The 121,896-nt window shown below is 38.7% G+C and overlaps 7 protein-coding genes and 1 long non-coding RNA gene across 10 annotated transcripts; 5 read left to right on the forward strand and 3 right to left on the reverse strand.

Annotated features, from left to right (window-relative positions):
- The first annotated feature begins 18,932 nt into the window (after positions 1 to 18,932).
- Positions 18,933 to 32,208, forward strand: pld3 (phospholipase D family member 3). Its single transcript, XM_066684436.1, has 12 exons — positions 18,933 to 19,059; positions 22,488 to 22,561; positions 22,671 to 22,718; positions 22,913 to 23,064; positions 23,644 to 23,824; positions 25,193 to 25,307; positions 25,833 to 25,960; positions 26,528 to 26,725; positions 27,836 to 27,975; positions 28,280 to 28,445; positions 30,075 to 30,174; positions 31,323 to 32,208. Exons 2-12 carry the CDS (start codon positions 22,535 to 22,537, stop codon positions 31,544 to 31,546), a joined length of 1,479 nt encoding a protein of 492 aa, XP_066540533.1. The 5' UTR covers positions 18,933 to 19,059; positions 22,488 to 22,534; the 3' UTR covers positions 31,547 to 32,208.
- A 4,082-nt stretch (positions 32,209 to 36,290) lies between these two features.
- Positions 36,291 to 40,006, reverse strand: LOC136709287 (homeodomain-interacting protein kinase 4-like). Of its 2 annotated transcripts, none has more exons than XM_066684434.1 (4): positions 39,440 to 40,006; positions 37,552 to 38,674; positions 36,969 to 37,099; positions 36,291 to 36,456 (listed from the first exon to the last, which is right to left on the reverse strand). In XM_066684434.1, the coding sequence occupies exons 1-3, from the start codon at positions 39,973 to 39,975 to the stop codon at positions 36,986 to 36,988; spliced, it is 1,773 nt and encodes a 590-aa protein (XP_066540531.1). In that variant the 5' UTR covers positions 39,976 to 40,006; the 3' UTR covers positions 36,291 to 36,456; positions 36,969 to 36,985. The 2 variants fall into 2 exon arrangements, with proteins under 2 accessions (XP_066540531.1, XP_066540530.1); XM_066684433.1 differs by having other exon boundaries at positions 36,969 to 37,135.
- A 677-nt stretch (positions 40,007 to 40,683) lies between these two features.
- LOC136709301 (uncharacterized) lies at positions 40,684 to 42,511 on the forward strand. Its single transcript, XR_010804483.1, has 4 exons — positions 40,684 to 40,848; positions 40,944 to 41,047; positions 41,237 to 41,381; positions 42,203 to 42,511. It is a non-coding gene; the product is annotated as an uncharacterized lncRNA (long non-coding RNA).
- A 16,662-nt stretch (positions 42,512 to 59,173) lies between these two features.
- On the forward strand, positions 59,174 to 76,346 carry prx (periaxin). The gene is made up of 15 exons (XM_066684414.1): positions 59,174 to 59,272; positions 59,796 to 59,915; positions 60,546 to 60,705; positions 61,139 to 61,332; positions 61,450 to 62,750; positions 62,829 to 63,639; positions 63,709 to 65,320; positions 65,429 to 65,772; positions 65,809 to 65,940; positions 66,022 to 68,103; positions 68,152 to 68,962; positions 69,089 to 71,403; positions 71,578 to 72,264; positions 73,165 to 73,210; positions 73,541 to 76,346. Exons 2-15 carry the CDS (start codon positions 59,886 to 59,888, stop codon positions 75,112 to 75,114), a joined length of 12,099 nt encoding a protein of 4,032 aa, XP_066540511.1. The 5' UTR covers positions 59,174 to 59,272; positions 59,796 to 59,885; the 3' UTR covers positions 75,115 to 76,346.
- Positions 76,347 to 79,847: 3,501 nt separating this feature from the next.
- On the forward strand, positions 79,848 to 94,983 carry si:ch211-14c7.2 (titin homolog). Its single transcript, XM_066684428.1, has 7 exons — positions 79,848 to 80,008; positions 81,032 to 81,278; positions 82,474 to 84,881; positions 89,360 to 89,571; positions 90,022 to 90,146; positions 92,146 to 92,269; positions 93,157 to 94,983. The coding sequence occupies exons 2-7, from the start codon at positions 81,064 to 81,066 to the stop codon at positions 93,283 to 93,285; spliced, it is 3,213 nt and encodes a 1,070-aa protein (XP_066540525.1). The 5' UTR covers positions 79,848 to 80,008; positions 81,032 to 81,063; the 3' UTR covers positions 93,286 to 94,983.
- Positions 94,984 to 97,273: 2,290 nt separating this feature from the next.
- Positions 97,274 to 109,825, forward strand: kcnk6 (potassium channel, subfamily K, member 6). Its single transcript, XM_066684444.1, has 3 exons — positions 97,274 to 97,654; positions 101,902 to 102,297; positions 107,377 to 109,825. The coding sequence occupies exons 1-3, from the start codon at positions 97,339 to 97,341 to the stop codon at positions 107,607 to 107,609; spliced, it is 945 nt and encodes a 314-aa protein (XP_066540541.1). The 5' UTR covers positions 97,274 to 97,338; the 3' UTR covers positions 107,610 to 109,825.
- Positions 109,826 to 110,292: 467 nt separating this feature from the next.
- On the reverse strand, positions 110,293 to 113,970 carry sertad3 (SERTA domain containing 3). Of its 2 annotated transcripts, none has more exons than XM_066684445.1 (2): positions 113,837 to 113,970; positions 110,293 to 113,073 (listed from the first exon to the last, which is right to left on the reverse strand). In XM_066684445.1, exon 2 carries the CDS (start codon positions 113,063 to 113,065, stop codon positions 112,262 to 112,264), a length of 804 nt encoding a protein of 267 aa, XP_066540542.1. In that variant the 5' UTR covers positions 113,066 to 113,073; positions 113,837 to 113,970; the 3' UTR covers positions 110,293 to 112,261. The 2 variants fall into 2 exon arrangements, with proteins under 2 accessions (XP_066540542.1, XP_066540543.1); XM_066684446.1 differs by lacking the exon at positions 113,837 to 113,970 and adding an exon at positions 113,761 to 113,821.
- Positions 113,971 to 115,767: 1,797 nt separating this feature from the next.
- On the reverse strand, positions 115,768 to 121,506 carry blvrb (biliverdin reductase B). Its single transcript, XM_066684448.1, has 5 exons — positions 121,302 to 121,506; positions 118,276 to 118,437; positions 117,582 to 117,671; positions 117,194 to 117,325; positions 115,768 to 116,408 (listed from the first exon to the last, which is right to left on the reverse strand). Exons 1-5 carry the CDS (start codon positions 121,384 to 121,386, stop codon positions 116,254 to 116,256), a joined length of 624 nt encoding a protein of 207 aa, XP_066540545.1. The 5' UTR covers positions 121,387 to 121,506; the 3' UTR covers positions 115,768 to 116,253.
- Between the last annotated feature and the right edge of the window lie 390 nt (positions 121,507 to 121,896).

Consider the following 121,896-nt stretch of genomic DNA (forward strand, 5'->3'; position numbering starts at 1 on the left):
AGAATGTGGTTTTACATTGTCTTGTACGTGGGCGTCCCTGGAATAGACGTCATGTTTTTGTATGTTTTTACATTTCTTCCAAAAAAATCATGGTATATTGATTCGTCTGACCACAATACACATTTCAATGTACGATGATCCATCTCAGATGCCTCTGAGCCTGAAAAAAGTCCATAGACCTACTGGACACAGTTAACATAAGGCTTAATTTTGCCACATTAAAGTTTTAAAAGGCATGTAGGTGGATGTAAGTGTGTATTGTAGTGCTTTGCTTTGCGAAGGTAATTCTACGCCCATATGATTATGCTGACTACAGATAAATGAGGGTTCTCAAGCAGTACCATCTGAGGGATCAGAGATGCCAGTTATTAATCGCAGACTTGCCTTTTGTGCACTTAAATTAAGATTTGTAGACAATTGTAAATAGAGTGAAGCTTTTAAAATACTGTGGAATATCCAAGCCCCTTTTTGTCCTTCTCATATGCACCTTGTTTTCAGACCCTTCAAAAATTGCTCATGCATTTGTGTTTGGAAAAGTTGTGATACTGGATACTGCTTTGTACCAGATCATGATTCAAAAGCGCTTAATAATTCAATTATTTGATCCTTAAGTGCCCCAGTCCTAGCTTTTTTAGAATCTGTTTCATGCCTGATTGGCAGGAATGGATGTGTATTTTAAAAATGAAACGAAGCTGAGCAGACAAGCAGGAGATATCTTGTGCACACATTTCTGTCATGAAATACATGTCAAAGTAGAAGTCACAGTTTTCTTTTATTTCCCTACTGGTGGGGTGGGAAGGGGAATTGCTAATTTCCCACATTAGTCACCCATAGTCATGCATTGGGTGAACGAAAGCTTCCTCCTAGAAACAAAAATCTCCACCACCACATTTTTAAAACTGTTCCTAACACAACATCACTGGACACGTCAATGTGCTTGGGGGAGGACACTAAGTACAAATTCTGTTTGTACTTAACTCAGCACGTGTTGATGAGAAATGTTATGTATTGTTAACTAGAGACCAGAAGTTGTAAGTAGCAAGGTAAAGTTTTGAAATGCAGAAAAAAATCCCAATTTCACACAGATATGAGCGAAATCAATTTAAACTTTCCTTCATGTTAATTATTACCAGAATTTCATGATCTTAAAATATAAAAAATACATTTCTGGCAAACGTAATGAAAGGACAGTGAACCTCTGAACCTCAATCCAGTGCAGAGATTTTTTAAAATTCTACATAATAAAAACATTATGGTATATATGTGGTGGTGGTCACTGTGGTCAATTGACCAGTTATCAGGGCTTCTAGTGAGAATCACAGCCTTTTGCTCCAATGTCTTCTCCTCATCCTCAACCACTACACCCGTAGAAACAGCTCTGAAAAGGAAATCAACTTTAGCATGATTTTACTGCCAACTTCATTTTTTAAATTTTAAGTTAATTTAGGATCTTTTACTTTTATTCTTCTACTTGAGTAAAATCCCAGGAGTGGTTTTTTACAGGAGTGGGAGAAGGAGCATCCTATGATGGTAGGACAATTACACTCCTGGTTATGAATTAATGTGACATCATTCAAGAGCAACAACTCTTAAACAAATGTGCTACTCATTAGCCAGATTTATCATTAATGTACAACTGAATAAAATAGGTTAACAGAATAAATTAAAATGACTTTCACAAATTTCTCACAAGCAATATATTCTGAAAGCACTTAACTATATTTCCACCTTAATCAAATTGAAAGTTTTGCTGCAGCTGGTTTGGTGTGTTGCCGTGACACTGAGTAACAGAATGCCTTAAAGCTGAATGCTTACAGTTTCATTATTCAGAAATGTTCTGTTGAGAAGCAAAGCCAGGAACTTTTTAGCTACTGAATGTACAAAGGGTTCATTAAAAAAAAGTGTGATAATAAAAACACTACAAACAATACAGTCTCTCTCTCTCTCTCTCTCTCTCTCTCTCTCTCTCTCTCTCTCTCTCTCTCTTTTCTTTTTCTTCCTCTGCCTCCCCTCTGTCTGGTTAATGTATAACAGCTGAGACTAGGCTGATGATGAAATGTTGATTATTCCTCCTCTCTTTGTTGCGAATGTTTGCTTTGGGGGCGGAGCTGGAGTTGGGGGCAGGTTTGGTGTGTGTGTGTGTGTGTGTGTGTGTGTTTGTTCTTGGTGTTTACTCAGTGTGTGGTGGTCTGGGGGCTTGTGAGTGAAGGGTCAAGGCCCTTAAACCCGTCTTTGCTAATCTCAGAACAAGACTGAAGCTCATTGGACATTTATCTTAAGGGCGTGTCATTACTGTGTAATTCTATATTAACATCTGGAATAACCCCTAAATAATCCAGAGCCAGATCTACAAATCCGTAATATAATGTAATATTAGTCCAGGATACATTTATAGTGCATTTTATAGTCATAACTGCAGAGTGAGGTAAATCCAGGTAGATCTTCAGTGGGTCTAGTTGGTTGCTGAAGTTAATGTAAGAGGTTTGCAGTCATTCAGAAAGACAATAACACAAATCTGTCTTAGTGTGTGTGTGAGTGAGTGAGTGAGTGAGTGAGTGAGTGAGTGAGAGAGTGAGTGTGTCCCTGAAGGCTTTTTCAAGGACCTGTGTGTGAACTGTTAGCATTTCTTGCCCCACACACTGACTCTTTTCTTATCAGATGAGGGTGGAGCACCACTCTAAATCCACCAGAGAGAGAGAGAGAGAGAAAGAGAGATGACCACTCATTGTGGGATACAGTGTGTAAAATCTCTCAGTATGTATAATCTCTTCTGAGATTAAATGAAATGTGATGCTCTGGAGCATGAGTCTGGTGACCCCACGGCCAAAGCCAAGCGGGGTATATATAGAGATATAAGAAGAAGTTTCTATATAATGTGTGTGTGTGATTTTGTTAATTGTCATAAATGTTAATTGTCCATCCTGTGATGTCTGCTGTGGGTGTATTGCCTATTTGGTGTATGTATTGTAGAGTATATGGTGTGTATACGGTGTGTATGCTATGTGTTTGTGTGTGTGTGTCTATGTATGTGTGTGTGTGGTTATAGGCAGTGTATTGAAGCAGGTATTTATTTAGAGGCAGATGGCTGGGTTCATTCAGTTTAGAGACTCAATAAACATAGAGCAGAGGAAATTAATATGAAGAGAATTATGAATGAGGATAAAATCAACTTGACCATGTGTGTTTAATTCTGAGTTTCGTGAACAAAGCTCTGGGCTAAAATGATCTAGGATAAGTTTGGACTCATCATGTACTGGTAATGCAGCACTGGGGTTTGTGTCAAATTTTATATTTTATAATTTTGTGTTATATGTCATATTTTATATAAAGGTCCTTTGGTGATTTCTAGACAAATGACTATATTGTCACTGCATATTGTGTATGTAATATATGACTATGTGAGATATTATTATTATTACTATGTATATGACTAAGTTGTACTTCCACCCTTTCACATGTATTATTAATTACAATGACTCAATTTGTTTAGTACATTGCTGTTGAGAACAGAAGTGTGTTTTGCTCTTACTTGTGTTAGTAAGAAGTATCTGTAAATGTATTTTTTTGTAAATGGTGTATTTTGAGGTACTGAGCATAATTTGTATGTTTTTAATGTGTATATTAATTAAACTGTGGGGTATTTTTGGTGTTCAAATGTAACCTGTGAGTTTTTAGTGGTCATTTCAGAGTGTTCTTTAGATCTTTCTTTGCTTTTTCCCCACAAATATACAGTGAAGTTTCTGTTCTTCATTGAATGTCCGGCAGATAAACTCTTTTATTTTGTGTGAAAAGCTCAAGAGTTAATCTGGGAGAAAGAGACTGGAGGCATGTTTTTAAGGTCGAGGTGTTTGTGTCCACTTTATTCTGATAACACTCACTCAGTCCGCTGATAACATGGTCACATACCTTCTCCATTAATGATTGGACAAACTGAGAACCTGAAACTCAGAACAGGTAAAAAAAAAAAAAAAAAAATCTGGACCAGAGCTCCACCCAGAACACACAAAACATTCCTCCATTCTTTTACACGCAGAAAAAAGGGTCATACATATACTCAGTTACATGCTTAAAAAAATAAAATAACTTCTGAGCTTTTCTTATATTTAAAAAAAAAATTACATCCTTTAAGAAGACCGCAGTCCCTGCTGAACAACAAAACATATTACACTTTATTACAGACCCCAGTTCCAGAAAATAGAACACACTGCAAAATCTAAATCAATACAAAATGCAATGATGTGCAAATCCTTTTAAGATTTATTTTAACATAGAAAAAAACGCATTTTTATGTTGAGAATGAGAAAGTTTATTGTTTTCTGAAAATAATTTAAATTTGATGTCAGCATCATGTTCCAAAACTTGGGACAGGGTCATTTTTACCACGGTGATGCATCAGCTCTTCTTTTATCAACACTTTGTAAACGTTTGGGAACTGAGGAGACCAGCTGCTGTAGTTCTGAAAGGGAAATGTTTTCCCATTCTTTCTTGCTATAGTATTTCATATGCTCAACAGCTTGAGGTCCCCATTATAGCGTTTCATAATACACCAATTGTTTTTCAGTGGGTGACAGGTCTGGACTAGGTAGCACTCAAACTGTTTTACTAAAGAACCATGCTGTTGTAATACATACAAAACGTGGATTGGTCTTATCTTACTGAAATAACAAGGCCTCAGCAGAAAATGGCTTTTCTCTATGGCAGCATGTTGCTCCAACACCTGTATATATTGAATTGTGCACATCTTACCAGCCGGATGGTCCCTCTCCTCTTTAGCCCACAGCATGAAGCATCCATATTTTCCAATAAAGAATATCAATTTTGGTTTGGGGGCGGCACGGTGGCGCAGCAGGTAGTGTCGCAGTCACACAGCTCCAGGGGCCTGGAGGTTGTGGGTTCGATTCCCGCTCCGGGTGACTGTCTGTGAGGAGTTGGTGTGTTCTCCCCGTGTCCGCGTGGGTTTCCTCCGGGTGCTCCGGTTTCCTCCCACAGTCCAAAAACACACGTTGCAGGTGGATTGGCGACTCGAAAGTGTCCGTAGGTGTGAGTGTGTGAGTGAATGTGTGTGTGTCTGTGTTGCCCTGTGAAGGACTGGCGCCCCCTCCAGGGTGTATTCCCGCCTTGCGCCCAATGATTCCAGGTAGGCTCTGGACCCCCCGCGACCCTAAATTGGATAAGCGGTTACAGATAATGGATGGATGGATGAATTTTGGTTTGATTTGACCACAGGACACTTTGCTTTAATTTGCACACACTGTGGACACTGTGTGTATAACCTCTTTAGAAAATCATGAACTGGGACTCTCAAGGAGCTGCACATGAGCCTAAGATCATAATGCTCAATTTCTGAGGTGATGGAGTCTCATTCAATACTAACAACTCTATCAATGACATCGAATCCACATTGCACTCTGTGAAAAAAAACAACACACAAACAAATTACAAAATACAGCATAATGTAAAGCATACTTTGAAGGGTTAACACTGCAAATTAACAAAACATAGAGAGGCAAATATCTGGTCATACAGGGTAATATATGAATTCAGTTCAATTCAGTCACAACGGACACAAGTACAGTCTTTATGACTTATTATGACTACTACAATATTATTCAGCACCATATTTATTGTTTCCTCTGTAGGGTATTAATCAGCAGTTATTCCTCTTTACTGCAGTAATGATGTCTTTATTTCTGAGAAGGCTTTATACTAGATGTTGAGACATTGCTGTGAGAATATGATGGTGTTCAGCTGCATACACATTAATCAGGTCAGGTATTGGTGTTGTATTAGTTCTAGATCACAAACACTACTTCAACTCATTCAAAAGGTATTTGATGGTGCTCAAACAATGGAGAGGACATAGTTCCACTGCTTCACGGCAAAATTATGAGGCAATTATAACCCTTTACACCACTTTTGGCATTGGGCATGGTCACTTTAGATATATAATGTACTTTTACATGTACTGCATTCATTATTTTACCAAAGTAACACTAATTTTACTTTGGGGTGGAATTGGAACACACACCTGTGTTACTGTGCATGTGTGTGTCAGAGGAAGTGCTGGTTAATCATTAGCTCTACCGTGAGTCTGAGTTACAGGTGTGGAGGCCAAGGACTCAAACAGATAAGAGAGAGAGAGAGAAAGAGAGAGAAAGAGGACACAACACAAGACACATGTATGACAGCAGGCCAGCACCAATACACACATCTTACATGTTACTAAGAGACCAAAATCCAGAATTGCTCAGAGATTGACACACACCTTTTCTGAAAGGTACTCTTTAGGCCACAAGGCTTGTAAAATCTTGAAACCATTAGATGCTGCAAACAAGTCTAATGTAACAAGAACCTATACCAAACCTCAGTAACCAGGGTAAAAAAGCACCCCAGCATTGGAAATGTGTTTTTTAACACAAAGCCCTATCCAATATTTCTAGCATGAGTTGGATTGGGGTTTGTGATTCAGAACTAATAATCTACAACAGTAAATTGCCACACTAATATTGTATGAATATAATACTGATGTATAAAATGCAGTAGGAAACTCTGATTTACAATATTCTGGTTTACAATGAGCGGGAAAAACAGTCACTCTAGATCATTCTGGAAGTTCAGCATAGGTCACTGAACGTAAATATGAGTCATAGTATAAGCAAGCATATATCTGTTACAAACTCCTGATTTTTGTTATATCTAAAACACTCAAAACATGTACAAAATATGCATTTCATCATTAGCTTAATGCTAACATACTTCTAGAGTACCATAAAGGTGCTAGCAAAAATAGCACTACCTCAGGGATCCTTTTTGTCCATGTTTCTTGACCTGGTTTAAATATTTTAGCTCGAACGTAAGACCTAGCACTAGCTCTAAAACTGCACTAGTAACAGGTTAATTGTTGTAGCATAGACTAAGCTTTCATTAATTTATACCTGCATTCACCTGATAAGTCCAGTGTACAAATAAAGAAGCTGCCACATGTGCTTTTTTAATTTGTGACCTCAACACCTCCATCTTTAAATGATTGGTTATCCATAATCATCTAATAATCATCTAAATAAAACAATGTATGATCTAATCCTATCTCTTTAGGGCCGGACTAGTCATGAGAGTTTAGAGAGGAGTTTAGAGTATCTGGGTTTGTTGGAGTGAGTATGTTGCACTAATTTTGGGTCGATATCTGAGTTGTCCTATTCCCGTACATGAAGCCTTTTCGATCAGGACAAGGTAATGAGTTACTGCCCCCTCTGCCCCATTACCTCCCACCCACACAATGTTCAGAAACACACCAGGACATTTCTCCCTCAGATACAAGCCATGAGAAATTGATTTCAGTCAAATTTGATATCGGAATTTGTAACATATTACTGAATAATGCAAGACACAGCCTTTACACTGCCCTCTGGAAAAACGACCAATCATCGTTCTGAAACATGAGAATGAACAGTGTTTGGAGATACACATTTACATATGAATCTGTTTACTGTTTATTTCTCCATAATTGTTATATACATAATTCCGACCCATGCCTATAAGTATAGCTTATGTAGCAAACTGTATAGTACCCAAATATATATGTTGTGAAGAATGGGTTTGCAGTAAACATTTCTGGTAATAAGTTTCAGTTTTGTTTAGCTTTGACACTTATATTTACATCTTTCACCATAGCAAAAGTAGCTCTATTGATCATGGGAGAGATGGGCTTTGATTCGCTGAAATAAAGGTCCAAACATCTTGCATAGTTATTTCCCACCAGTATTAAATCCATAAAAAAATACATTATGATACAAAATAATTACTTCTTAATAAATGCTTTAATATACTATTTTATCGTTTACACTAAGCAGCTTGGTTATAACTGGTGACTCGCCATCACACACTTTATTTACATAACTAGCATTCCTTTTTCATTTTGACAAAACTGTGTGATAAAACCCAATGGAATAATGTAGTGCTACTTTGGTTGTAGACTAGCGTTCTACAGCTGAAATAAACTTTGATGGTTTTGAGCCCCCTCTGGTGTAAATATGTAACGGCCGGCAAAGTGGAATTACTAAATAAATATATTGCTTAATAGACACTTTCCTCTGGAGAAAATTATGCCTGTTTTTATTTTTTCAATAACAATAAAAAAAAACCTTGTTGAAAAAAAAGGCCATTTTTAAAGCAATTAGGTCAGACATCAGCCCCTTGTCCCTCACCAACCTCATGGGCTGAAAACGGGGCCAACAAATCTATGCCACAGTGTGACCTGTGGTCTTGGGGTCAGAGATCAAAATCCACTCTCTTGTGTCATTTTCATCAGTACACAAATAAATACAGAGCCAAATAAGCTTTTCATAATGAATGCTACAGAATACTGAAGATGTTTTCAGCTGAGATGGATTGGTTGTATAATTGTTTTTTTTTCAACTTTTTTCATGTTTTAGAATTATTTGGATTAATTAAAATAAAGTGAGGCCTTCATTCAAACCCTTAAATGTAAAAACTAACAAAAAAAGCTGTTGTGAAAATGCTATTTTTGCTAGGGGCCCTGTGTTTGTCTTTATGTTAGCTTTGAGTCTTTGGAATAAACAGAGATATTTGAAGCTGGTGAAAGGAATTCTATTAGATTTTATTTTATTAGAAGTATATGTGAGATTATGGAGTGATGTTGTGTTTCTCACGTTGTTAATCAGAACATTTTGAACGATACTGAACATTATACAGGTTCCTCTGTATCTTCTTTAGTATCTGGCAGTAGATAATCTAACATTTAATGCCTTCAGGTCAGCTCCAGAAATTATAACCAATGGACATTTTTAGGATTATAAAACTTATAACACTGGTTTTGTTTAAAACAATGTTCACGATTGTAAACAAAAAACACTTTGTATAAAATTCATAAAATGTTTCTTCACCATTTCCTAGCTCTTCAGTCTGCATGCTCAAAACCAGTCTAATGTGTTTACAAAACACCAGTGTCTGTAAAGGAGTTAAAGAAACAAACTGTCTTGGTCCAGTATGCTAGGATTACTCACTCTTTGCTCATGGCAGAGACATCTAAACACTGAAAAGCACAAAATGAAATGAGCATATCGCCCTATTCCTGCTCCAAGGTGGGTAACATTGACTTATTTTTGCTGTTGAAAACTCTAGTAATTCATACATTGAATAAAAACAGTTAAATTTCAGCCGCTTACAAACCATTGCCATTTTTCCTCAAACATACCGTTCCACCTTAAAAGACACTGAGCTTCTGAATGTAAACAACCAGAGAGAACTGGATTCCCCACAATAGACACTTCCTTTAACAGTGACATACTACAGTACTTACTGAGCTCAATTACAGCTTGAATTATGATTAAACTAAATTAAATTAAATATTACAGACATTTCAATATTCATTCATTCATATATTCATTATCTGTAACCCTTATCCAGTTCAGGGTTGTGGTGGGTCCAGAGCCTACCTGGAATCATTGGGCGCAAGGCGGGAATACACCCTGGAGAGGGCGCCAGTCCTTCACAGGGCAACACACACACAAACTCACACACTCACACCTACGGGCACTTTTAAGTCACCAATCCACCTACCAACATGTGTTTTTGGACTTTGGGAGGAAACCGGAGCACCCGGAGGAAACCCACGCAGACACAGGGAGAACACACCACACTCCTCACAGACAGTCACCCGGAGGAAACCCACGCGGACACTGGGAAAACAAACCACACTCCTCACAGACTGTCACCCGGAGGAAACCCACGCAGACACTGGGAGAACAAACCACACTCCTCACAGTCAGTCACCCGGAGGAAACCCACGCAGACACAGGGAGAACAAACCACACTCCTCACAGACAGTCACCCGGAGGAAACCCACGCGGACACTGGGAGAACACACCACACTCCTCACAGACAGTCACCCGGAGGAAACCCACGCAGACACAGGGAGAACACACCACACTCCTCACAGACAGTCACCCGGAGGAAACCCATGCGGACACTGGGAGAACAAACCACACTCCTCACAGACAGTCACCCGGAGCGGGACTCAAACCCACAACCTCCAGGTCCCTGGAGCTGTGTGACTGCGACACTACCTGCTGCACCACCATGCCGCCCACACATTTTAATATTTCACAGAAAAAGATTAGGCCTTTTATGAAGACCCAGAATGATCTGATAATATATTTGATTGATACTGAATATACAAGGTGCATTTTATTCTTTATATTTTTATTTTAGTGCTGAAGGGGAGTTCTTAACCTACAGACAGAGGTTCGGGCCATTTTTTCAGGAAGTAGATATGAAGTAAAAGTCCTTCATATCAGCTGCTATATGTAGGTCACTCAGGTGAATATGTAAACGCTATCAGACTCAGGAGCAGCTTTACACCAAAGAGAAACTTAGCACAAGGCTTAATCTCCACGGTAACCACACACAAGAGAAAACTTCACCATTGATTTGACCAATATGTGCCCAATATTCTGTTCTTTACTCTTTGGTTGTCTTTTTGTGTTGTGTCTGTATTCACCTGGCTCCACCCATTGCTATGTTTGGCTTTTATGCTCAGTTTATAGCTGTTGGTGGGGTTTGATTACTTCCGTGTTTGGGTACTTTTAATCTTTACCTTTTAAAGTAACAGTTTGGCAATTATAAATTACTACACCTTTCTGCCCTCTTACCACAGATGTACTCAGTCAGCAGATGGATGCACTCTAATGGTGCTATAAGTTTTAATGAAACAAAACCAGCAAGCAATATTTTTTAATTATTACTTTGTATATCCTTAATGAAACAGTTTATTCTCCATAAAATATGTGGGGGGTGGCCATGTTTTAAGTTTTGTACAGAAATCTGTATATATATATATATATATATATACAGGCCAATAGGGGTTAGTGTAATTAATGATAATGATAATAATAAATAAACAACCAAACAAATAAAAACTAATTCATTCATTCTTTGGAACCACTGTATCCTGTTCAGGTTTGTGGCAGATGCGGAGCTGAATAGAATCATAGGCTGTAAATCAGGAACACACCCTGGACAGGGCACCAGTCCATGACAGGACACCACACACTCACACATTCACTCACACACCCACACCTATAGGCACTTTTGAACAATTAATCCACTTACCACCTATGTGTTTTTGGACTGTATGAGGAAACCAGAGTACCCAGAGGAAACCCAAGCAGACACAGGGAGAACACACAACACTCCTCACAGACCTAAAATCTCAGAACCCTGGAGCTGTTTGTGTAATTATCACTGTGTAAATAAATAAATAAATGAATAAATAAATAAACAAATAAACAGTACTTGGTTAGTTATTATAAAATGGAAACTGGTTAGTTGTACTATTTCATTATGGTTAGTGATATAAGCCTTGAAGCTAATGAGCATGTATTAGCTTGAGTCAGTCTATATTGTGTCAAAGAACAATCATGTGTACCATCAAAACACAGATTATCCATGAAAGTGTTACTTTAAAAAACGTTCTATAAAGTTCAACTCTCATAAGTTGATGAATCATACTGTCTGGGAATGAACCTGTTTATTATCCCTGGAATGGGTCACCCACATGGGTGTGGCCACGTTTAAAATAGGTTTAGTACAGTAGGCCATTTAGTGTCGGTAGAACATCTGTTTAATAAAATGTATTGAGAAAAACAAAAGTTTTAAGAGAAGTATTAAGATTTTATTGCTCGTTTTAATTATGACTCATTTTAACATGGTCACAGTGAAGAAAGCATGAAATGAATCTATGATAAAGACAAGAATAGTGGCTAATCCGCCAATAGCAGGGTATTTTACCTTCTGTGGGTCACCACCACTGTGTGTGGTGTGTGTTTAGTGGATGTCTAAAGCTCATATCACTAAGCTGCTGCTCTGTCCAGGTGAAGTTTATCTGAGATAGAGCAGCCCTCAGTAAACACATACTTCTTTATTCTGCTTTATTCTCCTCTGTCGAGTCTAAAGCAGGTTATTTGCCAATAAAGAGTGTTTCTAAGTCTTTGATCTCTCAGGAAATTGGCTGAGTTTAATGAGGATGTTAAAGGTTAAAGGCTCTGATACCTGTGTGGTCAGGTAAAAGCGTTTAAACTTCATTTACAAGGTTCGTGAATAAAACCAGAAATCTCAAAAACCTAAGAGCTCGCATTTCATACAAAGCAATTACAGTATTATTATTACATTATTAGTATATACAGAGTTATTGTTAAGTGCTGTTCAGGGTGTATTCCTGCCTTCGGTTCTATAACTCTGTGTAGGTTCTGGACTTCATAGTAATCCTGAGGATGAAGTTCTTACTGAAAATTAAGGGATAAATGAATGAATTAATATATACAGTTCAAACTTATTATCCACAAACAACAACAATAAATATTATTAGTATAAATTAAAGAAATAACTAAACTATTTAAAATACAAACAAAAAACAAAAAATAAAAACCCTCCAAAATCTCAAAAATTTTTACATTTAAAGTTTTAATGTATATAATATTTAATCTCTAGCACACACACATTAACTAATTATTAACAGTTAATTGTGCTGTAGTTGTGGATGTTAAATAATGTTTATAATAATAATAATAATTATACAAATGAGGAAAAACTTTAAGCCACAAACTCCTGGGCTTTATCTGAAGGTTCCCGGATTTAAGCACTCACAAATTGTAACCATTGAACTGACGTCATCATCTCCTGCGGGCACAAGCTTGGGTTAGAGGGGGATGGGGGAAATTTTAAATATTTTAAGTTATTTATTTAGGTATAACTCTGAATGTGTTTCATTCTCTCTCTCTGTCTCTCTCTCTCTCTCTCTCTCTCTCTCTCCTTATATATCTATATCCTGGAGAGTTGCCGGAGTTCCTGACTCGCCCATAACTGCCTTAAGGGTTACTTGCACGCGCACACACACACACACACACACACACACACACGCACCGTTAAAGGATCTGCTGTTTGAGTTTAACCCTTAAAGGCCCATAATTGGCATGGTACATTTCCTTTGGTTTTATCTGAACACAAATCTTAAAATATGTTAGACCTTGTTCATCTATATTTATATTTATATTTATTAATTTACTTGTAAGACGTTCTTCATTCATGCATTCATTCATAGTCTGTAACCCTCTCCAGTTCAGGGTTTGGAGGGTCTGGAGCCTACCCGGAATCACTGGGCGCAAGGCGGGAACACACCCTGGAGGGGGTGCCACTCCTTTGCATGGCGACACACACTCACACAGTCACTCACACACTCACACCTGCAGACACTTTGAGTCAACAATCCACTTACAAATGTATGATTTTGCAGGAGGAAACCAGAGCACCTGGGGGAAACCCACACGGACACAGGGAGAACACACAAAACTTCACGTGGAACGGGATTTGGACCCCAGGATCCTACCTACACTGTCTGCTGTGCCATGGTGCCGCCTGTGAGAAGTTCTTACAAAGCAATTTTTTTATAATATAAAATAATATCTATCTATCTATCTATTTATCGTTACACTTATATAGCGCCTTTCTAGATACCCAAGGACGCTTTACAATCCACACTGCTCAGAACACTCAATCCACACACTGGCGAGAAGAGGCAGCCAAACGCGCACAGCGTACTCTCGACCAGGAACGACCGTCCACCTGGAGGACTGCATTGGGCACTAGGGTTTCACCCAGGACAGAGTGCCAATCCATATCTGGGCGCACACACATTCACTCACACAGCAGGACAGTTATTAGACAGAAGCCAATTCACCTACCCTCCATGTTTTTGGACTGTGGGAGGAAACCGGAGACCCCGGAGGAAACCCACGCAGACACGGGGAGAACATGGAAACTCCACCCAGATGGGACTTGAACCCAAGATCCCAGTGCTGGGAGGCGAACTTGCTAACCACTAATATTACAGAGTCAGATAAATGCAGGGTTTGGTGTCTTGTCCAAGGACTCTTATTGTTAGTGGTGGCATTGCAGAAACTGGGAATTAACCTCTAGTCTACAACCACAATCCCCTAATACCAGACAAGTCGGGACACTTTCTAAAAATGTAATAAACGCTGAAATATGTAATTTGTTAATTCAGTTATAAGAATAATTAATTAACATGTAACTGTGTCACATTACCTATTCTTTGAATAGTACTTTTTAATCATTTGGGAACTGAAGATACTATCTGTTGCCATTTTTCAAATGAAATGTTTGCCCATTCTTTTGTAATTGAAGACTTGAGCTGCTTAACAGTCAGTGGACGCTATTGTCAGATTCTCATCTTCATGATGCACTACACATTTTCAAGACCTGGACTGTAGATTGGCTACTCAAGCACACACACTATTTGGCCCCTTTCAGACATACACAGTAACCCTAAACATTTCCCGACATTGCCAGGAGGAGCTATATGTGTGAATGCAAATGTCAGTGTCAGTTTTAATGGCCATTACCTTTATATTTTTCGCCAGTCCCCTAGAACATACTCTGGGTATGGTTCAAGTGAGCCCCTGTGTGAATACAGCAGGTCATTTTCTGGAGAATTCATGCCTCTTGCACCCTCTACACAGGTGCTACCCCATGCCTAAACCACATGGAACATTTCCTGAAGCGAGAACACATCTGCCACAGATAATCTTACAGAACGTCTGTTGTATACTAAAAGGTCAAACGTCCAGAGTCAATTCTCCAGACATTTTCCAGAGTTCTTTGTGAAAACAAGCCGAGCTGTTGTAACTCTTACAGAATTAAGCCTGGCATTGTCCTGCTGAAATAGACATGGAGATCCTGGGTAAGACATCATGTTTAAAGCAGCACAACTTTCCAAAATACTAATATAAGCCTCAGCATCAATGGGCCCTTCAAAAATATGCAGATCGCCCATGACGTGGGCACTGATGCACCACTATGCCATCACTTGTCTGGGCAGTCTTTTTCACCTTTGTCATGTAGAATCAGATGTCCATTTTTTCCAAAAAGAAGCTGAAACATGGCCTCATCTCACAGCAGAACATGTCTCAACTGTCCTTCAGTCCATCTCAGATGACTCTTTGCAATATTGTATTTAAAAATGTTCTGTTTGAGCTATTTGGGAATTCTCTTTTGGCATGGAGTAATAAGCAACAATCTATGTTTGCTGCAAAGGCTGAACCTTTGATAAATGCTCCTTTTATACCTTTTATATTCACCTGCTTATAGTGCAATGCTTTAGAACAGTGGGACATGAATTTTCTATAAACTTTTCAGTACTGTTTTGCCCCTACTTAGCTTTTTGGGGTGTGTTGCAGGCATCCTTAAATATCCTTAGATATCTTTTTTATGCTTTGCCTATTAAACATATTTTTTAAATAACAGACACATGATTTTATTGAAAAACACTTTACAAAATGCCCCAATTTTCAGGAAATGTGGTGTTTGAATGTAGGAGGTATGAGAGGCCCTGCATGCTCTCTCTCTCTCTCTCTCTCTCTCTCTCTCTCTCTCTCTCTCTCTCAGTTCATTACAGATCTCAGATGACAGCTGAAGAACAGAAAAATGTGGTGCAGAGTAAATGTGGTGCTTTAGCGCCCTCTTCTGATATTTAGCAACTTCTGCAATATTTTTAATTTGTTACATATTCATTCATTCATGTATAATTATATATTTAATTCAGTTACTATTATAATTATTTAGCTGTACATAAATACAATAAATGTATGTCTAATACTAATATTATTTAAAATATGTTAATATTTTTGCCAGGACTAACTTCCCAATAAACTGTATCAATTACAAAAATATCTCAGAATTTTTTTGCATTTCTTTCCTTTTTTCTGCATCCTACTCTAGTTTAGAGCCTCCTGCAATGTTCAGCCCATAATCAAGCTCTTAATAAATTATAGTGATGCATTTATATAGTGTAATGTCTCAATTGAAAAAGTGTATTATTTAGAGTCTGTGAATTATAATACACAGTGTATTTGATATGAGCACTGCCCTATAAGCAGGGGGCAGATCTAGGATATGTTCTAGGTTTAAGCGTAATTCTTCCATCCATCCATTATCTGTAACCGCTTATCCAATTTTTAGGGTCGCGGGGGGTCCAGAGCCTACCTGTAATCATTGGGCGCAAGGCGGGAATACACCCTGGAGGGGACGCCAGTCCTTCACAGGGCAACACAGACACACACACATTCACACCTACGGACACTTTCGAGTCGCCAATCCACCTGCAACGTGTGTTTTTGGACTGTGGGAGGAAACCGGAGCACCCGGAGGAAACCCACTCGCAGACACGGGGAGAACACACCAACTCCTCACAAACAGTCACCCGGAGCGGGAAACGAACCCACAACCTCCATGTCCCTGGAGCTGTGTGACTGCGACACCTACCTGCTGCGCCACCGTGCCGCCCGCGTAATTCTTTGTTCAGTGAATTTAAAATACCATTCGTAATGGCCTGCTTTTAATTCTATAAACAGGACATTCTTGCAGTGAATACACTTTGTAAATACATCATTAATCCATTAATTTAAAAGGTCTGAATTGGAAATGTGACTGATAACACAGTTGAATAATTAATTTCATTTTTCCGTCATGTATCTTCAAATAGAGTCAGTATAAAATGTAACATTTCAATGTTTGCAACTGTTATTGAAAGGGGAGAGGACATTGTGGATACTTATACACTTTAAACGTAGGGATGTCTGTTTTTGTCTAGTCACCTTTCAGTATTTTCCAGGGCTGTGTTTGCTAGACAGCTGACTAACGCTACCCAGTAAACATTTAGCCGTTGATTCAACGTTGAAATAACGTAATGACTGCCGTCTAAACAACTCTCTTATAAGGTTGAAAATGAAAGTTGAAAGACGTCCAAACACAGACATTGAAAAGACAACTATTAGACTTAATTTGGACATCCATTTTTGTTAATAATTGGTCTCGAAATAAATTACTTGCATAATACGCATTTTGTACGTCCACTGACGTTATCGATTGGTCATTAAGATGGATTTTGGACGTCCATTGAAGTTTAAAATATGTAATTGACGGACAGACTTCTTTTAGACCTTGTTTTTTAGACGTTCCTTGTTTACTGGGTAAGTAGCGAGGCTTTTAAACATGTGTTTTAAATAGTTAAACACTTGTGTTTAAACAAATTACCTTCCTAAACTGAGGCAAAGAGAATTTCAGTGTACGCAAATAAATGTTCGTTCAGACGTTAGGTAAAGTGTTCATCCATGACTTAACACGACGTTGATAAAACCCGCTTAAAATGAACTCGCGGTGAAATCAAAGTGAATGTGATATTTGCATTTTTCAGCTGATGCATCAAGTGACTACACAGAGTCACTTCAGGAGCCAATCAGAATTTAGCTGCGGTTAGCGCCCCGTCGTCCCGCCCCTGGTGCTAGGAGCATTCGATTTAACTGAAAGTCAAGAGGTCTGCTAATATACGGTGTCTTCTGCTGCTGCGAGTCGCCCTATAAAGGCTTAAATATTTACTCAGCAGCCAGCTCTGCCATGTCGTAATTGGCAGGAGATTTCTGAAAACTATATATAATCTTTACATAAGCTCACACACAGGTTCAGAAAAGGTGGTCCGAAATGACAGTTAAAGTAGTGTGGGCGTGGCTTACAACACTGAAATGGAAGCAGAGACATGTCTAAATATGGACTAATATGAATGGAGCTTGCTTGTAAAAGGATGCTTATTCTGAAAATTAATTAGATTTTTCCCTTTGATGCTATGTTTCTTTTCTTTTTTTATTTTAAAAGTTAATTTCAACACATTTGTACAATTCCACATCACAGAAGATATTTCCTTCACTGAGTTTTGACCCAGTTCTGTTTGAATATGCCTTCAACCTGAATGAGCTTGCATTCATCAGAAAAATAACCCTGCTCAGGGAAATAGAATAGGACAGAACGCAAGAAAATTCCACATTTTAAAAAGCTTTCCACACGTTTCATGCATTACATAATGTCAGTCAGAAATAACGGATTCCTCAAACTTGCAAACTTTCCTTTTACATTTTAAGTTGTCATTTCCATTTGATTATTATTATTGTTATGATGATGATGGTGATGATATTATTATTATTATTGTCGTTGTTGTTGTTGTTTTTATTTATTATTATATATTTTAATAAAAACAAACCTACATTCAGCTATGTAGAGAATAATAAACATATCCGTTTATATATTAAAGAAAGCCAATGAGGAAATTATTTTAAATGAGACTATGTTTCCACATATGAACACAGTGTGGTTTTAAGGAAATATCTGTGAAATATTCGGTCAAAATGCCACAAGGAAAAAACACCACGGCAGAATGCTTAGTTTTAAATGAGAATGAGCCACAGCTATTTTCCCCTGCATTTAATAAGTGCTCTTAATTCTCTGCAATAGTTGTTTGTTTCGCTCCATTTAACATTGTTTGCTCTCACATAACCATGGGTTGGACAATTTATAAAGAAAAGCGTTATATCTCATTATATCTAATGTTTTCAGAATTAGCGAGCAAGAAAAATGTTTCTTTCACAGTTTGTATTCCCCTTTAAAACTTACCTATGTCCTCTTTAAAACTTAATACGAATAGGTTTGTGTGTGTGTGTGTGTAATTTATTTTACACATATTTACATATAGTAGTAAAATAAACCGTAAAAGACAAAGGAATAAAGATTTAGGCTACTGTTTAAAAATATCTATGTTAATAAATAATATTACAAATATAAAATATATGATAAAAAGCACTGAATGAACCTCAGCCGAAATATAGTTGATGTAGTTTCTATAAGTGTTGAGAACATTTATTTTATTTTATTTTATTTTATTTTATTTTATTTTATTTTATTTTATTTTATTTTATTCAAATTAATCCGCGAACCTGTGTGACGTCATGACATGCCCTCCTCCGATTGGTGTGTTTTTTTTAGTTTGGTCACATGACGCGGAGAGTGTAGAGGAGTGCGAACCGAAAAGAAAAAAAGAGGAATTTTATTCGTTTATTTTACTTTCTGCTTATTGTTCCTCTCTACGTTTATTCTCCACTCCTTCAAAGACTCATTCTCTTCATCAGGGTGGTCTTTCAGGTGAGTGTATAGTAAAGGTAGGCTGGAAACGACCCTTTATTTTTCTGCACTACACTATTTCCTCGAATGTTCAGTCTGTTTTTAGTGATTTCGAACTGAGATTAAGTTTGTTTTTAATGTTTTAGAGCGATGTCTGCACAGCGTAAAACTAAAAGGTTCTCATCAGTTTTTATAGTTGTTATTCTTGGTTTTAGAAGTTTTACTCACAGTACTCTTCCTGATATTGTTAAGTCTGACAGTAGTAGTAAGACTTGAAGTTTTAAAAACTGAATGTGTGGTATTTATAGACAGTAAGAACAACAACAACAACAAAATAGAGCAGTGTCTTTTTTTGGAACAGTTTTCAACACTTCTTACATGTACTGCGATCGTTTTTACATTGTTTATGTAAAACTAATACAAATGTTTAGTATATTGTCTACACATATAGAGCTTAAAAGCCTTTAACGTGTCTTCTTATAAAGTATAAATGGTTTATTGTGCAAAATATAACACTGCTATGAGAATTAAACATACAGTATATTGCCAAAAATGCAACTTTACAGGTGAAGAGAAAAAAACTCTTAATAGCAGTGTAAGTTTAATTTAATCAGATGTAATTTTTGAGCCTTTTTTATTGGTCTGTTTGTAGTCAAGCAATGTCAAGTGTCACAAATATTTAAATGATGGCTGAACATGTATATACTAGATTTTGTTGACAGCTTAGGTAAATAGCAACAAATGTCATTTGCATGCTATCAAAAATTCTTGAGAAATGGACAGGTAAATCACTACAAAAATATAAAAAAGCTATAGTAAAATATTTTTAATATATCTTTCACTATAACTTTAATATGTTTAGTTTGTCCATTCTCCTAAATAGATAAAAAGTAACAATTTCAGAAAAATATATTAGTTGAAGTGTTCTAAGGCAGTGTTCTAAAGCAGAAAATTATAATGAAAAGAGCCTGAAATAGGCCTTCTGAGCTCTAGCTGTGGTTTTTCATGCATTAGTCTGAGGTTTTTTTATCATTTAATTGTAATTTCACACACATTTCCTTCAGAGAGATATTTAACACCCTGAACTGGTGTCTGTATAAATCTATGACAACACATAATCTTAGTATTGTGTATATTGCTGTTGGCATTACATATCTAGAATACTCATTTATCTGTTTATTTATATTTAGCGTATTATTCATTGGAATATTCATTCATCTCCTTTAACTGCCTCATTCTGATCAGAGTCACTATAGGTTCAGAGCCTACACTGAATCAGTGTTATAACTGATATATATGGCATATATAATGTATATGGTTATATGGATATGGTCAGTGCATAAGGAGGAACCATCACTAATATTTCACAACAGAGAACACAACAATTAATACGGCTGAGCTGGAGTTAAAGCAGAAGTAGTTTTATTTAACTGGCTTTAAAGCAAAATTAATCCTGTTTAACTGCATGTAAGACAGAATTGGCATTGTTTAACTTGATTTAAAGCAGAATTAGTCCTGTTTAACTGGATTTAAGACAGAATTGGCCTTGTTTAACTTGATTTAAAGCAGAATTAGTCCTGTTTAACTGGATTTAAGACAGAATTGGCCTTGTTTACTTGATTTAAAGCAGAATTAATCCTGTTTAACTGCATCTAAGACAGAATTGGCCTTGTTTAACTTGATTTAAAGCAGAATTAGTCCTGTTTAACTGGATTTAAGACAGAATTGGCCTTGTTTAACTTGATTTAAAGCAGAATTAGTCCTGCTTAACTGGATTTAAGGCAGAATTGGCCTTGTTTAACTTGATTTAAAGCAGAATTAGTCCTGTATAACTGGATTTAAGGCAGAATTTGCCTTGTTTAACTTGATTTAAAGCAGAGTTAGTCTTGTTTAACCAGATTTAAGGCAGAATTTGCCTTGTTTAACTTGATTTAAAGCAGAAATTGTCCTGTTTAAACGGATTTAAGGCAGAATTTACCCAGTTTAAATTTATTTAAAACTGAAGTAGTTCTGCTTCTCTGGATTTAAGGCAGAATTAGTCCTGTTTAACTCGTTTTAAAGCAGAAGTAAGATAAGATAATCCTTTATTAGTGCCAGATTGGGGAAAATCACAATTAGCCCTGTTTAACTGGATGTAGAAGAGAATTTGGCCTTTTTCACTGGATATGGGACAGACTTAGTGCTGTTTAGCTGGATTTATAGTAGAATTCATCCTGTTTAACTAGATTTATAAGAATCTAATTCTGTTGAATGAATCCAGAGTTTGTGGTGTAGTTAAGTGATGTCACTGTGAGGATAACTGAGCACGAGACCTTTTTTTCTGACTCAGTTGCTTTTGTTTCCTTTGTTTTGTCCTCTCTTAGTTCCTATTTTTGTTTTGAATGTGTCTTTGTTGATGGGTATGTGTGTCAGTGAGTGTCTTTGAATATTTGTGTCTATCTGTGTGTATGTAGATATGCATGTCTCTAGTTATTTGAGTGTGTATATGTGTGTATGTTTGTAAAAGTAACTAAATGAGTGTGGTTATGTGAGTTACTGTGGTGTGCGTGTTTCAGTCTGTGTATGTGTCTGTTTTTGTGTGCTGACAGTGTGTGATTTCTGCTTAATCAGCTAAAGTCTCTGACTATTTGAACACATACTTTGTTTAGAACAAACAGCTGTCACCTCACACAGCTGTTTACTTTTTAAGGAAAATAAACTAATAAATACAAAAACTGAAAAACTGTATTGCTATAAAAGTCTTTTTTTTAATCCATCATTTCTTCTTGAATTAAAAGTATAGATAGGTTCCAATGTATTGTGGAAGAGACCAAAGTGTCTCGTAAGGGAATAACACAGTTCCTCAATTTGACAGCATGAAAAGATTTAATGTATTGACCTATTGCATATTGGAGGACAGGTGCTCTTCCATTTAATTTAAGTGGCTCGCATCAGGAACCGTGTGGGGGTCCAGTGCTGACAGTTCAAGGCTAATTTTGCTGTATTGAGATAAATTATAAAATTTAAGAATTACATATTACATGTCGGTAATGGATGAAAAATTATGTCATGCCAAAATTGAACCATAAAAATGCAAAAGCAGAGTGATTGCGCAGATAAGATGTTGGGTGTTGCTGTGGTATCACAGGAAGATTCTGTGTTGTTGCTATGGTTTCCATGGTGGGTCTAGGGTATTGTTAACAGGTGACAGCAGTTAATTAACAGTTGTCACCATGTTTGGGATTTGCTCAAATGCAAAGTGTAAATATGAGAATGAGTAACTATGGGACATATAATTTGCATAATGGTTTTGATTAATTGATCAGTCATGCCCATCCCAAGTTGTAGGGTGGTTGCTGTGCCATCTCAAGTACTGGCTATGGTCTTGCTACTCAGGTTTCTCTGGGATTTCTTATGGTTGCTAAGGTGTTGCTAAACTAAAAATGTGTAAATATGTTTTTTCCCCCCAGGGGTGATTAGGTTTTCTCCTCTTGATGTTTTGAGCAGCCCCAGCACAATGAAATCTGATATTCAATATGTGAAGGTAAAATGTCTGTCTATCTTTCTATCTATAGTCTTTTCAAATTTATAATAATATTAAAGTTTAGTCCAAGCTTTTTTGAGTTCATTTAGAGGTTTATTTTTCTGTCCAGATGTGTGATGTGGAGCAGAGTAAAGAGGCACATCTGAGACCTCAGAAGGTAAAAAAAGCACTGTTTTGTACAGAAACTTTTTCATGTAAAGCAATTGTTTAACAACAACACAAAAGAATTACCATAAATATAAATTACCAGGCAAGACACATTTAAAGTCTCCTCCCATTCCTTTAATTATTGTTTTCCCTCCCCTACCCCCCTTTATCTCTTCCTCTGCCCCCCCTCACCCCCTTTTCTAGTATTACAGATGTTTGTTGATTGTGTCCTGCCTCACTGTGGTGCTGTTGGTACTATTCTTTCTCCAAACTCTCCTGGTCTCTTCAGTAACCGCCGGTTCCAGCTCACGTGGTCAACACCTTTTAATCAGGGACCCTTGTACTGACCCCTGCAGGTGAGAACCCACCTAAAGATATTAGGCAGAATATTCTGTATCTAAAGGAAAGCTTGACAGATTTTGTTCTGTACACATTTGAACATTTCACACAATCTCTGGATAAAGTCAGCGAATGTGAGAATGGTGCAGGAAATATTCCAGAGATTCTTCTGCATGCACTGCACAGGCGAAACCCTACACTTAAAGCATGTGTTTCATTTCTCACTGCAAGAGCCTGATGCAGTCTGAGAGATCTCTGGACCCAATACTCCAGATCTTCTTTATACATTCTATGGAGTTTATGTGTGAAAGAGGCAATTGACATGCCTGGTTTACATTTTTCTACTATTAAACATTTCACACAAAAACAAAAATATAGTTGTGGTTCCCTGTAGTAAGTAGTCATTTTTATTTCTTTGCCTTATGACATTTAAAGCATGTTTTGATGTCTTTAAAGAACAGATACACCATAGAGGTTTCTCTTTCTCTAACTTTCTTTCAGTTTTAATTCTCTCATGCTTCTGCTTCTGTGGTTTCTTGTGAATACTGATGGACTGTTCTGATGAGTAGCTGTGTTTTCCTGTGTTGTTTTTACAGGATAGTTCTGGTGGAGAGTATTCCAGTGGGTTTGGATTTTAACTCCTCTGTCGCTCATCCCTCCGTCTATCAGACGTGGTTAAACCTCATCTCAGATGCTAAGAGCAGCCTGGACATTGCCTCCTTCTACTGGACTTTAACCAATAAGGATACAAAAACACACGAGCCCACAGCCAATCAGGTAAGAGGATATTGGTATAACAGGCTTGACTTTTTTTGAACTTCTAATCCAAATTTAGAATCATCAGTGTTTCTTCTGAACTGAATGGGATTAATCAGGAGTTGGTTGGTCTCTAGAAGATTTTAATCTAGATGCCAAGTCATTGCTGTGAGGATGTGATGGCATTAGTTCTGGATGATTAATTGTGGTTCACAAACACCACCCAAAAGTGGTGCTACACATCCAGTTGATGAGGTCTTAAAACCACTCCAGCTGTCTCATTCTACTGAGCATGTTGACCATAGGTTCACATACAGCTGCTCCAGAGTGTGCCATTTTAGTGGATTGTTTTTTTTTGTAAAGATTATAAGCTTAGTGCCCACAATGGGTGTGGCTTAAAGGAACACTGGGTAAGATATTTTACTTTTTCTTACAGTTTCTTACAGCAACTTACAGTTGCAGAGTGTAATTCATTTTTAAAGCCCTGTCCTGAAAAAGAAAAAGCACTGTCCTGGGGGTTGTGGTGGGGGCATGGTTTCCTATCCTTCTCCTAAAGTTACATAGCGCATTTTCTTCAGTGCTGAACCTGGAGTAGCAACAACAAAGGCACTATTCTCCCTATTACATATCTGTGAAGCCTCACTAATGAAGCTGTGATTTTAAGGAAAATATACTACCTAGTGTTTCTTTTAGTAACCTGAAATAGCTGATATTGTAGTGGGGTCTACATGTATAGGTCTTTAAGAAAGTACCACTGGGCTATGTGTGGAATAATCCTATTTTGCATAACCCCAATGGCCTACTGTTTTAAGACTTTAAGGTTTTTTTATGCTAAAATATTTGCAGATGTTATGTTCCGAGACCTGACTTTAAGAATCTAACAGTCAGTAGCTTACTCAAACATACTGTTCCACCTTAAAAGATTCACCAAGTTACTTTACTTAATGTGGAACTGACTGCAGACTCAGGAGACTGCTGACTGCATGAAAGTACTGACCAAAAGTGCAACAAAGCTAAAACAACCAGTTTGAGCTACAAAGTGGTTTCTGTGGTAATTCACACAGTGAATAAAAAATTACAGACAAGTTAAACCAACCACAAACATGGTACAATTCTTTTCTTAGTCACACATACGTTCCACCCTAAAAGATGCAGAACGTCTGTATGAACTGGAGGGAGGGGTATAATTTGCTGTGAGGACAGTAGTTCTCCAGAATCATCTACATTGCCTTTTAAGTTCAATTCACATGGGGGTGGACAAGTTTAAATTAGTTTTAGTACAGAACATTCACAAATGTACATTTTCTTTTAGTACAGGAGAAAATAATTCATTGCAACCTCAAACAAAACTGAACTGATTTAGAAATGAGCTTGTGTTTCCTTTAACAGGGCGAGAGGATTCTTCAGGAGTTGGCGCAGCTTTCGGGGAAGATCTCTGTGAGAATCGCTGTCAATAAAGCGGACAAACAACTTCAGGATGACCTTCAGCTCCTCGCTGACTTTGGTAACATCCTGAACACATTACTGCAATTCCAGAAAGTTTCAGTGTTGTTTGCTTTATTATATTTTTGATTGAATCATTATTTAGAACTGATTCGCTGCCACACAGCTGAAGGGTTCTGAAGTTATGGGTTTGTTACTGTCTGTGTTCGATATCAGGTTTGATGTGTTTTCCCAATGTTTCATTGGGTTTCTTCTGAGTGATAAGTTCTCCTTCCACAGTCCAAAAACATCCAAAGGTGTCCAGAGATATGAATGTGTAAGTGACTGGGTGAGTGACTGGTGCCCTGCGATGGACTGGTGTGTCTAGGGTGTGTTCTTGCCTTGGTCCCAATGGATTCTGGGTAGGCTCTGGACCCTCACTGACACTGAACAGTGATGGAGTGGTTACAGAAAACTGTTGAATGTAAAAAGAAAATAAAAAATTCAGAAAGAATATTTGCTAGGTTTTGGTGATAAATGTGCTGATAACTCCTTTAAGTCCTGAGGCTGTGTAGAGGTACTCAGTGCTAATGTGTTTTTTCTCCAGGTGCTGATGTTCGGACAGTGAATATGAGAGAGTTAACCAGTGGAGTTCTGCACACTAAGTTCTGGGTGGTGGATAAGAAGCACATTTACATCGGCAGTGCCAACATGGACTGGAGATCATTAACACAGGTCACTGTGATTAGTTGTTGTCCATTTACTGTTTGTTTTCTCAGAAGACCTGCTCTGTTGATCTTGTTGTACTTCTGTTGTGACATAAATGCATGTGTAGAACATATTTACAGTCTCTGAATGGGAATTTATTGGATTATTTAGATCAGGGGTGCCCAACTCCAGCCCTAGAGGGACGGTATCCAGCATATTTTGGTTATACCTCTACTGACACACACCCGAGTCAACTCATCTGTTAATTGCCAGGTTTAAGGGGTGTGTTTTAGCAGAGCAATCACCAAACTTTGCTGGATACTGGCCCTCTAGGACTGGAGTTGGGCACCCCTGATTTAGATGATTACACCCTGTTTAAATAGATAAAACTTTTATGCTAATGTTCTTTTGCAACTGACATATTATTCTAAATATTAACAGGAATCAGGCTTCAAGTAAAGGGAGTCAAATTAGACCTGAACTTAAAGAACCTATAGAATGTGATGATGTAATGTAGAATGTAATGAAAACTTCTACGCAACTAATTAGCATGAATCTAACGAACTTAATGCCTGTTTGATGTTACGGTCTCAGGTGAAGGAACTGGGCGCAGTGGTGTATGACTGCAGCTGTCTGGCTGATGACCTCAGCAAAATCTTTGAAGCCTATTGGTTTCTAGGTCAGAGTAAAACAATCCCCGCCCCCTGGCCCAGTCAATATGCTACAGCTTTCAACCAGGACACGCCCATGCAGCTGTCACTCAATGGCACAGACTCCAGGGTCTACCTCTCGGTAAGAGACCAACATAGTTTGGATCAGTCAAAACAAATGATGATGTGATTGCTTGAAACAACAGTAAACAATCCTATTAGAACTCTGTAGAAAACTTGGGAAGTGAAAAACTACAGTAATCCAATGAGGAGATGTTCATTTGAAGTCCGAGGACAATAGGGAACAAAGGGAAATTCATGTTTTGTGTTAAAGATGAATTCATGACTATTTTAACTGTGAATGCGCTTAATCATCACTTAGACATACACATAATGTCAGATTATTTCATTCAGAATAGCGTAACATCACATATGTGCAGTTTAGTGTAAATTAATTGACCATTAATATGAATTATCATTACATACTAAGTGGGCGGCACGGTGGGTCGCAGTCACACAGCTCCAGGACCTGGAGGTTGTGGGTTCGATTCCCGCTCCGAGTGACTGTCTGTGAGGAGTGTGGTGTGTTCTCCCTGTGTCCGCGTGGGTTACCAACACACGTTGGTAGGTGGATTGGCGACTCAAAATTGTGAGTGTGTGAGTGAATGTGTGTGTGTCTGTGTTGCCCTGTGAAGGACTGGCGCCCCCTCCAGGGTGTATTCCCACCTTGCGCCCAATGATTCCAGGTAGGCTCTGGACCCACTGCGACCCTGAATTGGATAAGCGGTTACAGATAATGAATGAATGAATGAATTACATACTAAGCCTGCTACATACCTAGTTTTGACAACTTATCCTTTCTTATTCTGTGTCTTATAGAATTTTGTATGTTGAAAATAACTATGCCCACTTTAATTCAAAAGTTTATTTATAGAATTGTTGGATGTATATACCTATACACTGCAGTGGGTAATTTTTTAAATCAGTCTGACATATTTTTATATTTTTAATAATTCTGACATATATTTTTTCAAACACTATTATTCCCTCAAAGTTACACATCTACTAAAACTCAACCAACGACCTGAAACACTAAACTAGCCACGTCGAGTCATCTAGACCCAACTCTGAACACCATCCTCTTTCTAGTTTCCACTTGTTATTTAACATAATCCTTTACTAATTAGCTCTGAATATGATCATAATCTGTGTACTGTATGAATTGAAGTGTTGCACTGCTGTTTTTGCTCAGAGTTCTCCTCCGAGTTTGTGTGCTGAGGGCAGAACTCCTGATCTGAGCTCAGTTCTGAGTGTGATTAAAGATGCTAAGCATTTCGTCTACATCGCCGTCATGAACTACCTCCCCACCATGGAGTTCTCCTCTTCCAAAAAGTATGTTTCACTCTTAAACATCTCGACAAATCTCTTCAGTTATTAGGTGTTGCTGCAGGATTAATGCCACTTCTTATCTTGACTTCAGATGTGTGTTTTTTTTCGTGTCTGAAGTTTGCAGCTTCAAAATATTCACTGTTTGCGTTAGCTTCTATTGTTTTAAATGTATATTGTGAAAAGAGCAAAGAATGCTAATCTTACTTAGTGTTCCTTTTAAATGAAAATTGATTGTCATTTAAGATTTTTAATCAAGATGTCTATTAAATGCCATAATTGGAAAGTAAGCGTGTGTGTGTGTGTGCAGATACTGGTCTGATATAGACTTAGAGCTGAGGCGGGTGGCGTATGAGAAGAAAGTTCAAGTTCGTTTGTTGATCAGCTGTTGGAGCAGCTCATCTCCACTGATGTTCCCATTCCTCCGCTCTCTTGCCTCGCTGCAGGACACCAAGGGTAAACTGGACGTTCAAGTGGTGAGTGGATGTCCTCCATCCTTATAATACAACATTTACTTAAAAAAAACGATAGAATAATCTTAGTTATTTTACTTAGTGTGTTTTATATCTAAAATCCTTTAAATGTAGCACTCTTGAACAATGTGAAGAGATGAATATGCCTGTTTATTCCCAACACCTGTGTAAACAAGCAAATGAACTCCCACACTTAAGAAAAGGAGCCATTTTTATTCACCTCATTCTTGTATATTCAGTTTAATTTGTTTATTCTATAATAGATTTGCAGCTATAACAGACTTCACTATATATATAATTGACTGTCCGCAACATTTTGAAGCATGTTTATTTAGTCCACAGTGATTAGTGAAGTCAGACACTGATGCTGAATGAAGGTCTGACTCTCAAACACTGTTCAATTCCTCCCTAAGGTGTTCATTAGGCTTGAGGTCATGTTAGGTTTATATTCTTCCAGTAGAGCAGTGGTTCACATAGTGGGGTGCACAGGGAGCCATTGCAAGGCATAATACATAATGCATATCATAATAAGTCCACAGTAAAGATGATTTGTAATTTTGTTTTGTTCAGTAAGAAATTGCAGTGGTGTCTGAATAACAATGTTTAAATTGTGGAAGTGGATTGGGGGGTGGAGAGGGGGGTGGGCTTGTCTACAGAAGGTGGGGACTGTAGAGTAGAAGTTTGGGAACCCCTGCAGTAGATATTTGCACCATATATGTAAAAAATATTTTTCTGGACACTACTTCTAATGAGTGAACTGGGCTGCCTTAAAGTTGTACACACACACTGCCTCTACAGAAAAGCATGAATTTTAAATGGAACATTGTGGAGCAGTTACACATATAGCTAAAGCACCTATGCCCATTACAGAACATGGGCTAGAGGTTATAAAGCACTACAGCATTTGTGAAGGAACTCCATGCAGTACTTTTGCGACAAGTTGGTGTGGTGTTCATGATCCAGAACCACCCTTCATCCAACCTGACTTCACTAAAATGGCTGAATGCCTGTTGCAACATCTGTTGTAAAGCTTTTTTTTATTATTATTTTTGAAGAGGAGACACTGTTCCTGCACTAAATACCCGCTTTTCAGTGTTTTGTGTGTGTGGTTAGTGTCTCAGTGTACTCTTTGTAAGTGTGTGTTGTGTTTTTGATGTGTTTTCTTCTTTTGTGATGACTGAAGCCAATATCTGATCCACATTTTCTCACTGTTGAAGAAAGCACATTGTGTATCTTGGAATGAAGCCAGGCTCTGCCTCTTTACAAACCGTTGCTGAAACAGCGCCACTGGGCAGCTCAGCAGGCTGCATGAGTACGCCAACTTTCCAGAACTGCTAGATTTGCTAAGAGAGGTCTGCTCTGGCTAACACCGTGCTTGTGTGATTACAGGAGTTTTGTGCTCTCTTGGACCCCGAGCCTCGGTTGGCTACACATCAGTGGGGGTCGAAGCAGTAATCACTTGATTACAGGGTCAAGCTTAGACCACCGCATCGCTCGGGAGGCCTAGTTTTGTTGTGTTTTTTCTCTTTGTAATTTCTGAAGCTGACTTTTATGCTAATTGTGTCTTTCTTTTGTATTTTCTCTCATTGTGTTGACTCTGATGTGGTGTGTGTGTGTGTTTTTGTTTTTTAGAGAATCTTTGTGGTTCCTGTGAGTCCTAGTCAGAAAGAGATCCCATATGCTCGAGTTAACCACAACAAATACATGGTCACAGACCAGGTGGCATACATAGGTATGAGATCATATTCACACAGCTCTCTCTGTCTGATAATAACCCCCTGTGATTTATGTATTTCATTCATTTATGTATTCATATATTATATATAAATATAGAATTTTTCAGTAACCATTATGCTGGGAATTATTTAGTACCAACAGTTATATATTTTATATCTACTTTTAATCTTGGTGGTTTCCTACGGTACAAAAACACACGTTGGTAAATGGATTGGCTGCTCAAAAGTGTCCATAGGTGTGTGTGTGTGAGTGTGTGTCGCCCTGTGAAGGACTGGCGCCCCCTCCAGGGTGTGTTTCTGCCTTGCGCCCAGTGATTCCGGGTAGGCTCTGGACCCACCGCGACCCTGAACTGGATAAGGGCTTGCAGATAATGAATGAATGAATGACTGAATGATAATCTTGGCATGACAACTATGAATGATTTCATATCTGATATGAAACTTATGTAGTTATTAGGGTGAGGACCTTACTGTTATACCCTGATCAGCCACATTATTAAAACCACTGACAGGTGAAGTGAATATAATTGATTTTCTGGGGTGTATTAGGCTGCAAGAGAACAGTCATTTCTTGAGGTTTATGTGTTGGTTGCAGGAAAAATTGGCAAGTGTCCCACTATGCAGTAGTTAATACCTACAAAACATGAAAATGTGAAACATGCTTTTGTTGGTTTTTCACAATAGTAGACAACCACAGCGCCAAGGAGTAGTTGGGCATTAGAGGCCTTGCTGAAGGGGCTGTTTAGTGGTTTAAAAAAAGACAACTGGTAAACCAGCCTGTACTCAAGGCTCACTGATGCTCTTGGGGAGCAAAGGCTGGCCCAAATTCTCCTCTAAAACCACAGAAGAGACCCTTTGCTCACCCACTTGTCCTGCTTCCCACACATTAACTGAAATATCAATTAACGATGTTCATTTCACCAGTCAGTGGTTTTAATGTTGTGGCAGATTGTTTTTTATGGGAATGAGGCCAAATTTCTCAGGTGTTTAAAGTATGTTTGGCTCAATAATATGTGCTTTTAACAATTTGGAAAGAGGCAAACAATACTATGCTCAACAATACTATGAATTACCACTGGGGGGGAGTGCTGTAAGCCTGAAACCACATTATCTGAGCCATATTTTTGTGCCTTCCATTCTTTAGGTACGTCAAACTGGTCTGGGGATTATTTTGTGAACACGGCTGGTTCTGCTCTGGTGGTGAATCAGACTCATTCCAAATCCCAGAGTGAGTCTCAAAGTGTCCAGCAACAGCTGAAAGCCGTGTTCGAGCGAGATTGGGACTCTGAATACAGCTCTCCACTCAACACCAACAGCAACTACCAGGACATCTGCGAATTCACCTCCAGCCAGCAGGGGGAACTGTAGACTGCAGTTATTGGTCCACTATGCTCAGGCCTTTGCTGTGCTAATAATCTACTGCAATTATGGTAGGGATGTCATGCCCAAATAAGGATTTATTGGACTAAGCTGGATGTTTCTATGGCAGAAATGAGTGGGATTTTGTAAAATCAAAAAAGTTTTGGATGTCATGTTTTTTTTTTCTCCATAATTTCACTGCTCTTGAGAAGAAATATAAATTTTGCTGTATTTTAGTAGCACTGATATTCAGTTTGAAAATGAACATTTAACAGGTATGGAACCATTCATTTCTGCCACAAGAATTTTTCCAGATTTGAGCTGGAATTCCTTTTGACATAAGGGTTTTGACCATCAAACAGTACACTCTCAAAGACGATTAATTCAAAGTCATATTCTACCTGTTTTCCCTAAGTTAACACTATTCCCTGTTGTTTTAATAATTTCGGTATCATGATTTACTCAAAACAACACAAGGATCTAACAGTGCAGCCATTTTCTTAGCTGTCTGAACAACCCTGTTTACAAAGACCAGTTTCAGGTTCTGTTGAGAACAAAAGCCTCTGTTTGCACCAGAAGGTAGGTGCCCAGGATTTAGGTTCAAGAAGGTTGTTTTATTCTTTTTTTGTTGTTGTTGTTGTTCTCTTTTTTTTTGTTGTTGTTCTCTTTCTTCTCCGTTCTTGTCTTAGTGCTCTCACATAAATGCAGGTTGAGCACTGTGACTGGATATACCTAGGGTGACCAGACATCCTCTTTTACCCGGACATGTCCTCTTTTTTAGACTTAAAAAATGTCCAAGAGGAATTTCACAAATGTCCGGGATGTTGTTTTTCTAGAGCTTACATAGAATTTCGAGAAGCGTTTCGTTCACAAACTAGTCCCGCCCTCCCCTACTCCGATTGGTTCGCTTGAGTGAGAAGGGGGCGTGGTGAAGTAGCCTAAAATCTTCTGATTGGACGGTCTGACTGTAGAGCTACCGTTATTAGTCGATAACCGTCTCTGTAAACATTTAATTGGTCAGTCTGCACGTCAGTAGGAGCTTCTGAAGCCCACGGTAATGTGCTAATGCACTCAAAAAGTGATATTTTTATATAATATTTCTTTAAAGGCAAAGTCCATTGTTTTATCTCTTTTTAAGTCGAATGTGAAGCATCCTGTTAGTTATCATCAACACCAGAGCTTTAAATAGCACATATTATGAAAATCACAAACAAACAACAAACTAACTGTGAGACAAGACAACCCAGTAACTTTTGTGGGATGCCTGTATCAGGGTACTGGATAAAATGAGCGGCACAGCGGGAGAACTGTGCTGTGTTGTTTGATTCTTGTGGCATTTTGAACAAAGATTGTCCTAGACATTTCATAAAGACCTCAGAGAAGTGTGGTACCTTATGAAAGGGGTTTATAATATGTCACCTTTAACTGGGCTTTAAATTTAGTTCCAAACCTGACTGCAGTAATTTTATTAGCCTAAGACTAACACCTCTCATGTCAAGTTTATTAATTTTCTATCCAAAACTGACTCATCCAACTTGAGCCATAGCATCACATTTTTAGTCTGAAATAGTCCTGAAAGAATTTCGTAGAACGCCACCAAAACTACAAAAAATTGCTCAGTCCAAACAAAACTGTCTCTGAAACCCACTCAAACCGTGTCATTTATAATGGCTATAATGTAATGTAATCAGTGTTAATAACTAGTATGTTGTTGTAGACAGTAACAACTTGTCTGTAGCCTTAGACAAGAACTGTCAAAATTGAATCTTTACTGTTTTACACCATTAATATTTCAGCTTATATTTATATTGATTCAGTACAGGAACTAAATCAAAAGAAAACAAAAAAGTAGTTGGTAAAAGTGTAAAAGTAGAAAATCTAAAGTTTAATCCTCGACAGAAGCCTGTGTGATGTTTCAAAGGGAATTTTGAAAACCCAGTATCGTACACAGCGGCAATTTTGGGAAGCTTTAAATTGCAGTTAACTGTCAATTAGATATTTTTTTCTTTTGTCCTTCTGTTAACACAGAGCATTATAGTCTATTAGTGACTTTATCCTTAGTTTAATTAGTTTTAAAAAGCTGTGGTACTTCTGCACAATTCTGTACATTTTCCTCTGTAGCGTGGGTTTACACTGGACTCAGGGAAACATGGCTTTCTTAGAATTAGTATAGTAGTATTTTTATGAATAAAATTAGTAATTTTCTCTTTAGGTTTTGCTGTGGTTCAGAAATGCAAGGGTTAAAGACTAAAAAAAGTCAAAAGCCCCGCTTTTACTGCGGTGATATGTAGTGATGGAGAGTGTTTAGGTGTGAAGTGGTTGACAGAAACTTGTAGACTCAAGTAAAAATGTATTTGCGGTGGTAGTGAATGGAACCAGACATCTCTCTGTTTACAACAACAATCCAGCATTTTATTTCCTCTCCACAACCAGCAGTGACCTCACGAATCTACAGATTTTTATATGGAATGATGATGAAGATGACGGAAGATTGGAAATCTAAGCAAAATTTCTGTGCCTTAAAACATTTGACAGCAGCAGTGTTCAGAACCTCTTCATATAATATGTTTGTGTGAAGAGCTTTTAGAGGATGTCTAGTTCCATTCACCACCACATTTCTGCAGAACCTAAAAACACTCCATCAGTTTGTGTATATCTTAAATTATAAATTATGCCGACATTTTGTGGGAAAACTCTTTGATTTCTTTGATTTCTTAGCAATTTGTCACTTTATTCAGTGCAATTCGGGGCATTCTACTACATCAGCTCCCCCCTGCTCCTTGAGTAGTCTACCTCTATACTGAATATTTTAGATTGATTTTATACACTTTGAATACACTTTATAGTATTTGGTGAAAAAATCTTAAACTTTATTCTCTCCGTCTCTGGTTCATGTAATGTAATTTTTTTTTAAACAAACTGTTTTTACTTTTTTGACATCAGACTGTTACATCAGTTTCATAACTCATACGAAATACATAGTATTTGTTCGTAAAATCAGAGACCACCCCTTTATAGATTTCCAGTTATTTCTTTTTGAGGGGATTTTGCCAAAGAGAAAGGTCAAAGGAAAATCAGGAACTTCCAAATTAAACATAAAGCCCAAAACCTAGGCTCAGACTTTAACTCAGAAGAGTTAATGGACTTGAAATCTACTTGGATTGCAAGAAATAAAAACATGTTAAACCAACTTCAAAGACTGAGCTTTGGCTGTGTAGCTCCTGATGTTTTTGAGAAACTGAAAAAGACTCCTGAAAAGAATGGAAGCTGGAATAAAGGCAAAAAATAGTGGTATTTTGTTTGAGTATTTGCAATAAAAAAAATTACATCACTCATTTCCATATTAGTAGCATTGCTTACTTTTTTTCCATTTTTTGTCAGTGGAGATGCACTTACAGTTTTCAGTTTTCATTTAAATTGAAATTTAGAACTGAATAAACGGAAGAAATGCATTTGTGGCTGATCCATTTTAAATAGCGGTGTCATTTCAGGTTGATGTGTTTTGAAATACAAAAAAAAAATCAGTGTTCTTCATTGACAGGTCTCAACTGTGGAGACTTCTGTGTAATTGTCTGGAAAATGAGAAATTATTAAAAATTATTTAACCCCTGTTTAACTAAATTAATGAAGAGTGGTCTCTGATTTATGCACAGTTCTGTAACCATGTTGTACAATTTATAAATGAAAATACTCTTTGATGTAATTCAGTCAAGGATAATCTTCACAAATATATCAAATCTGATTAATCATCCAGGTCTGGTGTGTGATTTCTGCATGTGTTATTGCTCATAATGTAATATTATTCATAATATTAAATATTAGAATGGTGGCGCAGCAGGTAGTGTTGCAGTCACACAGCTGCAGGGACCTGAAGGTTGTGGGTTTGATTCCCACTCCGAGTGACTGTCTCTGAGGAGTGTGGTGTGTTCTCCATGTGTCTGCGTGGGTTTCCTCCGGGTGACTGTCTGTGAGGAGTGTGGTGTGTTCTCCCTGTGTCTGTGTGGGTTTCCTCCTGGTGACTGTCTGTGAGGAGTGTGGTGTGTTCTCCCTGTGTCTGCGTGGGTTTCCTCCAGGTGACTGTCTGTGAGAAGTGTGGTGTGTTCTCTCTGTGTCTGTGTGGGTTTCCTCCAGGTGACTGTCTGTGAGGAGTGTGGTGTGTTCTCCATGTGTCTGTGTGGGTTTCCTCCAGGTGACTGTCTGTGAGGAGTGTGGTGTGTTCTCCATGTGTCTGTGTGGGTTTCCTCCAGGTGACTGTCTGTGAGAAGTGTGGTGTGTTCTCTCTGTGTCTGTGTGGGTTTCCTCCAGGTGACTGTGAGGAGTGTGGTGTGCTCTCTCTGTGTCTGTGTGGGTTTCCTCCAGGTGACTGTCTGTGAGGAGTGTGGTGTGTTCTCCATGTGTCTGTGTGGGTTTCCTCCGGGTGACTGTCTGTGAGGAGTGTGGTGTGTTCTCTCTGTTTCTGCATGAGTTTCCTCCAGTGCTCTGGTTTTCAAAAACACATGTTGGTAGGTGGATTGGCGACTCTAAAGTGTCCATAGGTGTGAGTGTGAGTGAATGTGTGAGTGTGCGTGTGTTGCCCTGTGAAGGACTGGCGCCCCCTCCAGGGTGTTTTCCCACCTTGTCCCCAATGATTTCAGGTAGGCTCTGGACCAAACACGACCCTGAACTGGATAAGCACATACAGATAATAAATGAATGAATTAAATATTAGATAAATCAGCTAGATGAAAAATGCTTTAACTTAATAAAAGCTTTTATTAAATTCTGCAGAAACACTATGTTTTATGGTACAGACTAAATCTCTGTAGCGGTGTTGTAAGCTGCTGGAGCAGGTGAAGGAGTTAAACAGAAGACTGCAGTGCATCAGGACTCTGGACACTGGGAGAAAAAGAGGGATCTGCTTCACACTGAACAAAACACACCTGCACAAAGAGAATAATACAGTGAGAAATAAGAGCTTTAAAGGTATAGTTTGGTCAAAAATTGAATTCCCCAAGTTTGCCCCCTGACTACTGTTTATAAAATTCCCATATTAGAAAAATGAATGTAGTTTCTAAAATATGCACTGAATGCTAGATATGATTGTGGATCCTCTGAAGTACAGAATAATGAAAGAGTTGCTACTCTGGGCTTGGAGTAGTGCAGAAACTGCACTATGTAACTTTTACAGGACAGTAGGAATCTGATTGATTGATTTCAGGACAGTGCTGTAAACGTAAACTCTGCAACTGTAGAGACCCAGGAGCAATAATAGCACATCTTACATAGTGTTCCTTTAAATGATGGTACAGCATATACTGAAACTGCTAAAATTATAATAAACAATCTGAACAACCTCTGCTCTACAGCCATTTTGACTAAATATACTACATTTTGCTAAAGTCTTATAGATTAGGAAAAGCTATACAATTCCTAATTACTTAGAAAAACTCACATCCAGCTCAGGGCAGATCAATAATTGCTCTGAGTTCTCCCCCTGGGTTTAACCTCTGTTTCTGCTGTGAAAAACTGTGGAGCATCACTGGATTCTTCAGGAGGATACTGCAGGTGGGAGGTAGAGAACATCTGGAAAACACCAGAAGAAGAAATCTCAGCATGCCCCTGGAGAAAATGTGATAAGATTGGTTAAAGCATGTTGAAATGGCAGGTCTGAGGATCCAAGGATAGACAAACGGTGAAATATAACCAAAACACTAAGTCTCACAATTCATGGTGGGCCTGTACATTGATAAAGAGGGTGAAAGGGATATAAATGAATATAAATGAATATAAATGTAACACTGTAAAGTGACACTACTTGGAAAGTGGAGCAGAGAAAATGAAAAAAAAAAGAGTGCAAAAATAAGGAGGTAGTGTTAATGCTGCGGCAGATACCATTTAACTACTGCATTATTCTTTTTGTGACACTGATTTTAATCTGTTTTTTTTTATTTTGGTCTAATTTGAATCTAGAGTACACTTCGTAAGATTCTGGAATCACAATAAATAAATGGCTTAATAAAAATTATTATTATTACCTGAATGTATCTGCTGGGGTCTGAGGGAGATGGACGAGCGTTGAGCTGTCTGATGGATTGTGTGGTGTTGTTTAGTGAGGTTAGCATGGATGATAGCTCTTTCTGAGGCGATTTTAATGGAACATGTACTAAAATGTGTTCAGCATCAATTGGATGTGGACAATGGATTACATTTGGATTCTGAACAGGCCCCAAAACATCTCCAATCCAGCCATGACTTTCAATATTAGCAATGCTAATCTCCCCCATCTTCTCAGCTAATTGGTTTAGCGATGGATTTGCAGATTTGTAGGTTTCTGTTGGTGTAGTATAAGCTTCTGTTAGCTGCAAATATCTGTTTGGCTCTTGGTGCTTTGGTTTGAGGTCATATGATGTCATGCTGCCTAAGCTGAACCCATTGCTGCCGTGGAGGTCTTCTTCTACAAACCGATAGCTAACATCTTCTTCATGGTTTAGCTCTGGAAAATCCTTCAAAAATTGTTCTCCACAATTTGGAGGAATTAGAGTTTCTGCCACTGGGTTCCAGTTGTGATTGTTGGATGAACCTGTAGGGATCAGAGCTTTGTGAAGCTCCTGGAGCGAGAGGTTATAATAAAATTGGCTTTCTGAGCAGCGGAGGTGAGAAAGAGTTACAAATGGATGCTTAAGGGCAGAGCTGGGATTTATTCTACGGTGGGAGTCAATGGTTAGCATCCGCTTAAGGAGTTCCACCATGCAGTGGCAGTCAATTGACTTTTCCTTTTCTTGATGGCCTTCTGGGCTGTGAACGCTATAGAGATCATCCAGAGACCTTAGGATATACTTTCTTCTCTCGGCTGTGCCAGAGTTCTTTCCTACTTCTCCCTCAACTCCAGAACCTGGGTTAGGACAGAGCCTCCACTCCAGATGACCACACATTGTCTTTGAAAGGGTGAAGAACTGAGAAGTCTTGCTGGCCATGTTGAGCAGGTGTGGACTGGGAAGACCTTGAGTTTCACAGATGTATCTCACTTGCTCAAACTCTGTCCCACCTGGATACAGAGGCCAACCCAGGTAGAGCTCGGCCAGCACACAGCCCAGTGACCACATGTCCACCTTCTCACTGAAAGGCAAGCCGAGCAGAATTTCCGGAGATCTATAAAACCTGTCAAGAGGAGAGATGAACACACTGGATATGAATGAGTTGTAGGTAATATTATAAACATGTAATAATAATGTTGTATACATTTTTACACAATTAGTGTATATATTGTGTAACTTACATCATATACCTTCACTCTCTTAAGAAAAACATTTTTGTCGATTTTTAGTTTACTACATCATTTGAACACAGCAGCTATTCTTGAAGCTGTGTGATAATTTCGTGATGAATGGACCAATAGAAATGCTCCAAAATTACTTCTATTCATTCATTCATTATCTGTAACTGCTTGTCCAGTTCAGTGTGGCGGTGGGTCCGGAGCCTACCCGGAATCATTGGGCGCAAGGCAAGAACATACCCTGGAGAGGGCCCCAGTCCTTCACAGTGCAACATACACTCACACACTAACAGCTACAGAAGTCGCTAATCCACCTACCGACGTGTGTTTTTTTTTTGGACTGTGAGGGGAAACGGGAGCACCCGGAGGAAACCCACGTGGACATGGGGAGAACACACCAAACTCTTCACAGACAGTGACCCAGAGCAGGATTTGAACCCACAACCACCAGGTCCCTGGAGCTGTGTGACTGCAACACCTACCTGCTGCACCACCGTGCCGCCCAAAATTACTTCTATACAAAGATAAATGTTTTTAAACTGACTTCCATTGAAAATTAAGAAGATTTTTTCCTTATCCTATAGAGTTACATGTTTTTCATTTGGACAACAATGATATATTACATATTGTTATAGATATTTGTTCCACACCTGGACTGGATGTAGGGCTCCTTCACAAAACGCACTTCATCGAAGAAGCTGGCGGAGCCAAAATCGATGAGTTTGACCCTAAAGGGGAAGCAGTTTTGATCCACAATCATTATATTCTCTGGTTTAATGTCTGCGTGGATGATGGCCATCTCTCTGAGTTTGGCAAGAGCCCTTAGCAACTGGACACAGATGGTGCGAATGTGCTGGACAGCCAGGGGCTTGAATTCATTCTTCTCCTGTAACTGGTACAGGTTCTCCTGCAGGATCTCAAACACCAGGTACTGCTGCGAGTCGAACCGAAAAGACTCCAGAAAACAAACAATGTGGCTGTGGTCCTCATGGAGCTGCTGTAGAGCTGCCAGGAGCTTCAGTTCGTTAGAAACAAGGTCTTTAAAATCATCCTGGGTACTCATGGCCTTGAGGGCCACCAACTCTCCATCACTCGCCCTCCAGCACTGCAGGACACTCCCAAAGGTGCCCTGTCCTAATATTGAAAGAGGGTGATACACATCACTGTCCGAATAGATGTCCTCCATCCTCTGCTTTAGTTGTTTTGGACAAGTGCATTTCAATCGTAAACAGCCTGGTAAACAATGACACAGGGACGGCATAGCAAAACATTCCACAGTGACATCACAGGTTTTGGGTAAACTGGTAAAACTCAGTGTAAATGTGCATGCGTGAAAAAGCTTTAGTTTACTTTGGATACTCGCACATATTTGAATCTAGGAAATTAAATAATGGGTATGATTTCAAAACAGGGTCTGAAACAAACTACATGTGATTAAACAATTCCGCTAATTCAGTAAAGTAGAAGCAAAACCTGTAGAAAAATGTCATTCAGTATGACAGAATGATTGGGAACATGGACACAGAGGTGGACATCTAGACTCAATTCGCTAACAGGTGGTTTTCGTGGCAAGTGGGAGCTAGAAAGGTAAGCATTGGTCACTGAAGTTACAGGGACACAGAGAAGTGGAGGCCACAAGAATCTATCACAGATCACTTCCAAGTGGGTCAGGGGTGCGTAACTTATACAAAAAGATTTTTTTTCGGTTTTTGAGATCAACTGGGATCTTTGAGAGTTTAAAAAACAATGAAAAAAATAATAACCAGAGGATGCAGTTAGTTGTGCAATTCTGAAAACACCCTTCATGCTCCAGCTCAGTAGGTGGCGGTAATGCGCCGGCATTGGTCCGCAGCTCCCCGCCGTTAATTCTAAACAAGAAGAAGCCGCTGTAGTCGCGTATGGAGATGTGTGAGGAAAGGGGGAGTTTTGATGTTTCAGTAAAACGAGCGTCGAAAACCTGTATTTTATTTCCTATTTAATGCAGACTATCTTGGAGGTAAACGTACGCGGGAAAGCTGTTGAAATTCGCCCCGGTTTTAATATTAAAATTGTTTTCTCGGCAATAATTCCATCCTCAGATTTCACTTGACTTCGGAGTAATTCCTACATAATAATGGACATTAAATTGTTTCACTCTTTTTATTTTTCTCACAGTAGAAGAGCGGTGTTTGTCATTTTTGAAACGGTGGGCGATGGGAATTTTTCCCGGTGGGCAGTATTTTTGAAGTGTTATTTTTTTTAAAGCCTCTTATTATTCAGTAAGTACATGTTTATTGTTTATTTGCAATAGTGGCATTTCTAAACAATATTAATAATATTATAACATGTACAATAAACAGTTTAAATAAAAATTTAAAAAATAATATCTTCCAATTTTCCAATCTTATTAATATATATTAATAATATCTTCTAATTAACCTAAAGATGGCATTTTTCATATTTAACAGTTCTTTCTGAAGATGTGGACACACTTCCACTTGCACTATTTTCCTCCGTGAAGAAGCTGTAGAAACATGTCCGGCCTCTTGTGATGTTTCTCACTTTGTGGTGGTTTTTCCTCTGAAAACAAACAAACAACCACAACAACCATTGGTAAATATGTTTATAATTGTTAATGTAATATCTTTGTTTATGAAGTAGTGTTTCACAGGAAATAAAGTTTACCAATGCTTTAGGAAAGCAAGCGTAATAAGGGATTAAGTCCAGTGTAATAAGTAAAACAAGAATAAAGTCTTGTTGTGGTGTCTGTGTGTGTGTTTCCTGCACTTTAATTACCATCCTGTCCTGTCAGTGGACAGGTTGGTGACGAGGGTGCAGACAGCAGAAGTGTGGGGTTCCTGAGCAGCAGGCGACATTCAGCCTGTATTGCTGCTTCAGGGACTCCTCAACACTGTCATGAAGTCTATGCTCCTTCCAAATTTGGAAACATCACAGTATATTTTATTCCTTGTCCTACATTAGCACACAATGTTACTGTCAATTGGGTTAGAGGAACCCAATTATTATTTGTACTGTTGCCAAACCCTGGCGTACGTGCACTTTTTTATGTATGATTGTGTGTGGTCTGAGGTGTGTGTGTGTGTGAGAACATGGAGCCTACCCCCAGGGAGATGAGGGTGGAGGTGCGATTTAGTCGGGTCCCCCACAAAATAAGATTTTAATCAGATTTGCAACAAGTCTGATCCCACCCACCATTTCCTTTAAAAGATAACCACTTTGTTAATTTTGAGATGTATTTATTCTTAATTAAAAATCATTTTAACTCGTTTCTTTTTAGTTCATCACCAAATGATTTGTGTCTTTTATTATTCAACATGTCCAAAGCCATGCATAAGGATTATAAGATGAATAATTTTTCTTTGTCTTTTCTCCCTCTTCTATTCTTTTTTTCTCCATCTGTGATGTAAAATGAGCTGAGTTAAGGAGCACTGGGAGCTACTGTCATCGTCTCTGGAGCAGCAGAGGCAAAGTCTCAAAGTTGAAGTTGACTCTGGTAAAAACATAACTTGATCTGTAATTATATATGAATCATTTCTGAAATAATAACAGAGAGTGTGCAGATTACAGAGCTTTTGAGAGCTTGTAAGAGAGCAGATATTTGAATAATTTAGTTTTAAATTTGATAAAACCACAAACAAAAACTATAATGTATGCTTTCTTTTATTGAATTATTCTGGTGAAATAATGAAAAAAAAACAATTTTATCAATTATATAATTTTTCCAAAAATCTAATTTACACTTATTATTGAGTTATTATTATTATTAAACGTAACAATATAAATACACAAAAGTAATGTAGTTTCATGCTAGTGGTTCCTTGTGTACGATTATTGTGTGTCAAACAAACAAAATAAATTTCAATGAAAGTCTGGGAGTAAATCTCTGGCTCTGAATGTGTGTGTTTGGACGTTTTGTGGTGGGTGAATGATGGACATAGATTTGCCATGTATGTGTATTCGGGCACTTGAATGAGTCTGAATACATGACACATGGACAATAAAAAAAACAAAACAAGGGAGTGAATAGCTTTAAAGGAATAGCTTGCCCAAAACTGGGCTTTATACTCCTCTAGCTCTAGCTTCCTTTTAAAGTGTGTTGATAAATGTTTACATATAATAACATCTTTTCTTACTACAGAGATCAGAATATTACACGCTGAGCTTCTTTATGGCAGGGAAACTGGACGGGATAATGGTGTTTATGAAGATTTTAGGGAGCGGTGTGACTCTATGAATGACACATACAGGGCAGGGCCAATAAAAATAGCTCACAGCACGAGATAAAAGCACTTTTGGGACACGTTCGGGACGACAGGTTTATGCGGTAAAACCAGAGACGTTATAAATAAGGAGACTGATCACCGGTTGAAATATGAATGGGAGTTCTCATAACGCTCAGCTTGTAGTGTGTTTACAGATGAAGATCCCCCTCCAGCAAAAAGAGACAGTCAGCTTGTTGGCTATGCAGTCGGGGGAGGAGGTAGGGTTGGGTGGTGTAACAGTAATAATATATACCGCGCGCGGTATTTAAAAATGTGGACAGTATCTCAAAATGAGGACAGTATCTATGATGCATGTGGGGTGTGTCAGTTTTTTGTTCTGTGTCTAAGTACAAGGTCAAAAGGTTTATGTGGATTTAAGAGATCCAAGGAGGGGGTGGTGTGGAAGCACACTGAAAACAGGTGAGGGAAAGAGCACAAGCCCAGTAGTACACTGCAGTTGTGTGTTTAGCGCTGAGTTTGGGCTAGGGATGGGTGGTATCCACATTTTTGATATTCGGTATACGGTATTACCGTGGGGAGGGGGTGCTCTGTCACACTGTGCTGAGCCTTATATCTTTGAGCCAAGTGAATTTAGCTAAACACAGCCCGACAGTGCACACCGACACGTGTTGACGATAAAAACCCGTTTCTGGGAGAGAGCAAATTGCAGCAACTGGTGCTGAAGGAACAGAAAAGTTCCTCTAACTGGACTTTAATAAATTTTAATTAAACAAGGCCTGCCCTTGCTCTGGAATTATAGCACTTCATCTAATACTTTCGAGGTGAATTGTGTGGAAAAATTAGTTTTGCCACAGATTTTATTTGTGTTTATTTTTATTGCACTTCTTACATCATACAGTAAAGTTATGTTTTTCTTTTGGTGAATTTTTCTGGGTCCATTTCTGTTAGTGGTTGTGTGTGAGGAAGTGTTTGGGGTCCAGATATGTACCACACTTTGGCCTTGAACCCATAACCTTCTGGTCCCTGGAGCTGTGTGACTGCGACACCTACCTGCTGTGCCACCGTGCCTCCTTATAACTTAAATTATAACATTTTAAGGTGAAGACATGATAAGGTTAGTGTTAGGGTAGAGACATACTTGCTGTTACCTACGCGATCGTAGGCTGCCTCACGTATTCTGCATCAGTTTGGTGCGTAGATTGTGCACGTCCTCAGAAAAAAAAAACGATATGCATACACAAGGTGCAGTACACGAATAAAAAAGCAGGGGGCAATGCAGAAAAACAGCATCACAATGGCGGTAAGTTTTGAAGAAGGTTGTTTCAGAGCGGTATCTGCATTTACCTGCGTCTTTTTTCTGGCCTGTGGCCCTCTAGTGGAAGCGTCCAATTATAAGCGTAGCACGTTGGTAACTATGTGAAAAAGTTACACACATGACACAAGCGGTTGATGGTTAGGTTTGGGATAAATATCGGTTGTAAAGATTGGAGGGTTAGACTAGTAGTAGAAAAGGCTTAGGTAAGTCTACAAGGGAGTCTTCATTAAAGTCTATGTACTACTCTGGAAACCGTGGAGACGAAACTGTGATACTGTAGAGAGTGTGAGGGAATCTGTTTGTCTTTAGCCTGGTTTTTGTGTCTGACAGCAGGTTCACTCGGGCTGTTGTGTTGTAAGCTGGAAACAAGGCCCAGCAGCAGAGAGGCTAAAGTCTTTGGACGTCCCAACAAAAGCTGGGGCTTTACAGCACTAACAATCTGCTGACTCGCTAACACAGCGCTCGGCACTATTCTCTCCTCCATGCCTCTGTTTATCTCTGCTATCACCCCATCTCTAACTCTATCCATCCGTCTCTCAGTCATCCCACATCCCTTCATCATGTTCTTTTTAAGCCGTGCCTCTCTATCCCAATCTCTTGTGCCCTGGTGTTTGTCTACATTTCTCTCTTTTTTATCTGTCTCTCTATCCCTTTCCTCTTTTTCCTCTGTCACGTTCTCCATGTCTTTCTTTCTCTAGCTCTCTTGCTTTGTTATTTCTGTTTCTTTTGCTCACTTTCTGTCTACCTTAATTATCTCCTCTCCACCCCACACTTTTACCCCCTCTCTCTCTCTTTTAAAAGTTAAGTGTTTCGAATTTACACGAGTTACATGAGTTTAAAGCAAACACAATGAAGTTTTTAAAACATATTTTAAAGTTTAAATAGAAATAAAATCGATCCTCTCTCTTTCTCACTCTCTCTCGACTCATTCAGTCTTTATGTCCATGACCCCCCAACTTCCCTTCTCCCCCCTACACTCCCCCACCCCCCCAGCCTTTCATTCTCGTTCTCTGTGCCTCTCTCTGGTCAGTCACGGTCTTCCTCACCCACTGTGCTGAACGATCGCTCACACACCTGAGCCCGAGGAGGACAGTACTGTTTACACTGTTGTGTTTGTGTCTCTATGTGTGTAAGTGTGTGTGTGCGGTGCGCATTTAGCATCTCTCTCAGCCATGTGTGAGTGTCTGAGGGGGATCTTTCGGGTTACGTGGACGCCCACCTCTCGAACAGGTGAGTCAGTGCGTGCCGTGGAGCTCCACCAAACTTTTGAGTTTTTCCATAATCCAGTGTTTGACAGAGAGTGCTTTTGTGTAAGACGGCTGATTGTAGAGAAACTTGTGGAGTCTTTACAGTGTTGGTGAATGGAACCAGGCATCTCCATGTCTACAACAGAAAGCCAACATTTTATTTCCTCTCCACAACTAGCAGTGACCTCCACAATTCTTTGAGATTTATGAATGATAGTGATGATGAGGATGAGGATTGAAAACAGTGGAAATCTCAATTCAGGTTTCTTTATTTCACATTGCCCTGTGTGCCCGAAACTCTTCTTTAAACTATGTTCAGTAATGTGCTTATCACCATTTACTCTAATAACTCTGTGAGGAGCTTGTAGAGTAGGACGTCAGGTTCCATTCACCACCACTGTAAACTGTTGACTCAATATTAGTTCTGTTTCTCTAGAACTAACACACTCCCAGTCACTTTTCTTACATTACATTCATTATGGATTATTTTGAAGTCATTAAAATATCCCCTTTACGTTGTCTGAATCAAAAGGACAGAAAATAGAAATATGACATGACCGGAGAGAATAATGCCACAAACCCTGTTCTGTTGTGTTTAAAGTCATACGTTATTTTCTACAGCATCTAAAAGCGCTCATTTGTATTTTAGTTTTGAAAGCTCTGGTATATAATTAGTGTTCTGATATTCAGTTTGAGGGTTTTTAATTTTACTATGTCATTTAAAGTGGCTTATCTGGCTTGATTAAGAAATTACCGTGAGAACTCTGGAAGTGAATTACACTAAAATTAAAACCATAATCGAGGCAGATGATTAAATTATTCATTTTTTCAGGGAAACATTTATTTCCCAAAGTTTGTAGACACACCCTGTAATGAATGAATTCAGCTACTTTAACTTTCACCTACTTTAGTAAATCATGAGTCTATGCCAGTGTCAGTGGTGCGCTAGACTGGTTTAATGGGGTATAAAGGGTAGTGGAGCTCAATACAATAAATTTGGGTTGAGTTGGAGCAGTGTTAGTAATCCAGAACTAATCATCTAGCATCGGTTCCTGACCTCGCTAATCTAAATGTGGCTGAACGCCATCAAATCTCAGCAGTGTTTCATCTAGTATAAAGCCTTTCCAGAAGAGTAGAGACTGCTACTGCCACAATGGCAAACAAATCCTGACAAATATCCTTCATTTCAGAATGATACATGAGTAAAATATTCATTTTGTAGTAATTGAAATCACAGTCTTTTATCTCTGGTGAAAACTGTAGAAGATGAAGCATTTGTCAGAGTTAAGTGTGGTGTTTAAAATAGCCTTTAGTTCAGAGAAATTTGTCAAAAACCACTGATGTTATGTCCATATATGGAATTTCAGGTCTGAGCTTGATACATTTTTAACAGAAATGATGTTTGAATTTCTCTGATATTGTGTCCTGGGTTCGATACAGATCTGCGTTCATCATTTGAATGCCACTGCTCTGAATTATGAGCTCATTAAGTAGTAAAATATGAATAATGCTACAAGCTACAGCTAACACTCCTGTGCACTGAAATGATGCCACACTGAAATTTACTGTTACACCTCAGCACTACTTTATAAAACAATAGCTCCTCAAACTGAAGCCTGAACCTGACAAAACCTCAACTTCCACAGTGAGCAAAATTTGCTAGTATGAGGAGGATTATGGGGTGGTTTTCTGTTGCATGTTGTCAACAGTGCTTGTTAGTATAAAGCATTATTCACATTTCCACTCCTCAATGGCCTCATATCTCAGAGGATTTGGTGATATTTGGAGGGTAAGAAACCTGTACAGCCAAACCAGTATCTGGTGTAAAACCATTTGGTTTACCGTTTTTTTTTTTGTTTGTTTTGTTTTGTTTTGTTTTGTTTTTTTAAGTAAAACTGTAAAATTAAAATACAGATTACATACATCTTCAGTTGTATTTAACAGACTCAAAATAATTAGCTATTAGTGCTCTCCTCCAAGCCTGTTTCGACAGAATTAGCGGTAAAGTGGTTTCCAACTGTGCTGAGTTCTAGTGTTGTGTTAGTGGCAGTTTGAAAATAATGAACTAAGGCAGATTTCTGAGAAATTGGTTTGGTTTAAATATACTATGATATATTTTGGCCAAGTTAATTTGGCACTACTGTTCTCTGTTGTTAGATAACCTGTGAATGTATGTTGCTTTTTCTCCCACCTCGAGCAAGCGTGAATATCTTCTGTATTTCTGACCTTTACTACCCTTAATTCATCTGCTGTTACTGGACCTGTACACATTTTGTATAAATAAAGTGAACTGGAGGATGTTAGACATTGTTCAGACGTGTGTGTGCGTGTGTGCATGATTTATTCTCAGAGACAGAAATACACAAGTATTCATGGTGTGTTTATCTGGTTTCTTCTGTTTCCTTCTGGTGACATATTTCCTGGAAATATCCCTGAGAGATAATATGTGTATGTGATAACTGTCTGCTGATATAGTTTTGTTTCCTACTGAAATTAATTTAAGATATAGAATGCATGCTGAATATGACATATTACAGGGTGAAACTACAGGATGTTAAACAATCTGCTAATTGTTATCTCTCAAAAAAAATGAGGACTGTTAATGTTGTTAAAGGATAAGATGGTGCGATGGCTTAAGTTTCTTTTTAGTTTAAAACTAAAATGTTTTGAGGCTTAGGTAGTAATAAATGGACATTATCCCTGTTAATTAGCATGCTACCAACTGCAACTGTATTGCTGTGCTTGTCTCAAACATTAGCCTTGCAACACCCGTGTACAACTAAAAAGCACCAAACATCCTGATTAAATGACGCAATTTTGGTTAAATTTGATTAAAATTCTAACTTTAAAGGAACCATAAAATGTCTGTTCAACAAGAATCATGTGACTTGTTATAGACATCATGTGACCTCTAATCCTCATGACAAGAGCCTTGTCCCATTTCTAATACTGTTGTAAAGCTGTAATGTATATGTTTTAGGCCTGGAGTGTTTTCCATTTCTTTAATTTACCCCCTCTGTGGTCCTCTAGCATCCAACAAAACAGGAAGAAAGAAAAATAACTAAATAAACTTTAAGGCGCAATAAAGCATTTTTTCCACGACAATGACGGTGCACCTCACATGAAGTTAAGAATTAAATTGCCAGTGAACTAGTCTATGCCCTTCAGGATGGGTCCAATACGTAAGCATTTTTAAAATAGATTAGCATACTCTCTGACAACACAGGCCACTAGGTGTCAGTATAAGGACTGTTTCATAATACGAAGACGACTCATGGGAGAAAATTACTCTTTAACAATGATAAAATAGATCAAAGTTCACTCACAAGGATAAAATCATGAAAGCATGCACTTCAGACAGGGCTCTTGGGCAGTATTTGGGACAGGGTTCATTAAAGTTGGCATTTTATTCCGCTGAGTTGGCGGTCACTGGGCAGACAGCACACATTTTTGTTGTTGTTGTTTTGCTTCCCTCACCACATTATGTCTAAATCCGTAGTTTAGCTGCAACAATGACAAATTGTCAACAAAGCACCTAGCCTAGCCACTGCCAGCTATGACAAGCCACTGCTTTGTACTGAAGCATGGACATTTATTGGCTGTGTCCCATTCGGGCTCAGGGCCTACAGAACTTGTTAGAACACATTCTCAGCACTGGAACGGATCACTATACATGCTTTACCAAAATACTTGTCTGCCAAGCCAAAGAAACAGTTGTCCTGCTTGTAGGATGCTAGCCAAGTTAGCCTAATTAATCATCATAGCTGGTTTAATTTTACTCTTCCAGACACTAAAGTTAGCTCCTATTTTTTTGCCTGCTGGTCTGGGATTAGACAGTTTTCCTGATTGTTTTGTGACATTTCAGAAATTCAGGGTTAGCTCAGAGTGAACCTTTCTTGTGACAGTATTTGAAAAGTTAACTCCAAATTACCTTCCCACTCTTTATCGTTTCTCCCTTCCTTCTATCTTTTTTCTCCATCTTCTCCTCTCTCTCACTATTGCTAAATCCCTCCCTCAATCTCCCTCCATTCCCTTCACCTCATTCTCAATTACTAAACTCCTCTCTTTCTCTCCCTTCTCCCTCCTCATTCCCTTTTGTCTTATCCCTATCCCTTCTATCTCTCTCTTTCCCCTCCCCTTTTTCTCCCTTCCTACTCTCTCACTCCCTTCCCTCCCTCCATATGGGGCATCCCACTGACCTCTGTCCAATTATTTTGGTGCCCCTCCTCTAAGAGAAAGCTGTTAAACCTGACTAAATTAGCTAAGAGACAGAGAGAAAGTGAGTGAGAGAGAGAGGGAGAGTTTCAGAGGGCAGAGAATAAGTGAGAGAGAGTCTGTGAGGACTTCACTGAGATTGTTTCAAGATTGCTCCAGAGGGAAAGCTGGTTAAGGTAAGTGCAAGATGATTCTCCTCCAATTTGTCTGCCTTCTGAGGCTTTTATTTGGTTAAAAAACATGCACTTTTATATTGCCTGCAAAATGTTCTTCACTTTAACCCTTTAAACTGCAAACATATATTCAGTAAGTTAATATTAGAAAATAATTTACACTCTCAGAAAAACTCACCATGCTGGTACCTTTAGCTGTCACTGTGGTGTGTTACCCCCAAGGGTACATACTCAGTACCTTTAGTTAGGGAACATAATTGTACCATATTCTATATTGATTGTAGAGTTTAAAGTTGTGTTGTTTTCATATGCCAAATTATTTTATTTTATTTTATACACTTCTATAATGAAAGTATACAATGTTCACCTCCTTCTGGAGAGAAAAATGCAATGTATTTTTAGGGAACAAAAGTGGACTTTAAAGGTACAACACTGGTTTTAAAGGTACATTTACACTGTTTGTACTGTTACTCTTGGTGACTGGTGAAAGAAGCATTTATGACAACTGCTTCTAGTTGGAATAAGCCTTTATAATATATAATATATAAGCCTTTATATAGGTTTAAGTAGGTAGGTTATGGCCATAAACTTGTCATAAACAGCTTATGTAGCCCTTATGAACGATGACTTATAGTAATGTGATTTAGTATGTACCACAACACCAATGTCGTCTAAACCAAAACTCACAAATACTTTTGGATGCAATACTTTCCCCAAGAACAGAACAAATGTTTGCTAAATCAGATGAAAATTGTCATTTTTAATACTATGTAAGTTACCCATAAAATGTCAAAAGAGCGGGGGAATGTTTGAACTTAGAATTGCAATTATATTATTAACTTACACACACCCAAAAAACTGCTTCAAAATGTATTTGTTCACCTAATACATGGCAATACTTACTGCAGGCATCAAATTTGCATTGCACAGCATCGTAGATGTTTGTAAATACCAGATAACTATGTGTGTGTGTGTAAGAAAGCAATTATGTTTGATTGAGATTTCAGGTTAAAGTTAGTGTTAAGTTGGACATTTAGAAGTAAACACATGGTGTTTAAAGGGTGAAAAATAATATTTAAATAAAAATCTAATATTACAAATATTCTTTGGTGTTGTAGATTGTGCTTTCTATATTCATATGTTAGGAAATTTATCTATCATTGTAGCTGAAAATGTATAAATTAATAATGCAATATTATCCAAAATATTTAGTAATATGATCATCGTAAAAAATTGCTTATGAGAAAATATTTACTATAATGCTGTAGTAGAACGTGTAAGTGAAAAAACTTTGAAAATATTGTATATAAATATGTAAATAATGCAATATTTGTGTAAAATTGTATATAAACCAAGATTAATACTGTGTAAAAACATTTGTGAGCAGTTTATTACTGTGTTACATGTTTGCGTTGGAACTTAGAGAATGAAGGCGTGTGTATTTACTTGTGTATATTTGTGTGAGAGAGTGTCTATATCAGTTTTACAGAGCAGCGCAGCTGCTGTGTTGGTCATGAGACTGAGAGCTGGGTGTGGAGGCCATAGCTGAGATACTGCAGAGTGCTTAAATAAAATACAGCACTATTCTCTCTCTCAAATACACACTTGTTTTTTTAATTTATCAAGTGATTTAATACTTTTAATACTGGCATTATTCCGAGTAAAATAAGCATTCCTTCTGTTCTGACTAGATCATTAATTTTTCAATAGAACTCTGAATAAAATATTTCTTAAAGTGTTTATTTGTACATATGAAGTAAGTGGTATTAAGCATCTGCAGTCAAAGAAAGACATTCTGGAATAAAATGAATTAATAGAAGAAAACGTTGAATGTGTTTAAAAAATAAATCAAGAATCAAAGGTTTCTATAATGTTTTTATCATCCCTTTATATTTAATCACTGTTAATAAATCACTAGAAGTGGATTATTAAAAATGCATCCACAAGATGAATATTTATTGCTTCAGAAAACATAGATACACTGCTACAAATGTATATATCCTTCTGGCAGACTCTTCGCATTGGGCATGGTGATCTTAAGCTGGTTTGCAGCTGCTTTGGAGCATACCTCATCATTTCATACTTTTCTAAATAGATCAACTGAATATCTGAATCAGACAGAATATATTTAGATATCAACTAAACATTTAAGTGTTGTCACAGGTTAAGTCATAATAATGAAACTCGTTTTAGACTTTTATCCATTTATACTTTCTATTCTCTTTATTTCAGTTTGAAATAAATATTTACAGCTCAAATAGTTTCCTTCAGCTCTAAGATATTACAATTTTAGATATTATTAAAATTTGGCCTGTGTGGTTTATGTGTCAGGTTTGAGAAGGATTTCTATATCACTGTATCAGTTTAAGTGCGTAAGTGTTTACCCAAATCTCTGAGACCCTCCCAGTGTCCTGTTTATAACCATTTCCTGCAGGTACTCCTGGGAGAGGCTGGATCATGATGTCACATCCCCCTGGTAGAACTGATGGGAAAAAACATAAACAGTGCTAACTACAGCACAATTACTTAAAACTCTGATAACTATCAAAACACAAATATTGCAGATGATTTATTGTTATTATATGTTTACAATATTTTAACACTTAGAACTATTTTAAATTTTAATCTCCTTAAACACTCCTCCTTAATATCCTGAACACTACTAATTATTTGTACCATTGTGATACTAAACTGACCAGTAACAGAGAGAACAGAGCCTCTCACAGCAGCACAACAGTAGGTCAAGGGGGCCTGGCGCTTGTAGTGTTAAACAGTATTTTAGGACTCGTATTTACGCCTTGGCCCTAAACTTGTTTTACACGTTTCCGCTTTGGCTTTTTTGTAATACATTCAAAATTGCTCATGTCTGTCTCTAGCCCAGTGTTTATAATCTCTGTACAAATGATTAAAATAAGATAAGATACTCGGGAGCAGATGCATACATGCCTTAAGCCACCATTCCCAATATCCTGGATGGAGCAGTATGCAATACCTCTGGGATTAGTTGAAGCTAACCATCCAACATCAGTACCTGACCTCACTAAGGTTTATGTGGCATGTAGTATAAAGTCCTCCTAGAAGAGCAGAGACTGTTACTGCAGAATAAATCCTCATTAATACCCCTCTTTTCATACGAAATGTTTAACTGAATGCGAATGTAGTACTGTGTGACTTTGGCAGTTGTTCAAATTCTCTCCCAGACTCTGCACAATCTCCTTTGGGGAGAATTCCAGAAATGCTGTTGAGTCTTGCCTTCATTGTCCACTCATAAATACATAATAGACAACAGACAACACTGACCTTTACTCTCAGTCCAACGTGGGATTTTAACCACACAGTGTCCAATAATGTGCAAAATTATTAGGACACCTGAGAACATTATTTTTAAAAATATTTTTATTATAATTTTATTATAATAATAATAATAATTATTATTATTATTATTTTCGGTTTCTGGTTCCTTTACAGCCAAATTGACCAGTGGAGGAGATTTACCAGCTTTTCTGTTTAACCAATCTTTCACACTGTGGTTTAAATGAATACATAAAATAATAATAATAATAATTAATTAAAAGCCTTTATGGGCGGCACGGTGGCGCAGGTAGGTGTCGCAGTCACACAGCTCCAGGGACCTGGAGGTTGTGGGTTCGATTCCCGCTCCGGGTGACCGTCTCTGAGGAGTTGGTGTGTTCTCCCCGTGTCTGCGTGGGTTTCCTCCGGGTGCTCCGGTTTCCTCCCACAGTCCAAAAACACACATTGGTAGGTGGATTGGCGACTCAAAAAGTGTCCATAGGTGTGAGTGTGTGAGTGAATGTGTGAGTGTGTGTTGCTCTGTGAAGGACTGGCGCCCCCTCCAGGGTGTATTCCTGCCTTGCGCCCAATGATTCCAGGTAGGCTCTGGACCCACCGCGACCATGAACTGGATAAGGGTTATAGATAATGAATGAATGAATGAATAAAAGCCTTTATTACTCTGACTGCCTATAATAAAGAACATCCTAAATAAGATCCCCTTTATATCTCTGTATATTCTTTATATCTCTGCTCGATAAAGCTTAAGTTAGAGTTTTATTAGGTGGATGTGTTCAGACTTGGATTTAATGTTGAGTTTATGGTGGCAGAATTTTAAGGTGGAGCTATATGTGGGTTATGGCAGAGTGAGTGAAATTTAAGCAGTTACGTTTAAGATTTATATATGACTGGATTTAGGGATTAGTTTAAGGTGGATCTCAGAGATTAAAGCTATAATATTGGTCACTAAAAGTACAAACAGTATAAATTTACCTTTAAATATACAGCAGTAGTGTTAAAGTCCAGTTGTGTTCCCTAAAGGAACATTACATGTTCTAATCCAGAAGGAAAGGTAAACATTTATAAGCTTTCACTATAAAAATGTATAAAATAGAATAACATAAATCCTGGAGCAGAAATGGGGCGTATGAAAACAACACACCTTTAAAATCGACAGTTATTAAAGAATATGGTGCAATTATGTTCCCTAACTAAAGGTATAGAATATGTAAGTTTGAGGGTACCACCACAGTGGCCATTTTTCTGAGAGTGTGAGTTTAAGGCAGTGTAGTTTAAGGTGAAGTAGTCTGTGGGCAGATGTGGGTCAGGGCGGTATATGCCTATAATAAGCTCAGCTCTGACCTCCAGCATTCCTGCTGTCCACTCCAGTGCATACAGCATCACAGCTGCCACTTTCAATCACTCTCTCACACACACAAACACACTCTCTCTCTCTACTATTGGCCGGAGCTCTGTAAACACACTATAAATGCTGGCTGATCCACATCATATCACAATTATCTTTTCTTCGTTATTGTTTATTGGCTTCATACATATTTTCCAACTGTTTTTCTTATAATCATTGAACCACTCATTTGGCAGCTTTTAACTGCACCCATTGTAGTGTTTATGATCTCTACGGAAAGGAGTCGCTCTGGAGCAGCTGCACATCAGTTCTTAACAAAAGTAAATTCATTCATTAATTCATTATCTGTGACCATTTATATAGTTCAGGGCCGCAGGGGGTCCGGAGCTTACCTGGAATCAATGGGCGCTAGGACACACCCTGGAAGGGGCACCAGTCCTTTGCAGGGTGACGCATACTCACACATTCACTCACACCTAGAGACACTTTTGAGTTGCCAATCCATCTACCAACATGTGTTTTTGGACTGTAGGATGAAACTGGAGCACTCGGAGGAAACCCACAGGGACACAGGAGAATACAATACTACCTGCTGCGATACTGTGGCACCTGTATAAAATGTATAAAGTGTAATAAAAAATTTTTATATATATATATATATATATATATATATATATGTATATAATAAAATTTAATACAATAATAGAAATACCATCCGTGTGTTCAATATATAGTTTACAATTAATTACTCTAAATTATTGTCTAGTAATTGTTGAATATCTACTCTTAATGATTCAGTATCAACTTTAAATTAAGCAGCATCTACTCTAAATTTTTCAGTGTCTATGTGAAAATAATGTTTACGTTCTGTAGCAATCAAAGTGGAAATGTAATATATACAGAGATTTGTTCACAGTTAGAACACAACAATGAAATACCACCTACTAGTGCTTCACACATGGTTTTGCTCGTGTACGTTCTATGCTCTTTGATTAATTTGGTTATTTGCACCTGCGTTAATTCTGTGGTGTTTAACTACTGTTAGATACACTGGCATTTTGTCTACCCCCACCCCCCTCCCCTGGTTTGGCCAGTTGTTAGCTTTTCTGGTGTTAATGGACTTCTTTCCCTGAATGGTTGGCCAGTCTGCTTAGCCTCTCTTCTGTTTAAATAGTTTGGTTAAAATCTGTGTTGTATATGCAGCTTCCCCAGTGTTAGTTGCCTCCAATGGCATCTTTCCCTAGTGTTTGGTGTGTTTTCTACATCCTACTTTAGTTTGCTTAGATTACCTGGTGTGTGGGTAGTTTAGGTAATGTCAATAACAGGTTGCTGAGTGGGAAACGCATTAAATATTATATCTCTATGATCCTGAGGGATGTTAATTGCGGTGTGGCTGGGACAGACATTTGATCTCTGTGAGGTATGTGAATCTCAGAGACAGGGAACACCATCAGAATCCAGCCAATAGCAACCTGATACAAACACACACTCGCGCGCAAATACACACACACACACACACACACACAGAGTGTTACAGCACAGAGATGTGCTCAGTGTCAGTAGCAGAAAAGCCACGGAAAGAATGTGAAAATTGTAAAGCAATGTAGCAAGCAATGTGAGTCATGCTCTGAATCATGTGATCCATCAGTCAACAAGCGTGACAGTCTCTTAGTCCTGCACACCTAATAGTGCTGAGTTATATTTTATAGATTATATTAATATATATATTTTTTGCTGTCATGGTCAGTGTTTAATGCCAAAATAATAAAGAGAAAAATAACTTTCTAAAACTGCGACTAATTATACAAACTTTGTTTTCTACATCATTATATTAAATGTAGATGTAAATACCCTTGTATTAACATCAGAAGTGTTTTTAAAAAACTCTACCCTTTTTATGGACTGTCCAGAATATTCTTTTTTAATATGTCTTTACATTGATCTTTATTTCAGTGTATATACTTGTTTCTGGTTTATATTTTATCATCATCATTGATTATGTGCCCTGTGGTGTTTTCAGATTCAGAAAGAGAACTGGAAGACAATTATGATCAGCAACAGGCCAAAGTTTCAGCTGTAAGTACCCAATAGGTGATCAATAATGTATCTGCTAATTCATCACCAAAAAATCAATCACATTAATCAGTTGCATAATACAGTTACAGGGGTTGGACAATAAAACTGAAATCAGTTTTAGACCACAAAAATGTATTTGTATGGTGTAGGGCCTCCTTTTGCGGCCAATACAGCGTCAGTTCGTCTTGGGAATGACATATACAAGTCCTGCACAGTGGTCTTTTAAGCCATTCTTCTTGCAGGATAGTGGCCAGGTCACTACGTGATGCTGGTGGAGGAAAACGTTTCCTGACTCGCTCCTCCAAAACACCCCAAAGTGGCTCAATCTGGTGACTGTGCAGGCCATGGGAGATGTTCAACTTCACTTTCATGTTCATCAAACCAATCTTTCACCAGTCTTGCTGTGTGTATTGGTGCATTGTCGTCCTGATACACAGCACCGCCTTCAGGAAACAATGTTTGAACCATTGGATGCACATGGTCCTCCAGAATGGTTCGGTAGTCCTTGGTGGTGACGCGCCCATCTAGCACAAGTATTGGGCCAAGGGAATGCCATGATATGGCAGCCCAAACCATCACTGATCCACAACCATGCTTCACTCTGGGCATGCAACAGTCTGGGTGGCACGCTTCTTTGGGGCTTCTCCACACCGTAACTCTCCCGGATGTGGGGAAAACAGTAAAGGTGGATTCATCAGAGAACGATACATGTTTTACATTGTCCACAGCCCAAGATTTGCGCTCCTTGCACCATTGAAACCGACGTTTGGCATTGGCATGAGTGACCAAAGGTTTGGCTATAGCAGCCTGGCCGTGTATATTGACCCTGTGGAGCTCCCGATGGACAGTTCTGGTGGAAACAGGAGAGTTAAGATGCACATTTAATTCTGCCGTGATTTGGGCAGCCGTGGTTTTGTTTTTTGGATACAATCTGGATTAGCACCTGAACATCCCTTTCAGACAGCTTCCTATTGCGTCCACAGTTAATCCTGTTGGATGTGTTTCCTCCTTCTTGGTGGTATGCTGACATTACCCTGGATACCGTGGCTCTTGATACATCACAAAGACTTGCTGTCTTGGTCACAGATGCGCCAGCAAGACGTGCACCAACAATTTGTCCTCTTTTGAACTCTGGTATGTCACCCATAATGTTGTGTGCATTGCAATATTTTGAGCAAAACTGTGCTCTTACCCTCTGCTAATTGAACCTTCACACTCTGCTCTTATTGGTGCTATGTGCAATTAATGAAGATTGGACACCAGGCTGCTCCAATTTAGCCATGAAACCTCCCACACTAAAATGACAGGTGTTTCAGTTTCATTGTCCAGCCCCTGTACATTAATGTGTCATATTTGCATACTATCTACCAGTTCTTCAGAATATATTACTGAATAATATATCACATGTTCCATTTCCTCTGGTTATATTTAATCTCTAATGCTCTTCTGTGAGTGTAATGTCACAGTGTGTAATGAGATAATAATATAGTATTTCACTGATCCCAAAAGAAATTGCAGGTGTGATTTGTGAGTGATGTGTGTTTGTGTTGGTCCTGTGTGTAGAGTGATGGTGTGTGTTGTTTCTGTGTGTGAGTGTGTGTGTGTGTGTGTGTGTGTGTTTTTGCTGTTAGTAGTGTGATGGTGCGTGTTGTGTCTGTGTGTAATGTGATGGTGTGCTGTTTCTGTGTGTGTGGTGTGATGTGTGTGTGTTGTTTCTGTGTGTAGTGTGATGGTGTGTGTGTTTTTGCTGTGTGTGATGGTGTATGTTGTTGCTGTGTGTAGTGTGACGGTGTGTGTTGGTGTTGTGTGTAGTGTGACGGTGTGTGTTGGTGTTGTGTGTAGTGTGATGGTGTGTGTTGGTGTTGTGTGTAGTGTGATAGTGTGTTGTTTCTGTGTGTAGTGTGATCGTATGTGTGTTTTTGCTGTGTGTGATGGTGTATGTTGTTGCTGTGTGTAGTGTAACAGTGTGTGTTGGTGTTGTGTGGAGTGTGATAGTGTATGTTGTTGCTGTGTGTAGTGTGATGGTGTGTGTGTGTGTTGGTGTTGTTTGTAGAGTGTAGTGTGATGTTTCTCTGTTTACTGTGATGGTGTGTGTGTTTTTGCTGTGTGTGATGATGTATGTTGTTGCTGTGTGTGATGGTGTATGTTGTTGCTGTGTGTAGCGTGACGGTGTGTGTGGGTGTTGTGTGTAGTGTGATGGTGTGTGTGTTGGTGTTGTGTGTAGTGTGATGGGGTATGTGTGTGTGTGTGTGTTGGATGTGTTGATTTGTGATTGGGTGATGGACAGGCACTCTGTCAAGGGTGTGGTCCAGCTTTGTGCCCAATGATTCTGGGTAGATTCCAGACCCGGAACAGGATGAAGCCATTACAGATAATGAATGAATGAGTGAATGAATGAACACATACCCTGCATTTAATCCTCAGACTCAGAAATGTTTTGATGAAGTTTGGTGTTCTTTTGTTTTTGATCAGGTAAAAGATAAGAAGAAATCACCTCCATCAGACAGACCTCCCTCTGCCCCTTTGCTCAGCCATCACTCCATCTCTCCAGACCAGCAGGACTCTCCAGAACGAGTAGTGAGTAACAAAAAACACCACACCTGGTATTAGCTCATTCATATAGCACAGTGTTTCTTAAACATTTTAGACCTTGTCTGGAATCTTTATTAAGAGTGCAAAACCCCTAACAGCCAACCACATGTAAGCAACAACATGTAACTACCATGACAACAGTTAGTTAGTTAGTTAGTTATCGTTACACTTATATAGCGCCTTTCTAGATACCCAAGGACGCTTTACAATCTACACTGCTCAGAACGCTCAATTCACACACACACACTGGTCAACAGCCATGAAATACCTTAGCAATGACACCATAGGAAAAGTTCTTGTCAGAATTTGGGTTAAAAAGACAATATATGAAGTGTTCATGTATATATTTCATTTGGATTGGCCAACTTTGGTTTATTCTACTCTGACTGAGGTGTGTGTAAACTTTTTCCATCCCACATAAGCTGTTAGTTGGATTTACTAATAGATTATATGGCTGCTTGTAAACATTATTCCACCAACACTCAGACATGTCTTCACTATGTTCCAGGTTCAGAAGGAGAAACTCCATGCAGAACTTAAGCAGGTCCTGAGTCAGAAAAGAAGTCACCTGAAAGAATATCACTCAGAATTAACAGGGATGGAAGAGGAAAAGAAGACTGAATCTATGGTAATCACCTTTGTTACTACTATCTTCTCTTCAATTTCTTATTACAGACAATGATTTCTGCTGCTATGTGAATAGAAACCACCTAGCACAGACCAGCAGGCTTAGTCCCATGCCACAGTGCTGAAGTTTAATAAACTAATCTCATTGTGAATGAGGTTCTAATTCACAGCAATGGCATTCTGTGGAAAATGTAATACAGACCAAAAACAGATCTAGCCTGGAACCAGATCTGGTTTGTTTAACAGTGGACACGATCGCAGAAATTTTCAAAAATCACATTAATTTCTTTCACAGAAAAATCAAGTGTAGAAAAGGAACTCCTGTTATGGGCTCTGACCCAGCTACAGAATGATGTATGACTTCGTTGGTCTATGGATCAGAATTTGTACACACCCACAAACTCACAAATTCTTGCACCAATGCCTGTACAATCTCCATTAAACATGATCATCAGGTCTCTATCCTTTGTACCAAGTCTGGACTTGAGGGGTATATTGCCATCCACTGGCCTATAGAGCTAAGTAATTAAATGTCATCAAGTGTCAGAAATCTTAACAACATAGTTGTGTACATTTCTGTATTATACATAAAAACATATTTCTTAACAGTTTTAATGCTGAATGTCTGCAGGAAAAAAGTGTTGTATCAGAGTTAGTGGAGGTGTTGGTGGAGACAGAAGCTGGAGCAGGAGCCAGTGGATACAGTGTCATGGGCGGAGGAGAGAGAGGCATCTTTGTTAAAGAAGTTCTCAAAGATTCTCCAGCAGCAAAACAACTAAGCCTCCAGAAAGGTGAACAAAAGAGTATAATACCCTACAAAATATGATGTAGTCCCCTTTGGGGAGCTGCATGCTTTCTGTGAATTTCAAATGGATGTTGCTGAAACAAAACTATATCTTGATTAATTGGTGGTGAATTTTAAGGTGAAGAAAGTAGTTCTGGATTGTGGCTGTGTCCATGCATTATGAATGTTCCATTCATTATGAGGTTGCAAAGCAAGTGGGTGGGCTTATTAATGACAGAAATTAAGCGGGGTGGGGGGGTGTATAATGTTTTGTATCAATCACAGTATAGTGATTATTTATGAGTCTAAGTGTTAAACATCTACATGTTTACAGTATGTAAATGTACGCTGAGTATGAAAGCAAAGTAAAGGGCTTTGTATTTTGCTTGGAGTTTGGTGAAACTATGAGTTACTCTGTGAATCGTTGTGTGCTCTTGTAGGAGATCAGCTGCTTAGTGCCAGGGTGTATTTTGATAACGTGAAATATGAGGATGCTCTGAAGATCCTTCAATGTGCAGAACCTTACAAAGTGTCATTCTTCTTGAAGAGGACCATACCCCAAAGTGATGTCAGCATTCGTCCAGGTGCACCAAGTGTTGAGCTCCGTGGACCCAAGGCCAAGATCCAAAGGATGGTACAGTCTGTTATCCCACATTTTAAAATGAAAACTTCAGTGTGACTTGTAGAATTTTACCTGTTTTACAGGTAAATATTCTCACTACAAAAACCTGTTCTTTATGTTTTATTGCAGAGTGTCAAAAGCATTAAACCATTCAAAGTCAAAAAGAAAAGGGGAGGAAGATTTGGACTGAAAAGACTAAAAGAAAACAAGAAAGCACAAAGTGGAGCAGAATTGGACATTGAAGGCTCACCAGCTAGAATGGACTATAATCCTGTTGATGTGGAGTTTGCATTTCCAAAGTTTAAGCTGAGGAAACATGGGAAAGCCTCTGCGGTGGAAACAGGGCCACTGGAAAGTGTGACCATCAGTGGCAGGAAAAAGAGGAAGATTAGATTTCCCAGGACAAAGACAAAGTCACCTGTAGGAGCTGCAGAAGGTTTTGCAGTAGATATTTCAACACCAGAAGGAGTGGCTGAGATATCTGGAGCAAAGTATAAAGACAAAAGAATAGGCCCAAAGTTTGGAATGCATTTTCCCCTAAATAAAGCATCTAAAAGAGACTCCGCATTAGGTGAGGGGACTGAGGCTAAGTTTAAAACACCTTCTGTGGATTTTGATTTTACTCTGCCTAAAGCTGAAATGAATGTTAACACTAAGTTTGAGGAGCCTGAAATTAAAGTACCAAAGGGAAATGGTTCTGACAACAAGATGAGGATGCCGAAGGTCAAATTACCAAAGCTAAGAATCTCCCGTCACTCAGATGAAGTTGATGGTGAAGCTGTCACAAAAATGGAAGGAAAATTAAAGATGCCAGCAGTTGATATCGTTGCACCAAATGTGGATATAGACTTAAATATTCCAAAAAGCAAAACATCAGGCACAGAAATGCATGATTCAAACATAAAACAAATGAATATTTGCATGCCAGATGTTGACATATCTCTGCCGAAACTAAGCCTAGATCAAAAGCAAATGTCTGGAGATGTGACTGATGGATCCATGACTAAAGGGCCAAAATGTGGCCTCCCAAAAGTTGACATACATTTGCCCAGTGCTGAGATATCAGGTTTTGCACTTCCATCAAGTACAGGGGCAAAATTTGACATGCCAAAAGGAAAATTGAAGGGAGATGGTTCTCTTGAGGTGGATGTTGAAAAGGGAAGCAAGTTTCAAATGCCTCAAGTGGATATTTCACTTCCTAAAGTGATCTTGCCACAAGGTGACATCAGTGCTGAAGGACCTGAGGTAAAAGATGGGAGATTCTGTAAGCCAACTCTTGACTGTTCATTGCCTAAAGGAAAAGGGGCAGGACATGTTGACGTAGAAGACTTGTCTGGGGTAAAGGGGAAATTTAAGATGCCAGCAGTAAATCTCTCTCTCCCAACAGTAAAATTACCAGAGGGTGAAATCAGTGTCAAGAAACCTGAGATTGAAGACAGCAAATTCCTCTTGCCATCAGTTGATATTTCACTACCAAAGGGAAAACCTGAGGGCAACATTGAATTTGAAAAATTTGGAAAATTTGATGTGCCATCTATTGACATATCTTTACAAAAAGGAAAGACTAAGGGAGCAATTGAGATTGAAGGACATTCAGGGAAAGGAAGAAAATTTGAAATGCCAAATCTTGATATCTCCATGCCAAAAATAAAGTTACCTGAAGATGAAATCAAAGTGGAAGGACATGAGATCAAGGGTGGCAAATTCCACATGCCCTCTATTGATATCTCTATACCAAAACCAAAGGTAGAGGGGGATGTCAGTCTTGAACGAGAAACCATAAAGGAAGGCAAGTTTAAAATGCCCAACTTTGACATTTCTTTACCGGAAATGAATTCAGCAGGAGGTGACATAAGTTTGGAAGGACCTGATGTTAAAGGAAGTAAGTTCCATGTGCCAGACATAGATATCATTTTGCCTAAAGGAAAGGTAAAGGGAAGTGCTGATCTTGAAGGTGATGGTATAGGGGGGGAAATTAATATGCCCCACATTGACCTTTCTCTACCAAAAATGAAATCTTCAGAGATTGATATAAATGTTGACAAGCCTAAGGGTGGAAATATCAGTCTACCCACTTTAGAGCTTTCTCTTCCAAAAGGAAAAGCAGAGGGCAATGTAGATGTTGGTCTATCCCAAAAAGGAGGAAAGTTTGAAATGCCCAAGTTTGATGTATCTTTGCCCAAAGTCAAGGCTCCTGAGATTGATATTTCCATACCAAAAATGAAGTTACCTGAAGGTGAAATCATAGTGGAAGGTCCTGAGATCAAGGGTGGCAAGTTTCACATGCCCTCTATTGATATCTCTGTACCACAGCCTAAGGTAGAGGGAGATGTCAGCTATGAAGCAGGGCAAATCAATGTGGAAGGACCTGGTGTTAAATGTGGGAAGATCCATATGCCAGATATTGACATATCGTTGCCGAAAGGAAAAGTAAAAGATGTTGACCTTAAAGGTGATTCTGGTAAAAAAGGGAAGTTTCATGTGCCTCAAGTTGATATTTCACTGCCTAAAATTAAATCTACAAAGGCTGATATAAATATCCAAGGACACAAAAGTGGAAATATCAGTCTACCAACTGTAGAGATTTCTCTGCCTCAAGGAAAAGTGGAGGGTGATCTAGATGTTGGCCTTTCTGGAAAAGGAGGAAAGTTTGAACTGCCCAAATTTGATGTTTCTTTGCCCAAAGTCAAGGCTCCTGAGATTGATATTTCCATGCCAAAAATGAAGTTGCCTGAAGGTGAAATAAAAGTGGAAGGTCCTGAGATCAAGGGTGGCAAGTTCCACATGCCCTCTATTGACATGTCTGTACCAAAACCCAAGGTAGAGGGAGATGTCAGTATTGAAGCAGAAACCAAAAAGGAAGGCAAGTTTAAAATGCCAAAGTTTGACATTTCTTTACCCCAAATGAAATCAGCAGGAGGTGACATCAGTGTAAAAGGACCCAATGTTGAAGGAGGGAAGTTCCATGTGCCAGACATTGACATCAGTTTGCCTAAAGGAAAATTAAAGGGGAGTGCTGATCTTGAAGGTGGTATTGGTAAAGGGGGAAAGATTCATATGCCTCCCATTGACCTTTCACTACCAAAAATGAAATCTCCAGAGATTGATATAAATGTTGAAGGGCCTAAGGGTGGAAATATGAGTCTACCAACTGTAGAGCTTTCTCTTCCCAAAGGAAAAGTAGAGGGCGATCTTGATGCAAGACTTTGCGGTAAAGGAGGAAAGTTTGAAATGCCCAAGTTTGATGTATCTCTCCCCAAAGTCAAAGCTCCTGAGATTGATATTTCAATGCCAAAAATGAATTTACCAGAGGGCGGGGCTTCTGTTGAAGGTCCTGATGCCAAAGCTGGAAAATTTTGTTTACCATCCATTGACATATCTTTACCAAAAGGAAAAGCTGAAGGAGAATTTGGAATTGAAGGACATTCAGGGAAAGGAGGAAAGATTGAAATGCCAAAACTTGATATCTCAATACCAAGAATTAAATTACCTCAAGGTGAAATCAACGTAGAAGGTCCTGAAATCAAGGGTGGCAAGTTCCACATGCCCTCTATTGATATATCTTTACCAAAACCTAAGGTAGAGGGAGATGTTTGTCTTGAAGGAAGACAAATTAATGTGGAAGGACCCGATATCAAAGGTGGCAAGTTCCGTGTGCCAGACGTTGACATCTCTTTCCCAAAAGGACAAATAAAGGGTGATGTTGACCTTAAAGCTGACACTGGTAAAGCAGGGAAATTTCATATGCCGCAGGTTGATTTTTCCCTTCCTAGAATTAAATCTCTGAAGGCCGATATTAATTTTGAAGGTCTCAAAAGTGGAAAAGTTGAGATGCCAACTGTAGATATTTCTCTGCCTCAATTAAAAGTGGAGGGTGATCTAGATGCTGGCCTTTCTGGGAAAGGAAGAAAGTTTGAACTGCCCAAGTTTGACGTTTCTTTGCCCAAAGTCAAGGCTCCTGAGATTGATATTTCCATGCCAAAAATGAAGTTACCCGAGGGTGAGGTTTCTGTTGAAGGTCTTGATGGCAAAACTGGAAAGTTTACTTTACCATCTGTTGATATATCTTTACCAAAAGGAAAAGCTGAAGGAGATATTGGACTTGAAGGACCCGATATTAAAGGTGGGAAGTTCCATGTGCCAGGTTTTGACATCTCTTTGCCAAAAGGAAAAGTAAAGGGAGATATAGACCTTAAAGCTGACACTGGTAAAGCAGGAAAGTTTCACATGCCCCAGGTTGATTTTTCCCTTCCTAGAATAAAATCTCCAAAAGCAGATATAAATTTTGAAGGCTTCAAAGGTGGAAAAGTTGAGATGCCAACTGTAGAGATTTCTCTGCCTCAAGGAAAAGTGGAGGGTGATTTGGATGCTGGCCTCTCTGGGAAAGGAGGAAAGTTTGAACTGCCCAAATTTGACGTTTCTTTGCCCAAAGTCAAGGCTCCTGAGATTGATGTTTCCATGCCAAAAATGAAGTTACCCAAGAGTGAGGTTTCTGTTGAAGGTCTCGATAGCAAAACTGGAAAATTTACTTTACCATCTGTTGATATATCTTTACCAAAAGGAAAAGCTGAAGGAGAAATTGGACTTGAAGGACCCGATATTAAAGGTGGGAAGTTCCATGTGCCAGATGTTGACATCTCTTTGCCAAAAGGAGGAACGTTTGAACTGCCCAAGTTTGATGTTTCTTTGCCCAAAGTCAAGGCTCCTGAGATTGATATTTCCATGCCAAAAATGAAGTTGCCTGAAGGCGAAATAAAAGTGAAAGGTCCTGAGATCAAGGGTGGCAAGTTCCACATGCCGTCTATTGATATCTCTGTACCAAAACCTAAAGTAGAGGGAGATGTCAGTCTTGAAGGAGGACGAATCAATGTGGAAGGACCCGATATCAAAGGTGGCAAGTTCCATGTGCCAGACGTTGACATCTCTTTCCTAAAAGGACAAAACAAGGGTGATGTTAACCTTAAAGCTGACACTGGTAAAGCAGGGAAATTTCATATTCCCCAGGTTGATCTTTCACTTCCTAGAATTAAATCTCCAAAAGCAGATATAAATTTTGAAGGTCTCAAAGGTGGAAAAGTTGAGATGCCATGTGTAGACATTTCTTTGCCTCAAGGAAAAGTGGAGGGTGATCTAGATGCTGGCCTTTCTGGGAAAGGAGGAAAGTTTGAACTGCCCAAGTTTGATGTTTCTTTGCCCAAAGTCAAGGCTCCTGAGATTGATATTTCCATGCCAAAAATGAAGTTACCCGAGGGTGAGGTTTCTGTTGAAGGTCTCTATGGCAAAACTGGAAAATTTACTTTACCATCTGTTGATATATCTTTACCAAAAGGAACAGCTGAAGGAGATATTGGACTTGAAGGACCCGATATTAAAGATGGGAAGTTCCATGTGCCAGGTGTTGACATCTCTTTGCCAAAAGGAAAAGTAAAGGGGGATATAGACCTTAAAGCTGACACTGGTAAAGCAGGAAAGTTTCATATGCCCCAGGTTGATTTTTCCCTTCCTAGAATAAAATCTCCAAAAGCAGATATAAATTTTGATGGCTTCAAAGGTGGAAAAGTTGAGATGCCAGCTGTAGAGATTTCTCTGCCTCAAGGAAAAGTGGAGGGTGATTTGGATGCTGGCCTTTCTGGGAAAGGAGGAAAGTTTGAACTGCCCAAATTTGACGTTTCTTTGCCCAAAGTCAAGGCTCCTGAGATTGATATTTCAATGCCAAAAATGAAGTTACCCGAGGGTGAGATTTCTGTTGAAGGTCTTGATGGCAAAACTGGAAAATTTATTTTACCATCTGTTGATATATCTTTACCAAAAGGAAAAGTTGAAGGAGATATTGGACTTGAAGGACCCGATATTAAAGGTGGGAAGTTCCATGTGCCAGGTGTTGACATCTCTTTGCCAAAAGGAAAAGTAAAGGGGGATATAGACCTTAAAGCTGACACTGGTAAAGCAGGAAAGTTTCATATGCCCCAGGTTGATCTTTCCCTTCCTAGAATAAAATCTCCAAAAGCAGATATAAATTTTGAAGGCTTCAAAGGTGGAAAAGTTGAGATGCCAACTGTAGAGATTTCTCTGCCTCAAGGAAAAGTGGAGGGTGATTTGGATGCTGGCCTTTCTGGGAAAGGAGGAAAGTTTGAACTGCCCAAATTTGACGTTTCTTTGCCCAAAGTCAAGGCTCCTGAGATTGATATTTCAATGCCAAAAATGAAGTTACCCGAGGGTGAGGTTTCTGTTGAAGGTCTCGATGGCAAAACTGGAAAATTTACTTTACCATCTGTTGATATATCTTTACCAAAAGGAAAAGTTGAAGGAGAAATTGGACTTGAAGGACCCGATATTAAAGGTGGGATATTCCATGTGCCAGGTGTTGACATCTCTTTGCCAAAAGGAAAAGTAAAGGGGGATATAGACCTTAAAGCTGACACTGGTAAAGCAGGAAAGTTTCATATGCCCCAGGTTGATCTTTCCCTTCCTAGAATAAAATCTCCAAAAGCAGATATAAATTTTGAAGGCTTCAAAGGTGGAAAAGTTGAGATGCCAACTGTAGAGATTTCTCTGCCTCAAGGAAAAGTGGAGGGTGATTTGGATGCTGACCTTTCTGGGAAAGGAGGAAAGTTTGAACTGCCCAAATTTGACGTTTCTTTGCCCAAAATCAAGGCTCCTGAGATTGATATTTCCATGGCAAAAATGAAGTTACCCGAGGGTGAGATTTCTGTTGAAGGTCTCGATGGCAAAACTGGAAAATTTACTTTACCATCTGTTGATATATCTTTACCAAAAGGAAAAGCTGAAGGAGATATTGGACTTGAAGGACCCGATATTAAAGGTGGGAAGTTCCATGTGCCAGGTGTTGACATCTCTTTGCCAAAAGGAAAAGTAAAGGGGGATATAGACCTTAAAGCTGACACTGGTAAAGCAGGAAAGTTTCATATGCCCCAGGTTGATCTTTCCCTTCCTAGAATAAAATCTCCAAAAGCAGATATAAATTTTGAAGGCTTCAAAGGTGGAAAAGTTGAGATGCCAACTGTAGAGATTTCTCTGCCTCAAGGAAAAGTGGAGGGTGATTTGGATGCTGGCCTTTCTGAGAAAGGAGGAAAGTTTGAACTGCCCAAATTTGACGTTTCTATGCCCAAAGTCAAGGCTCCTGAGATTGATATTTCCATGCCAAAAATGAAGTTACCCGAGGGTGAGGTTTCTGTTGAAGGTCTCGATGGCAAAACTGGAAAATTTACTTTACCATCTGTTGATATATCTTTACCAAAAGGAACAGCTGAAGGAGATATTGGACTTGAAGGACCCGATATTAAAGGTGGGAAGTTCCATGTGCCAGGTGTTGACATCTCTTTGCCAAAAGGAAAAGTAAAGGGGGATATAGACCTTAAAGCTGACACTGGTAAAGCAGGAAAGTTTCATATGCCCCAGGTTGATTTTTCCCTTCCTAGAATAAAATCTCCAAAAGCAGATATAAATTTTGAAGGCTTCAAAGGTGGAAAAGTTGAGATGCCAACTGTAGAGATTTCTCTGCCTCAAGGAAAAGTGGAGGGTGATTTGGATGCTGGCCTTTCTGGGAAAGGAGGAAAGTTTGAACTGCCCAAATTTGACGTTTCTATGCCCAAAGTCAAGGCTCCTGAGATTGATATTTCCATGCCAAAAATGAAGTTACCCGAGGGTGAGGTTTCTGTTGAAGGTCTCGATGGCAAAACTGGAAAATTTACTTTACCATCTGTTGATATATCTTTACCAAAAGGAACAGCTGAAGGAGATATTGGACTTGAGGGACCTGATATTAAAGGTGGGAAGTTCCATGTGCCAGGTGTTGACATCTCTTTGCCAAAAGGAAAAGTAAAGGGGGATATAGACCTTAAAGCTGACACTGGTAAAGCAGGAAAGTTTCATATGCCCCAGGTTGATTTTTCCCTTCCTAGAATAAAATCTCCAAAAGCAGATATAAATTTTGAAGGCTTCAAAGGTGGAAAAGTTGAGATGCCAACTGTAGAGATTTCTCTGCCTCAAGGAAAAGTGGAGGGTGATTTGGATGCTGGCCTTTCTGGGAAAGGAGGAAAGTTTGAACTGCCCAAATTTGACGTTTCTTTGCCCAAAATCAAGGCTCCTGAGATTGATATTTCAATGCCAAAAATGAAGTTACCCGAGGGTGAGATTTCTGTTGAAGGTCTTGATGGCAAAACTGGAAAATTTATTTTACCATCTGTTGATATATCTTTACCAAAAGGAAAAGTTGAAGGAGATATTGGACTTGAAGGACCCGATATTAAAGGTGGGAAGTTCCATGTGCCAGGTGTTGACATCTCTTTGCCAAAAGGAAAAGTAAAGGGGGATATAGACCTTAAAGCTGACACTGGTAAAGCAGGAAAGTTTCATATGCCCCAGGTTGATCTTTCCCTTCCTAGAATAAAATCTCCAAAAGCAGATATAAATTTTGAAGGCTTCAAAGGTGGAAAAGTTGAGATGCCAACTGTAGAGATTTCTCTGCCTCAAGGAAAAGTGGAGGGTGATTTGGATGCTGGCCTTTCTGGGAAAGGAGGAAAGTTTGAACTGCCCAAATTTGACGTTGCTTTGCCCAAAGTCAAGGCTCCTGAGATTGATATTTCAATGCCAAAAATGAAGTTACCCGAGGGTGAGGTTTCTGTTGAAGGTCTCGATGGCAAAACTGGAAAATTTACTTTACCATCTGTTGATATATCTTTACCAAAAGGAAAAGCTGAAGGAGATATTGGACTTGAAGGACCCGATATTAAAGGTGGGAAGTTCCATGTGCCAGGTGTTGACATCTCTTTGCCAAAAGGGGGAAAGTTTGAACTGCCCAAATTTGATGTTTCTTTGCCCAAAGTCAAGGCTCCTGAGATTGATATTTCCATGCCAAAAACGAAGTTACCTGAAGGTGAAATAAAAGTGGAAGGTCCTGAGATCAAGGGTGGCAAGTTCCACATGCCCTCTATTGACATGTCTGTACCAAAACCCAAGGTAGAGGGAGATGTCAGTATTGAAGCAGAAACCAAAAAGGAAGGCAAGTTTAAAATGCCAAAGTTTGACATATCTTTACCCCAAATGAAATCAGCAGGAGGTGACATCAGTGTAGAAGGACCCGATGTTAAAGGAGGGAAGTTCCATGTGCCAGACATTGACATCAGTTTGCCTAAAGGAAAATTAAAGGGGAGTGCTGATCTTGAAGGTGGTACTGGTAAAGGGGGAAAGATTCATATGCCTCACATTGACCTTTCACTACCAAAAATGAAATCTCCAGAGATTGATATACCAACTGTAGAGCTTTCTCTTCCCAAAGGAAAAGTAGAGGGCGATCTTGATGCAGGACTTTGCGGTAAAGGAGGAAAGTTTGAAATGCCCAAGTTTGATGTATCTCTCCCCAAGGTCAAAGCTCCTGAGATTGATATTTCAATGCCAAAAATGAATTTACCAGAGGGCGGGGCTTCTGTTGAAGGTCCTGATGCCAAAGCTGGAAAATTTTGTTTACCATCCATTGACATATCTTTACCAAAAGGAAAAGCTGGAGGAGAAATTGGAATTGAAGGACATTCGGGGAAAGGAGGAAAGATTGAAATGCCAAAACTTGATATCTCAATACCAAGAATTAAATTACCTCAAGGTGAAATCAACGTAGAAGGTCCTGAGATCAAGGGTGGCAAGTTCCACATGCCCTCTATTGATATCTCTGTACCACAGCCTAAGGTAGAGGGAAATGTCAGTTATGAAGGAAAGCAAATCAATTTGGAAGGACCTGATGTCAAAGGTGGAAAGTTCCATATGCCAAATGTGAAGCTTCCCACTGTAGACATATCAGCTCCAAGAGTTGACCTTGACTTTGGTCTCCCAAAAGCAAAAGATGGTGATAGAGAAGATATTCAGCTTCTTAAAGCTGAAGGCAGTAGACCGTCATCTGGTGCAAGTTTTGAAATACCCAATGTGACTTTGAAAATACCAAAAATCTCACTCCCTAAATTTGGTGGAAAATCAGGAGAACTAGAAGGTCCTGGTTTGTCTGCTACTCTGGATATGGACAGAACATCTCCATCTGTGGAGTTAGACACTGATGGAAAAATTAAAAGCAAAGTAAAGAAGCCAAAAATCAAAATGCCATCTTTTGGCATATCTAAAAAAGATGTAGATGTAAGTGGACCAGAATTTGAAATTAAAAAGGGTGAAGGAGACTTTGCAAAACCAGAAATTAACATAGAAAGCCCTGAGGACAAAGTTAAGTACAAACTAAAGCTGCCAAAATTTAAGATGCCTAAAGTAAAACTCCAAGAAGGAGATGTGGATGCTTCACTTGATGTGGAAGGAGAGAGGAAAGGTGATTTTAAAGCTCCATCGTTGGACATGAAAGGAAAAGTCAAAATGCCATCAGTTGAGATATCTTTACCAGCTGCAAATATACCAGAACGTGAGGCATTGTTACCAAAAACTGAAGTAGATGTTTCTGAGGCAGATATCAAGGGTTATGAGGGCGGCTTAAAAATTCCAAAGGTGCCCACTATTGATATAAAGATGCCAAAAGTTGAACTAGATGTTGCTTTACCAAAGGTAAAACATGATGCCTCAACTGAGTCCAGTTCTTCAAATATTAACATTGAAATGGATAAACTAAAGATGCCACATATAAAAATCCCCAAGGTGGACATATCACTACCCCAAGGCAGAACTAAAGGCATTGATACACCAGTACTGGAAGCAGAAGGCAAAGGGGGCAAATTTAAGATGACAAAAATGACCTTGCCAACAGTGGATATATCACTGCCTCATCATAAAACAGAAGATGTAGATGCATCAGGAGATGTGGAATCTAAAGGAAAAGATGGGAAATTCAAGATGCCTGATGTTAGCATTCCCAAAGTTAATATTTCACTACCCCATGGTAAAGTAGGCATTGAAACTCCAGATGTGGAAACTGAAGGAAAATTAAAGATGCCTGACGTTAAAATACCACAGTTAGATATTTCTTTACCACAGGGAAAATCAGCAGACACCAACAAATATGAAGCTGAAGGCAAAGGTGGAAAGTTCAGAATGCCCAAAATCTCAGTACCAGCCGTAGACATTTCATTACCCCATGGTCGAACAGGACACTTCAGTCCTCCAGAACTAGATGCTGGCGGAAAGACACAAGCATTCAAGGTGCCAAAGGTTGACCTATATATTCCTAAAGATACATTCGTTGACACCAAAGAACTTGAAGTTGAGGAAGGTAAATTCAGGATGCCAGAAGTGGATATTTCATTACCCAAAACAATAAAAGGAGAAACAGAAACTCCTGAAGTGGAATTTGAGGGGAGATCAGGCAAATTCAAGCTACCTGATGTTAAAATGCCCAAAATAGATATTTCGCTGCCTAAGGGTAAAGAAGATATTAATACTCCACATTTGGAAACTGAAGGAAAATGTAACATTTTATTACCAACTGTACCAGTATCACTGCCGAAAGGGAAAAAAGGAGAAACTGGTCCAGAATTAGAGGCTGATGGTGGTACAAAATTAAGGATGCCAGAAATTAAAATGCCTCAGATAGATGTATCATTACCAAAAGGAAAAACAGCAGAAATTGATACCCCAGAACTGGAGCTTGTAGGGAAAGATGGAAAATTTAAGATGCCAAATATTACTGTTCCAGCAGTAGAAATATTACCACCCAAAGGTAAATCTGGAACACTTGCTTCAGAAATGGAAATTGATGTTAAAGATGGAAAATTCAAGTTGCCTGTCAAAAATTCAAAAATGCCAAACTTAGATATTTCAGGGCCACATGGTAAAGCAGAAGGTGTTGGGAAACCAAATGTGACAATACAAGGACAAGGGGAGGCTTTCAAAATGCCTCAGATCAAAATTCCAACAGTAGATATATCACTACCCAAAGGAAAATTGGGTGAAATCAATGCTCCAGAACAGGAAACTGAAGGAGGTGATAGTCATTTTAAAATTCCAAAAGTAGATATATCTATGCCTCAAGGAAGGTTTGGAGATATCAAAGCACCAGAGATAGGTATGGAAGGCAAGGCAGGATTCAAGCATTTTCCATTTTCAATCAAAATTCCTAATATAGACATAACATTACCACCAGGAAGAGGAGATGACCTCTCCCTGGACACTGAAGGGCAACACAGGGAAATCAAAATGCCAAAAATTAAGGTGCCAACAGTAGACATTTCATTGCCAAGTGCATCACTTTCTTCCAGTGATATCAGCCCAGGCCAAGCCAAAGATAAAGATACTCCTAAAATGAAAATGCCAGCAATAGATATAGAGGGCCTTAAAGATCAATTGGAATTCGACTTTGGTTTATCTAAAGAGGGAGAAAAAGATAGAAAGAAGATTGAGATGCCAGATGTTGACCTCAGCCTATCTCAAACTAAGGGGAAAGTAAAGGGGCCAAAAGTGAAGGGCACAAAGTTCAACATTGGAATGCCAAAAGTTAAGTCTTCTAGACTGGAGACAGATTTAAGTAAGTCAGGAAAAGTGGAAGGAGAGATTGGTCAAGTCATGATTAAAAAGACTAAAGAAGAGGATGATACTGATGTGGAAGGTAGTCATGGGTTTTCATTGCCTAGCATCGATGTGAAAGCACCAAAGCTTCCAGATTTAGATTTTGATATTTGGGCGACCCCAGATGATACTGGTGATGATAAAGAGAACACAAAGGCAAGTACCACAGTCAAAATACCCAAGTTTGGTGTGGCTCTGCCTTCTATAAGCTCTCCTGAAACCAGACTCAACATGAAATCACCAAAGTCCAAGGGCTATTCTGCCATCTCAGGTCCTGAAATTGAGTATGAGAGTCCTCCAATGCCAAAAGTAAAGAAAGCAGTGTTTGTTTTGGTCAATCCTCAAGCTGAAGCCTCAGCAGTGACTGGTGAAGTGAATACAGAATTTGGAGATGCAAATGCCAGTGGGTCAAAACTAAAATTAAAGCCAAGTTTTGGGAAGTCACATTTGAAGGGTAAGGGGACAGCTGTCACTGGAGATGAGGAGGATGTGGAAACAGAAGGAAAGTCAAAGACAAGCAAATTCAAGTTGCCTAAAGTTGAATTTTCCTCAATAAAAACAGGAGCATATGATGGAGATGGTGATTCCAGTGTGAATGGTGACAAAGAAGACAAAGCTGTGTTTGGAAAGCTGAAGTTACCCAAAGTTGAGTTTTCCTCACCATATTCAAATGAGTTTGTGGAAGAGAAAGAACTGGAAATGGGTGCAAAACTAGGTAAAAAGGAGACTTCAGGAGATGTCACTCATAAAAATGATGGCAAGGGAGCCAAGAGTAAATCAGGGAAGATATCATTTCCAGGTTTCAGGAAGAAGACAAAAACCAAAGAGGAAAGTGAGAGCATCACTGTAGTATCCTCAAAAGCCAGGACAGAAATGCTGGAAGAGCGAGAGGACTCAGAGTCCCCGGTCCCAAGAATTTCACTTGGCTTCCTCTCAGCGAAGACCTCTGATTCTGAGGGATATGGAGGAACCAGTAGGCAGGAAGGAGAAGAAACAGAGGAGACAACATGGTTTAAAATTCCCAGAGTTACTCTTAGCCCTCAGTCCACTAGCAGTGTGCAGATCACTCCAGAGGGATCTCCAAGGGGTAGCAGGTCTTCTGGTGGAGAGGCATCTGGAGGTTTCTATTTGAGAATGCCAAAGGTAGATTTCTCTGCCCAGGAAAGCACCTCAGAACGCACAGTCACCACCACCCAAGAAGGGACTCTCACAGTTGTCACTAAAACTTCAAAATATACAGTAACTGAATCAAAAAGTAGCAGCTCAACCACACACTGGGGTGATTGAGTTAAGGCAGATGGGTACACTGCAAAAAATTATGCCTCAATAAGTGAAAACATATTAAATATGGCCAGTATATTCATATAATATTTAAATATAATCATTAAGAGATTGTTGTGTCTATAATAAGATAATTTAAGACGGTTTTTTTTCAATGCTTTAAAAAATATTTTATACAGAAAGTGTTTTATTCCATTAGAAGATAATTTTACTTGTTTTAAGAAATATTATTGATTATTTATGATTTTACTTTATACAAACACGTCAAGTTATCAGCCAGTGGACTAAGACACTTCCTTTGGGAAAAAATCTATCAGAATGAGTACAAATAACTTGTTTGAATAATGTTATATCTACTAGCAATCTCATAATGACAATATCAGATAAGCTGACTAGACTTGAGATGTTTTCATTTATTATATTTGTTTGCAGTGTAGTATGTCTTTATATGTGACTGTTTGTGCTGTTGTTTTCATTTTGTTTCAATCTATTTATTTTTATGCTGAATGAATCATAAAGTCTATTTATCGTAGGAGAGTTTTATTTTCATATACTTTACCAGTTACCACTTAAACAGAACTGTTACACATGTAAAGGGTTTTTTAAAGGGTAATTCTTCACACTTTCACACAGAAAAGCTGCTGTAGATACAAATATAAAAACATAAATTAAACACACTATGTAGGTGAGGTTTGAAGAATTCTCACTATTTCTGAAGCGTTATACTGAGCTTGAAATATTTTTTCAAATAAACCTTAAGATAGTTTGAGCACATTTGCGTTTTTCAGGCTCTTATCTTGAAGTTTTTGAATGGAATGGATGTTTCTATATCTTTTTTGTATTGAAGCTAAAGTTTATAGTTTTCTTATAAAAATAGAAATACTGTTTTTTCATATAAACTGTATATATAAACTGACAAATGAATTTGTAGTGCGAAGAATGTGTTTGAAATTAATTCAATTATTAAAAGACGTTTTTTTTTAAGGGTTGAATACATTAAACTGTGATAATGTACAATGACATTTCTGAGAATTTCTGTGTTGAAGGGAAAGTTTTGAGATGTGAGTTTGAGCATTTCTGGCATATTTGTCATTAACTGCCATTTTGATGATGATATTTAATGAAATTAGTTTAAAATGAGCAGCTAGTAATATTACTGTATTTTTGTTTTGATTTTTTAAGGGTTTGTACTGATGAGCATGTCTGTTATTTTTTCTTCTTTTTGAAGCACAATGTCTCAGCCAGTTGAAATAAAAAGAAATAAATATATTAAGAATTGATAGTTATAGTAGTCATTCATTCTGTGATTATCCTATCCTTTTTGCAGTAAGTTCTGATAAATACAGTATGTGAATATGTTGGTTTAATCTTCTCTAAACCTCAATTCAGTATTATTTGAGGTTATCATCTGATACCTGATTTGACTGGTTAATCAAATTTTATAAAGTGTGCTTTTGATTTAACAAATCCATCAAGCAGGACACTTGGAAACAAACTTGATATTCACATTAGCTCACAACATATGTACTAATATTTTATGCATTTTTTTGTATTTATTTTAACTAAAGCTATTATTGTAAAAACAAAAAAAAATTAATTTTATACCAACACCACACTCATTGAAAAAAAAAATATTTTAAATAATAATATTGACCTTAAATACCCAAGACTTTTACACAGTAGCGTATATCTCATATTACTCAATTTATTGTGAATACTTTAAGGTTTTTCTATATATTATTTTTTTTATATATAAATTTGTCTTATATCACTGACAGATACATTTGCACATGTAAAGGCAAATGCACAAAATACTTTATAAATACTGTATGGGGTAGGGGATGATTTTGATTACAAAGTACAAAGTATATTGCAGTGCAAAAACAAAAAATGCTGTCAGTCAAGCATAGTTTGACTGTTCTGACTGTTTAGTAGCATGCAATGTATTCACTGTAAAACGATTAACAGCTCAGTTTCTAAAGGAAACTAGAAACACAGATAGAGAAACATTATTTTAATATTCACAGTTAATATGTTTTACAAGATATCTTTTGATTGGAGTCATGTTGAAAAACAAATCACATGTTTACAGGCCCTTTTAAGTTCAATAAATCTTCTGGGAAATCTTATAAATGGGTGTTTTCATGTTTAATATCCCACTGAAGTTTTGCAGTGGAGTCGTGCCAATATAAGGAAATCCAGAAGGTCTAATGTTGATTATGACAGAAATGAATGCGGTGTCTACTACTGTGCCTTGTGTTAAACAACATGCCTCAGAACCAAATGTTATTTGTTTATTGTCCCCTGATTGTCACTGCTCTGAAACAACCTTGTTTTAGTTATGAGAATGTGATTATGAATGGACCAATAGAAATGCTCCAAATTTACTTGCAATATAATTTTTTTACATTGACCTTTTCCTTCTACTCTAAAGTTACTATATTTAGAGATACATGTTTTAACTGGACAGCAATGATATACAAAATAATACCACACAATTTAGCACAGTATGAAACAGGGCTGTTTCATGATGATGACATGCTATATGTTAAATTTACTTGAACAATGTTCCTGGTTTGGGAACCTGTCAATCTCTGATGTTATGCACTAACACATGACTTCATCATCATCATTGTCATCACAGCAGAAATGTGTCATCACTTTAGTGGAGGAAAATATAACTGTACATTATTGCTAATTATGCTAACCAAATTTTTCTTGACTACAGCCAGCTTACCTTTGTTGTTAGAACTGTGTTACATCAGTACTGTATATTGGTCAAAATGTAAGGAAATCCTGCCCCAGCTGTGGGCTTTCTGAACTGTTCACAGGTAAACACACGTACACAGTAAACAAGACTGTGGGTTAGAACTTTGGTCAAAACCTTTACATTCAAATCATATGGATATCATAAAAATATAATTTATCCAAATGACAGTCAATGGCCATCCTGAGGCCATTTCATATCACATGTGACTGTTTTAGGGAGGAGACATGGGCAGAGTGCGTATCATCATGACAGCCACTTTCTCAGTACAAAAAAAACAACATGGCAACCAACTGTCATCACACAACTATACTAAAGTGTCTCCCTGAGGGGGACAACGGTGGTTTCTTGGGAGGTACTTTGCATATCTCCACCCACTTATTGTTTTTGGTCCTTAGTAGCTGCTGTGAAAGCCACCAACTCTGACAGAGCACTGCACAGTGAGACCAGCTCCACTCCAATGCTTCGCCACTGCTCTGTGTGGCCATCGCTGACTCACTACTCCTGGAGTTGCTGGGGTGTGATAGTCTCTGCTAACATTTGTTCACCGGGGCCTGGCTGCAACATTGCCAGAACGACATTTTCTTCACTGGTGGTCCACGTGTGTATGTCTGCTTCGCCCACCACTGTCCTCATGCCCTTTGTTGACCGTGGGGCTCACAGCTACTGGATTCGTCCTCAGCTGATGGAGCCCCAGTCCACCACCTAGCATTACCGTCTGTTCACCGTTACCTGGTTCCATCCTGCCATCACCCCCCTTGGATCCACCAACCCGCATGGATCCAAAGATCAATGCCCCTGAACACAACCCATCAGCCTGGCTAGCAGCATCTTTTTACAGTGATCTCAGTTCACTGTCGCTGTTTTTTTTTTTTTTTTAGCTGGGATTGTGATTGACCTTCTCAGTCCATCAGGTGGCAAGCCTTGCTCTGTATACTCTCTTCTTGACAGCTGGACCTTCACTGTGAAGACCGTCGTCTTCAGATTCACTTGAGCTTTCCCATTCCCATGTAGGCAGCCTTTAAAAATGCTGTGAAATGCACCACCTACAAAAAACATCACACAAAATGAGGGGGAAAGGGAGGTTTTATTCAATTTCATCTACACAACATTACACAAACGTAAGTACAAAGGGCATACTGGGAGCTACATTTGTCAGCATTTGATGGACCATTTTATTTATGGAGGACCCAGAACAACATCTGGGTTCTTTAGCCATGTATATTTTGATGTTTGTGATTTTGGATGTTGGAGCAGAAGTTCGGCTTTGTAAAATGACATCAAGAATGTAAAAACACACAAGAATACATTTGATATGGCTCAAGTATTTACTATTTATCACTCTACAATCCACAAGATAAGCCTAATGTTTGTAGCCATAGCTAATGAATGAATTATGGTACATCTGAGGTTCATAGACGTTCAATGCTCTATGAATTGTGGCCTAGACGGTTAGCTATAAATTGCCCCAAGCACTGGGATTTGAAGCAGTGGACCAGTGGTTTAACTGCACTCAATATTTGTTATGAGCAGTAGGGATTTTGATCTAGAACTAGATATTCAATATCGCCTCCTGTCCTCACTCATGTTTATGAGGCAGAACGCCATCGGGACCTCACAGAAATGTTCGTCTTCCCAGAAGAGTAAAAGCAGTTACGGCAGTACAGATGAACACACTCCTGATTTAAGCCCTTGATCAGTGAACACACGCAGACAGTGTGTGTGTGTGTGTGTGTGTGTGCGTGTTACAGGACTGTGGATCTGTGTGTGTGGCGCGTCCTCGTGCGTAACTATGACAGTGCGTGCGTTTGGAGGGGGGGGGGGGGGGCGTCATTGGTCGGCTGGGTACACGCTGCTGGATTGCGGTGTTGTGTGTGCGTGTCGTTTCCGGCGGGGCGGCGCTTTCATCCTCCGCAGCGCGCGCCGCTGCGGTTCCGCTCAAGGGACGCTTCTGATCAGAATGTGTGATTGATACGTCACCGATAAATGATCGATGAGGCGCGAGTAAGCGGAGGAGGATGAGATAGTGAAGGGCGCATGCGCGGCTCAGTGTGATTCAGAGAGATTCGTGACGCGGTGCTGTGCGCGAGGACAGAGAGAGAGAGAGAGAGAGAGAGGGATGGACGCGATGAGGTGAGATGTTATATTATTATTAGTTTATTAAATACTGGTGATCATTTGGAATGTCTGTGTGTGTGTGTGACGCAGGTGTGTGAATCTGTGTACCGTCTTCACTAACACATACACAGAGAGAGAGAGCATCATCACGAACACACACACGCAGTCCATATTCACTCCGCCTGATTAGGTTTAGGTCTTTGTTGTTTTATGTTCTATGTGATTCACGATATTTCTGTCTTCATCTTTCATCTTTCTCCTTCCATCCTCTCTCTCACTCTCTCCTCTCTCTCGATTATATACATACACACACACACACACACACACACACACACACACATAGGGTATATATTTGGCCCGTGTGTGTGTGCGTGTGCATACACACACAGGACAAATCCTATCAGTAGTGTACTATAACTACTAAATACACACCTATAGTTTTCTTGTTAGAGGGGCTATTTTTTTAGTCTCTCAGATAATGCCTCTGTGTAGCTTTGAATTAATTTTGTTTGTTTAATTGCTGCTTCAATTGAAGCCTTTTTCTGCCACAAATCACCAGTCACCAGTAGGGCTACGCATTGTTCCTACCATAAGAGGACCACAGCCAAATGGTCTTGCTCTCTGTGGTAGGTAGGATGGCCCTCCCTCCTCCACCTCAGTCAGAGTCTGTTAGCTGGCATAACACATCTGGGCAGTTAGTGATCTCCTCCAAGCGTGTTGAGCTGTCCAGTGGTGTTGTGTTTGTAGCAGTTCAGAAGGAGGTGGTGGATGGCATATCTTACAGTAATACCATAGCATCTTTTAATAATGACTCACTATTTCACCCTAATGAAAGAATCTTTTCTTATTAAGTACATAAGTGAAAATTGTGAGCAATGTAGTTATTAAGGGGCAGGTCATGGCAAGTCATAACTGTGCGATTATACATTATAAACATTATTAAACCTAATTATGAGTTATTGAATGTGATAGTGTTTCTTAATTTGGCAGAGTACTTGATTTTAGTCTAATCTAATCTCTTATGTTTTCCCTCTACAGTGTGTAGTGTTTCCCTGCCCACCTTCAACGTGATGCTCCAGCAAAACAACAACAATAACTCCCTGTGTGTGGACACGGCACACAGGGAGCTGCTGCAGAGGAACGGTGTTCCACTGAGCCTCGGAGCCATTCCCCTCATCAAGGGCCTGAGAGCCTGGGCCCTCAGCACCGCTTTTAACTCCAAAACCAAGAGGAAAGCTGCAGCGGAACAACTCAGACATCAGACCTCAGACCAGCACAGGGGATGGTCAGTAAAGGAGTCTGATGTTACATTAACTTAGTTTTATGAACATTTCAGTCATATGATCTTTAATCCATGGTTATGGCTTTGTTTGTTTGGAGCTTCTTTATTCAAACACATTTTTTGGATTCTGGCCAAATTGTTCAAATATTCAACTGATCATTTTCAGTTTCTGCCGACAGGAGGCAGCACCAGTGTTTACCATTCAATGAGACATAATTGAGTTGAGCAAAGTATATATTTATGCAAATTAGAAGCAAAGCAATGTGGCAATCAGCAGTGGGAATTGAGCAGAGTGGTTTATGCTTTACTCCGGGTGCTCCGGTTTCCTCCCACAGTCCAAAAAAAACACACGTTGCAGGTGGATTGGCGACTCGAAAGTGTCCGTAGGTGTGAGTGTGTGAGTGAATGTGTGTGTGTCTGTGTTGCCCTGTGAAGGACTGGCGTCCCCTCCAGGGTGTATTCCCGCCTTGCGCCCGATGATTCCAGGTAGGCTCTGGACCACCCGCGACCCTAAATTGGATAAGCGGTTACAGATAATGGATGGATGGATGGATGGTTTATGCTTTATCTCTGCTACTCCACCCCCATTTGGCATCAGTGAAATTATGGCAACCGAACGTCAGATCAAGTTCTGAAATGTTAGCGATGATCAGTGACTTGCTTGAGCGACAAGAGGTGAAAAATTGCTGCCAGTGTGAACACAGATTTTACTATGAATAACATTTCAATAAATCTGATGAAGAGAAACTCATTTCATCTCCATAATCGGGGTGTGTGTGTGGTGGTGGGGGGGGGGGGGGTTGTCGGTCTGCCCTTATTCTGATTTCTCTAATTCTGTGCAGAAATAAAACCAGATAAAGGCCAGTCAAGCCACGCCCATTTACACTGAAGTTATAAGGAGTGTTTCAGCCTGGATTGTCTTTAAAAAAGGCACAGCACTTCAAAGCAGAACACAGATAAAAGGAGAGTCTGCTATTTTTAAGTGATATAGAGAGGTTTGAAAAAACCTCTCTATATAGGCCTTGGGGACAAAAAAAGTGTTAATTCAACCATAATTAATTAATAACATTTTATAATATATAATATTTCATACGAACTATATATGCTTTAACATCCATTTTTCAAATTTATAGTTTCCTTTATTTTTCAGTTCATCCGAATGCTGCTCTCTGCCATTTTTTGTTATTATTCTTCACAGGAAACCAAAGGAGAACCTGTCCTCATGTCGTACTCCAGGGGCTCTGGTGACTGTGGCAACGCTGAAGGGTTCAGAGGGAGTTCGACAGACTCAGACTCGCTGCCTCTTCCTCCGAGAGGGATACAGCTACCTCTGCACTGTCGGGAACAACAAAGGACCTGGATGTAGAGCCAGAGGGCCGCGGATAACTCTGAATTCAGTTGAGGGAATGAGAGGAGAGGCGTATGTATCTCTCAGAGGAAGAAAAACATGTCAGGATGAGGCAGGAGCTCCAGAGGTCAAACCTCAGGTTGTCCAGAAGTGGAGAAAGTCAAGTAAAATTGTCAGATCTGCAGAAAACAGTTCAGTTACTCAGAGTAAAGACTCAAAACAAGAACAAGAGACTAAAAGGGACTCTCAGACTGATGCCATAATGCAGTGCCTCAAGGCTAAAAACAAGCATTCAGTACAACAAGGGACATTAAATGAGAATAATGACGAGATTTTCACACACAGGTGTGAGCCAGGAATCTCAGCCAAAGCTAGTTCCAGTGCATCTGGGGATTCTGAGGCTTATACTGTGAAGGAAATGCCCAGAGTTAGCTTAGCTAGCACTGAACACAAGAGTGACCTTGTAGCAGATGTAAATCTGAACCAAACTAATAAACCCCAGAGCATACATCTTGTCAGTGATGTGGCAACATCTGGAGAGTTGTGGCCTGAAGAGTTTAAACAAGATAGCATTCAGAGAAATGCAGAGATAGAGCAAGACATTAGCCACATATACAAAGAGACTAGCATAGCTAGCATAGTTAATGCAACCAGAAATCCCCCAGAGGCCAAAATAGACCATAACTTTTGTAAAAGTGAAAATGAGGTGGTAATTCCAAAAGAGGATGCCAATTACGGTCATGACCTTGCAGAAACTGAAAGTGCAGTCAAGCCCAGAATAGATAAAGACTCACTTAAAAGTGAGACTAATCAGTCTGAGGTGGTCATCGATTCACAGAAAAAGCTAAAAGATGAAGACGACACTATGAATAGGTCTAGGACTGACAGCACACTGGAGGAACCTGGTAAAGTAGAGGGTGGATCCAAGGTCAGCAGAGAGAAAGAAATAAATAAAGCTAAGAATGATCAAGCTCGGGAGAATAAAGACTTCCCTGAAAGTAAAACTAGAGAGTCTGAGGTGGTCATCCTTCCTCCTGATGTCATGATTCAAAAAGAGAGCCCTGATCAAGGTCACATGCTTGTGGTTGCGCTAAATGAAGCCAAGGACAACACAGAAAATGATTCAATTAAAAGGAAATATAATCAACACAGTGAGGTAATAAATATTGACGAACCTTATAAATATGCAGATGAAGCTATGGGTTTATCTAGGATCAAGAATCAAAAAGATGATCCTAGTCAAGGTCATGGCCTAGCGGGAACTGAGACAGAGTCCAAGGTCAGGATGGACAAGGACTCCCTTATAAGTGAGAATGATCAACCTGAGGTGGTTATCGTTTCTGAGGAAAAAGATGGAAACCAAGATGAGACCTTGGCTCTGGTTAGAACCCAGGGCCCAGTGAAGCATTCTGACCAATGTCATGATCTTGCTGGAATTAGGACTGGATTCAAGACCAGGAGAGACAAAGATGACCAATCTGATGTGGTCATCCATTCTGGGAAAAATGAGAATGACAAAGATGAGACTTTGGATATGTTTAAACTCAGTATGTTTAAAATGGACACTAGTCATGGCCACAAATTCATAGGAGTGGAGAATGGGTCCAAGGCCAGAACCGAGAAAGATGAGCAACCTGAGGACTCTAAGGAAATGAACAAATTTGAAGAGGATCTGTCGGACATTGTGACAACCAAGAGTGCAGTTAAAAGGCCTGATCAGGATCATGAACTTGCAGAAACAGAGAGTGGATCCAAGCCTGGGATTGATGAAGGCTCTGTTAAAGGTGAAAATGACAAACTTAAAGTGGTCATCCATTATGAACAAACTGATGAAGGTGAAGATGATGCAGGAGGAATGGAGGAATCCTGTTCTTCTCTGTGTTTGAAGGAAGTAAACAGTGGTTGTGAGGAACAGTGGTGTGGTAAATCTTCATCACGAGGACCTCCTAAAGCCTTCCTGATTAATCCTGCCTTCAACTCTACCACAGCCATAACAACAGCCTCCAGCAGGCAGCAGCAAGGGGTGGGGGCTGGCTTTAGGAGCTTAAGACCTGAGCTTGGATCTCAACTACTTTTAGAACAGGAGAAAGGTCTGGAGCAGGACCGGAGCAAAGTGGCTGGGAATGAAAGACTGGATGAGGGAGGAGAGGAAGAAGAGGATGAATTTGGGGTCTTCATGCAGGCGGGAGAGGAGCAGATATGGACCCAAGGGTTCAACCGACTCCAACAAGTGCCTTCAGGAATGTGTGATGGCATTGGTGAGTAGAAGAATGTACACTTTACTTTTATGTGATCCATTTTTGATAGTAATAAAGTATGAAACATTTCAAACATCACATTGCTGTTACAGTGCACCAAAAAATACGTTTAGTCCAAATATAGCAACACAAATATAGCAACATCTTACCAGATATAAAGAAGAACTAATGGAGTATGCTGCCTTTAACAGGACATATTATACCTCTTAGCAATACGTAACACAGTCCTGAGGTCTTAACGAAATGTCTGTGACATGCTTTGGTCAAAATATTACAAGGATCAAACACCACAGCAGCATAATCCTCCTGTCCAATCAGAACGATCAGTTTAAGTGCCTGTTCCTTTAAATTTTCATCTTGCTTGGTTCTTGTTCTTGTTTTCTCCTCCATATTTAATTAGTACTCTTCTTCTTTCATGCTCATTGTGTTTGTTTTTATAACACATTAATGTGCTAATACAGTCAAAAAGTGTTTTTCCTTCATAATATGTCCCTGGGTCCCACGGTTGCACAAAAGGTAGGGTTGCAGTCACACAGCTCCAGGGTCCTGTCTGTGAGGAGTTCGGTGTTTTCTTTCCATGTCTGCGTGGGTTTCCTCCCACGGTCCAAAAACACACATTGGTAGGTGGAATGGTGACTCAAAGGTGTCCAGAGGCCTGAGTCTGTGAGTGAATGTGTGAGTGTGTGTCACCCTGTGAAGGACTGGCGCCCCCTTTGTTCTTTTTATTCATTTTTTATAGATTCCAAACACGCCGTTAAACTGAACAGCGAAATCCTCGTTATGGATTTCTTCCACTGGGAGAAATATAATTCTAAAAAATAAATATAATTCAAAAATCAAACCTAAATGATCAAATAATGAATGTGGCATAAAATGTACATTATTTACATATGAGATGGGCTCTCGTACGCATGCAGTAAATCTCACAAGACCGTGTTTACGCTAAATATAACGTATTGTAATTGGTTTGACTAAGTTATTAGCAGGACAGTTATTAAGGGATTTGTATTGCTCAGATGTTGCTCCTTGAGGGCTAAGGAGACTTAGCAGAGACCGGGGAGAGACAGCATTATACAGAAATAAAAAGGAGACATTAGACACAGGTGTCCAGTGTCACGATTCACGGGGCGGACTGACGGAGGCAGACTCACTTGCTAGAACACATACTTTAATACAACAAAACAAAGAAACAAAACAAACACAAACGGACTCGAGGGCAAACACGAAGTGAGGAAACAACAAGACTAGGAATTAAAACAAAACGACATGACTTGGAATGGAAACGACACAACTTGGAATTGGGACAACACGAAACAAAACGACTTAGGAAACACAATGAATCAACACGACATGACTAGGAAAGAGAAAAACACAAAACGAATGACCGATACACGGAAGTGACACCAGGGAGCTTAAATACATGAATAGACGAGACACACCTGAAACAGATAACGAGGACGGCAGACAAGGAGGCGGAACAAAGGCGGGACAAGGGCGGAGACAAGGACAATAACAGACAGAGCCATGTGCAGAGAGAGCACATGGCAGGGAAAACAGGCATGACAGGACGAGTGCGTAACATCCTGATAAAAAACACAAGTTATTTACAGTATCAGAAATTCAAACGTTCTTAGTGCTGAGGAGTTCAATTAACGTATAACATCAAATAATACTGAATTGCCATGAGGAGAGATTCAGAAAGAGTTAGAGCGACACATTCCCATACAGAATATCACTGATTATTAGAATATTGTTTTTTGGACACATTCTGATGGACACATTGAACCTGTATGATCTGACCTGAATTCAAAGTCCAACAAACTCCTCAAACTATTCATTATTTTAAGAAGGCTCCAAATGGTACTGTCCCCCATTTTCCAACTCTTTCTCTCCTCTCTCTTGCTGTCTCTCCTTTCCTTTTCACCATGATATTTCTCTCTCTTAGCCTCAGGCTAGGTGTAGTGGTAAAGAGGCTGAAGATGTGAGGAGAATCCTTTCTTGTTATCTCCATAGTAACGTGTCCTGGGATAACCCTAGCCTAGAGCATTATTCTGATTAAAGACAGTGTATCAGCATACACCAAAATGCCAATTGTTATTTTTAACATATGACGTCATATCAACGTAGAGGCCACAAAAACACCAGGTGTAAAATATACACTGCTAGTAGGCGAGCCATATACAGTCTATGAGGCGGAGAGTCACAGAACCAGGAGACATCAGTCAGTGGCATTCACTGAGAGAAACGGCCCTGACCCCGCCTCCAAACAGTCAAAACCCACCCATTTCAAAATGTGAGGGGGGGGAATCCTTTTGAGTGCAGAAAGAGCATGAGGAAAATAGCTCGATGCGTGAGGGAAACTTTAAAATCAAGAGGGTAAAAACCATCTGAGAATGAGGGTATAAAAAGTGTCAGTTTGAATGTGAGATTATGACCAGTATGCATGCACTTCCTCTTTCTGTGCTCAAGAGTTTCACAAGAGTTGTTTATGAGAGGGATATTTACACATGCGTAATGTTAAAACTTGCAGATTAACCTTTTCTACCCTGTGTTTTTGGTCCCCTCTACTTTTGACACTGATGTGATGCCATAGGGACAGGTTTAATCAGATTTATTTACTGATATGTAGTGTCCCTTCATCCCTTCGTCAAGTGTATCAATAGGAATGGGTTGCCCATTTGTTACAGTCTATACTATACATCGGAACATATTTAAGAGGATCCAGCCACCTAAACATTAGTGTTCTGAAAAAGTAAGTGGATTTGTGTCTAGAAATGTATTATAAAAGTTTAACCATCACTCATCACTCAATCAGTGAGATCTGATACTGATGTTGGGTGATGCAGAACTTAATTTAATCTCAAACGTACTGGATGGAGCTCCATTACTCCAGGGAATACAGTTCCACTGCTCCTCAGCCAAATACAGTGGGGCTTTTTACCATTCTAATCTACACTTGGCATTGGGCATCGCATTTCATTTCACAGTGTGCCATTAAAGTAGCTGAGTTCAGTTCTTATAAGGAGTGTCCTTATATTATTGGACACAGAGAGCCTGTTTATAGCTGGCATTAACATGCATTTTTGGTGATGGTATCATAGTCAGATTTCTCTTGTCCCGATAGCCAGTTTTTTCACAGATTAACTTGAATGTCCATCGTCATATGCGGAAGAAGGACAGGAATTGTGTGTCCATTAAAAAAAGGACACACTTTTTTCACACTTGCCTTGACTTCTCTGTCCTGTCCAAACACTCCTCTGGACAGTCATGGTGCTGGCCACTGCCTTGTAAAATCTGATCTCAGTAAAATCTGATCTCAACTGGCCTATACAGATGGGGACTCTGTGATAATATTGATACCTATTTCAGACTTTCAATTCATCATACAGTATATTTTTTATTGTATTTTTTTATTGTGTTTTATAGACCCTTTTAAATACAGATACTATAATACATGAGTTCCACTGTGTGATAATCTGGGCTTAATATTAAAGCAGAAATATTTAGTAAACAAAAAACAGGTTATCAAAGTGGATCAGATACGAAAATAGGACACTTTCAGAAAGCATTTCCATAATTTATTTATAAAGATAGACATCAAAGGAGTGTCATAACATCTTGAAAGATCTGCTAAAAAAGCCCACCAAAAGCCTGACAGTACAGATAATTAGAGACTGTTATATTGGAGGAATTATTGTCCTGATCCAAGAGGATGATTTGAGCCTTCGGAGACAGATAGTGAGGCAGTCAGGCAAACATACAGACATACACACCCTGACAGGCAGACAAACACAGATAGACAGGTAGCCTTAGACTGACAGGCAAATTGACAGACAGTCATGTTTAGTTGATGTGACTGTATTAGCCACTAGCATTCTCATCCAAATGGGTTAAGGTGACGTAAAAGTAATTGGCTGTAAATATCCTTCTTCAAGCCTGTTGAGTTTATTGGAATTTAGTGTCCTCCTCTAAGCATGTTGAGGTGATGTAACAGAACTGGGAGTTAGTGTTCTCCTTCAAGTGTGTTGATAGCAGAGATGGGCACAGTTTAAGTCACACTTAAGTCATATACAGGCTTAAGACTCGACTTGTAACTCAATCCTAATGACTCCCGACTTTAAGAACTTGTAAATAGAGCAGTGTAGTGTGGCTTCTGAAATGAGCCAATCATACCTACGGACACTTTAGCGTAACCACTCTACTTACCAATGTGTGTCTTTGAATCATGGGAGGAAACAAGAGTACCTGGATGTAACCCACAGGAACACAGGGGGAACACACAAAATCCCTCACAAACTAGAACCCAGCCCATATTGGTTTTGGCCTTTAGCCAAAAGACTCATAACTCTGGCTTGTATTTTGTGACTTGTGAACATCTCTAGATGATATATATATATATAACGTGTATTTAAGTTAAAACAAATAAAAGCAGTTCATTCTGATGGAAAACCTTTACAACACTATTTTCATCTCAACAGGACAAAGAAACTCCTCTAATGCAATTGAGCCCATGTCCTGGTCGTCTGATTGGACTGGAGGTCTGTCATTCCACCAATCAAATGACTCATGGGCCACATTTAATCGGGATGACGAGGATGTCAGCAGAGGGGCGGAGTCTGAGATAAACGCCGGCCAATGGTGGAGCTCAACTGCAGCAGAGAACACGCATGTCACACCTTTACATAATCTGGTACGACTGAAAACACTCAAAACCTTCAACCAAAGCTGTTGTATATTTGTAGGGCAGTGTCATGTGTATATTAGAGGTTTACTCTATTTGATGTAATATGACTGTTGTCATTTGTGTTACCAGTATAACGGTCCGGTTTTGTTCGGTATAGGATGCGTAAATTGTCGGATTTAATTAAATCCATCTGATAATACCTTTTAAATAATTCTTTAGACACACATCAGCACTGTTGGAATAAAACATTGTTCCTCTGCGTTTGTTGTTTTAAAGTTCTGACATTTTAAATTACTGTCCTTTATCATGTGAAAATAGTAAATGGACCAATAAAAATGGTCCTGAACTACTTCTATTTTCCATTTACCATTTTGATGATATGAGGTTTTATTCCAAAACAGTTTAGCAATTTGTGTATAAGAAAAATTGTGTGTGTGTGTGTGTGTGTGTGTGTAGTCTTGTGTGTTTTTAGAGGCATTTCCCTGTGTGGACGTATCCTGTGAAGGAGATAGTGAGTGCGTCCCGACTCTAAAGGAGCTTCTCCAGAAACCAGTTGAAAACCACAGAGCTACAAAACTTCAGTATGTGAAGATCTTTTCTATTTTCCAGAATAGGGACAAAGAAAAGATTTTCAATGTTTCAGTCACACTCAATTTAACTTGTTAAATATAAAGAAATTTACAAATTTATGCCTGAAACACACTCAAAAAAGAAAAAAGCTGTAACAGAGACATGTTTACCACTGGGTCACATTGCCTTCTCTTTTTTATTGAAGATAGTCATTTTTACACTAAGAATTTTTGCCCATTCTTGCTGTATACAACAGTCAGTGGTCGCCATTATCCTATTCTCTTCATGATGCACAGGCAGACATGCGCTTGCAGCCTATGTCTGTAAAGCCATGCGGAATAAGGCATGCGTGCTGGGGGATGGGGCAGGGCTCAAATCAATCAATTAATTAATTAATTAATTTTCTTTCGGTGCACCTCAAATAACTTTGGGCTCAGAGAACTCCCCGGCATTTCAGCTTAAAATGTATAGACTTCCTCTTTGCATAATACAGTTTCAATTTGCATTTCTTGATGCAAAGTCATGTTACCATGATTGACATAGCCACTTGTGTTCAGTAGTACTTTGGAATATCATTGTCATATAGTCCTTTCACAGTAGCATGACAGTTTCTCAAACAATACCACCCGAGGGCTCGATGGTCACACACATTCCACCCTTGGCCTTTACACACAAAGAGTTTCCCTGACTCTCTGAATCTATTCATGATATTATGAACTACAGATGGTGAAGGAACTATATTCATTGCAATCTTGCAATAATAAAATTCTGTTTCATCTATTTGAAAATATATTTAAAAATGTTGGCACAAAGTGACAAGCAACAACATATATGTGATACAAAGCCTATTCCCTAGATAAAGACTCATTTTATACCTTCCATATTCACACTCTTATAGTGTAATGCTTCAGAATAATATTAAATAATTTTTTACATTTTACATACAATTTTCTTTGTATATTTGTCTGTTAAATAGACGTACAAAAATGAACTGATGTAGGCCTATTTACTGTATTTAAAAAATGTCTCAATATCTCTCAAATTTGGTTAACAGCTTTCGTACACCACTGAATTTTTGGAGTGAATATGATTCTTGTAAATCTGTTATCATGTCCTGTGGTAAGCATTTGCAGAAAGATCTGTTTTTGATGTGTTCTTTTTTCACTGAAAGTCACCGCCCTGAATTACAAGCTAGGTTAAAGAAACATTAGGGAAGATTTGGTATTTTAGTAAATCACTTTTACAGCCCTGTCGTGAAATCAAGGGCAGTAAAGGGTGTTGTTTCCTGGCCGCCTTCAAAAGTTACATAGTGTAGTTTCTGTAGTGCTGAAGCCAAATTAGTAATGACAGATGCTCTGTTCTCCATGTTACAAGTCAGTAAAACATCAGAATGATTTATTAGCTGTTACTGTAAGGTAAAAATACAGCTTAGTGTTGCTTTAAGTGTGAGTAATACTAAGCTAACACTGCTGTCATTGCCATTGGTTTATAATAGTGTTGGAGTTAAAAGTAGTTTTTAGTGTGATGTTAGCTTACTAGTACTGAACCATTATTTCTAAATGTGCTCGTAATTCAAAGCAACAACATTAACCTTCTGTGGTTCACCCATAAACAGTGTCGGGAAAGTGTGTTCATCAAGGGCCTGAAGGACCATTTCTTTCGTGGCACACATAGTGCTCTGTATTTTTGTGTGTTGTTTGGCAGCCATTTTAGTGACCGAATGTCTGGCTTCACAGCCTATTACACATGTACACAGATGTGAAAGATGGCTAAAAATAGTCACCTAAATTTGGAAGAGGGTTCTCGCTGCCTCAACAAAGTCGATAAAATAGGCTGAGACTTAGACAGGGCATTTCCCACTATTCTTATCCTTTACCGCCCCCTTGTGCCAATTTGTGGTGTTGTAGCAAGGTATCAAGTGACTTGGTGAATAAACAATGCATAGTCACAGTGTAAACATTTAAACAACGAATCCCTGACCCAGACGTCAATCAATGCGTTCTCCTGCAGGAGCCGGAACCTAATAGATGGCCTGCAGGATCTGGAGAGGATGATTGGTGTGAAGTATAAAGGAGCAGAGTCTCTGAGCCGTAAGCTCCTCCTCCAGTCTCTCCACCTGGGCCCAGCCAGCTCTGTGAGTTCAGACATTACTTACCTTTCAGGAGAACCTAAACTGAGCTACACTTATAACAGTATTGTCAGTTCATTTCATTACAGATACACAAGTTAAAATACACATGTATAAAAGTAAACATTAGGGTGTGGCTTCTCAGACAGGGTTTAAAACTTATCCTCTTCAACTGAAATTCACAATGCTTTGTAGCCCAGGGCTAGGCTTAATCCCTGTCTGGTAAACCACACCTATATATGCATGTTTAATCTATTTATAATGTATCATTATTTGAAAACGCAAGCAGCTTCATGATGAATGGACCAATAGAAACGACTCAGGGTTATCTGGAGATAAATGTACGGTTACACTTCCATTAAAGGTTCAGGATGTTTTGTCATGTCCTGAAAAGTTACAGTTGTGTTGATGTTTCTGGTCAGAACACTGAAATTTAATAAATTAATTGTACATAGTCATATATAAATCATTCTCTCTCTCTCTCTCTCTCTCTCTCTCTCTATATATATATATATATATATATATATATATATATATATATATATATATATATATCCCCCATATCTCTCTCTCTCTCTCTCTCTCTCTCTCTCATATTGTGTGCTTTTAACAGCATATAGCATATTTTATATTATAAAAAGAGACGTGTGCACTCCTGGTGAAATGTTCATGTATTTGTTGATATTTTAAGTGACTATAAGTAAGAATTCTCTTCAGAGAAAGCTTTTGTACATTTTAATACCCAATTATTGTTTACTTACTGAATTTCATACATTGGGGAAAATAAAACTTACAATATACTAGGTGTTGTGTACAAAACACGTTTATTTTTCAAAATGTTTCATTGAATATTATTATTATTATTACTACTAATATTGTTGTTGTTGTTTTAGGAGCGCATCATTGGCCGGAGACAGGCAACTGCTCAATTCTCCCCAAACCTCCCCTCCTCCAACCAGCAGCTAGCAGCTAACGCTAAGAGAAGGCTCTCCTATGACATCAACAGGAACATTACGACCTAGCTAATGGAACTTTCTAGCTAATGGGACCTTTTGGGTTCTAGACTCTTCAGAAAGAACCAACATCACAACAGCAACAACAACAACAAACTGTAGTTTTAATCTGTGCACCCTCATTCTGGACAGTTGTTTATTTATTGTGTATTTTTTTTCTCCAACTGTTTGTTTACATTAACACCATCACAGCAGATACACTGTATGTCCAAAAGTTTTGAGAGAAGTATTTATTCAAGAAGTTAAAACATTGGTGAGAGGATCTGATGGCATTCAGCCACATAAACATGCGTGAGGTTCTGAATCATGAATATTACTCCATCTTGTACAGATTGAGATCCGTCACTCCAGAGAACACAGTTCCACTCCTCCATAAGTTTGGGGGGCTTTAGAGCCCTCTGCTGGACTCATTTCATTTCTTGTGTTTCTATACAAATTATGCACACTTTGTCCACAATTTGTAACTGTTAAATGAGCTCACTTAAAGCAGCCCATTCTAAGGAGCTAGTTACTAGTTACTAAGCTAAGCTAGCTAAGCTAGTTTAGTTACTTTTGGACATACAGTGTAAAACACTGGTGTTCAAAGAAATATTGCAGTCCTTTTCAGCCTAATCTCTATCTGCCGTTTCTCTAGTGTAACTGTTTTCATGATTGATTCATTTAATTAATTAACATCATTATTCACGAACAGGAAAAACTGCAGTGGTTAGTTTATCAGTAATTAATATTATCTATTTAGCACATTGGTATTTTACTTTGAATAATGAAAAGAGAAGCATTGTTATATTCTCTCGTTTTGCACAAAGCTCACTCCACCAAAAAACACGTCTGGTGCTGTATAAATGTCAGAGGCCATTCTTCATGTAATATTCAGTTTTGTAATCTTTAATTAAAATTATGAATGTTATAATTAGAATGTGCTCAGACTTTCACCAAGACTCAGATTCTGAATCTGATTTTAGTGTTTTAATGAAGCACTCGTCTATTGCCTTCTGTATTGAGAGGGTAATTTAAGTCAGGTTTCTGAACTTTTTTAAGTTCTGGGAGACTTCTAAATGTGCTGTCTGTGGTCGTTAATGAGGCAGATGGAGATTAGCTTGAAGAAATTTGGATTATTCCTTACATAAAATGGAAGGCTCACACCAAGCAGAGGGGTTAAAATAAGGAATAAAATCTGATTCATGTTTGTCACACACTCAAACCCAGTGCCAAATGAACACCATCAAACTTTTAAATACTGCAAAGGAGAAGAGCATTGCTCATACAAACCTGGTTTAGGCTTTTTACGTCTGTCATCTGCAAACAGATGGGTGTAAAACATGCAATATTTGACTTACCGTCACAGCTCATGTTTAACTAATTATAAATTATTCTTATTTAACTTTACAGTGCATCAAGGCACATGTATGAGCTGAAAATTAAAGGTGCGATGAGTCGTGTGTATGTGGCTGTAATATCAGAACCAGTCTGGCCTCATCTATGAAAACTGTTTCGAATATGAGCAGTGGCCATGACTTGAAGAGGAGAGAGGATATAAAAAAAAGTATTTTATTTATCCACATCCCTGTTTCCTGTGCTTTAAACCTGGAATATCTGAAATGTAGTGTGACATTTTTACCAATTGTGAAATCTTGGAGAAATAAAGACCATATTTTCTCAGTTTTAACATCAACGTTTTAAAGATGTTCCTCTCAAACTGTTGATTGATATAATAATAAAAAAGGATTGAACAAATGTATTTAAATTGTGGTTTTTTATGTGTCAAAAAAAAAAAAAAAAAGAAATGCGCTGTATATGACCTCTGGACTTACAGGACTTTTTATCTGGACTGAAGAACAGACACTAATGGGTTGCCAAATTTACAATTTAAAATTTTAATTACATTTCTGGAGTTTGAAAATGCAGAGTACTATCAACTCAAAAAATAACTTTTATTATTATTATTATAAGATATTTTTATATCTATATCTACATCTAAAATCAGCAAATGATACTGACAAAAATATAATATGAAAAGTATTAAATACTACATTTTGTTCTGTAAATTATGACTTGGATTAAGTCTAATTGCTCTTTATGCTCCATAGACTCACATTGGGTGTCTGTGTTTAAAAAAGGTCTTACACAGAATCTGACACATCCAGGACACAAGATGTCAGTAAACAGACATTTTATAATGTGAAGAATTATTGATTTAACCCTGGGCGTCACGGTGGCGCAGCAGGTAGAGGTGAGGAGTGTGGTGTGTTCTCCCTGTGTCTGCGTGGGTTTCCTCTGGGTGACTGTCTGTGAGGAGTTTGGTGTGTTCTCCCTGTGTCTGTGTGGGTTTCCTCCGGGTGACTGTCTGAGGGGAGTGTGGTGTGTTCGCCCTGTGACCGAGTGTGTTTCCTCCAGGTGACTGTCTGTGACGAGTTGGTGTGTTCTCCCTGTGTTTCCTCCGGGTGACTGTCTGTGAGGAGTGTGGTGTGTTCTCTCTGTGTCTGCGTGGGTTTCCTCCGGGTGCTCCGGTTTCCTCCCACAGGATTGGCGACTCAAAAGTGTCCGTAGGTGTGAGTGTGTTAGTGAATGTATGAGTGTGTGTGTTGCCCTGTGAAGTTTTAAGGGTGTGTGGCGCCCTCTCCAGGGTGTATTCTCGCCTTGCTCCCAATGATTCCAGGTAGGCTCTGGACCCATCGCGACCCTGAACTGGATAAGCGGTTACAGATAATGAATGAATGATTTAACCCTGTGCTCTGCTGACTGGTTGCCACCTGGCTTTGTGTGGTATGGTTATGTTATTAGTCTGATTTGCATCTGTGCCACCAGCTAATCATGATGACACACACCGTTTTAATCTCACAGGTGTGAGGTGGAAGAACATTTGAGAGCCAGGAGACGGCATGATGAACTATACCATTATATAACATAATTCAATGTACATCGACTTGTTTCTTTCAAAATCTGATACTTTATATTCTAGGTTATTTTTAAGCTTTTGAGGTCTAAGTTTTAAGGTTGGTTTATTGGAGATTGTGAGCTGGACCTAGCAACCCCTGTTCAAAAACAATCTCATGGCTGTCATCTGGTGTCTTTCTTTTACAACAAGAAGAAAAACAGCTCATTGTGGAAAAGAAATTCCTTATTCACTTACAACCAGACATGGATTACAAGACTACCCTTCATTTTTAAAATTGCTGAGTCACATCTGGCTTGTATTTTAAAAGCAGAGTGTTATTCCACTGAGTGGTCATTTCATCTGTCTTCACTCACACTCTCACTGAGGCCTGGCTTTAGTGAGCAGGAATGCACCTAAATCTACACTGCAGACTGAATCTTAGAGCAGACCTACAGCACACTGATGTAATTAAATATGATTTGAATGTTTCATGTGCAGGATTTTACAATAAAGTGAACACAAAACTAAAATCTGCTGTAGAGGGCTTATGCAGGTTACAAATAGGGGAACACTGACCTAACAGTGTGTTCAGCACCAGCTGTAAAATAAGCAGCAAATGTTGCTGTACAGAAGATGGCTTTATAGAGAATTGTTCTACAATATATAGAAATTCTATTGAGCAACTATATGAGTTTAATTAAGGTCGCCCAGTTGAATGAAAAGTGTGGGCTTCAGGTCTTCCAAGGTCATCAAAGGTCCCCCCAGTGGGATTGTATTCTCTGGATTGGTGCAGTTCCATCCTGTACAATTGGGATGAGTTTGAGTGGGGTTTGTGATTCAGAACTTCAGCATCTGATCTCACTTATGTTTATGTGGCTGAATACCATTAGAATACTCATAGAAATATTCCAACATCTAGTGTAAACCCTTCCCTGAAATGTGGAGACTACTACTGGAGCAAAGAGGAATGAATTCCTGATGAATATATTTAATTTCAGAAGGAATGTTGAATAAAGGAAATACCAAATGGTTAAAGCTTCTAAGTTTGAGTGAGAGAGAGAGAGAGAGAGAGAGGGAGGAGTTCAATCAGTTCCAGCCCTTCAAATAAGCACAAAAGCACCACTTTTTATTCTTCTTAGATGAAGTTTGGCAGAGCGGCTTTTTAAAACCTTTTTACACGGGCCAAAATGTCCTCTTTTCTCAGATCCTGTTTGTTACTGGGAGGTTTACTTCTCTCCTACATTGTTTACCTGCTTTTAGGAGCACTTATATTTTCCGCTATAGAGCGGCCTGTAGAAGAGAGTTTACACTTAGAGCTGAACACTTTAAAAGATGAAATTCTCCAGCTAAGCTGTGTAAACGCTTCCACGCTCGACGACTTTCTGGAAAAGGTCTTAAAAGCGAATAAATACGGAGTGTCTGTGCTCAGAAATGCCTCGTTTGTCTCGAACTGGGACTTTGCTTCTTCTCTGTTCTTCGCCAACACTCTGGTGACTACTGTAGGTGAGTGGGTTTAAACTCGCTTTATCTTTCGTTTCTTTCATTTAGTGCTGTGTATTTATTTAAAAGACATATCTTGAAGAACTTGGGTGTGGTGCCTTATACACGACTTCAAGTGTCTTTGTAAGAATTCTCGTATCTTTTTGGGACTTTCCGTTCCACCTTAAACGGTGCCGCAGTTGCAAGGTGTCAGAAGCGCCACAGAGGCACCGCTGCGCTACTTAAGGTGGAAATAAGAGTTCAAAATCAGTTTCGTGAAACGGAAAGTAACTTATTTGTAATTCATATTTTTGTTATTTATCGTCGTATTCTGTTAATATTTCACTTTAAACGTAGTGTCACGTCGTAGTAGCCTGAAGAAAACATGTACAACTTAAGTTTCTGTTGATGGGTGCTAATATGGATCAGCACATATCCTCAATTATTCATTTAATTTAATTTTTTTTAATATACTTTGACACGGATCCTCTTAACATGCATCAGAACACCCATATTTGTACGTGTTTAATTTATCTTTGAATTCAACACTTCCTTTTAAGACCGCCATGGTCAATGTTTGTGGAGAACTATTAGTCTCGCATTCGTTTTTTTTTCCTGAATTAAAATGGCTATATATTTTATGAGTTTCTGTTTACTTCAGACATAGCATCTGCTCTCTCCAGAGGAGACAAAACACTGGATGCTGGAACATTTCTGTGATGGTATGATGACATTTATGATGACATAATGTAAATACTTCTTTAAATGGGAGGGAAACTTGATAAATACCTATCCATTCATACAGTTTGTACCTTATTAACAGCTTACTCCTCTCCATACATGGCTGTGAGTATTATCAGGCCCTGTTTTTTATTTATTTTCTCTGCTGCTTATAGTGTGGGCTGGTTTCTTGATAGAATTTTTTTTTTTTTTTTTTAAATGCAGCTGTGATGAAAAATGTGTACAGATTTTCATGGACTGTTTCATGCTCCACTGAAGCGAATGAGCGTCTCTCACTTGCACATTTCCACAAACTCTACTCACTGCAGATTTCTGTTGTTGTTTTTTTTCCACTCAGCTGCCTCAGGTTATCTTAAACAAACATGCGATTGAGAACTGAGTCAACACTCACAAACCTGGGTGTGCGACTGCCATTTAAAGGCCCATATTTCAGAAAACCACATTTTCCTCTGTTTGAGTTTGAGTTAGCATTTATATTTTCTAAAATTAACACCCCCCCCACCCCTCCCCCAAGTCAATACAGTCTAAAAATGGAACTAAGCTGCCAAATCTCAAATGTAAATGAAGATGTGAAAACATGATGGTTTCGAGTGTTCTGTGCCGTGAAATATGTTTTACTCAGCTAGCTTTTCACACTGAAGTTTTAAGTCAACTTTCAGACAGGTTTATCCTTTATTTTTATTATTATTATTATTTTTGTTCCTACACTGTTAGAAAAACTGTCACTGTTTGGTATGTTTTACTGTCACTCTTTTGGTACCCAAGAGTACATATTCTGTAACCTTATTTAGGGAATATATTTATTGTTGTGTGTTCTCCCTATGTCCGCGTGGGTTTCCTCCGGGTGCTCCGGTTTCCTCCCACAGTCCAAAAACACACGTTGGTAGGTGGATTGGCGACTCAAAAGTGTCCGTGTGTTGCCCTGTGAAGGACTGGTGCCCCCTCCAGGGTGTATTCCCGCCTTGCGCCCAATGATTCCAGGTAGGCTCTGGACCCACCGCGACCCTGAACTGGATAAGGGTTACAGATAATGAAAGAATGAATGAATTGTTGTACATTTATAAAACTGTTGAATTCACTCGCCCTGTTTCAAATGTATATTTAGGGAATACAGCTTTAAAACCACTGTTGACCACTTAAAACCACTTTTTAAAGGAACATTTACAGTTTGTACCTTTAATGACTAATGTACCTGTACACTATATTTATTTATTCATTTTGGGAATACATGTTCAGTAACCCCCAAACAACGTCTTTTTATTCATTTGAAAGAAACAGGCTTTTTTGTTTTAGTTTCATTTTTTTATTATTCAGTTTTCACTGATTCCTCTTCGTTCTGAAATATCTTTTTATTTTTCACTAAACCTATTTTAAACACGACTCTGTCTTTGAAGCATAAACTGGTTCATTAAGGGAAAACAAAGCAGTTTGATTTGATCAACCAATGATGTTAGAGAAGAAAACATCACCAGTTGATATTTATGAAATAGTTTATTCATTTTGGTATTTTGTGGGTGGGGAACATATCCTTTAAGTTGTGTTCCATTGTATCCATTCTGAAAGTTGTTCTTGTTTTCTTTTCACTGCTGTGACCTGCATATTTCTGTGCACATATGCGGGTTCTTATCAAAGGCTGTAGTTCACAGCCCTTGTTTCTTTTTTTGTTATTTTGTTTAGAGCTCAGTTTTCAGGTTGTAGAACCTACTGCTGTACTTCACTCTTAAATAAGGTCTTAAAAACGTTACTTACGTTTAAAACTGTATTTAATTTGTGAGAAGTCTTTCTTATTTAAGCTAAACGTTCTCATGTGCTGCAGCTGTCCTGGGAAAGTGATTTCTGAGGGGTTTTTCATAGCAGTCAGAGTTTAGTACATGCACTAAAACTGGACACAGTATGAGCTTTGTGTTTCTGTGAGATTGCACTGGACCTGACCTGCTGCTCTACATTGGACTTTGCTTTCATTGAACAGATGAGCCTTAACTTACAACATAAACTCTGTGAAACTGGGATTCCTCTGTGTTTTTTGGCTTTTTTTCCCCCCTATCTGTCCCACTTAACTGAAGTTTATCTGTTGTAGTTTCACAATAGACAAAAATGTGACGTTGCTAAAACTGTGGCAGCCATATTTGAAGTCTGAATTGTTTCCTTTGGTCCATTTTGATGTCAGTAGCCCTCTTCAGAGGCGCTCTATATTAGAGATGGTGCACTAAATATTGCACAAAATATACCAGAATTGGGTGGATGTTAAATTAATTTCTAAGATGTATTTATAAAGTAGGCTATATTTAGTGCTAGTGTTGACAGTTGATGAGGTGCTGTTCCACTGTCATGTAAAGTTTCTACAGCGCTGAGCCTGGAGTAGTAACAACAGAGGCTCTATTCTCCCTATAACCTTAGGAGGAGTGTAGGGAAAATGTTTCTGTCAGAGGATTTTTGTTTTGTTTTTATCCCTGGAGAAAGGGAGGACCTGTCTGTTTTCCATAATGTAACCCTGGATACTTTCAATCCTTCACCCAATTTCACAGAGAGAATTACACAGTTCTTTCTTCGATTGATTACTCATAAGTAAGCAATATGATTGGTTAGATTTAACTTGAATATTTTTATTTCCAGTAAAGTGTATTTGGTGTGAAAGAGAACAAAAACGATGTCAAGTAAATTGTTCATTGTACAAACTTCCACACGTCTGAATGTCTTGTCTTCAATCTTCAGAAATTCACTCTAGTCGCTCCACTGGTGCGCTCTCTGCACTGGCTTCTTGTAGCTGCCTGCATTAGATTTAAAACTCCCATGCTATGAACGAACCAGCCCCTCCATACCTAATAGCAATGGTCAAGAGTTGGACTGCACCTCGAGCCCTTGGAGCTTCAAGTACAACTCGTCTTGACCTGCCATCTCTAAAGACACATGGAGGACTAGTGGCAAGACTCTTTCAGTCCTGGTGCCCAGATGGTGGAAACGAACTTCCACTGGCTGTCTCCATCTCTGTGACCCTCATAAGTGAGCACTAATCTAGCAACAGACTGTTTTTGCACTCATGCTGCACCTATATTGCACTTAAATTCTTTCTTTCTAGGTTTGAGCACCAACTAGATGCCGTGTATTGCCCTTACTTTGTTTTGTTCTTTCTAGGTGTAAGAACTGGCTGTTCTGACAAGTGTCTGAGCTCAGAAGGAGTTTGGACTCTAACCTGTTTGTACTATGTGTAGGGTGCACATTCTGTCTGAACACTAAGCGCTTTTGTGAGTCGCTCTGGATAAGAGCACCTGCTAAATGTAATGTAAACGAATGTCAACGAGCCTGACTGAGACGGTGCGTTCAAACACTGCAGGTCCAGCTGTTTTTACATGGATTAGGTCATTAATATTGGACTATGTAACAGGATTTTATCTTAAATTCTGTCCTGTGCACACTGTGTAATCTCCACCATTACTGTAATGGCTCAAACTCCTTGTTTTGTTTCTGGAATTCTAGAAGAATTGCGCTGAAGTGTCTGTGTGTGTGATGAAGTTATTAATCTCTCTTCTCAGGTTATGGCCACACCACCCCTCTGTCTGATGCCGGGAAGGCGTTCTCGATTGTGTATGCTCTGCTCGGTGTTCCCTTCACCATGCTGGTTCTGACAGCCTGTGTGCAGCGGCTGATGCGTCCGATTACTTATGTCCCGATTTCGGGGCTGCAGAGGCGCTGTGGTCTCAGTCCTAACAGCGCGGCGGGAACTCACTTCTTCCTGCTGCTGTCTGGCATTGTGCTGACCTTCTTCCTGCTGCCTGCTTTCATCTTCAGCTCTGTGGAGGAGTCCTGGTCATTTCTGGAGGCTTTTTACTTTTGCTTCATCTCGCTCTGCACCATCGGACTCGGGGACTTTGTCCCAGGAGAGCAGCCAAATCAGAGATTCCGGCCCCTCTACAAAGTCGCCGTCATGGGTAAGACTCAGTTCTAATTGAGGTCTGTCTCTAACCCACAGCATCACCCTGCTGTGTTTACATCCAAAGATGTTCTCCACTTCTGAATGCAGTGATTTCTATGGCTGATTAAGACTGAAATGTTAATATTAACTCTGATAGGTAATATATATTAAATATTATATTAATCAGATATATATTCTTCTTTCCTAAGAAAAAACTAACAGTTTTTACAATAAACAATTATTTTAAGAGAATATTCTTAAAGAGGAGTTGGTGTGTTCTCCCCGTGTCCGCGTGGGTTTCCTCCCACAGTCCAAAAACACACATTGCAGGTGGATTGACGACTCAAAATTGTCCGTAGGTGTGAGTGAATGTGTGTGTGTCAGTGTTGCCCTGTGAAGGACTGGCGCCACCTCCAGGGTGTATTCCTGCCTTGCACCCAATGATTTCAGGTAGGCTCTGGACCCACCGCGACCCTGAATTGGATAAGGGTTACAGACAATGAATGAATGAATATTCTTAAGTGCTGTTCTCTGGAAAGTGTCATTGTGTAAAGCAGTACCCATTAAAATCCAGTGATTTGCTCTGTAATGACTTCTGTTGCTGATTTGTCAAGTTACTCATAGTCTCATATGAGTCAGCTTATTGCTGCAGATCAAATAATTTGCTGTTTGAAGTTGAAAGCTTGAGGAATGCTTTTGTTGATGTGTTGTAAACGACATAATACACTAATCAGGTATTAACTATAGAGTTTAATGGATTTCTCTGTCAAATAATTGAAAATGAATTGACATGCTGTTTTCAGTTACATTGAACAATGGTACAGGAGTAGTTCAGGGTTAAAGATACAAAGTTTTGAAAATCTGTGTGGACATGACCATCACATCTTAAAGCTTGTTGAATCCCATTCCAAAACAATGGCTCTGACGCAGTTTTACAGCCAAAACCGCCTCTGTTCAGACACTTGACAGAAGCCTGTTTGGTCCCACATGGGTTCACTTGCATTTAATTGTATGTCTGTGAACACCGTTGTAACTGCCACGCTTTAAAGCAATTAAATCCAGAAAACAGTCCCAGTCTGTTTTCCCTCCTCTGCTAAACGTTGCTGTTACCTATTTGTTCTGGTAGGTAGCACTCTCCTTGCACCACTTGTTGTTGGTGCTCATTATAGCCTCAATTAGGCCTGTTTGTTTCAAGTGGTTGTCTGCTCTAAGCTGCCACACAGCTCACCTATAAAATATTGAATATTAATTATCAGCTCTGTGTGAAGCTGAGCTTTACAGAGAGAGGCTACATTCACATCTTCAGTGACAGAAATAGCATACAGAGTCCACTGCTTCATAAACAACAGTCCTTTACACCAGAGCGGTGTAGAGTATAAAGCTGCAAACACACAAGTATGAGCCGTTTAAACTCCTGAAGTCCTGAGGGAGCTGTAGTCAGTGGAAATATCGGATCTCTCAGCACAAGAACTGCTAGATGCTACTGTGCAGTAACAGGGTTTTTACAGGAGAGTGAATGGATTTAGGACTTTGTGTGTATTTTAGGGCACACGCTGGCGCAGCAGGTAGTGTCTCAGTCACACAGCTCCAGGGACCTGGAGGTTGTGGGTTAGAGTCCTGCCCCGGGTGACTGTCTGTGAGGAGTGTGGTGTGTTCTCCCTGTATCTGTGTGGGTTTCCTCCCGGTGACTGTCTGTGAGGAGTGTGGTGTGTTCTCCCTGTGTCTGTGTGGGTTTCTTCCGGGTGACTGTCTGTGAGGAGTGTGGTGTGTTCTCCCTGTGTCTGCGTGGGTTTCCTCCGGGTGACTGTCTGAGGAGTGTGGTGTGTTCTCCCTGTGTCTGCGTGGGTTTCCTCCGGGTGCTCCGGTTTCTTCCCATGGTCTAAAAACACATGTTAGTAGGTGGATTGGCGACTCAAAAGTGTCCGTAGGTGTGAGTGTGTGTGTGTGTGTGTGTTTTGCCCTGCGAAGGACTGGAGCCCACTCCAGTGTGTGTTCCTGCCTTGCGCCCAGTGATTCCAGGTAGGCTCTGGACCCACTGCTGCCCTGAACTGGATAAGCGGTTACAGATAATGAATGTGTGCATTTTAAGCCCATGTGTCTGAATAAATAGTATATTTAATTAGTAACGAAAATAAATGGAATCTCCTGTGAATCTCTATTTTCATTCATGTTAACTCCTCTGCTTTACTTCATTTTCTACATAACTGCTTGGTCACTTGTAATGTTTAAAGCATGGCTCGGTCTGTAATACTCAGCTCTAAAGAGGATTACTGTTCAAGTGGAGTAAAGTGTGTTTATCATGTGATGGCAGATTTTTCTCTGGGTAAAAACTGTGAGCTACTGGAAGATTGGCTGATGAATGCAAACAAACACAAACACTGCATAGCAGGCGATGATGTGATTATTGATCCTTGATTTTTTGGAAATGGGAGTTTGCTTTTGTGTTTAAACACTGAAATATACGTTTTCTAGACCATAAACTTTAAAAAATCAGTCCATTTTGTGTTCAACATAGTATATTCCACAGCAGTTTAGCTCCACTTCTTCAGCCTATTGCACTTCAGCCTTTCCCAATTTTGTTACAACAGTTTAGTCCCATAGCAGTTCACATCTATTCATGCACTGCATATCCAGAGAAAACCGGCCAAACGCAGATCTCATCTTGACTAAGAAAGAGGTTGATTAAATGCAAATAAATGCTTTGGGGATGGTGCTTAAAACAAAAGACAGGGGGTAAACTCCAAACGAATTTAACTGATCATTTTGTCAATAAGGACTTTGAACTAAAGCTGACACTTGTGTTTTCCTCAGTAAACACATGGATCAATTTAACACGGACTGCAACAAGTGATAGCAGCTGTGTTACAGCAGAAGGTTTCCTACATGATCAAAGAACTCAATCTCTGGTTTGATATCAACATGCTTTGTTGCATATAATTAAATCAATGAGAGAGATGACTTGGGGAAACTTGTTTCAGCACTTTATATATGCGCTGGGAATTTAGCAATTTTTTCTACTGTCTGCTGAAAAGAATGTGCCCCTGTCTTATAAGTGAATTGGCTGAAGAGGTATAACCAGTTGTGTGTCTGGGCTTTTAATTTGCTTGGAAATTTAATCAGACTTAGTACCTTTTTAAACTAGGGCAAATTAAATCATAGCATTGACTCTATCATTGCTGTAAAGATAAATACATGTATCTCCTTCTGTGGATTTTTAGTTTGCTAAGTATTTTGAATACAGAAGCTGTCCTTCACATCGTGTGAATTTCATGATGAATGGACCAATAGAAATGCTCCAAAATTATTGGAATAAAATCTTTTTACATTGGCTTCCATGGAAATTCCTTCTCTTATAAAGTTACTATTTTGGGAAATACTAATAAATTATTATTATTATTTTTTTTTTTAAATTGGACAGCGACAATGTGATACACAAGGGTTGACCACAGCTTTATTTATTTTAAAGGGCCCAAGCTATGAACTTTGCATCTGTCATTGAATTCAGAAATTTTAGAGTAGTCCCACCTCCTCATCAGAGTCTCTCCTTTCACAGAAGAGGACCAGGTTAAACCAAGTAAAACATACAGGACAATCTCAGAGGGGTGGGTGGGGGGCGGGAGTACAGATTTAAATATGGAGAAGAAAGCGAAAATATAGAGAAAGTGAAAGTGACCTGAAAAACCAGAGCTTCTCACTTTTGGGGGTGCACACTGAACAGGGCTGTCAGTGGGAGAACGGTGCTGTGTTGTTTGATCCTTGTGAGATTTTGAACAAAGCATGGCACAGACACCCAGAACAGTGTTAATGTGTGGAGAAACCTTTAATTTAATGCAAACTGAGAATGTTCTGTCAGTGTCTCATCTATTTTGTACAGACCGACTAGAGAAACAGATTTCAAAGTGCACATTTGATTGAGAAATTTAAAACAACATTTCATTTCCTATCAGTACCCAGCTCTGCAGTGTGTTCTGCCGACAACTGTGAAAGACGTATGCGGAGGATGGTTTTTCTAAATACAGACACACAGATAAAACCACTTCCTCTATGTTCAGTGAACTATGAGAACAGTGCCCTACAGTTTAATCTTTCAGTTTGTGGAGAAAAATGAAGATTGTGAAGATAAAGTACTCTTTTTAGATGACAGACTATAGTCTGAGATACGCTAGTGGAATACACTCGATGTAATTCTTTTATAAAGAAACTTAAATATAACTCCAAGTACAGTTTTATTAAACTATAAATACCTGCTTTAGTATCATCTGGTATTGCTTTATTAATTCATTTTTTGTTTAAACTTTACTTACTTTAGCCTCTTATTTACCGCAAGAACAAACAGACCTAGATATACAGTACGCTGTATTTGTCTCACTTGTTATATTTTTCAGTTTGATATAGCAAGTGGTTGCTATGGGGTGTTCATCACTAAGGTGACTCTCAGGTCTGTCAAGTCATGACAGTTGGAGGAATACGAGATTAAGCTCAGCATGAGCAAAGCCAATTTTTAAACGATAAACAGAAGTAGCAGTTTCTGCATTATCATCCTGCTGCTGTTTCTAAACTAGTGTCTTATATGCTCTGAAAACATGCCCTCACTCACTAGCAACCCTTTTTGAAGCTCCTCTAAAAGAGGAATTGTATATCCTGAGGTTTGGAGTGAAACTTTAGCAGCTGGACCTCATTAAATTTTAGAGTCCCCTGCTTCAGGGTGTTGCAGTTGGGGAGCTGTCGTTCGGATGTTCACTCTGGTGATAGTTAAGTGCTTTCTGTGGTGTCCCAGGTGGTTGCTAAGGTTTCAAGGCAGTTGCAGTGGTGTATTGCTAGAGGGTTACCCTGGTGTCTCCCATGGTTACTGGGGGTCTGATGTGGTATTTCCTGTGGTTGCTAGGGTGTTGCTCTGTGGATTGAGATGTGGCTTCTGTGATAGCCTAGATGGTGTCTAAGGGTTAAATGGATGCTATGACGAAACATGTTCAGACATTTTAATGTTGTGGAGGAGGGGGAAATAACACTGGTATTAAAATATTAGTTCTCCCTGAAGTATATGATCTTTCTCTCCTAATAATGCCCCTTTTTGTGTGTCCTTTTTCTTTTAAAGTGTACTTGTTTTTGGGTCTGATGGTGATGTACTTGGTTCTCCGTACATTCCATAAGTTAGCGGACCTCCAAGGATGGACGGCTTTCTTCCACCTGCCCTACTGTGATGATGGAGAGGAAGATAAAGAGCCCATAGTGGAGGCTGGAATTGAGAATCAGAGAGAAGAGGAAACATCTGCAAGCAAACATTTGGACCCCAGCTCTCATGCCTCCTACAACTCCATTAACAAATGATAAACATTGAATAAACAAATATCTGGACCCCAGCCCACTCCTGGAACGTTATCAACCATTTAAACAAACATCTGGATTCTGGCTCTAGCAACGTCTACAGCTCCATCATCAAAATGACAAACATCTCAGCTCATATATTCCTAGGACTCCAAAAGAACAAACATCTCTTTTATTAGCTAACAAACATGTTCATAGTCAAATGATGACGTTTTTCATCAGCAAAACATTAGCCGTTTCAGAAAACGGTATCTTCTACGACTCCAACAAACAAACATCAGATAAACAACTGTTACCTGGAATGTTGTGGAGTGTGAGAGCTCATCTCTGACCGTGTGTGTTTTTGTTTGTGAACTGCTTGCTGGGACAGGTTTTAAGGAGGTGCTGAAACTGATGAATAAATGTGAGGGAATACATAATGAATTTTTCACGTGGCCGTTTTTGTTTCCTGGTCAAACAGTTGAACTCTGAGAACCGGAGAACTTCATATGTGCAGCACATAACAAGCAATAGATTTTAAATTATTAAATGAGGCGTGAAGTTGCACTGTATTTAGTGCTTTATTTTTTTTTTTGTGTAGTTCTTCCCTTTTACCAGCTGTGGTAGCTCAGAGTGAAGACTTTTTTTGCCGCCAAGCATTGGTGTCTGAGACCAAAATACTTAGTGTAGTGGTTTATGAGCATTTTAAACAGTTCTGAGAAGAAATACAAAACATATTTGCATCTATTTAACTTTATTCATCCTCCTTTTCCCGCGTGTCCTCTCTTGTGCAGTGAGAGCTGAAACACTTGGTGTCATGGGAACATTTGAAGGAGTTTAAAGAATCACTGTTCTAGGTTTGAAATGTGGCCTACACCAACCCTCTGCCTGCTCCTAGTGGACCACTCTTGTTTTTGTTTTGTTTCCATCTGTTTATTTACTCATGGGATCACCTTTTTGGGTTTTGTCTGAAACCTTGTTGAGTTGGTGATGGCACCATCTGTTATCTCTGATTTGATGGATTTTGGCTTTTTTTTTTCCTCTTTCTCTGAGGTCTAACAGACTCTATTGGTGCCTTATGCAGAACAGTTGGGATATTAAAGAAAGAAAGGAAAGCATTCACTACTTGAAATGAGAGTCTAGAACTTGTATTTACTGTATTCTATGTTCCTGAAGGTTGAAGTCTTTAGACATCAATCTGAATACATCTATAGACATTCTGTGGTGGGTGTCATGTCTGAGGAGTTCCAGATTGAAGCTTAATTTCTCGTCGACTAAAGTGAATACATGTGACGTTTGGAGTTTTGTGCCGTTATTTCCTGAGGTGAACAAAACCCTTCCTAACCAGATCTGTGTTAATTTTTCTATTAGATATCACTACCTTTGAATTAAGAGGTCATTAAGGAGATGAATAGAACTAATGCTAAGCGCTAAAGCTAACACTCTTGAGCACAGAAATGACAACATACTGAAGTGCCAACTATTAAACTTGAGCAGTATTATAAACCAAGAGCAGCTCGTCAAACAGGAGCCTAAACACACACCAGTGGAGTTGTAACTGTAGTGTTAGCTAGTTACACTAGCTACACTAATGTTGTTAGCAACACTAGTGTAGTGTTGTCCTCTAAAATTAAAGATTAAAAACTGGAACTCCTTTATATGGGCATAATGCTAACTACACTGATCAACTTGCACCCGTTGTTTTACTTTTAAACAGCAAAAAAAATGAACAAAATGTTTGATTTTATGATGCTTCACTTTAATACTGACCAAGCTGGAAAAGTGCATTCTGTGTAAAGTGTTTTTATGATGGATATGATAATAAAGTGCAATGTTTTTAGTCTGTCTTTTTTTTTAAATTATTTGGAGCTGATTTTTGTTGTATTTCTTATCTGTATTAAAGCAACACTAGGTAACATTTGACATGCTTTGCTCCTGAGCTCCCTCTACAGTTGCAGAGTGGAATTCGTGTTTACAGCACTGTCCTGAAATCAAGTGGGCATATGGCTTCCTACCTGAGTAGCAATAACAGGATTTTGCCAATTACAGGTCAGTGAAGCACCATTCTAGTTGTTTAAGGTAAACATGCTACCTAGTGTTCCTTTTAGGGACTGTAGTGAACAAAAAGGGCCTTGATTGAACAAATATGTAACAAATTATCTGCGCACAGAATAAATGTAACGAATTTTATGTGCAACTGTAAAACTTTTGTTGCAGTATATTTTCTTTTGTCTGCAGCAATACACACTTCTATTAAAGGAATTTATATTGAAAATGCTTCAAATTTGCTGTAGTTTTTAGAAGGGGAAATGGTGATATTTAATAAATTCCCCCCTAATATTACTACTTTACATTTTCATTTTAGCAGTTGCTACATGAATTTAAGCAAAAGCAAGTTCTAAATGACCCATAGTAAGGTATTGGAACTACTTTTTAAATGAGATATTGTAAATGTTTAAACACTACTTGAATTTGATATTTGGCGCTAAACGGTGTAATCAAAAATTGGAGAGAACACGGATCACTACTCCACGGCCCAGTTCTGTGCTGCTTTACGTTACGTCCATTTTCATTCCATGCTTCTCTATAGCAAGTAGTGTGACATGAGTGCAGTTTAAATGAGCTGAATTCACTCATTAAAAGGGGTGTCTACAAACATTTGGACATAATGTAGCTTATACACAAAACAGCCTCAGATTTTAGTGTTTATTACAAAAGTTACAGTAACAGTGACTTTCAGTATTTGAATGGGAGTCAAACGTTTCCCTTCTGAAACAAACATGACCCATAATGCACCTGTCTCAAATACAGTAACAATGCAGAGGTGAATAAACACTTCACACTATGTTCAAAATACAACACTTTTCTAAATAAGTTTAGTCTTCTTTCAGTCTCGCCCTGCCCCATGATGCATCATGGAAAGAGTTTATACTGACACCTAGTGGTCTCGCATTTTATAAAATAATATACATCAAGTTGTTTGCTGCTTTGTTGGAGGTATAAATAACTGCACTCAAAATTAAGCTGTTCATTAACGTCCTCTAGATTTGAGCAGTTTGCATATTTTGTTGGATTACAGCTAAAATAAAAACATACAGAAGCAAACGATTTCATATTAGAGGCCTTAAAACTTCAGAGGCCTGAAAAGAAGGAAGAAAGAGTGCGATTCCTTAACTTTAAATATTCAGGAACCTGATGGTGAACACCTTGTGCACTTAAATAAAACAGCTAGTTAAATATCTTAAATGCTCATCTAATAAATGAACTAAATATTAACTGGTGCAATATACTGAACATTTCTAAATATTAGAACATTTTAGAACATTTAAATTGTTTTAAACATTACACAAATTAATAGAAAATCTCAATATAACAGAAGATAAAGTGAGTGTTAAATCCCCTAATATCCAGCCAATACATTTCTCACAATGTAAGAACAAGATATTTCAAACTGATGTCTGCATTTTGGCTTTTTAGAAAATATACTCTGTTACTCATCCATAAAAATGTAGTCCCCATTCCTGCCTTTTATAAGCAATTATATTTTTCAATAATTTATCGGCATTTTTTACCTGAACTGGGTCTGTAGTGAAACTATTTCCACAATTAAGGCAGATATTCCCATTTAAAATAGGCTATTTTTTACTCAAAACAAGAGAAATTGGATGAATAACGAAATATTCTCACATTGTCAGAATCAGACAGAAAGGTTTGAGGGATTTAAGACTTCACTTGTTAAAATATTTATGGTGTGTTTATGAGCTCTTAATTAGACATAAATCCACCCATTAAACGACATAAGATTAATATAAATTACTCTAAATAAACACTGAGGTACTGGATTACATGGATGAAGATTACAGCAGCAGTGAAAAAGCACTGGAAATTGAGCTTAGTGTTCAACTCCACAAAACTGTTTTATCTTTAATATCAGGTGACACTGATTTAATCCACTCAATTAGGCAGACATTTTGAAAATCTGTGGACAATAAACACGGCTTCAATAGGGCTCAGGCTGCTGAATGACTTCTCTGTAACTAAGGCTTGTCTAATATCACGTGGAACAGTTTTAAAACCAGTTCTAAAATGATGGGGCTGAGGATCCTCTCTATAAATGTGTTTCAGCTGTTGAAATATGGCATAAATATCTGGACATACTCTTTAAACGCTGCTATTTGTTTATGCATCAATTCAGTATTTATATATCACCACTTTCCCTATTTGACTGTGCAGGGTGTGAGCTCTTTTTTCTAACTACACTGAGAAATCCTAATAATGTTAAACACTCAGGAATTCTCTTTTAGCCAGATAACTCAAGTCAGGATTGAATTACACTTTAAACACTACCCGTTGCTGACTATTTTTAAACTGAACGTTATATATTCTTTTAAAAAAATAGGTTTAAGTTTTCTTCTGCCGAATGCACTGGGGTTTTTATGGCTTTTCTTATTACTTCATAACTGTTTTCATTCAAGTTCAGTTCAGTAAATTTTCTACATCTCAAAACCGAATGGTGCTGATATCTTTGGATTGGAACTGAATATTATAAATGAGTATTTTTATATATAATTATATAGATTCACCAGCTTTCAGTCTTATCAAACTTTACAGATAAAACTAGAACAACCGTTTACCCATAACATCATAAAAAGTGTTATATAAAAGGTTCTAATGTGTTAAGATTGTACAAGAATGTCCAAGATGTGCTGGAGCTCGTGCTTCTCCCTCACCCCTGAGGAAGATGAGGCAGATGATGATGATGATGTGGTGGACAGAGAGGGCAGATATATTGCCAGAGCCTCATTGGGAAAGGATAAGTTTCCGGGACCAAAACTGTCTACTTCTCCTTCCAACACTGAGGAGTCCATGTCCAGGAGAAGGTTTTCCACTGTGGCATCGTGGAGAAAACTGGTCAGACCCACTGACGGTTCAGCTTCTGAATTTCTCAAGCTCTCGTTATGGCTGAAACTAGGACTCGTTCTAAACCATCCGTCTCCTGGGATGTTTTCAAGAGAACTTAAAGGAGAACGCTGAGGAAGGGATGCAGAACATCCACTGTCCAAAGCAGCATCCAGATTCTTTAGGATGGAGGAAATGGCTGAGGACAAGGAGAAATCCTCATCTGTGGACCAGGCCATGAAGTCGTCCTCGGCATCTTCCATCTCCAGGGACAAAAGAGATGAACTGAGTCCAGGAAAGGTGTTTGCTCTCTGTGACACAGGGTCAGACAAAGGCGTCAAAGGTTGTGGGGTGCCCCAAAGTTCATTGGTTTCAGGTAAAGAGCCTTTAGCCTTGGACTGGACCTGCCGTAGTGTGTTATTAATGAGAACAGATCTCAGTAAACTGGGCTCCACCAGGGCCTGGTCACGCTGGAATTTATCTAAAGAAATGTCTAAAACACACTGGAGCTGACTCTCCAAAACTGATCCTTCACCTTCATCCCTCTCCTGGAGCTTTCTCTTCAGCCCCCGAGCGCCCATCTCTGAATCTGTAAGTAAAATAAAACAAAACAACCACAAAACACTTACATTAGGCTCTTACTTTCTTGATTAACAAAAGAAATTTGATACAGTCTTGACCCCTAGTCAAGTTACCCATTTTAGTATGGAATTATGATGAATTAAGCCCAGTATTGAGGGCTTGTCCCTTAGATCTGGACTGGTTTTGGACTTACCCATCTAACTAATGAATCCTGCTTTGCTGTATGCCCCCCTCGAAAGGACTAAATAACCCTAACCTTCTCAAAATTATGGTCAGATTCAAGATTCAAATTCTCCAATTTGTTTCCAACTACAGAATTATAGCGAGATATTTTTTAAATGTAGGTAGAACACACATTTATACATGAAAATGCTATATTCAACGTCGATTTCTCTCAACAAGCAAGTATGATGTAGGTGAAACGAGGGAGACTGTTTTAGAACACGAACTAACTAGCTATAAAATAATATGGAGTCATTAGGAAAACGATAAGTTAATTCCTCGCGCCATCTCTCGGCCCCTGTTGATTAAAACCTAGCATTAACACCTCGTTACATTTGATCTAATTCTCAGTAAAGTTATAAAGGAGATTAAAGCCAATTGGGACCACATATAAACCCCGTTAAAGTTAATTTTCCACAGCAAGAGAACAGAATCGCCGAGTTTCACTGGGTTAGCTTTAAAGTTAACGTACCTCCATTGCAAGCACATTCTCACAGTTCTAAACAGATTATACAAGTAACACACGAACCGCCCCTGCTCCCACTCACCTTTAGAGTGCGTTAAGTCTTGTTTTATAGTATTAAAAGATCTCAGCTGTGTGTGAAATCGTGTATCTCACCCAGGTTCCTCCTCGAACTGAACCTACTACTCATTTACTTTCCCGCCTGCGTTTCAAGAATTTTTACCCGGAAATACCATCAGGAGCATTATGGGTAATGAAGTCCACAGTTTGACGAGTTTTTGTTAATTTTTACGGAAGGTGTATGTTTAAAAACATTTATGTGCGTTAAATACACTTTAACCGCAGTCATTTACGGGTTATTTTGTATCAAATATTTGGTAACAATTTAACTAAATTATGTTTAGCGTTATAAAATATAACCTGTGTGTAATTTGATGAGGTGTTTTGCGGGGATGTTTTATTATTTGGAGACACAGTTAAATTAAATCCTTTAGTAGTTTATTTCAAACTCAAATTAATTAAACTGAAAAAATGCTGTAGAAGGACGAACGCTTTTCTTTCCTGTGTCAAGGAACTTTTATTCCTTCTGCTTAATACACAGCACAGCTCTCTCTCCCTTAGTGTAGTTTTTCATATGTTTTAATGTGGTCTATACTGATGCAATTTATCAGCTTAAATATTTTTATTAACGGATGAGTACATTATAAATAATATAGTTTATACCCATGTAGTTTTTTTTATATTATTAAATTCTACTGTATTTAATACTAATATAATTGATTATGATGGAGTGGACACCAGTGTAATTTTTGCTACTTTTACATTTAGTATAAGCTTATAGCATTATATAAACTGGTGTATTTTACAATTAGAGTTGATAAACAAATGTTTACACACCCTTGTAAAAATGCCATTTTTTTGTGATGATTAAAACGAATAAATAAATTTTAAAAAATGGCAAATAGAATTAATTTCCACCTTTAACCTTGTACTTTCCGTTGTAGACCTATAATCTGTGCAGTTCAACTGAAGAAAAAATACAGAAATCATTTAGCGGTGAAAAGTATAATAAAACTAAAATAATGTAAGGGCTTTTTTGTATGAGATATATTCAGAATTAATGATTCACAACTCGTTACATTGTTTAACCCTCTATTGAGTTCAGCTGTAGTTCTAGTAAGATTTTCCCGACATTTGCTTGGTTGCATCTTACTGTAAAATTCATGGTCCGCAAAGAGCTTACAAGCAACTCTTGTCAAAATGTATGAGTCAGGAGAAGCATACAAAAAAGTAACCAAGGCATTAATACAGGCATTAACCAGTGGATAAATGGCACAAAAGTGATTTTAAAAAGAATTGTCAGTCCCTCCAACACTGATGGAAATTCAAGGGGAGAAATGGCCTGGGGGGGGTAGCAAGGTGGTGCAGCAGGTAGTGTCGCAGTCACACAGCTCCAGGGACCTGGAGGTTGTGGGTTCGATTCCCGCTCCGAGTGACTGTCTGTGAGGAGTGTGGTGTGTTCTCCCTGTGTCTGCGTGGGTTTCCTCCGGGAGCTCCGGTTTCCTCCCACAGTCCAAAAACACACGTTGGTAGGTGGATTGGTGGACTCAAAAGTGACCGTAGGTGTGAGTGTTGACCTGTGAAGGACTGGCGCGCCCTCCAGGGTGTATTCCTGCCTAGGCTCTGGACCCACCGTGACCCTGAATTAGATAAGTGGTTACAGATAATGGATGGATGGATGAACTGGCCTGGGATGCCTACAACAATATGAAGCAGCTGCGGGACGTCTGGCAAGTACTGATTGTGTACTACACATTAAAGGTATAAAAAGGTCTGAAATTATTATTATTACATATATATTTTTAAAACATCACAAACCCTGCCTATTTAGACACTTTATATCCACTGTAAGTGGTTTACAGCAGGGTCTACCTTAGAATGTCATTTGCCGTATCTTATTTACCAAAAAGAAGACATCTGCTTTCAAAATTGTTTTTTAATAGAAAAAAAAGCAAAAATAGATCAAACAGGCACATTGTAACAAGATAGTGATTTGGCAAAATATTTCTACTTAATCAACTTCTTTGAGTATAAATGTATTATGTCATTTATTGTCATGAAAACTTAATCTGAGTTTAAAATTCTGGTGTGATTACATGTTTCAATGGTACATGGTCATTACATTGCTATTCAAAAACCTCTTATCTATTCAACATATCTAATAATTCTTATTATGAATCTGCTGCCTGAATAAAATAATAATCTGGAAACTGTTAATTTTGACGTGAACTTATCTAGAGAGAAAGTGTCTTAATTGATTGGCGTATTTAAAGTATTAATCCTTTGAGATACGTCAGATGATTAGCAAATGCAACAACCCACATTCACTGGATTAAAAAGTTAGAGATGATTGGTAGCAGAGTAAAAGCGAGTAAGGTTAAAAATGGTGTATTTAAACGTTAAAAATTCCTCATTGTATAGAAGTAATAAGGTCTTGCGGGTTTAGCTGTCCTCCCTACAGACGCCCACAGTTTTTCTGTCCCACTGTGAGGTAGAAAGGCACGTGACGAAGAAGTGTCCCAGGTCATGTTTGGAGATCACTCTTCCTTTCAGTGTGTTCTCAGTCACAGTGTATTTCTCTGTCAGAGGTTTATCATCTGTAAAACAAGAGAACAGTTTAGCACTAAACACTTCACATCATGAAATAAATTTCACTGAGCACATTAGCACATGTTTTGTATTGGATCTGAAGCTCTACCAGTCCACACACTGAAGTAACACAACTCAGTCAGTCTTTTGTTATCTGCCCAAGTCTGAAAACCTGGCATAAAACGAGGCTCTCTGATTTTGTGCAGATTCCTACATAGATAACAGACACTTCTGTGTTGTTGTGCCTCCTCATCTGAGTCTCTCCAATCACAGGCACCCAATCGCTGGACCCATGTTTGAGAGTGCACAATAATGTGGCTAAACGAAGCAAACCAAGTGTGGAGAAAGAAGTGTACTGATATGTAAATATTAATATTGTGAAAAGAAGAGATAAGGGAACAAAAAAAAGTTTCTGCTCCTCGCGCCACGTGGCTGGTTCACGCAGAGGCTCAGTTTCAACCTGAGCTGACATGGGTCGTTCTGAACAGGGCTGTATAGAGTAAAGAATAGGTGATGTTTATTGATGCTTGTGATATTTTGATCAAAGCATGCCACTGAGGTTTTATGAAGACCACAGGTAACTGTGATAACTTGTGGAAAAAGGGGTACAATATCTTTAGATTAAAAGAATTAGTTATTCATTTGAAAGAAAAAAATCTTTAAGTTTCTTTACCTCAAAACTGCACAGCCGTCACGACACAGAATACATTTTAAAACCAAAACCTTCTTAAAACTATACATATGGATATTGCATATCAGAATGATGTGTAATTATGTGTGTGTGGTATATTACCGGCAATATGTGGAGGCATAACAGCGACATAATCAAGTCCGCACTCTTTCAGCAGGTTGTACATTCTCTCATGATCCTCAGTCACAGGAACTAAACGAGGAGGAACTTTACTCCTGTCCCACAGCAGAAATGCTAAAGAACAGAGTTTAGATCAATAATAATAATAATAATAATAATTTCAGCGCAATCATAATCTTTATGATGATAATTTTACTAAAACAGAACTCTGTTAGTAGATGTTTGTTTTAGTTTAGATTAAACACACTAAACAAAATCAATAATTCCTTGTGCAGGACTAAACTGTAAGATCTGGATTACAGTCTCTGATAATATATATATATATAATATAATAATAATAATAAATATTATATACGCAAAGCAATATTACCAGACATGCAGCCAACGACTTTGCGTATTCCACGGCTCTTCATGGCCTCGAGGATGTTGCGAGTTCCCTCTGACATCATCGTAGTTGGACCTGCAAAACAAATATAGCAAAACATGATGTACATTATACACTAGGGGCTGATTTCCCAGACAGGGATTAAACCTAGTCCTGGACTACACAGACTAGGCTTAATCCCTGTCTGGGAAATCATCCCTGTATGTCCAGATAAATACAGACAACCCTTATTATGAGTGAGTTCTGCTATTTTAAGAGGCACCTGTAGTAGAGACCTCTTTAGGAAAAGCCAGAAATAAAGATTCTTTGGAGCAGCTGCATATGAGCTTAAGGCTGCCACACCCAATGCCAAAAATGTGTGAGAGGAGGAGAGAGCCCCTGAGCATGTGGGCTATGGAGCCGTGGAATTGTATTTTCTTCAGTGCTGGAGCACCAATATGAGAAATGTTGAAGTAGGGTTTATTAATCACTGATTGACCTCACTGATGTTAATGTAACAGAATCCCATCAAATCCTCACAGCAAGGTTCCTACATTGTCTAAGACCTTCCCAGAAGAGCAGACTATTAGTGTGTAGCAAGAAAGGAACAAACTCCTGATTAATAACATTCAATTCAGAGTGTAGTACAAACAGGTGTCCAGGGACGTTTCAGATCTGAATATTTTTTTTATAAACTCACTGAGGTCATTCCTGGTGCCAAGGATGATGATGACGGCATCCTGTCCCTCCAGAGCCTTCTTTACATCATCTTTGTTGAGGACATCCCCCACCACCACTCTGGACGCTTTGTGGTCAGCAGGGAGTCTTGATGGATCCCTCACCAGCACAGTCACATTATAACCTTTAAAAAATAACAAAAATGTACTAAATGGAAATAAAATTAATTTCATATATTTATTACAACTTTTCTTTTATCATTCCTTTATTCTGAAGCTTTTTCAGATGCTTTAGGTAGAAAAATGTGATCTATAAATAAATTAGTTATCATATTTTTAAAAGAGCAGTTTTTATCACCAAAAATGAGCAATTAACATTTATGTAAGTTATTATTTTATATATATTTTTTTCCATGTTTTTAAAGTGGTAATCCCATGAAATGACGAATATGCTTATACTCCATAGAGCGGATACCTTACATGAGTGAGCGTGATTAAAGGAGGATTTCGTACAGAATTTCAAACCACTGTATGGAAGCAAATCTGTCTCATTTTGAAATATTACCACCTTTGAATTTGTCGCACTGAAATATTATTATTATTTTTTTGCACTGAAATTATGCATCTGGATATAATTGCTCTTGAATCGAACTCGTGAATTTTCAAGAACACGTTTTCACTGTTATTATTCAAGGTTAATAAATTCAGATTAAAAAAATCAAGCTCAAAAAAATTCAAACAGTATATTTAGAAGTTGTTCAAATTCGGAAGTCGAAATTCAGATACCAAAATACGAGTTACAAAAAAATTCAGATACACATCCGGGTCACCAAGGATAAGCAATCGATTCATTTGGATTTTCTCGTTCACCTTAAACGCTGCAGTAGTTACATTCTGTCGCCGCTAGATGGCGAAATACGAACACAACTTCCACACCGTGGAAAAACTACACGTTTAGCTTCTTTCCGCGGATATTATCTCTTTATTTTTAAAGTGTCTCAGAAATCTGAAAGGCTCACTATAGACATAATATAACAGAATATTGATATCCTGAAGATGAAGACATTTTACTGTGGATATGTTTTGTAATGGCCCTGTGAACACAGCATGTGATATGACAGAATGTGTGGAAAATTCAGGGCTACAAATTCAAAGGTGGTAATATTTCAAAGCCTGAGGAGACAGATTTGCTTCCATGCACTGCGTATCAGTTTTATAACACAAAGAGAATCAGTCAAGAACACAACAGCGACTCATAGTTCATTATAACATTTTGAACATATATATTTTTTCACTATGTTTTGTTTATTTAAAAATGTAGATCTAATATTTAATATAATTTTTACATAAATAAACATATTCCCAGTCAAAGATGTTGTTTTCCAAAAAGAAAAGGGAAAATACTGTAGATGAGAGAAATGAAAGACATAAAAAGTGGGAGAGAAGCTATACTTTGAAAACTTTTAAGGCAGCAGCCGTGACTGTATAAACATGAACTGTTTGATTATGCTTTATTTACTGGAAGACGTTGTAATAATATTAATAATAATAATAATAATTATTATTATTATTATTATATTAATATTATTATTATTAAGTTATTATTAAGTTGTTGTTATTGTTATTATTATTATTTTTTATTATTATTATTATTATCCACACTGACTGATCATAAAAGCTGAATAATTGTTTAGAAGCAGAGTTTGCGCTGACTTATTTTACAATGAGCACTTACAATAACCACTAACTTATGCTCTAGGTGTAGCCTAGTTGTATCCAGATCTACTTAAAAACGGCCATGATCTGGAACAGTCAGATAAAGTATGATTTGAACGTTATTCTTATCTGTGACTCAGCAGTCCTCCACAGTGCACCATGACACAGCACAAATAACGGGTTTCTGCATGACTCAGCACTTTCTCCATAATGTCCCATGATCACAGCAATCATTGACAAAGAAAAAGGAAATACTTCTGATTGTTCAGCAGCTTCACTGAAATTTTTCCTTAAAGATATTCATAAATATTAACAGGTCACTCACAGTGTAATAATTCAGTAAACAGAATCAGTACTAACTCTTTTGATTCATTATTTTTAATTATTTTTATTCATTGTCTGTAACCTCTTATCCAGTTCAGGGTCGCAGTGGGTCTGGAGCCTACCCGGAATCACTGGGCGCAAGGTGAGAACACACCCTGGAGGGGGCGCCAGACCTTCCCAGTGTGACACACTCTCACAAATATGGACACTTTTGAGTAGCCAATCCACCCACCAACGTGTTTTTGGACCGTGGGAGAAAATTAGAGCTTAGTTTTAATAATAATAATACTAATTATTATTCACCTTAACTGATAATACACACAACCTCTGTGTAACAGAACAGCAACAGCAGCAGTAAAGGGGGTTTAGTGTAGCATTGTCAGCTGCTTTTTAAACTCCTCTTTCCATTTTCCTCTCTGTTTCTGCTGCTTGCAAGGAAAGTGTTTCTTTAAAATGTAATTTTTATTTCTTATGTTGCTCTTTACACCAGTGTAATTATTTACTGCATTATGGCTTCCAGATGATAATTAATAAGTTGTTATAATACATAAATAAATGGGTTATAAAAGACAGTGAGCCCACACTCATCTCCAGTGTTACAGCTCAGCTGCTGGATGATGATCTTAATTTACCTTCTCTCCCAGTGCAGCTTTGTTATTATAATACACATGAATCAGATGGAAAAGCTCAGAGCTAGTTCATTAATACGTTTACATTAAAAATTCCTTACATTATTTACAAGCGCAGTCGTTTAGTAGAGTTGGGCTGTCTCTTTAAGCCTGTGTCTTATGTCACTAGGGCTCTTCATACTAATGTGCTAGTATGATCCTGAATGCCCCAGTGTGACTCTTAATGACAATGTTTCTTTAGTTTGATTCTTAAACCCGGTGTTAATTTTGATGTGTGTTCCATTTTATCCCAATACATCTGTTTAACAATATTTGATCCAATACTCTCTATCCCTGTGCTGTGTGTTCTCTTTTTAACTTGCTAAGTGTGTGTGTTTTACCTGCTGCGGCTGCAATAGGTAGTGTCGCCACTCCGGTCATTCCCGTGGAACCGAAGATCGCCACGTTCTTCACTGCATCGGCCATCTCTGTCACTCTGTGTCTCTGCCTGTCTCTCTCTCTGCCTGCGAGATTGACAGTTAGACTGTATTAGCGAAAAGTCTCTATATAAACCTCTTCACTCACTTATACACGGATGTCAGACTCATGAATGAGTCACTTTTGCAGAATCGGTTCCTTTCAACCGATTCTTTTACATAATTCAGAAAATTTGTTGATTTTTTTAGAGTTATATACTTGATTTTATTTCCCTTTCTGTACTATTATTTTTTTTATTTTACTTGACATGAATTTAATTTACTTGCTTTACATAATTTAATTTTCTTTACTTTACTCCTGTGTTTCAAACACAGACAGCCCTCTGTGTGAATAAACCACTTAAAAAGCAATGCCAATTTTTAAATTTAAGCCTCTGTTACATATAGTTAAATATAAAATTCGAATGGAACTTTAATATTATTGTCAACAACGTTTTTATGGTTAAATTTGTTCTCACTGAAGCAAAATAAAAACGGTGGATTCACTGAATCGGACTTA

The sequence above is a fragment of the Hoplias malabaricus genome, chromosome 11, assembly GCF_029633855.1.
Source record: "Hoplias malabaricus isolate fHopMal1 chromosome 11, fHopMal1.hap1, whole genome shotgun sequence".
NCBI classification, from domain to species: domain Eukaryota; kingdom Metazoa; phylum Chordata; class Actinopteri; order Characiformes; family Erythrinidae; genus Hoplias; species Hoplias malabaricus.

Coding starts and splice junctions, on each gene's coding strand:
- pld3 (XM_066684436.1), top strand. CDS start 22,535: ATGAAATCTGATATTCAATATGTGAAG. Junction 23,825..25,192: donor ACGAGCCCACAGCCAATCAG/GTAAGAGGATAT, acceptor TTCCTTTAACAG/GGCGAGAGGATTCTTCAGGA. Junction 26,726..27,835: donor ACTCCAGGGTCTACCTCTCG/GTAAGAGACCAA, acceptor GTTTTTGCTCAG/AGTTCTCCTCCGAGTTTGTG.
- LOC136709287 (XM_066684433.1), bottom strand. CDS start 39,975: ATGGAGGACATCTATTCGGACAGTGATGTGTATCACCCTCTTTCAATA. Junction 38,675..39,439: donor GAGCCCTACATCCAGTCCAG/GTGTGGAACAAA, acceptor TCCTCTTGACAG/GTTTTATAGATCTCCGGAAA. Junction 37,136..37,551: donor ACCCCAGCAGATACATTCAG/GTAATAATAATA, acceptor CATTTTCTCCAG/GGGCATGCTGAGATTTCTTC.
- prx (XM_066684414.1), top strand. CDS start 59,886: ATGGAAGAGGAAAAGAAGACTGAATCTATG. Junction 65,773..65,808: donor TCAAGGCTCCTGAGATTGAT/GTTTCCATGCCA, acceptor CCCAAGAGTGAG/GTTTCTGTTGAAGGTCTCGA. Junction 71,404..71,577: donor ATGGAAAAATTAAAAGCAAA/GTAAAGAAGCCA, acceptor CCAAAATTTAAG/ATGCCTAAAGTAAAACTCCA.
- si:ch211-14c7.2 (XM_066684428.1), top strand. CDS start 81,064: ATGCTCCAGCAAAACAACAACAATAACTCCCTGTGTGTGGACACGGCA. Junction 81,279..82,473: donor TCAGACCAGCACAGGGGATG/GTCAGTAAAGGA, acceptor TATTCTTCACAG/GAAACCAAAGGAGAACCTGT. Junction 89,572..90,021: donor TCACACCTTTACATAATCTG/GTACGACTGAAA, acceptor GTGTGTGTGTAG/TCTTGTGTGTTTTTAGAGGC.
- kcnk6 (XM_066684444.1), top strand. CDS start 97,339: ATGTCCTCTTTTCTCAGATCCTGTTTGTTACTGGGAGGTTTACTTCTC. Junction 97,655..101,901: donor CACTCTGGTGACTACTGTAG/GTGAGTGGGTTT, acceptor CTCTCTTCTCAG/GTTATGGCCACACCACCCCT. Junction 102,298..107,376: donor CTACAAAGTCGCCGTCATGG/GTAAGACTCAGT, acceptor TTTCTTTTAAAG/TGTACTTGTTTTTGGGTCTG.
- sertad3 (XM_066684445.1), bottom strand. CDS start 113,065: ATGGGCGCTCGGGGGCTGAAGAGAAAGCTCCAGGAGAGGGATGAAGGT.
- blvrb (XM_066684448.1), bottom strand. CDS start 121,386: ATGGCCGATGCAGTGAAGAACGTGGCGATCTTCGGTTCCACGGGAATG. Junction 117,672..118,275: donor TGGCACCAGGAATGACCTCA/GTGAGTTTATAA, acceptor TTTGTTTTGCAG/GTCCAACTACGATGATGTCA. Junction 117,326..117,581: donor AGTCGTTGGCTGCATGTCTG/GTAATATTGCTT, acceptor TCTGTTCTTTAG/CATTTCTGCTGTGGGACAGG.